The sequence below is a fragment of the Papaver somniferum genome, chromosome 8 (assembly GCF_003573695.1).
Source record: "Papaver somniferum cultivar HN1 chromosome 8, ASM357369v1, whole genome shotgun sequence".
Taxonomy (NCBI): Eukaryota; Viridiplantae; Streptophyta; class Magnoliopsida; order Ranunculales; family Papaveraceae; genus Papaver; species Papaver somniferum.
In genome coordinates, this window is record NC_039365.1 from 8,964,428 (window position 1) to 9,066,902 (window position 102,475).

Consider the following 102,475-nt stretch of genomic DNA (forward strand, 5'->3'; position numbering starts at 1 on the left):
TACTATAATTCATCCCCGTCGGCGAATCAGTCGACATTTTTCACAAATTTTACGAACAGAGGCTCTTATTTTCATATTTGTAATTCTTTATCTTAATTCCGAATCTACTCCTTGGAAGAAAATAAGTCTCTTGGAATTTTTAACCTCGAGTTGTATCCCCACAAAAATAATGTCGAAAAAAAACACCTAATCGTTCGAATCTTTATTGCGGGGTGTATAAATTATATGTCCCCTTGTTGAATCATAATGACTTACTTCTATTTTGACTTTATCTCCTGGTAGTATCCGTATAAAACTACGTCGGATCCTTCCTGAAACATAACCTAGAATCAGATCTTCATTATCTAAGCGAACCCGGAACATGCCATTGGGAAGTGATTCAGTAATTAAACCTTCATGAATCCATTTTTTTTCTTTCATTTCAGGTAACCCCCTTGAAGTATCAAGTAATGGAGGAGGAGTGATATTAGGAAACCAGTCCTTCCTCTTTTTCTTTTTTTCATAATATAGGAAGTTACAAATTCAATTCAGATATCAGAAAGATCACCATATATAACACAAAATTTCTCCTCCGATTCCTTCTAGCCGAGCTTCTCGGTCTGTCATTATACCTCGAGAAGTAGAAAGAATAACAATACCCATTCCTCCTAAAATCCTAGGAATTCGTTGAGAGTTGGAATAGATTCGTAGACCAGGCCGGCTGATACGTTTTAAAATAGTTATATATGGCCCTTTCCTATTCCTTCTATGTCGAAGGGTTAAAATCAAGAAATTTTTGTTGCTTTCTCGATGTTTTCTCACGTTTTCGATAAAGCCTTCTCGTAGAAGTATTTTCACAATGTTTTCGGTAATATTAGTAGATGCTATTCGAACCTTTCCTTTTTTATCCATGTCATCATTTCGTATAGAAGTTATTATGTCAGCAATTGTGTCCCTACTCATGATGAACTATAATTATTGGTGCCTCCGAGTTTTAATATAATCAACATGCTCGTTTTTTTTATTAATTATAAAGTTAAGGGATATACGTGATACATAATCTACTAAATTAATTTAATCCATTCCCAAGACCCTACTCTATCATATCACGGGCTTGTCTATTAGTCTTTATTCTATATAGTATTTATAATACCTCAGGAGCTAATCAGACTATTTTAGTTAAATTCAACTGTCTCAATTCCCGAGCGATCGCACCAAAAACCCGAGTTCCTTTTGGATTTCCTTCTTGATCAATGACAACTGCGACATTGTCATCATATCGTATTATCATACCATTGTCACGTTTAAGTTCTTTACATGTACGTACAATTACAGCTCTGATCACCTCTGATCTTTCTAGAGGCATATTGGGCACTGCTTCTTTGATTACAGCAACAATAACGTCACCAATATGAGCATATCGACGATTACTCGCTCCTATGATTCGAATACACATCAATTTTCGAGCCCCACATTTAAAAGGGTTTGAGGTTGAATCATATCATTATTCTTTATCGTTTCTTTCAATGCAAAGAAAGGGCAAAAGAAGAAAGAAATATTTTTTGTCCAGAAAAAAAGCCCCGCGGTTTTTTGTTTTTTTATCACAAAGACTCCTTTCCTTTGGTTGCACATCCCTATTCTGCAATAAGGAATTGAGTTCGTATAGGCATTTTGGACGCAGCGATTGAAATAGCTTCTCTTGCTACAATTTCTGATACTCCACCCATTTCATAAAGTATTCGACCCGGTTTAACGACAGATACCCAATATTCGGGAGATCCCTTCCCCGAGCCATACGCGTTTCCGTAGGTCTTAATGTAACTGGTTTGTCTGGAAATATACGTACCCATATTTTTCCACCACGACGCGCATATCGTGTCATTGCTCGTCGCCCTACTTCTAATTGTCTAGATTTGATCCATGCGGGTTCAAGTGCCTGAAGAGCATATCTACCGAAACTAATATGATTTCCTCGGTAGGATATTCCCTTCATTCTTCCTCTATGTTGTTTACGGAATTTGGTTCTTTTGGGGTTATAGTTGATGGTTTTTGTTATTCTCAATTCCATCTCTACTACAGAACCGGACATGAGAGTTTCTTCTCATCCAGCTCCTCGCGAATGAAATGATTCCATAATATTACGAATATGTATTGAATTTATAATAGACTGAATCATAGGATTTTTTGAGATCTAATATGTCACGTAAAAATTTATATATCTTGGGTTTTATCTACAACTGGAAATATACCTCTAGAATATAGAATTTTTTTACGAATCTTTATTTTGACCTTTATTGAATCCAAAAAACTTAGCAATTCAATAAGGCCTTCGCGGGCGAATATTGACTCTTTCAATATCTGTTTAATTCGTAGGGTCAGTCCTTGACCTCTCAGAAAAAAATGAATAGGTTCCTGGTTCTTTCCGCCATCCCACCTAATGAATCATTATGATTCGTTTTCAATGGAATCTTCTGCAGTCATAGGTTCCCTCGTTCCCATCACTTCTTGGTTAATGGCCAGGCCTGAACTCTGCAACGAAGCTCCAAATTCAATTTGTTGTTTCTGAGTCAATCTACTCAGTCTTTATTGACTCTAAGCTCTCTTTTATTTGTATTCATTTTTCCTATGAACCGGATTCATTTAATGATTAATTATGATTATGGCCGAATCCATATTGATGCTTTATTACACTGCCTTTGTATGAGATTATTCATAGACCATACATATTGGAATCATATATCGTTGATATTCTCCTTCTCTCTTTCTATCCCCCTTCCATTTATCCACATCCTTTTTTTATTTCATATCACAATCCATGATCAGATTGGTTTTTCTTTTATGTATATGTAATATTAAAAAGATTTCAGTTGCTACAACGATATGATCAATAGATCATATAGTGACTGTTTCTTTGGATCCCGATAATACGAAGCAATGAGCTGGTTATTAGTTACATAGTTCTTAGTTCAGACTAGGGGACCGTCCTTTCCTTTTTTAATCTAATCTAAACTAAAAAAACCAACGAGTCACACACTAAGCATAGCAATTATACCAAAGGGTCAATCTAATTTTTATTTAACCCTATAGAATTAAAAGATTTGAAATTGATCATTTTAAATTAAAGGGAAAAATAATGAAAGGTTTTGTTTTTTTTGGTCCTGTGCTAGATATAAAAGTCAAAGAAGAAATCTTTGATTATTTCTCGTCTGCAAATATCCAAATTTTTATGCCTAATACCCCATAAATAGTACGAATTGTATACGAACAATAATCAATTTTAGCTCGAATGGTTTGTAGTGGAACCCTACCTTCTCTGATCCATTCGACACGTGCTATTTCTTTTCCGTCAATACGTCCTGCAATTTGTACTTGAATTCCTTTTGTATCTGCTTGCTCAGTTAATTCAATAGCTTTTTTCATTGCTTTTTGAAATGAAACTCTATTTTTTAATTTCCCAGCTATAAATTCCGCAAGAATATTAGGGTCTCCATAGGGTTTTGCAATTCGTGTAATAGAAATGTTGAGTTTTCGGTTCACTATATTAAAAACTTTTTGTACATTGATCTGTAATTCTTCAATTCCTCTCGGTTTACCCTCTATTAACCATTTTGGAAATCCCATATAGATTATGAGTTGGACCAGGTCGATTCTTTTTTTAATCTCTATACGCGCAATTCCCTCTACACCCGAAGATATTCTCATATTTTTTTGTACATAATTCTTGATACAATCCCGTATTTTTTTATCTTCCTGTAGACCCTCGGAATAACTTTTTGGTTGTGCAAACCAAAGGGAATGGTGCTTTTGGGTTGTACCAAGTCTAAAACCAAGTGGATTTATTTTTTGTCACATACACCCTCGCTTTCTTCGCTTTCTTCATTAGCCCATTTTAGTCTTTCGTGCTCTACCATACATAGATACCTCTCTCTAACATCCGTATATTTATTTATATATACATATCCAGTTTTTCTTAACCATATGAAATAGTCTTGATATTTAGATATATCTTTCAATACAATAGTTATATGACAGGTGAGTCTTTTGGTCGGATAACTACGTCCTCGAGCTCGAGGCTTTAACTTTTTCACGATAGTACCCTCGTTGACTTCGGCTTGACTAATGATTAAATCTGTTTCCTTGAAACCCATATTGTGACTAGCATTTGTTGCTGCCGAATAAACCAATTTAAAAGTGGGATAACATGCTCTATAAGGCATGAGTTCTAGTATCATAAGTGTTTCCTCGTAGGAACGCCCACGAATCTGATCGATCACTCTTCGTGCTTTGTGAGAAGACATACATATATGTTGACCTAAAGCGGATACTTCCACATCTGGGTCCCTCTTTATCATAAGGTTAACCTCCCACCAATGAACGACGAGCACCCATATTCACTTTATTATTATTAACATTAACGACGATATTTATTATCACTTCTTGCATGTCCCCGGAAATTTAGAGTATGTGCAAATTCTCCCAATTTGTGACCCACCATACGATCTGTTATATAAACAGGCAGATGGTCTTTTCCATTATGAATAGCAATTGTATGGCCGATCATTGTGGGTATAATGGTAGATGCCCGGGACCAAGTTACTATTATTTCTTTTTCTCCTCTTATGTTGAGCTTTTCAATTTTTCCTAATAAATGATTAGCAACAAAAGGATTTTTTTTTAGTGAACGTGTCACAGCTAATTACTCCGATCTTTTTTTCTTTTGTAAAGACGAAGAAACATATTCTCGATTTTCTCTCATATTTAGTACGTCGACGAAGAATCAAACTATCACTATATTTATTCCTTTTTCTACTTCTACTTCTAAGCGTAGGATAACTCCAAGGGGTTGTGGGTTGTTTTCTACCAATTGGGGCCCTTCCTTCACCACCCCCATGGGATGGTCTACAGGGTTCATAACTACCCCTCTTACTACAGGACGCTTACCTAGCCAACGCTTAGATCCGGCTCTACCCAAACTTTTCTGGTTCACCCCAACATTACCCACTTGCCCGACTGTTGCTGAGCAGTTTTTGGATATCAAACGAACCTTCCCAGACGGTAATTTTAATGTGGCCGATTTACCCTCTTTTGCAATCAGTTTCGCTACAACACCTGCTGCTCTAGCTAATTGTCCACCCTTTCCAAGTGTGATTTCTATGTTATGTATGGCCGTTCCTAAGGGCATATCGGTTGAAGTAGATTCTTCTTTTTGATCAATCAAAACCCCTTCCCAAACTGTACAATCTTCTTCCAAAGCATACGGCTTTCTGGATGTATATAATGATATCTAGACAGATGGATCTTATATGAATCGTATGATGAAGTACCACATGAGTGGATATATAGGAATCCAAATCTGCTGAATCACTCATGTTATGATCTTATACATCCTAGGTCTCCCCGTTCCATCATCTGGCTTATGTTCTTCATGTAGCATTCAGACCGAATGACTCTATGAAATTACGTCGATACTTCCACATATTACGGGTAACGTAGGATACATCTCTATTTTTCCCCGGGGGTAGAATTACCACTTCTTAGCTTTCAATTCTCCTCTGACCATCAAATGAAATGTGAATAACCCGTCCTCCTCTCTTTGAAACAAGGGGCGCTTCCGGTTCTGTCGGTGCTTCAAACAATTTTGTCTTCTCCATATTACCATATCTCTAGAGTCAATAATTTTATATGAGGAACTACTGAACTCAATCACTTGCTGCCGTTACTCTTCAGTTTTCTGTTGAGGTCTATCCCGTAGAGGTACTCAAATTGGATCAGTGATTGATTTCTAGGTTTCATCGTAAACCTAATTGGTTACTTCCAATTACGTAAATCAATGGTTCAAACCGCACTCAAAGGTAGGGCATTTCCCATTGAGATAGGAACTTCTATACCAGAAACAATGGTATCTCCAATTATAGCCCCTCTGGGATGTAAAATATATCTCTTCTCACCATCCCCATAGTGTATGAGACAAATGTATGCATTTCGGTTGGGGTCGTATTCTATGGTTACGATTCTACCAGATATGTCTTTTTCATTTCATCGAAAATCTATTTTACGGTATAGACGCTTATGACCTCCCCCTCTATGCCTTTCGGTAATGATGCCTCTGGCATTACGACCTTTACCACAATGACGCTGCTGTCCAGAGATCAAATTATTTCGTGAATTGGATTTCACTTGACTGTCTACGGCCCCATTGCGTGTGCTCAGAGTAGAAGTTTTGTATAAATGTATCGCCGTGTTATTAAGTATTTTTTTTAAGTTCTTTTCTTTCTAAGAGGTGGAATAGAATAACCCGGTTGAAGCATAATGATCATACGTTTGTAATGCATTGTATGTCCCATAGGTCCCATTCTTCTACCCTTTCCCGGGAGTCGATGACTATTCATAGCTATTACCTTGACACCAAAGAAGAGTTCGACCCAATGCTTTATTTCTGTCCTAGTTGATCCTGATTCGACATTAGAAGTATATTGATTGTTCCCCAATAACCGAATACTTTTGTCTGTAAATACTGCATATTTGATTCCATCCATAAATCCATTTTCTTCCCTATGAGTTCCAGTATTGATAAGAATTCTAGTTCTTACTGTTCATATGTTATGGTATGAATATACCATACCAATTCGTTATGTATGGATGATGAGATTCCATTGATACAGAGCCAATTCCAATAGACTTATTGAACGTTCCCATTGGCGTGCATCCAGCAGGAACTGAACCTACGAATTTGCCAATTATGAGTTGGGCGCTTTAACCATTCAGCCATGGATGCTTAACAAGGATCATCGTACATCGTAAATAACCAAATTCAAATTGAAATGAAATCTTTAGGAGGAATCAATGAAACAGGAATCAATGAAACGACATCAATTCAAATCCTGGATCTTCGAATTGAGAGAGATCAAGAATTCTCACTATTTCTTAGATTCATGGACCAAATTCGATTCAGTGGGATCTTTCACTCACATTTTTTTCCACCAAGAACGTTTTATGAAACTCTTTGACCCCTGAATTTGGAGTATCCTCCTTTCACGCAATTCACAGGGTTCAACAAGCAATCGATATTTCACGATCAAAGGTGTAGTACTGCTTGTAGTAGCGGTCCTTATATATCGTATTAACTAGGGGTGTCAACGGGTCCGGGTCCTCCCGGGTATCACTAGACCCGGATCCGGACCCTACTTATAATGGTCGGGTCCGGTTCCTAACGGTTCCGGGTCCGATTCCTAAACTTGTGGACCCAGAACCGGACCCGTTTAAATACCCGGGTACCCGTCGGTTCCGGGTACCCGTCGGTTCCGGGTACCCATTGGGTCTTAATAAAACTACTTAAAAAACCTCAAAAACTTAATATATTTCTTTTTTTGGCTTGGATTTAAGTAATTTTTATAAAAAATTTATTATTATTTCTTATTAATGTACTAAATAAAGGTTAAATGTAAGAGAAAAAAATTTAAATGAGTAAAATATCAAAGCTAAAACTAGCAAAAATACTTGTAATTTTACTAAAAACATGAATAAAAGAATGAATAAACGGGTACCCAATACCCGCGGGTACCCAACGGGTATTACCCGTTTGGACCCGTTTAAATTCGGGTCCAATCGGGTAATTACCCGCCGGGTCCTAAGTAGCTAATGGGTCCAACTTTAGGACCCAGAACCGGACCCAAATATACCGGATCCGGTTCCGGGTCCGGATAATGGGTACCCATTGACAACCCTAGTATTAACAACCGAAATATGGTCGAAAGAAAAAATCTCTATTTGATGGGGCTTCTTCCTATAACTATGAATTCCATTGGACCCAGAAATGATACATCTGAAGAATCGTTTTGGTCTTCCAATATTAATAGGTTGATTGTTTCGCTCCTCTATCTTCCAAAAGGGAAAAAGATCTCTGAGAGTTGTTTCATGGATCCGAAAGAGATCACTTGGGTTCTCCCAATAACGAAAAAGTGTATAATGCCTGACTCTAACTGGGGTTCGCGGTGGTGGAGGAACCGGATCGGAAAAAGGTGGAATTCTAGTTGTAAGATATCTAAGGAAACCGTAGTTGGAATTGAGATCTCATTTAAAGAGAAAGATATCAAATATCTGGAGTTTCTTTTTGTATCCTATACGGATGATTCGATCCGCAAGGACCATGATTGGGAATTGTTTGATCGTCTTTCTCTGAGAAAGAATCGAAACATAATCAACTTGAATTCGGGACAGCTATTCGAAATCTTAGTGAAACACTGGATTTGTTATCTCATGTCTGCTTTTCGTGAAAAAAGACCAATTGAAGTGGAGGGTTTCTTCAAAAAACAAGGATCTGAGTCAACTATTCAATCAAATGATATTGAACATGTTTCCCATCTCTTCTCGAGAAACAAGTGGGGTATTTCTTTGCAAAATTGTGCTCAATTTCATATGTGGCAATTCCGCCAAGATATCTTCATTAGTTGAGGAAAGAATCTGCACGAGTCGTATTTTTTGAGGAACTATCAAGAGAGAGTTGGATTTGGTTAGACAATGTGTGGTTGGTAAGCAAGGATCGGTTTTTTAGCAAGGTACGGAATGTATCGTCAAATATTCAATATGATTCCACAAGATCTATTTTCGTTCAAGTAACGAATTCTAGCCAATTGAAAGGATCTTCTGATCAATCCAGAGACCCTTTCGATTCGATTAGTAATGAGGATTCGGAATATCACACATTGATCAATCAAAGAGAGATTCAACAACAAAAAGAAAGATCGATTCTTTGGGATCCTTCCTTTCTTCAAACGGAACGAACAGAGAGAAAATCAGACAGATTCCAAAAATGCCTTTCTGGATATTCCTCAATGTCCCGGCTATTCATGGAACGTGAGAAGCAGATGAATAATCATCTTCTTCCGGAAGAAATCGAAGCAATTCTTGGGAATTCTACAAAATCAATTCGTTCCTTTTTCTCTGACAGATGGTCAGAACTTCATCTGGGTTCGAATCCTACTGAGAGGTCCACTAGAGATCATAAATTGTTGAAGAAAGAACAAGATGTTTCTTTTGTCCCTTCCAGACGATCAGAAAATAAAGAAATGGTTGATATATTCAAGATAATTACGTATTTACAAAATACCGTCTCAATTCATCCTATTTCATCAGATCCGGGATGTGATATGGTTCCGAAGGATGAACCGGATATGGACAGTTCCAATAAAATTTCATTCTTGAACCAAAATCCATTTTTTTTCTTTATTTCATCTATTCCATGACCGAAACAGGGGGGGTACACGTTACACCGCGATTTTGAATCAGAAGAGAGATTTCAAGAAATGGCAGATCTATTCACTCTATCAATAACCGAGCCAGATCTGGTGTATCATAAGGGATTTTCCTTTTCTATTGATTCCTACAGGTTGGATAAAAAAAAAATTATTGAATGAGGTATTCAACTCCAGGGATGAATCGAAAAAGAAATCTTTCTTGGTTCTACCTCCTATTTTTGATGAGGAGAATGAATCTTTTTATCGAAGGATCAGAAAAAAATCGGTCCGGATCTCCTGCGTGAATGAATTGAAAGATCCAAAACCAAAAAGAGTGGTATTTGCTAGCAACAACATAATGGAGGCAGTCAATCAATATAGATTGATCCGAAATCTGATTAAAATCCAATATATCACCTATGGGTACATAAGAAATGTATCGAATCAATTCTTTTATGGAATTCAAAGGGATCAAATAGGAAATGATACGTTGAATCATAGAACTATAATGAAATATACGATCAACCAACATTTATCGAATTTGAAAAAGAGTCAGAAAAAATGGTTGCAAGAATTTCCAGGAACATTTGGAACATTTCGTTTCTGAGCAGAGGATCCGTTTTCAAGTAGTGTTCGGTCGATTACGTATTAATCAATATTCGATTGATTGGTCCGAGGTTATCGACAAAAAAGATTTGTCCAAGTCACTTCTCTTTTTTTCCAAGTCACTTCTCTTTTTTTCCAAGTCACTTCTCTTTTTGTCTAAGTCACTTCCTTTTTTCTTTGTGAGTATCGGGAATATCCCCATTCATAGGTCCGAGATCCACATCTATGAATTGAAAGGGACGAATGATCAACTCTGCAATCAGTTGTTAGAATCAATAGGTGTTCAAATCGTTCATTTGAATAAATTGAAACCCTTCTTATTGGATAATCGTGATACTTCCCAAAAATCGAAATTCTTGATCAATGGAGGAACAATATCACCGTTTTTATTCAATAAGATACCAAAGTGGATGATTGAGTCATTTCATACTAGAAATAATTGCAGGAAATACTTTGATAACACCTATTCCTATTTCTCAATGATATCCCACGATCGAGACAATTGGCCGAATCCCGTGAAACCATTTCATAGAAGTTCATTGATCTCTTCTTTTTATAAAGAAAATCGACTTCGATTCTTGAATAATCCACATCACTTCTGGTTCGATTGTAACAAAAGATTCCCTTTTTATGTGGAAAAGGCCCGTATCAATAATTATGATCTTACGTATGGACAATTCCTCAATATCTTGTTCATTCGCAACAACATTTTTTCTTTGTGCGTCGGTCCAAAAAAACATGTTTTTTTGGAGAGAGATACTATTTCATCAATCGAGTCACAGGTGTCTAACATATTCATACCTAACGATTTTCCACAAAGTGGTGACGAAAGGTATAACTTGTACAAATCTTTCCATTTTCCAATTCGATTCGATCCATTCGTTCGTAGATCTATTTACTCGATCCCAGTCATTTCTGGAACACCTCTAACAGAGGGACAAATAGTCAATTTTGAAAGAACTTACAACCTCTTTCAGATATGAATCTCTCCGATTCAGAAGGGAAGAACTTTCATCAGTATCTCAATTTCAATTCCAACATGGGTTTGATTCACACTCCATGTTCTGATAAATATTTACCATCTGAAAAGAGAAAAAAACAGAGTCTTTGTCTAAAGAAACGCGTTGAGAAATGGCAGATGTATAGAACCCTTCAACGAGATAGTGCTTTTTCAAATCTCTCAAAATGGAATCTGTTACAAACATATATGCCATGGTTCCTTAGTTCGGAAGGGTGAAAATATCTAAATTTCACCCTTTTAGATACTTTTTCAGACCTATTGACGATACTAAGTAGCAGTCAAAAATTTGTATCCGTTTTTCATGATATTATGCATGGATGAGATACATCATGGCCAATTCCTCATAAAAAATTGTGGGCGATTCTTCTACAATGGAATCCGATAAGTGAGATTTCGAGTAAGTGTTTACATAATCTTCTTCTGTCCGAAGAAATGATTCATCGAAATAATGAGTCACCCGTTCCATTGATATGGATAAATCTGAGATCACCAAATGCTCGGGAGTTCCTCTATTCAATCCTTTTGGTTCTTCTTGTTGCTGGATATCTCGTTCGTACACATCTTCTCTTTGTTTCCCGGGCCTCTAGTGAGTTACAGACATAGTTCGAAAAGATCAAATCTTTGATGATCCATCATACATGATTGAGTTGCGAAAACTTCTGGATAGGTATCCTACATATGAACTGAACTCTTTATGGTTAAAGAATCTCTTTCTAGTTGTTCTGGAACAATTAGGAGATTCTCTAGAAGAAATACGGGGTTCTGCTTATGGTGGCAACATGTTATTGGGTGGTAGTCCCACTTATAAGGTCAAATCAATACGTTCTAAGAAGAAATATTTGAATATCAATTTCATCGATATCTTAAGTATCATACCAAATCCCATCAATCGAATCACTTTTTCGAGAAATACGAGATATCTAAGTCGTACTAGTAAAGAGATCTATTCATTGATAAGAAAAAGAAAAAACGTGAACGTTGAATGGATTGATGATAAAATAGAATCCTGGGTCGCGAACAGTGATTCGATTGATGATGAAGAAATAGAATTCTTGGTTCAGTTCTCCACCTTAACGACAAAAAAAAGGATTGATCAAATTTTATTGAGTCTGACTCATAGTGATCATTTATCAAAGAATGACTCTGGTTATCAAATGGTTGAACAACTGGGATCAATTTACTTACGATACTTAGTTGACATTCATAAAAAAAATCTAATGAATTATGAGTTCAATAGATCCTGTTTAGCAGAAAGACGGATATTCCTTGCTCATTATCAGACAATCACTTATTCACAAACCTCGTGTGGGGCTAATAGTTTTCATTTACCATCTCATGGAAAACCCTTTTCTCTCCGCTTATCCCTATCCCCGTCTAGGGGTATTTTAGTGATAGGTTCTATAGGAACTGGACGATCCTATTTGGTCAAATACCTAGCGACAAACTCTTATGTTCCTTTCATTACGGTATTTCCGAACTAGTTCCTGGATGACAAGCCTAAAGGTTATCTTATTGATGATATTGATGGTAGTGACAATATCGAGATTGATGCTAGTGACGATATCGATGATGACCTTGATACAGAGCTGCTAACTATGACGAATGCGCTAACTATGTATATGACGCCGAAAAAAGACCGATTTGATATCACCCTTCAATTCGAATTAGCAAAAGCAATGTCTCCTTGCATAATATGGATTCCAAACATTCATGATCTGTATGTGAATGAGTCGAATTACTGATCCCTCGGTCTATTAGTGAACTATCTCTCCAGGGATTGTGAAAGATGCTCCACTAGAAATATCTTTGTTATTGCTTCGACTCATATTCCCCAAAAGTGGATCCCGCTCTAATAGCTCCGAATAAATTAAATACATGCATTAAGATACGGAGGCTTGTTATTCCACAACAACGAAAGCACTTTTTCACTCTTTCATATACTAGGGGATTTCACTTGGAAAATAAAATGTTCCATACCAATGGATTCGGGGCCATAATCATGGGCTCCAATGCACGAGATCTTGTAGCACTTACCACTGAGGCCCTATCCATTAGTATTACACAGAAGAAATCCATTCTAGACACTAATCAGTTTACTTATGATTTCTTGTTCCATCTCTGTCATGGCGGGTATGTATAAAAGGTCACTTTACAATGGAGGGATAATCCTTAACAGTATAGCTTTACTATTTCAAAGGAAGTCTTTCGATATTTATTAGTCATGAGTCGTGTTTAGATTCTGGGGAACACCAAACTGATTTCCTAGATTAGTTTGCACCAACCCTGGTTGCTTAGGAATCTTATTTCTAGTTTCTACTTGTACTAGAATTGGTAGGTTCTCTGAAATAATAGGACTTCTATTTTAGGAGAATCTAGTTTATACCTAGGCCTATAAATAGGAGTCATAACTTAATGGTTTTTGTTTGTATGTGTGAATTCTGAGAGCTAGGAGCGGAAAGTAACTAGTTTTGTAGATAACAAAGATGCAAGGATTAATGAGCCAACGTGTGATTGGCCTGCAAATAAAGTGAGAGATACTTTTATACGATTCTTTCAAGGAAAAGGTCACGCGAATTATGAATCCAGTCCTGTTGTTCCTGTAAGTGATACCACTCTTTTGTTTGCTAATGCTGGCATGAACCAATTCAAACCAATTTTCCTAGGAACTGCTGATCCCAATAGTCCCTTGAGTAAGCTAAAGCGTGCTTGTAATTCTCAAAAGTGTATCCGTGCTGGTGGGAAGCATAATGATCTGGAAGATGTTGGCAAAGATACTTATCATCATACATATTTTGAGATGCTTGGTAACTGGCACTACAAGAAAACTTGGTTTAAGCGACCAAAATCTTAGCAAGCTCTCAAAATTTTGGTCATTTTAATAGTTAAGCAACCATGTTTGCAATTACCAAAAACTTTGGCTGCTATTAACGTGCCACCATTAAATCGTAGCTACTAATTAAATTTGTGGGTTGCTCCAGCCTTTTTCCCAGTACTACATAGCGAGTGGAATAGTAGGTTAGTAGCTATTTACTTCAAGCTACCATGTATCAGCAATTCAAAATATGTTTGGCTGCTAAAAACCTGTCTCAGCAACTAAGGTATAGCGACCACCAATTCAGAAAAGGAAAGTGGATGATTCTAATAATGGGAAAGGGAAGCGATCAGCAATCTAGTGTTTGATGTTTGATATTGAGATGTTTAATTTTGATTTGTAGAAATTTTACGAGGTGGGTTTCTAATAGAAGTTCTATAGTAATTTTACGAGGTGGGTTTCCCATTCTTTCTCATTTTGCTAATCATTTTCATTCAATTGATTTATACACATTCGTAGTATTCAATCCAAAATATATATATTCTACATATTTTCTACGATAATAATTCACTTGTTCATTCTGTCCATTTCTATTATAATACTCGAAATTCTATCTAATTGAAAACCGAAGGTAATTACCGAATTTGTTTCCAATCATTACCTAGCTCTTGGATTTCTATTGGCCAGATAAATTTGAAAAATCGTATTCCTTGTTCGTTTTGTAATTAGCACAATTTTGTATGATCTTAAATACTCTTTATATCCTAATTGCGTTATTAAAAAAAATTTGGGACAGAAAAAAGAAAGAATCGAAAAAATCTGATTCCTATGATTCAACATGAAATTGTTTTAGGTGTTTTATCAAAACCTTGAAAATTTAAAAATTATATCATTAATTCCTTTTTTTCAAAAAATCGGTGGAACTTGGTCAATTTTCCCGATTTACTGTCAGTAGTTCCCATCCTCGGTGAACTAATGATGGACATTCAGTTAAAATAATGGATAACTGGATAAACCAATTTATGTAAGAGAAATTGAGTAAGGTCGAGCGAATTGGATAACATTCATAGATAAAGGGTGAAATACACAAAGGTCGATGGATATTCAGTTAAAATAATGGATAACTAGATAAACCAATCTTTTTAACAGAAACTGAGTGAGGTCCAACGATATTAGGTAAGATTGATGGATAACAAGTTAAATTAAGTCAAAGCGAAGGAAATTTAATTTATTTGATCGATAATCATATAAACTCATGGAATCTAAGAAAAATTGAGTGAGATCCAGTAATATTGGACAAGATTGATGAATAATGTCTTTAATTAATTAAGGTCGATGAACATTCAATTAAAATGATAGATAACTAAAGAACCTTATGATTTTTGGGAAAATCTGAGTGAGGCCGATTGACATTGGGTAAGATTGACAAATAACAAGTGAAATTAAGTGAAGCCACGAACATTCGGTTTATTTGATAGATAACTATGTGGCGAAATTGACTAAGGTCGATCAATTGAGATGCACTTGTATAAACCAAACAGTAGGTTTCGGATAACAAGGCCGGTCAAATTTATAATCAGGAATCTATTTTTAATGACAAAGCTGGTTCAAGTAGTGATAGTGTGTTATACCGAATTTGAAGTTCGAATGGACATTGAGCTTCATATTTAATGATATCGATGATGTATCATGCTAAGTTTCAAGTCAGAACTCTTCTGAAGCTTCGTGGTTCATAGTTTGTATGCCATTTTACCACATTTAAAGTACGAATCGACATTGAGATTCATATTTATCTATTTTGATGATGTATCCTTCTAAGTTTGAAGTCAGAACCCTCCTAGAGCTTCTTGGTTCATAGTTTCGTTGTCGTTATACCGAATTTGAAGTTCGAGTTGGCATTGAGCTTCATATTTATATATTTTGATGATGTATCATGCTAAGTTTGAAGTCAGAACCCTCCTGAAGCTTCGTTGTTCATAGTTTCGTTGTCGTTATACCGAATTTGAAGTTCGAATCGACACTGAGCTGAATATTTATCGATAAATATGATGTATCATGCTAAGTTTGAAGCCAGAACCCTCCCGGAGCTGCGTAGTTCATAGTTTCTATGCCGTTATACCAAATTTGAAGTTCAAATCCATACTGATCTTCATATTTATCTATAATGAGTAGTAGAAATTACTTCATGACCTATATGACTAGTAGAAATTACTTCATGACCTATGCGGCTAGTCGAAATTCAAACCGGAAACACACAAAGAAAGCACAAAAACACAAAGAAACACACTAATTATCGATTTCATTTTTCATTTTCCCGATTCATTCTTATGGATTTTTTTATATCATAATGTCGATAACAATGTCCTAAATTTATTAATATTTTTTTTAGATTTTTTTTCGTGTCAAATGTTGATAACAAAACCGGATACATGAGTTCGTATTAGCACAAAGAAAAACGCTTAATTTTCAATCCGCATGAACATCCCAAATATAATATCAACCGTCAAGATCTTTTTCTTGATCCGTATGAGTGGATCAAACGAAATGTGGTCCGTCGATAATTTTAGTTTTCATTTTGGTTGTATCATCAACTACTCGAACTCTAATTCCTTTTGGTTCAACTATAAGTAAGGTGTTATGCACTTTTTACTGTCAGATGCCTACATATGTATTATACAGCCAAACTAATCCTTGAAGTGTTTGTTCACACTATTGTAAAATGCATTCTCAGCAGAAACATGTATATCTGTTTTTCATTCTAAAAATCTGCAAGGACAGAGAATCACTGCCATTTTTTGATGGATCATGCTATGAAGTTCTGGTGGCTTCCGATTATCCCATCCATGTCTAAGCTGAAATATTGAAGTACATTAGATATAGATTTGTCTAAGAGTATAGTCATGAAAATATATTCTTGATGTAAGTATACGTTAGATGCTTTTTGATATCTTCATGTGATTGAAATGCATGACGTTGCTGTGATAACACCATGGGTTCTTGCTGTACATTCCAGGTTGGAATTGTCACTTTTTTTCTAAGCTCAGTCCTTGGCAACCTAACATCCACCATTGTGATGGTCTCGTTATTGAGGAAACTAGTGCCTCCATCGGAATACCGAAAGTATGTCCCAATCATGTCCTTTGTTTCAGATGTTCCTGGCTAATAATGACATTCTTCATTAGATCATTTCTAAAATTTATATTATGAATATCATTATCTTTGATTTGACATGTTCGTGTTTTGTATAATCTGAATTAGTAACATTGTGGCAAAAAGCAGACTACAAGTTGTGGAGATTCAGGATTTGCTGGTTTCTTTACACTTGAATGATGAATGATCAGATAGGAACTTAAACACAAGAATGATGGCAGTATGAATCTCTTATTATGAGCTTGGTGCTACAAAGTCGAAGGAGTGTTCATCTTTAGTTTCAAAATTAAGGAAATTGTAATCAGCATTTTTTAAAGAAATGATTAGTTTGTATTTTTGATCTTTTTGTTCCTCTAAAGATTGTCTTTTTTTTAAGAAATGATGTAAATTGATCTATGTGATATAATAAAACATGATTCAGTTTTTAATTTGGTTCATAATTTGTTTTAGTATCAATTTTAATTGTAATTTCAATTTAGGATTATCTAAATAGAAATAGGCCATATACTTTCGGCACCAGAACAACAGATGTAGCGGGCAAAAAGTGTAGTAGCTCAAAAATGTAAGCAACCAACTTCGGTAGCTCAAAAACGCAAGCAACCAACTTCAGGGCAAAACACTTGGTAGCTCAAAAATGTAAGCAACCAACTTCAGGTATTTCACTTGCTCTATTATGGTTGGTCTATCTATAAAGTCATCAACGTTTTACTTGCTGTATTTTGGTTGGTCTAGCTTTAAAGCGATCACTATTTTGCTTGCTCTAGGGTGGTCGGTTTAGCCATGAAGCAAGTAAGAAAAAAGACGCTACATGATAGTTGCTTGATTACTAAAGCGATTGCCTAGCTGCTCTAGACTTGTAGAAATCCCACCTTTTGCAACTCGAGAGCGAGAGCCAAATTAAGTCGCTTTAAGGGTTAGAGCGACTCAATATGGGCTTTTCCAACCAAAAGAGCCTGGTCGCTTAATCCAACTTTTCTTGTAGTGTGGTCTTTTGGAGATTACTTCAAAACTGAAGCCATATCATGGGCATGGGAGTTGCTCACAGAGGTATATAAACTACCTACTGACCGTTTATATGTAACCTATTTTGGTGGTGACGAGAAGTTGGGACTTGCAGCTGATGATGAAGCAAGGATATATGGCTGAAATTTTTGCCACCTTCTCGCGTTTTGCCATTTGGGTGCAAAGATAATTCTGGGAGATGTGGGATACTGGTCCTTGTGGACCTTGAACAGAAATCCATTTTGATAGAATTGGTAATCGAGATGCTGCTTCGTTGGTTAACAATGACGATCCAACATAAGCATTGAGATATGGAATCTTGTATTTATTCGGTTCAACAGGGAAGTATCTGATGGCCCTCTGACAACTCTTCCTTCGAAGCATGTCGACACTGGTATGGGTTTTGAACGCTTGACTTCAATTCTTCAAAACAAAAGAAGCAACTACGACACAGATCTATTCATGCCCATTTTTAATGCTATCCAATAAGTCACTGGAGTTCGACCCTACTCTGGAAGAGTTGGAGTAGATGATGAGGACGGAATAGATACGGCTTATAGGGTTGTGGCAGATCATATTAGAACTCTTTGTTTTGCTATTGCTGATGGATCTGGTCCAGGCAATGAGGGCCGCAAATATGTCTTACGTCGCATTCTTAGACGAGGAGTGCGTTACGGACGTGAAATACTTAAATGTGAAAAAGGTTTCTTCGCTAAACTCGTGAGAGTTGTGGTAGAACTGATGAAACATCAAAGAAGTGAATATCAGAAACATTATTGAAGCAGAGGAAACAAAGTTTGGAAGTGCATTACTAAAGTGTATTAAGAAGTTTAAGGAGCAGGCTGCTCGAAAACTTAATCAGGGGGAAAAAGTATTAAGTGGAAAGGATGTGTTTCTCTTGTGGGATACGTATGGGTTCCTTATGGATCTTACTCAACTGATGGCAGAAGAAAAAGGCCTGTTAGTTGATATACAGGGTTTTGACTTTTGAGAGTGCGATGCAGGAAGCAAGAAATAGATCCAGGAGCGCCCGGAATAAGAAAGTTGGTGGTCATGGATGCTAATGCCACTTCCGAAATGCACAAAATAAGATTTTGTTATAGCTTTTATTCAGATGGTTTCTTTCTTTCTCAATATATAAGTATATATGTTGTTGATCTTCTTAATTAACAGCAAGACTGATATAACTGGTGTAAGCCTTGTTATTCACTTAATTCATGTAACTTTCAAGTTAAGCAAAGATGCTGGTGAGCTATATATCATATATATGCCATATATGTATTAATATTGTTACATCGGTATTGCGTTATATTTCACTTCCTAAGAACAAGAAGTAGTAGCGACTACTGTGAGGTCTCCCTAAGAAAGATATGAATACATCTTACTGAAGGATGGTTACATACGGCCTAAATGTACATCAATTCTGCTGATGATCCTCTATTATTTGAAAAAATGACACTGTTTTTGAAGTAAAAAGGTCAGATTTTAATTTGAAAAGTGTATATCAATCCTGCTGATGAGTTTTCCAAGCTTATATATTTATTTTCTTTCCTGAAGTACACAATGTCATTTATTTACTATTAACATTATTTTGTAGATGATAACGAAACCATCATCATGTTGGGATCCGATTCATGGAACAATATTGAATCCATACTCTTGTCCTTGTGGTTCTAGAATTAATCTTGGTTTACTATTTAAAGGTGCTCTTCACTGGTTAGGCATCCAAGAAACCTCCGTTGAAGTTATAGTGTCATTCGAAATTAGCACTGAGAGAATTGTAGATCTGTCGTTACCAGAAGATACTCCGGCATATCCTTACGGTGGACAATGGTTTAGAAGTGTGGCAGTGTTGGGTGACAATCTATGTTTGTTTAATATTGACTATGGTTCCCTTGCTGAGTTATGGGTGATGCTAGAATATGGAGATGGAGTATCATGGACTAAACAATTTTCGATTATCAAGGTAAAGAAACTTACGTGTTTTTGTTCTTCCTTGGATTTCAAGGAGAGACAAGAATGTATATATTTATACTATCAATATTACATGTTATATCTACAGGATTACATATTTAGGGAAAACTCTAAATCCTAATTGATTGTGATACAACTTGTTTCCTTATCTAATGAGATTCTCATAACTGTCAATGAGAACATAATATCTTTTGGTGTCGTCACAATTTCTTTGGTGTCGACACAATATCGTTGACACGCCCCCTCAAGCGAAAGTCTGTGGCAACAAGATTGAGCTTGTCTCGTAGAAATGCAAAACGGGTTGTAGAAAGACCCTTGGTTAGAATGTCAGCAATCTGGTCTTGCGACGAAATGATCCGCACAATGAGTTGTCGCTTCGAAACCATGTCTCGTACAAAATGAAAATCTATTTCAACATGACGACTGCGAGTATGGAAAACTGGATTTGCAGTCACATATGTAGCTCCTATGTTGTCACACCATAGAGTAGGAGGAGATGTTAGAGGAATGCTGAGCTAACGAAACAATGATCTGAGCCACACCACCTCAGTTGTTGCATTTGCAATGGCTCGATATTCAGATTCAGTGCTCGATCGAGAGACTGTGGGATGTTTCTTTGAGCTCCAAGAAATAAGATTGTTGCCATAGTAGATAGCATAACCCCCTGTGGATTTGTGATCATCCAAAGAGCCTCCCCAATCAGCATCTGTAAAGATGGATAACAGCGGTGGAGAGTTGTGATAGAACTGCAACCCATAAGTGAGTGTATGTTTCAAATAACGCAGAATTCTCTTAACCAAATCCCAATGTTCTGTACATGGATTATGCATGAACTGACATGCTTTATTTACCACAAAATCAATATCTGGACGTGTTAACGTCAAATACTAAAAAGTGCTCCCACAGTGCCACGATACATGACAGGGTCCTGAAAGGGTTCACCTGATTGTTTTGTGAGACGAGTATTGGCAGCAATCGGTGAAGAAATAGGCTTGGCGTCTTTCATGTTCGTCCTTGTCAAGAGGTCGACAATATACTTTTGTTGAGATAGAACCAAACCCTTCGAATTTGTGGTAGCTTCAAGACCCAGAAAATAGCTGAAAACACCCAAGTCTTTTATCGCAAACTCTCCACTAATTAACGAAATCAAATGTGAGACGATTACTGAATTATTGCCTGTAACCAGTAAATTATCAACATATACCAAAAGATAGACAACCACCTTGCGTTCTTTATAGATGAACAAAGAAGGATCAGTTTTAGACCCCTGGAAGCCAATTGTTAGTAAAAACTGATGGAGCCGAGTGTACCATGCCCTAGGAGATTGTTTTAACCCATAGATGGACTTTCTTAGTCTACACACATGTGTAGGATGAGATGAATCGACAAACCCTGGTGGCTGGAGCATATAAACTTCATCATCCAGATACCCATTGAGAAACGCGTTATTTACGTCAAGTTGTCGAATAACCCATTTATTAGATACAACAAGTGCTATAATGGTTCTCAAAGTTGCGAATTTTACCACTGGGCTAAATGTGGTCGTGTAATCAACTCCATATTGCTGGTTAAACCCCTTCGCAACTAGTCTGGATTTATGACGAAGTATAGTGCCATCAGGATTGCGTTTTAAGGTGAAAATCCACTTGTTGCCAAGAACGTTCATAGACGGAAGGCGAGGAACTAAAATCCAAGTTCCATGTTGAAGTAGGGCATTCAATTCATCAATCATTGCCTTTCTCCATTCGAAGTATTTAAACGCCTGAGAGGCACATGTTGGTACAACCTCACTTTGCTGAATCGTAGCAGAAAGAACCAGTGGATAACGAGTCGCAGCAAGCACTCTCTTCTTGGATATCCCTGATCTTGAACGTGTGTGCATCCCTTGAGTGGTGACAGTAGTGGTAAAGGTTATTGTAGAGAGAGGAACTGTTGGAATAACATCTTCCAGTTGAGGTGCAGTAACATCTGTGGATGGTAATACAGGACCAGCACTTGAAGTTGGAGATTGTTGTGGAACTGGAGGTAGCGGTGTTTCAGCTACAGGTGAGATAACAGTGGGCTGTTGATTGGAAGCATGTACATCCAATGATGGAAGCTGTATAGGAGTTACCGGCAATGGTGCAGGTGGAGAAGATATTGTACCTGCAAATGGGAAGAGAGACTCGTCAAATACAACATGCCGAGCAATAAAAATTCTTCTTTGAGTTGGTTCATAACACTTGTAGCCATGGTGCCGTGAGCTGTAAACCAAGAAGATACACCGAATGGATCGATAGTTAATCTTGTGTTTGTTGTACGGACGTCGGTAAGGGTAACATGCGCAACCAAACACTCTAAGAAACTGATAATCAGGTGTTCTTTTAAATAAGACTTCAAAAGGCGATGAGTTACGCAGTGAAGGGGTGGGTAGTCTGTTGATGAGGTATACAGCAGCCTCGAAGGCATGATCCCAAAAATGAGTAGGAGTATGGGAATGAGCCATGAGCGTGAGACCTGTATCAACCACATGCCTATGTTTTCTTTCCACTGCACCATTCTGTTCGTGTGTATGAGGACACGACACACGGTGTGCAATCCCAAAACGAGTAAAGTATTGTTCTAGTTTTTGAAATTCACCTCCCCAGTCAGATTGAACTGATTTGATAGTGCGAGAGAACATGTTTTCGACCATTGCTTTAAATTTCTCGAAAATTCGGAACACATCTGATTTAAAAATGATCGAGTAAATCCAAGAATATTTCGAAAAATCATACATAAATAAGACATAGTACTTTGAACCATACGTTGATATAGTAGGTGAAGGACCTCAAACATCTGTAAAGATTAAATATAGAGGAGATTGAGAAATGGAGTGAGTCATTCGTAGTGTTTGTCGATGACTCTTACCCAATTGACAAGCTTCACAGAAAGTAGAACACCTACTGTTACTCACAGGTAACTTATTTTTATTTAAAACTATTTGCACGATCTTATATGCTGGATGTCCCAGCCGATGATGCCATACTTCTTGTGTTGTCTTCTCTCCAATTCCAATAAAAGCCTTCCTTGTTTTATTAGTCACTGTTGAAGGAAGGTGGTATAATCCATCTTTACTCTTGCCGGCTAGAAGAACTTTCCCCGACATACGTTCCTTGATATAGAAAACATCAGGATGAAATTCAAAATAAGCATCATTGTCTCGAGTAAATTGTTGGACTGATAATAAATTTTTCTTAACTGTAGGAACATGAAGTATATTACTCAGTTTAAAAGTACGAGAACATGTATTGAAACAAGAAGACCCAATATGAGTGATTGTCAAACTTGATCCATTGCAAACAGTAACAACATCATTGTCGTTGTATTCAGCTCGGTTTTGTATGTTTCTCAAGTCATGAGTAACATGATGGGTTGCTCCTGAATCAGGGTACCAAGATGGATCCGCATAGTTGTAACCAGGAACATGAGTTGTTATATTTGCAACGGCTTGGTCAGCACGATGACCCCCTTCATTATAGCGACTATAGAAATTGATGGCAGAATGACCATATCTGTTGCAGATCTGACATACAGTAGGAGGGGAGCTTGGAGGGAGATAACTAGGGTGGTTGTTGAAGCCACCACGACCACGGCCACGAGTATTAAAACCTCCACCTCGATTTGACATCGGCTGTTGTGATTGCGGTTTTGATTTTGAGCAGCAGAAGATGGTTGCCTCTGAGTATTGTTAATAGCAGGAGCAGCTAGTTCAGCAACATGTTGATCTGCTAAACGGATTTCATGGCTAAGCAAATATCCTTGGAGGTCAGCAAACAAAACAGGTTCAGAACGTATGGTCATAGCAGTAACAAAAGGAGCATATTCAGGACCTAGTCCATTCAAAACATATAAAACAAGTTGTGAATCTGAGATTGGCTGAGAAATAGCAGCTAAACTGTCAGCATAAAACTTCATTTTTGTAAGGTAATCAAGGATATTCAGGGCTCCCTTCTTGGTGTTTACCAACTGCAGCTGGAGCTGCATCATACGAGCTTGAGATTTAGAAGCAAAAATTCTTTCCAGTCGTTCCCACGCCTCTTGAGAGGTCGTTACTCCAAGCATTTGAGTGTGCACGCTTTGTGATAGAGAAGATAGAATACCACTAAGCAACAATTGATCCTTTTGCTGCCAGGTTAAGAAAGCTGGATTGGGGCTTTTGATAGTCTTCTCTGAATCTGGTACCTGTATCATGATAGTTGCAGGTGGACGGGGATGAGTTCCGTCGAGAAAACCCGTGTAGTCATGGCCACGGACAAAAGCCATTATCTGTGATTTTCATAGCAAATGGTTGGCATCATCCAACTTAATGGTTAGCACATGATTGAAGTTGAAGGAAGAAGCCATTTGAAGGTAAAAGAAAAAAATAAAAATAAAAATAAAAAAAATTGAAGTTATTGATAACCACAGGTTATCGTGATACCATATCAAGGTAAAGAAACTTATGTGTTTTTGTTCTTCCTTGGATTTCAAGGAGAGACAAGAATGTATATATTTATACTATCAATATTATATGTAGAATATCTATAGGATTACATATTTAGGGAAAACTCTAAATCCTAATTGATTGTGATACAAACTTGTTTCCTTATCTAATGAGATTCTCATAACTGTCAATGAGAACATAATATCTTTTGGTGTCGTCACAATTTCTTTGGTGTCGACACAATATCGTTGACATCGATCACTCGACAAACAAATCTCTCTTTTGGTTGACATTTGAGGTTAATATGTGCTTTAGAAAACGGTGAGATTTTGATGGTTGGTGCTGAGGAATTTGTTGTATATGACCCAAAGAAGAAAAAACTTGGAGACTTGTTACGTAGAGAGTCTAGTTTCACCTCTAACTCGGGTTCTTGCGTGAAAAAACAAACTGAATGAAGGTGTGCGTCTAATTTGATTCGATATGTAGAAATTAGTTAGAAACTTAGAATAGGTTTATTTTGATTTTCATCATTTTCTGAATTATCTTTGTTTGGTGTGTTTTTGTACAAACCAATTTTTGCGCTTGTTCTCCAAATTTAAAGTCTAGCTCGTATATGTTTCCGATTCCAATCATGTTTGTTAATGTAATTGCGCTTAATTCAATTCTTTTTGTTCATGTAATTTTCACCTGCTCCAAATGCATCATCATGTTGACATATCTTACAGTCAGTCCGTTTAATTCACGTCAAAATTCGCCTTGGTTTATAAAGGGAAAAATCTTGTTACGGGAACTTTAGATTGAATTTTAAAAGTTATAGCAGATTGAACTTGAACATTGGAACCATATATAGGTGACAATGAAGTCTACTTATGTTGGGTATAACTGCAAGTTTGCGATTGATTCTGCTCTTAATTTTTAGATCCCAATGACCAGTAAATTCCATCTTAGTTCTATGCAATATTTGGTGTACTCCTCTTTGTAACCTGAATTTGTCAAAACCATCCCAATCATGATTCCTGACAATTTCTGGGTTACACAGAGAAGAGCAATAATTCAACCCAACAGGAACCGCAGACTCACGGCAAGCTAATAATCCCACAATTTGCTCCATGGGTACTAAAGAGATACTAGTGGAACCCTTAAAAGTTCTCTTTGGTGCTGACGAATTTCGTGTCACTGGAATCATCGTCACACAACCTTACCACTATACTACAAGTCTTGAAATGTTGGTTTTTTGTGATGGCTTTATTGGCTACTGTGCTGGTTTTATGGCTCGAGGAAAAATAACCACTATGATGCTTTGTATATGGGGCAGGAAACTGAGTTCCACCTGTTCAAAATTGGCAGGAAATAAATATCCGCCGATATATTTTATTCTAAAATTTTTCAAAGTGATCCTAGAGAGGAAGGATCCCTTGACAGGCTCAATGTTGTGCACCATAGTGGTATTGCTAGTGGTACATTTCCCATAGATGACAATACTAGTATTTATTGTACCTCCTCTCACTTGATTTTATACTCGAATAGAGGGAATCCATGGAAACAAGCTAAACCAAATGAAATTCCAATTTCAAAAGCCATTCCACCATGCCAGTTCATATGAATGAAAACCAGGAACCAGATCTAGAAACAGCAGAGGAAATGAGAGGGCATATATCCACTGAGGGGACTTGATCCACAACTTGAGTTAACAGCCATACTTCCGCACACTATTTTGGCCCCATACCACCAATAGTGGCCAGGTTGGAATTGCTAGGCACCCTTCCCATCCTGTAGTAAATGATTGATCACCACCACCACCTAATTATTTTCAAAAAAATTTAAAGGTCAATAGAGAATCTATCCTATTAACAATCTCTAGTCTCAATCACATTCTTTAACATGATGCCCTTTATTGTCTTCCCATGTGAAATTATTCCAAACCCTACTGTCCTCCTCATCATTTAAACACCATCCCCACTAATCAAAAGCTAACCTTCACTGCACCTCAGCAGGAAAATACAAGTCTCACCACTATTTCGTCACCGCGACACGCTGTGTCGTCTACGATGGATGGTTCGAGGAGCGTGGATTTTATGCAGCCAGACCAAATTTGATTCGACAGAAGTGTACTGTATCCAAACTGGTTGCAGAAAATGAATCTTAAAAATCCATGTATAAATAAACTCAAAATCTTGTTTAGAATTTATCAACCTCAACCTGAATCTCAGCAATATCTTAAATGGAGATTAAGATTTTCGTCTCTCTGGCAACCTGCAGCTTCATTCTCTTTTCTTGTTTCCTTCCTGCTTGTTCAACATTACCCGTGGCTTCAACATTACCTGTGGCGCGCGTTTCAACCATTGCATCTTCTCTTAAAGCGTCAAGTTCAAGTACCTCGAGAAAGGTAATTGCGCAATATCTGGTTCCCCACAACCGCGCTCGTATCAAGCTCGGCCTCCACCCTCTCCGATGGAGTGAAGAACTTGCAACCTTTGCGAAGAAATGGGCAAAGAAAAGGAAAGGAGATTGTGCGTTCATACATTCGAATTCGGATTACGGTGAAAATATGTTCTGGGGTAGTGGGAAAGATTGGAAACCGGCCGATGCTGTCAATGACTGGACTCAGGAAAAACGGTACTACAGTCACCGGAAGAATTCTTGTCTGATGAACCAGAATTGTTATCATTACACTCAAGTGGTGTGGAAGGAGAGTAGTTTTGTTGGGTGTGCTAGAGTTATTTGTAACAGTGGAGATACTTTGATTACTTGTAATTATAATCCTCATGGTAATGTCGTTGGTCAAAAACCGTTCTAGATATTTCATTTACTTAATTTGTTCATCATGTTCAGAGGTGGAGATGTCATCAAATGTAATTTTTATAAATTGTAATTACAAAAATAAAGTAGTAGATCTGTCTCTGTATGTTGGTTAATGGTTATAGCTGTCTCTTTGGTACAAATTTTAGATCTGTTATTCGATTTGAATTCAATGCTAACTAGAAACTAACCAACACACAGGACTATACGATGTCATACACCTGTTTCTGTGTTTGGTACTGCGCCAAATTCTCGCTTTGGTATTTGAAGTTTGACTGATCCGTAAACCAAAGCCACCATTTAATGACCAAAAATCTGCATCATACGATTAGTTGCAAAATATTTTCATCAGGGCCTAAAACTTTATTATGTGATCTGGAATTTTAGCGATTTGTATTTCAAAAGAGATTCTATATGGGAAAATTAGGGGAGACCCAATATAAATTATATTCTCGTTATCAGGCCCATAATTAATTTTGTTTATCGTGACATCCATAATTATCTCAAATTATTAAAAACGTCTGTATGACGGATTATGCATCCGTACGACGGGTTATGCATTAGGGGTATAATTGGCAACGCAACTTGGATATAACATATCTAAAAATCTGCGCCTTGGAATTTTACAAATTTTATATCGTTGGAAATTTTTTTAAGAGAGCTACGCAACGAGTACAAATAAGAATATCAAATTTTTGTTTTCCATGAAAAAATCGCAGATGATCATCATTTTAGGCAAAATTTTCGAAAACTTGATACATAACCATTATGCAGCCACCAAAAAAGATGCATAACGAATTATGCAACCATTTTCTCCACTGCATAACAAATTATGCATCTATAACAAGTTATGTAACCATTGTTTTGGTTGATTTTAGTGCGTACATAAAAAAATTGGTGTATAATGTAGTATGCATCCATATTTACGGATACATATCAGGTTATGCGTCTATTTCTCATGCATAAAAGATTGTGCAACAACTTTCTCGATGCATAATGCATTATGCAGTCTTATTTTCGGATGCATAACAGATTATGCATCTATTTTCTCGATTGCATAACATGTTATGCAGTTATTATGCTAGGTGCATAACGTTTTATGCAGCCTTTTTTTTGTTGGTTTCTGTACTAACAAAAAAGTATATGCCTAATGCGTTATGCGATCATTATGTGGATTGTACAACAAGTTATGCGAGTAAAAAATAAGGCTAGAGCTTGGATACAGAAGGATTCATATAAACAACAAAAATTAAGAACTTTCACATCCGATTCATACCCCTTCAAGATTTAATGAAACTTTACGATTTCTACTTTCATTTCCAACATCCACGCCCATAACTAGTACCACTTCTGCTGCTTTTCGCACTGCTCAAGTAGGCATTTCAGCAAACACCTTGTCTTCCGGTTATGCTGGTGCTAAAGAATATGACTTGCTTCTAAACTTCTTAAATTCCAACCTTTCCTGCAATCTTAGTCTTTACGCAATCCCATTTTAACCATTCAACCATTCATAAAATCAGTAAAACAGCAAACCCGTGTTTTCCATTTTTATCGTTAGCCACAGCAACTCCTTGACCTGTTTCCATTTTTACCGTCAGAAAACTCATGTTTTCCACTGTGAACCAGAAATCCAATTGGTGTTGGTAAACTTGAATTGTATCTCAACTTTTTGTTTTCGTATTCTTGGTTTTATAAATGGATTTGATTAATCTCACTGATTGTATCACCTCTGTTCGTTGTTACTCAGGTAAAGCTCATTCTCTTTCCATACAAACGTCATCCTTCTTCCTCCATTATTAGTCTATGGCTCTCTACTAACCCAAGCAAAAGATGGGAACTCCTTCTTTACACGCCTTTCTGGATTACTCTAGCTCTCGGAACCGTCCTTCTTTCTCCTTTATAAAACAATATCAACCAAACCATTTTATGTTTCAGGGTATACCTTCCCTGTTCACATTCAAAGAAATGTTTCGTTTTTCTTCACTTATTAATTATTTTGATCGCGACAATGTCTTTAGTTACAACGGATGAGAAATAAACTCGAAGAACCAGACAGATTTCAACATCTTCCTTCATTAAAAGAGTTTAAACTTGCGGGTATGAAAAGAAAAACAGAATATTAAAAAAGCATGGGTTTGGGAGAAATTTTCTCCCAAAAATTGGGGGGCGCGTTTTTCGCGTGTGGGTTTCACGGTAGAAAAATCTCCAAAAATGGGTCTAGTAGTAGTTTTCACATTCTAAATATGCCTGCAGTCAAAGTCAGGAATGGACGTAAGAAGGGACTAGCCTAGACTATTGCCCGTCTTTAAAAGAACTATAATTTTGGGCATACCAAAATCTTTCAAGGCATACAAAATAGTTTTCCCATCCTAGTTGACCTTATAAGGGATGTCTATTGGGTATTTCAATTACCTATATACCCTTGAACTTAAAATCAAAAAATAAACTATCCTAAACATCTCTTCTTCTTCCTCTAGCTAAACCTCCTTCCTTTTCTCTCAGATTTTTTTTTCATCACTGTAATTAATTATCGATTCGTGAAAATTCGATCATCGGTTAAATTGAACTATATAATGGATCGTACAAAGAAAAAAGCAAACGTTAGGTGTTCTAAATCCTCTTCCAATCCATGATTTAAAGAAGAAGAACCAATTGAAGATGAAGGTGTAAAAACTATAATTGAACCGGAAATTGAATCGGAAATTCAACCATTTGAAGCTCCAAATACTAAAATGAGGATAATAAGGTATTCCCTACAAACCCAGTCTTTTATTTGTTGTTTTTCATGGATTGAATGGGTTAAATTGCTAAAAACTTAGGGTTTTTGACGGTTACAGTAGCGGGTTCGGCTGATAATTGAGTTGAGTTTTGAGCCGAACTGTTCTTGAAATTTCTCCCTGAAAGTGTCTATGAACAGTTCGGCTGATAATTGAGTTGAGTTTTTAGCCGAACCCCAAAATGTGTATTGAATACGTCCCAGAACAGTGCCAGGTTCGGCTAATACCTTGCAAACCTTTCCGGCCGAACCTGAGAAGTGAAATTTACCCCAGGTGGTTTTCAGGTTCGGCTGACTCGATTAGATCACTTTCAAGACGAACATCTCTGTAAACACTTCGAAAATATTGATTTGCAGGCTCTAGGTTCGTCTAGCTCGTGTTGTTGAGTTATCAGCCGAACCTTCTCTTTGCACACTCAAGTTTTTCGATCTTGTTTTGTCCATAACTTTTTCGTCCGATGTCGGAATGACCTCATTCTTTTTGCGTTGTGTTTGTCTTTTCATTCTCTTGAAGTTGAAGATAAGATCTAATTGATTTTAATGATTTTAATATGGACCTTGGTATTCTCCATCATTAGACTTCACTTTCTTAACATTTTTAGTAATTTCCACTTTTTTTGTTTGGTTCATCCTATAAAAAGGTTGTACAATAGAAAACATAGTCCTGGTTCGCCGAACCATACCAAATCATTTTGGAAGTGATCCTTGGTATCCTCGTGAATTATGTCTACTGGATCAGGTTGATTTTCCATGGGTCCAAGCACGATCTACAAAGAATATCACAAGGTTAAACACTAGAAAGGGAATATAATAACAAGGTTCGGCGCATTCGATAATCACATTATGTGCCGAACTATAAACACTTACAGGTTTCGGCTTATACGATATCTTCAATATGTGCCGAACCACGAACAATATTTTAACCCAAAAATTAACAAATTCATGTTCGGCTCAGACGATAATCATATTATGTGCCGAACCTTGAACATAAGAGGTTTCGGATGATACGATATTCTCCATATGTGCCGAACCAGTAACAATATTTCAACCCAGAAATTAAAAAATTATGTTCGGCACATACGATTTTGGATATGTAAGCCGAATTAGTAATGATTCTATTCCGGGCTATTCAGGATGTTGTTCGGCTTACTATGAAACTTTCATATTATCCGAACTAGTGTCTAACAAAAGGGTTGGAATTGGAAATTATAGGTTCGGCGCATGCAGTAAACAGATTCAGTAAGCCGAACCGTTCATCAATTGGTAGATTCGGCTCATAGATGTGAGCCGAACCTCAACCTGTTTCGCCGAATCATGATTCAAAAAACCTAACTTTTGATAATTGAGAGCTATAGAAGTGAGATTAAGTATAGGATATAAGTGTATCTGTGTATTAGAAGCATTGGGTTCCTCATCAATGTCTTCATCATCAGGATTTGGCTCATAAAAATCATCATCTTGAGTTTGTGTTTGAGTTTGAGCTTGAGTTTGAGTGGGTGTAAAATCATTCTCATAATCTAAGAAATCAGCCATTTCTGGATCATTGTTGTAGTTGATATGTATTTTCCTAGGTTTTTTAGATGAATGATGACCCTCCTCATCCTCCATTGAATCAAGAATTAGAATTTTCTCACTTTCTCCTTCTCTTTCTCTCCTTCTTAACCAAATCAAAACTTTGATTTTTTTTTTCCTCAAATTTTTCATCTAAACAACTCTTATAATTCTGAAAATTATTTTAATCACTAAACAAAATATTTAATCACTAATCAAGATTATTAACACTAATACATAAAGGGCATATTTGCCATTAAATTTTTTTTGGGTTAACGGGTTATCTGATTTTGCTATTTCACAACCTTTTTTGTCTTCATTCAGTATGCCTTGAAAGATTTTGGTATGCCCAAAATTATAGTTCCTTTAAAATTGGCCCAAAATGTCGAATTTTCTGCCTAACCCAATGAATAAACTAGGTAGCCCATTTAATTTTGTTGAGCAAGCCTGCTACCGTTACCAGCCCATTGGAGAATTGTTTTCGAATGAAAATCATAAGTTTACCGCTAAGCCCACTACCATTACTATGTCATATGACTCGTATGTTATTGAATCATTGATCGATCAGATGACAAATTTAAATACCTTAAACTATTACTCAAATATCTTATTTTTATTTTTGTATAAATATAGTTAACAGCTAATCAAGAAGTATAATCTTGCGTCCGTCCCTAATCAAAACTTGTTTAAGAATCTGAAATAGTCCTTAAGGGCTCAAATTTGTTTTGTAATTAAAAGATTTTACCACAGAAATCGCCTCATAACTAAAAATTTGCCATTTATTTAACAATTGCATGTCAGAAATCTATACAATCAAAAATCACTTAAGTTTCATACATTAACCCCAAAAAGTTATTGTTACATGCGATTTATCCATGGGCTAACATCTAGCCCATAACCTATTTGATAATTGCAACCCAAATTGTTTGCTCGATAACTTAGGATTTTAAATATATATGATAAATGTATTTTTCGAAGTTAGCAAAGATCTAATATTTTCCAACTCATGATCGGTGTCTCTCATAGTGTGACAACTAGATTAGCTAGAACTCATTCATGTACTTGACTAATATAGTCACTAAGTAAATGCAAACCTCTAGGAGCAGAAAGCATATAGGATTTGATGTCATAAATTATATAGAAAATCTATATTGTAGGATATTGCCTTGAGTATCAAGAATATGGTTGAACAATAAGATCATATTAGAGTTTGTTATCACGATTTCAAATATTATGTCGACATTTACGAACATTCCCAATCTAACTTGTGCTCATCTAGATGTTTGGAAAACCCGTGACCATAACAATCATCGAAAATTTAAAAACAAGTTAGATACAGTCAGCATGGATCCTGGGATCGATCCTTGCCACAAGGGATAGGTTTTATTCAGGGTCAGTCCTAGGTAGGATAGGTCACGCATGTAGGGTCCCTTTTCGATTATGAAACAAGTTTCACAATTTTATTAGGGGTATTGTGATCAGCGTCGTGGACGTGTTGGACGTGTCCTAAACGGATTAAATCTTTCCATCACCCTAAGGATTCTGAAATGAGCTTCATAACGGAAGCTTGATCTTTTCCATCTCCGCCATTCCCCGAGAGATCGTGCTATAACTTCATCATTGGTTTCAACCCTCAATCGATATTGATTCACAAGATAAGTTAACTGGACGAATTCTTCAATGTGTTTGTTTATTGAACCAACTCGGCAGAAAAAAATCAACGGAGTGACGGTTATTTGGGTTACCGATGTCGGCGTAGAATTTTTCGTGAATTCTCCCCAAATAACTCATACTCATTATGCCTCCTTGCCTACGTTCTTCTCTTCGTCTCGGATAAAATCGAACATAGCGCCTACATAAAGATAAATCTTCTTCTATCGTGAACTCCGTAGGATTAATGAATGGTTGGGACATTATGTTGAAGATGATGTTGAAGAGAGTTTAAACGTATTTGTGTTCCATAGAGGGTAAAAGGATACCATCCTTATATACATTTTAGAGTACCAACGGCTCCATTTTGTAGATGACCGACTACATAATCGGTAGATTAACAAGTTAACCTAACTTCCGATTATAAAGTTGCCCAAATTTTGTTTTTGCCGGAATATCAATTTTTTCGAATTTGGGAACTAGAGTAATCGGTAGGTTAATTAGTTAAACTTACGTCCGATTATAAAGTTGCCACAAATTTTGTTTTTGCCGAAATCACCAATTTTTCGAATTTGGGAACTACTATAATCGGTAGTTAAATAAGGTACTTTAACCTCCGATTATTAAGATGCCCCAAATTTTGTTTCTGTCAAAATCTCAATTTTTTCGAATTTAGGAACTTTCCATAACCGGTAGTTTATGAAGTTATTTATGAACTTCACCTATCTACCGATTGCTAACAACCAAACATTGAGAATACTAGTTAGTAATCGGTAGATAATATCACTTTCTTAACTACTGATTGTATGAAGGTACTTTGGTAATCTCAGCAAATTTGGACATCTCATAACCTTGTCTATGGATTGGGAACAAAAAAATCGCCCCTAATTCTTTCAGTGTAGCCCCAATGACGCTAGGCTTTTTAATTATACATATGTGCCTATATTCCGGAAACTAGCAACTCTAGAATGGGACTTCCAAGGTCGATTATTAATGATTTTCTGATATTGGTGTTATTTAATTTTGTAGGTGGCATTCCCATTGTCTGTTTTGTTTTCAGTATGAATATGTATCTTAGTAATTTTGTTCTTCTGTTTCTTGCTTTCTCCTTGTAACCTTGTGCACTGTATTAAGGCATGCTAACATTGGCTTCTGCGTCATGTGATCCTTGGAGCATCAATAAAACTATGTAGATGTATGAAACTTTTGTATTTTGATCATACCCGCAGACCAGCACAAAAATTACAAAAATGCAAGAACATTAAAAGAGTCAAAAACTAATTCCTTGACATCATTTGAAATTAGATTCTGTAGCATGCATCCATATCTGTCTGTCCTTTTTTTCTTCATTCACTATTCTTTTTTTGTTTCTCGTTATTGTAATTCATTGATTTGTTGAATTATTTTACAGATAACCACGATATTTTCGAGAATTATCTGAGATCTCACCACTAACGACAATTATTGCCAGCAATGGAAAATATGCACGCAACGCTATGAAAGCACAATATGAACCTCTTCGAGACAGTCTGTGACACTGGTCTAAGAAGCAAGTGTTTGCTTGGGATTATGAACAGGGTTATTAGTTTTTGTTGTTGATTGAGAATGGACATTTTAGTTGGCATCGCTCTGTAAGGAAGTTTTTGGAAGGAAGTTTCCTGGTTTGGTTTTAGGGAAGAATCCCAAACTAGGAAAGTAACTTTTTGGATTCCTAATCAAGTTTTATTTCCAGAATTTGACTCGTCTTGTATATAAATCCTTTGGTTGCTTTCTCAGTTTAAACACTTTTGAAAGAATATAATCAGCAGAAATCCCATCTTCTTGCAATGTCAATTTTAAGTCTTCCAGAAGAGATTCAAGATGCAATCTGTATGAAATTGCCAGCAGATTCCATCTCAGCCTGCAGGTGCGTGTGCGAGTATTGGTATGCTTTACTTTCTGCCCCTAAATGTGTCGGCAAGCAGCAAAACAGGCTTCCACCAAAGGTTATGATGAAGATCTTTGCGAGATTACCAGCTATTGACATAATAACTACTTGTTGCCGTGTATGCAAGTATTGGCATAATCTGATAACAAAAGATTGCATTCTTCCTCCTTATTGGTCTAAATTCCGTCATTACAATTATATTTATTCATAACTTCTTTTGGATGTACTTCATTATTTTGGTAATGTGTCGATTTTCTTTTAAGAGGTTTTCGGCCCATGCCCTCTCCAATTATTGTTCTCCACATTACTTTTTTATCCCAGTGAATTTCATAAGATAAAATATTAGACGGGCTTAATCCCTGAGGGTACATGAGTCAAAAAAGACTATAACTTGAGCCGAATATTTGTTCACTAGCCAAAAGAGTTAAGAGGGTGTTTAATATTAGGAGCAGCATTAATCCCCCTTCCCCCCTCCAAAAAAAAAAAAAAAAAGGAAAAAAAAGTTAATTTTCATTTTCAAATTTTGTTCCTAACGTAATTCAGAATTTTTTACTTATCGAAAGCTATGCCAGAGAACCAACAACAAAATAAACAAAGGAGTGGCCTCCTCGCTGCAAAAGCCAATACCTTTTCATTTCCACTTGTATCAAGTCAACCTCTCTAGCTCTGAAGTGAAATTTGAAAGAAATGTCAATGTGGAGACTTCCGGAAGAGATTGAGGTAGATATTTTTCTCAAATTACCAGTGAATTCAATCTTAGCATGTAGATGTGTGTGCAAGCCATGGTGTGGTCTACTTACTAAACCTAAATTTATCAAGGATCACCTTGATCTTACAATTCAAAGTAACAATAATAACAATCCTAGACTCATGTTTGGTCAATCTCAGTATGATCAAGGTAAGAACCCTATCATTAATTCCGTAGATTACAAATCAATTTCATCATCATCATCATCATCAGCTTCAGATTTCCCAGAAATGAAAGTTGTTTCGATGGAGTACCCATTTGAAAAAATAAATACTAAAGCTATTGTATTTCTGGGTTCTTGCACTGGATTGATATGCTTGGGTGTTTCTAACAATGGAACGAGTATTAATGAGAAAAACTGGATTTGTATCTGGAACCCATCAACTGGTGAATATATAGATATCAAATTGCACATATTGGAATTTCGGGAGAAAGCAAGCTACTGTTACAGATATGGGTTTGGCTATGGCAGCAACATCGATGATTACAAGTTAGTGCAAATTTCTGGTTATGATAACTGTTGGAGCCAAATTGTTAAAGTATGTACGATAGGATCCAAGTGTTGGAAAACTATTCAAAGCAAACACCCTTACGTATTTTCTGGTCAGCTGCACGAAAATCTTCACGGGGTGTTTATTAATGGTGTTCTTCACTGGTCAGGTGCTACGAAAGCCACTTTTGGAATCACTGGTAAACATATAGTTTGTTTTGATATTAACGAAGAGAGATTCATGGATATTCCATTTCCTGAAGAAACTGTGCTACCTCTACAACAACATCAGGAAACGTATAGAGAAGTAGGGGTGTTGGGAGACTGCCTTTGTGTAGTGTTTTCTGTCATAGGTACCCGAACGGATGTATGGGTGATGCAAGATTATGGAGTAAGAGAATCTTGGACTAAAATATTTACCACTACCCAGGAAACAATGACCAGAGATCGGTTTTTGAAGCCGATATGGTCTTTTGAAAATGGTGACATTCTAGTTCATTCTTGCGGACAGTCGAGTTTATGCAATCATAATAATGGAAACACCACTAGAAAGGTTCTATTTGATGGTATTAATATGGGAAGGTATCCAGAAAGTTATGTGGAGAGCCTGGTTTCTCTTAAATCGAGAACATATGTGAAGAAAAGGATTACAAATGGAAATAAGGAGTCTAGCGACGAAGATTGAGTTGATAGAAATGAACTTTTGAGTTGTTTTTTTTATGATGTATATTTCTTTTCTTATAGTGATGAAGGACATGATTTTTCTGCAATACTGCATTAATAGTATTGAAGTTAGATGAAATTGGCCAGGTACACGTTGGCTAATTTGAGTATTTTCTTTTTTGATTCAGGGTTCGCCTAAGGACCTGCTGTATCCGAGGATCCAGCCATTCAAATAGCTGTGGAATGGGCTAGAAAAAAGAAGGAAAGGGAGGTGGTGATTTGAGGAAGTTCTGGACAGAATGAAGGAAAGTAATAAACTTTATGATTCCTAATCAAGCTGTATTTCCGTCTTTTGTTTAGCTTTTCGGCAAAGCTATTTCCGGATATATTTGGCAAGTAACCTTGTTTTAGGTAATTTGAAACCCTTATTATATTTAATCCCTTAGTTTGCTTTCTCAGTTTCAATCGTAAGACTTGTTCTTACACCTACCATTGCAATCAGACAAGTCCACTTTTACCTAAGACTTTGGACGTGCCCTCCACAAGAATGTTGTTTTTCTCATACCAAATTTGGACGTGCGTGTTTGTAAAATAGATCGAGGGAGGGATGTCATGGTAGATTGGTAGTTGATATCATCCTAGGTAGCCAGCTAATCTTTATCAATTCCCAGATAATCAATGTAATATTTGTATGACCATCACAGCTGGGAGGATGTTTTAGCACAATATCTTTGACCGACACACCGCATAAAATATTGAAACTGTTACAGAAACAAAGCCATGACAGTGAACATCATTTTTGTACTAGTAGGATTGGAGTCCGTAGAAAAGTCTTCAGTTTCCATAGGTCACGAACCCACAAAAACGGTTTCCGAATTCAAGTGCAACTTGGAATGAGGAGTTTAAATCGCCAACAAAGTTATTGAACAATTAGAAGTTCTTTGAGTATCCGGTAGGGGTAAAATATCGCACATGCAGTTATCACGCGAAGCGGTGCATTATAAGGGGGGGAAATCACTCGCATATAGCATATTCCGGATGACGAAACTGATGAGGTCATAAAGTCACGAATAAAGTGTGGAAGTGGTGCGAAGTTAAAGAGCGCGTGCAAGAAGACCCAACATAAGTGTGCGAGAACATCGCACGTCAAATCCAAAAATATGGGTTTTATTAGCTGTTTTCCACTACGTAAAATTCCTATATATATGACCAACTACCACTGTGTTGAGAGAGATCTTTGGAGAGTTGAGATATAATTTTAGGAGAGAGAAAGTTATTTGCTCCCCAAGTGAGGATTTTATCTTCTCTCTTTATATTGATTTCTAAAACTTAATTAAATTCTTATAAATGTTCTTCATCATGATTTCATAGTTTAGTCGATAGACTATTCAAGGGGTGTAGTTGTGGGATATCCTGCAACTACATATCCATTGGTTGAGTTCAAATTTTATTATTACTGAAGAATAAGCATGTGAAATTTGACAATTCTAAATCATCAACATCAATGAAATATATTTGGATGTTCCAAAGTAACCGATAACAGTAAAATTGTGGCAAAATAGATTAGAGCTAGGAAGTGGACTAGGGGCGGCTCATGAAGTACTATCCCCACTCCACCCAATTCTAAACACAAGAGATATGTGTGTTTGGTATTCGAGATGGGAGATGGCCGGCCAAACATATTTTTATTTTGAGAGAATTATGCTGGCAAATTCGAAGTAAAGAATATAGATGTTACATGACACCCATTACACTAGCGAAATCAGTCGCACAAAGGTTATAGCCTTATAGGACGTGCCCTCCACACAAAATAGATCAATGGAGGGATCTCAAGAAAATATTGAATCAATATCATATCTTGGCTAATCTGTGTATAGTTGGCAGATAATTTAATTTAAAATTTGTACTATCCTAAATATTATGCATTACGGACCTTATGGTGCCTATAAATAGATGTGTACATATATGATCATCCCTAACATCTAAACAAGTACAAATTAAAAAAGAAGAAGAAGAAGAAGTGGTATCTTTCTGATCAATCATGGCCAAGATCAGTATCTTTCTTTGCTCCTTCATTGTTTTGATTGTCATGTCATCCTTTGCGTCGAGTAAGTACATATATATGTATATATGACTTCATCGTTTGTTTATTTTCTTTGATAATACTAATAGCTTTTTCCCTGAAACAGTGGTAGTAATATTTGGTGTTTTTGTTAGCAATTAATGATTGTACAAGATTAATAGACCTTTCAATTGTAATAAAAATTGTACCTATAATTTCAGATATGGGATCGGCAAAGGTGTGCCCAGTACCCACCTTTCTACAAACAGGTTACCCTAATGGTGAAGTATGCGCAAGTCAATGTCCCGGTTTTTGTAATCCCATTTCTAGAGAAGACCCTTCTGTTCCTTCATTTTTCACTTGCTTTGAGGGCTTTTGCCAGTGTTGCGCTGTTCCACCTATTGATGATTAGATCCCCTATTGGGCCTCTTGGGGTTCTTGGTACTTACTACTTGGGATGCATCGTATTGAGTTATTGTTCACTTGATTTGATTTGGCTTGAGCACTGTGGTCCTTGTTGTATTCAACATTATGTAATTAATCTATCAGCGTGTGTTATTCGTGACATTTTGTAATTTTCATATGACGCAATTCTGGGATGCGTCATTACATGAGATGAAACATCATTTTGAGTTTGTATTGCCTGCTCTACGATGCGTCAGTAATTACAATGATTGTTTCATCTTGAATCTGCGATGGACACTTGACACAAGTGATGCATCTTATCGCGCAATTCACACTTTTGGAAATGCTTTGCCCGTACGTCATTGACAAAATGATCTCGTACTTGTGATGCATACTTTGTAAAGTGATTATGATGCAAAGGCATCGTTATGATGGTCCCTTACCAAGAAATGCGACATTCACGAAGTTTTTTTAACTGTGCAAAATGGGTAAACATGGGTAAATTGGGCTAAAATAAGAAATATTGGGCATGGAAACCAGATGGGCTGGGTGGGCCCCACCCTTCCATGTGGCTCCCCCCATTCCTCGAATCCTTCCTACTAAAAAGTAAAAACCCCGAATTCCCCCAAATCCCTATTCTTGAAAACCCCGAAATCCCAATTCTTTTTTCTTGAAAACCCTAGTTCGCGATTCCTGATTCCGTAAAAGACAATCAGCAGAAATCTCATTTTCTTACAAGAAGCTATGTCGATGTCAAGTGTTCCAGAGGAGATTCAACTTGAGATATTTATGAAATTACCAGCGAATTCCATCTTAGTCTGCAGGTGCGTATGCAAGATTTGGTATAATCTTCTCTGTAATCCTAAATTTGTCAAGAATCATCTGATTCATACAAATCAAACCATGAAACCTAGACTCATCTTAAGTCAAACAGATCGTTGGTCAAGTAAGAACCCTATTGTTTACTCTATTGATTATGATTCAGTATTGTCATCATCGTTATCACTCTCGGTATCAACATTATTATCACTGTCAATGCCAACATCTGATGAATGTGCATGTATTGGAGCTGTTAGGATGAATTATCCATTTCAACACGAGAGTATTTTTTCCTTTAGAGTTTTGGGTTCTTGTAATGGCCTGATTTGCGTAAGTATGGATCGTCGAATTGGTATGTACTTATGTATTTGGAATCCAATAACTGGTGAATATAAGGATATATCACCACCCCAGTTTGATGACCCAATTCCTGGGGAAGCTTTTTATAAAATTAGATATGGATTTGGCCATGATTGCGTTATTGATGATTACAAAGTAGTGAGCATTTGGGGTGATGTAGAGTCTCCTGGTAATTGTAAAATGCAAGTATATACATTGGGATCGGATTCTTGGAATTACATTAACAACGCCATCCCTTACTATTTTCCTCCTTCTACAACATCTTGTGGTATGCTTTTCCGTGGAGCTCTTCATTGGATTGCAGTCCCTGAAGTTATTGTTTCTTTCAATGTTAGCAATGATAGCCTCATGGAGGTGCCTTTTCCAGAGGTAATACCGCCCGAATATGGGGAAGAATTGGATACAGGTGTAGGTGTGTTGGGAGACTGCCTAAGCTTATGCGTCGCTGTTGTTACGGAACACGTCCGATTTGATGTGTGGGTGATGCAAGAATATGGAGTGAGAGAATCTTGGGCTAAACATTTTACCATTACTGATGACCAAGTATCAGTAAGAGGGTCTACCTTCTTTAAGCCAATCTGGTCTATTGAAAATGGTGAGATTCTAATAAATACTGGACAGGGTTTAGTTTTATATGATCAAACTAATGGAAGAGTTAGAAAGGTGTACTTCCCTGCTACTGCTATGAGAAGGAATCTACATGGTTTAGCGGAGAAAGTAGGGAGTTATGTGGAAAGCATAGTCCGGCTCGGATCTGGTACTTATGTGCCAAAAATAACTGGAAATCCAAAAATGCAGAAGTCCAGTTAGATCATAATTGAGGTAAAATAATGTCTTATGCATTTTTTTTTTATCGTTGCGATCGTTTTGCACCTACTCTATCTAAGTAGAATTTGTTCTGGTAGATTTTGTATGATTTTCCATTTTTTTTTCCATCACGCAATATCTATGTTTAATTTGGCTTCGAGTAGCTCGTTGATTAATTATGGAACTGTTTTGATTTAAAATTCAATTCAATAGTTGTATCTTTTACTATAAGAGAGTAGTTGCTCCTTAAGTTAAATTTGGTCGTAAGGATTTGGTCGTAAGCTTTCTGAGGCCGACTGTACTGTATGAAATTGACCATCTTAGACTCAAAATGGTTTTGAGTCGAGCCACCAAATCTTAATGGAACTAGCATGAGCTAGACGAATATATCTTGTCTGTAACATTCCAAATTTTTATAACATGGGGTAGAAGAGCATGTCCAAGTGCACATAAGAATCTCTAAAGCTGTGTATGCTTACATAACTGATATTAGTACGTTAGTCAGGATTACTTTTCCCAAGGAGTGTTATTGATTTCTAATGGAAAAAAAAATCTGCAGCGAAACTTCTTTCATATAGTTATGTTTGATTGTCTTCTCATTAGTTTATTTCGATTCACTTTGAACTTAAGATTGAAGTGTAACCTTACTATCAATGTCAATTCTGAAAGCCAAAGCTTGATGTCCAATGATCTTGGCATCACTTGCTGTTTGCAGGTTGCATACACTCTGGTTTTGCTTTCAATCGGGACTGATTTGCAGTTTAGGAGCATCTTTCTCTCTTGCTCTCGTTTGCATCTCTTTCTTTAAGCTCTTCCATAGAATTACCACTGGATTTGTATAGTACCTGTTTATTGAAAATAGCATGAGTTGGATGAAAGTGTCTGAGTACGCATCGCATCTTTATATTTACATCTGCCCTTATAACATTTTCTTTTTTGAAATAAGATCAGCAGAATCCTCCCAACCTTTAGAGCATCTATAAAAATATGTAGACATGTGAAACTTTCGTATGTTGATCATACACGCACACGAGCACAAAAATGCAAGAACATTAATAGAGTCAGAATTATCATTATTGCAATCACTTGGATTTCACATAGAATCAGTTTTGTGCAGTAAATAAAGTAATGCCTCGAGGTCATTTGAAAATTAGATTCTGTAGCATCCATATGTCTGTCCTTTTTTCTTCATTCACTAATTTTGCTTGTTTCTCGTAATTATAACTCATTGAATTATTTTACAGATAACCACGATAGTTTTCGAGAATCATCCGAGTCCTCATTGCTAAAGACAATTATCGCCAAGAATGAAAAATATTCTCCCATCTTCTTAGCTATGGCAATGTCAAGTCTTCCGGAAGAGATTCAAGATGAAATCTTTATGAAATTACCGTCAAATTCCATCCGAATCGGCAGGCACGTGTGCAAGAAATGGTATGCTGTACTTTCTGACCCTAAAATTGTCGACAATCCTATCCATAAGCTTCCTCCGAAGGTTATGATAGCGATCTTCGGGAGATTATCATGTGATACTGTGGAACGTTGTTATTGTGTATGCAAGAACTGGCATAATCTGATAAGAAACGAATGGTCTAAATTCCATCCTTATGCCAGAGTAAAAGAAGGGTAAAGCCCATCATTAAGGCACAGTAAAATACATCATTCATTCAAGAACGGTCCAACAGCTGATTTTGCTTTTTATGATTATAGTTATGCATAACCTCTTCCGGATGTACTTCGTTATTATCGTAATATGTCCGTTTAAATTGTTTTGAGAGGGTTTCGTCTATGCCCCCCTCCGATTATTGTTCTCCATATTATCTTTTTTATATCGGTGATTCAATTTCATAGAATACTTCGACTTTGAAATGTATTAATGGGCTGAAGCCGAACCTTTGAGGGTACATGATGAATCGGAAAACGAGAAAAAAAGAACCATAATATTAGGCATACCAAAAACTTTCAAGGCATACAAAATAGTTTTCCCATCCTAGGTGACCTTATAAGGGGTGTCTATTGGGTAGTTCAATTACCTATATACCTTTGAACTTAAAATCAAAAAATAAACTATCCTAAACATCTCTTCTTCTTCCTCTAGCTAAACCTCCTTTCTTTTCTCTCAGATTTTTTTTTCATCACTGTAATTAATTATCGATTCGTGAAAATTCGATCATCGGTTAAATTGAACTATATAATGGATCGACAAAGAAAAAAGCAAACGCCAGGTGTTCTAAATCCTCTTCCAATCCATGAATTAAAGAAGAAGAACCAATTGAAGATGAAGGTGTAAAAACTATAATTGAACCGGAAATTGAATCGGAAATTCAACCATTTGAAGCTCCAAATACTAAAATGAGGATAATAAGGTATTCCCTACAAACCCAGTCTTTTATTTGTTGTTTTTCATGGATTGAATGGGTTAAATTGCTAAAAACTTAGGGTTTTTGACGGTTACAGTAGCGAGTTCGGCTGATAATTGAGTTGAGTTTTGAGCCGAACTGTTCTTGAAATTTCTCCCTGAAAGTGTCAATGAACAGTTCGGCTAAACCGTAAATGTCAATTTCTAGCCGAACCCCAAAATGTGTATTGAATACGTCCCAGAACAGTGCCAGGTTCGTCTAATACCTTGCAAACCTTCCCGGCCGAACCTGAGAAGTGACATTTACCCCAGGTGGTTGTCAGGTTCGGCTGACTCGATTAGATCACTTTCAAGCCGAACCTCTCTCTGTAAACACTTCGAAAATATTGATTTGCAGGCTCTAGGTTCGGCTAGCTCGTGTTATTGAGTTATCAGCCGAACCTTCTCTTTGCACACTCAAGTTTTTCGATCTTGTTTTGTCCATAACTTTTTCGTCCGATGTCGGAATGACCTCATTCTTTTTGCGTTGTGTTTGTCTTTTCGTTCTCTTGAAGTTGAAGATAATATCTAATTGATTTTAATGAGTTTAATATGGACCTTGGTATTCTCCATATTTATTAGTCTTGTACGTGCAATCCAATATAATAACTTGTGGGAAGCATAGAGACAATTGGGCGCATTCCGGGTGGGCAAGGAAAAGGTGTGTGACTACGCTCACAAATCATTTCAAACTGATCCCATCGGCTTTGTTTTCCTTTAACTAGTACACAATTTATCTTCATCGCGTGTTCCTCAAGCCAATCCAGAACTTCTGGTTTAGTTTTCCATATCTACGTTCATTCCAAAACAAGTAATTTGTAAGAAAAACTTTGGAATATTCCGAAAACATTAAGGAAAACAAAAGGTTCTTACATATCAAATCATTTTGGAAGTGATCCTTGGTATCCTCGTGAATTATGTCTACTGGATCAGGTTGATTTTCCATGGGTCCAAGCACGATGAATATCACAAGGTTAAACACTAGAAAGGGAATATAATAACAAAGTTCGGCGCATTCGATAATCACATTATGTGCCGAACTATAAACATTTACAGGTTTCGGCTTATACGATATCCTCAATATGTGCCGAACCACGAACAATATTTTAACCCAAAAATTAACAAATTCATGTTCGGCTCAGACGATAATCATATTATGTGCCGAACCTTGAACATAAGAGGTTTCGGCTTATACGATATCCTCAATATGTGCCGAACCACGAACAATATTTTAACCCAAAAATTTACAAATTCATGTTCGGCTCAGACTATAATCATATTATATGCCGAACCTTAAACATGAGAGGTTTCGGCTGATACGATATTCTCTATATGTGCCGAACCAGTAACAATATTTCAACCCAGAAATTAAAAAATTATGTTCGGCACATACGATTTTGGATATGTAAGCCGAATTAGTAATGATTCTATTCCGGGCTATTCAGGATGTTGTTCGGCTTACTATGAAACTTTCATATAAGTCGAACTAGTCTCTAGCAAAAGGGTTGGAATTGGAAATTGTAGGTTCGGCGCATGCAGTAAACAGATTCAGTAAGCCGAACAGTTCATCAATCGGTAGATTCGGCTCATAGATGTGAGCCGAACCTCAACCTGTTTCGCCGAACCATGATTCAAAAAACCTAACTTTTGATAATTGAGAGCTATAAAAGTGAGATTAAGTATAGGATATAAGTGTACCTGTGTATTAGAAGCATTGGGTTCCTCATCAATGTCTTCATCATCAGGATTTGGCTCATAAAAATCATCATCTTGAGTTTGTGTTTGAGTTTGAGCTTGAGTTTGAGTGGGTGTAAAATCATTCTCATAATCTAAGAAATCAGCCATTTGGGAATCATTGGTGTAGTTGATGTGCATTTTCCTAGGTTTTTTAGATGATATATGACCCTCCTCATCCTCCATTGAATCAAGAATTATAATTTTCTCACTTTCTCCTTCTCTTTCTCTCCTTCTTAATCCTCAAATTTTTCATCTAAACAACTCTTATAATTCTGAAAATTATTTTAATCACTAAATAAAATATTCAATCACTAATCAAGATTATTAACACTAATACGTAAAGGGAAGATTTGCCATTAAAAAATTTTGGGTTAAGGGGTTATCTAATTTTGCTATTTCACAACCTTTTTTGTCTTCATTCAGTATGCCTTGGAAGATTTTGGTATGCCCAATATTATGGTTCGAAAAAAAAAACAATTATAACTTGAGCCAATAGACCCAAGGTTGACACGTTACCATCAAAAGACAATTTTGTTCTGTTTTTCAGAAACGTTAAGTGGCACAAACCAAGAAGCTAAAAAAAATAAAAAATAATAATAATTTGAAACCAACGGGCTGCGGAAAGACAAAATCCAAAACCCTCTGACCAAGCTTTTTAACTTGGGTTATATAGACTCTCCTCAAATTATCTTTACTGTTTTTATCGGTATTTCGTTAAATTAATCCGCAATAAATAAATTTTTTTTAAATAACATTGTTTGTCATTCTCGATTTGGGTCAGTATGATAAACTAATAATCCCGCCAAAATTATAAAGTTTTTATCCGTTAATCCGCAATAAATTAATTTTTTTTTAATAATATTTTTTGTCAGTCTCGATTTGGGTCAGTATGATAAACTAATAATCCCGCTAAATTTATAAAGTTTCTATCCGTATTTCGTTAAATTAATCTGCAGTAAATTATTTTTTTTTAAATAATATTTTTTGCCAGTCTCGATTTGGATCAGTATAATAAACTAATAATCCCGCTAAATTTATAAAATAAAATAAAAAAGTTTTAATAGAGCCCAACTAATATATAAATTAATAATCAGTGTGATGTGATAACGTTATATTATGGTTCTTATTAAAGTAAGTATCTGCCGTGATTTGTTTTCTGCTCACATTTATAATACATTGTACTTCATCTTTAATTTTTTGCATTCCCTTAAAAGGTTTGGAATGATTTTATTGTGTTTCCTTTTTCTTATTTTAATTTTAACATTAACACTGCTACACACAATATGCCATAGAATAATTAGAAAATAATTCCAGTTTAAAATAAAATCTCTAGATATTAGATATTACACTGTTTTAGTAAATTTAAATTTAAATGTGATATTTTTCGATAGAATAATAATTTATAATTTTCAATAAATGAATACTTTGCTAAATTGATAGAATTTAGTAGTTCTGAGACTATTAATTTATCGAAGTTTTAATGTAAGTCCTTTACAAGGTTTTTTCTTAGCGGCAAATGAAATATAATCAGTTCACACAAAGTGGCGAAGACAGAGCATAACTTAAAGATGGTTAACGAAGAAGACTGAATGGAGAATTTCGAACAAAAATAACTGGACGCTGCATCAATCAAGGTGGCGAAAAGAAAAACTGAGAAGATCTTTCTATAAACATTCTTTTGGGACTATGAAAGGGATCTTTTTTGTTCAAGTTTGTGTGCTCGAATGGCGTTTTTGTTTGTAACGTTTACTTTATGGGGAAAAAAGCCCGTTGATCAAGTCAAGCCTGTTACGGAAGATTCCAGAAATCTTGTTGCCCAAATTGCTTGCATATCCTGGGTTACACTATATAGGTACATGTACCATAAACCCTGAGAGCAAGGTTTTTAAAATCGTCTGATTCACGATTTGAGTCGGACGATTCGCTCCAAATAAATTCACTCCGTTGCAAATCGGTATTTTAAATCGAATCTTCACTAAAATCTTGTAGATTCCTTCGGGATGCGATTTTGACCTTTGACTGTGAATTTTGACCGGTCAAATTCTACTAAAATTTGAAAAATTAAAGCCTGTGATGTGAGTTTCGAACTCATGCTCTGCAGCATGAATGTCTCGTATAGAACCATTGTGCCACTACTAGTTTGGTGATAATGACTAACTCGTATATAATTTATACAGTTTTCATACTTTCTCATTATACTCCGATATATGATTCGATTCTTAAAAATTAAAAAAAACGATTTACGTTTCGATTTACGATTTCACAACCTTGCTTGAGAGGATATGGAATCCTATATTAGCTAACTCAAAGATTGTATCATAATCATTAACAAGATATTTCCATATAGGATTCATCCGTGGATGTAGGCATAATTCGCTAAACCACGTCAAACTCTTGTCTTCTTATTTATTTTCTAGCGTTTTCTAGCCCTAATATCACATCATCATCACCAACCAATCGTGTTTAGTGCCTAAAAGCAATTTTGGGTGCAAACAATTTTAAGTGGCAACTCCATATTGGAATTTTGCTACAATGAACTGTAGCGCCCCCTAAGCTAGCAACTGACTAATCCAAGAGATTAGCTAAATAAAGAGGCACTACGAATCTAAATCATTTATTTAAACAAACAATTAAGAAATATGCTAGAAAACTTATCCCAAAACTAACCCCGCTCAGAATATATATACATGAACTTCTCTAAAATGATACATATACAATAGTCATTTGGTTTACAGATAAAATAAACAACATAATAAACATAGAAGAAGTTAACTAATTAACGGAGTCAACACTTGTGGCTTTCGCTGCGTAACTCTGATCTGTCTCTGAAAACTGAAAGTGGGAATAATTAACATTTAAGTTCTAAGTAATCATAAACAAGATTAAGAAAAACAATAATGTTTTCTCAGACATTAAATAGTGACCAAGTCACTGAGATACATAAACACGAATATGGACAAGCTCTTTCTTCGAACAATGTATACTATGGTTATGCAATTCCGAACTCGCAAATCCACACCTAATCGTAAATATGGATGTCGACAATTCCGAACTCGCAAACTGTCGACCGATATAAGCATAAAAGTTGAATTCATGTAGATATAAATATGAAAGAGCATATCCTCACAGAAGTAAACAAACATGTATATGGACAAACTCCTTCTTCAAACAATGTATACTATGGTTGTGCAATTCCGAACTCGCAAATACACACCTAATCGTAAATATGGAGTCGACAATTCCAAACTCGCAAACTGTCGACCAATATATCATAAAAGCTCTAGGTATAAATGTGAAGGAGCGTATCCTATATACCAGACGTGGAAATTCTTATTTCCCATAACAATTCATATTGACCACAACACATTACAGGTCCTTTACAAACCATGGAAATATTAACAGAATCAACAGAATTATCGTAAAACAAGTTAAATAATGCATAGAACGCACAAACATAAATACATGAGTTTGTTAAACATAAACTGTTGTAAAGGAAAACAATAATGGTTACCAAAGAGTCAAATGAATTCTCACCTCTTTTGGTGACAATCCACGCTTACCTCGAGATCCACGATCCACTGGTTCATCCTTTGAATCGATCGTTGTTAAATAGACTAACTGTTAATCACACAAGAAGTCTAAGAAGCTAGCCAAAAGGATCAAACAAGAATCATACAAGCCTTTCTAATGATTCTAGTCCCATTTAAGGTTCTACATCTTTTATTTATCTATCTTTAGCATAGCTAAGGTTTACTAATTGAATTGGGTTGGTTCCATAGTCTATTAGATAAGTCTTGTCCATATCCACAACTTTGTAGAAGAAGCCAAAGGTTAATTCGGACCATAAGTGGTCCAAACACTAATTAAGATTGATGCCCCTAAGCCCAATCCCATGGGCCTGATCCAGTACGGCCCACTAGTCCGGCCCACTACACAAGACCTGACCCAACTGGGTCAATCTAACGGTCGCTGATGGTCAAAGGGTCAACTAACAGTCCACGTCAAGTCAAAGTCCAGGGTCAATGGTCAAATAATTCAAAGACTAAATCGGTCAACTGAGTCGAGACTGGTCCACTGAGTCAAATCGGATCAACTCAGTTAGATACCCTGAGTCAGCTAGGTATAAAATCAGTCAGATAATCTGACTGGGATGTCTAACAAGCCTAATACCCAAGAACCTAAGTTTATACAATCATTATACATTTCATTCATTCAAATCAAACTTCAAGATTAATACACAAATACAACTGCAATTTAAGCCTACCTGCAATTGCAGTAGCAAGCCTCTAGTGGAGCTATAAGCTATTCCCTACAATCATCAATGTAGTTACAATCTTTCACTAGAGAGGTTCAACTCAACACCCTCATCTAACCTTCATCCCAGAATCTATGTTCCTGTAATATAGCTCAACCGCAACACAATCTGGCCTAATTCAGTTCAACTCTTCTTCTTTATTTTCAGTTATAACTGCCCAGTTCAACAACATCAACACATAACCAGATCTCAATCTCTATTATCTTCAATCCACACAACCCTAACAATAACATCCAATCAACCATACCAACCCATAACATATTCTCCAGTTCACTACCATCTCGATTCAACAGAACCATTACCCTTCCTCTACAACAAACCTGTCCTTGTATTCAACAACATTCCAGTAACTACTACATCAACAACAATACTCAAATCGATCCCGCAACCAATTCTGTTCACAAAACCTGCAATTTCCATCAAGCACAAGTCCTCTTAAATAGAAACACAATACTCAACTGATATTCAATCCCCAATTCATTCATACCACCACCAGTAATAAACACCACAATCAATCCATCCAAAATAACTTCAATTCAACATACACATAATAGTTACTTAAATGTCGGTTTCATTATACTTTAATTAACAACTCATAACTCATCTCCAACTCAGTTATATTCACAGAACCTCAACAATTATAACCATTCAAATCAAAATACTAAAATTCAGATAATTTAGAGGGTTACCCATAACACAACATCCTTTGATTAATACTTAACCACTTACTTCAATTGATACCCTAGAATTAACGTTCTAGACCTGAAGTTCATTACCTTCACCAGTTTCATCAATTGAAACTCAATTCCCCCTGTAACTCCACTTTAATCCACATAACCGCCAAATACCCAAGTCTAATCATCCTCTAGGATCACCAATTTCATCTTCAAATTCTTCTTTGAATTTTCTTCTATAAACCCTAACTTCTTTGATTCATCGTTACAAAAGCTTCACTTCATCGATTTAACAACAACCCATCTCTTCTTCATCCCTCAACGTCTCAATTCACTTCTCAATCTTCTATCAAAACCCTAATTCAGATCATAATCATCTTTTCTTCCTCTCCAAAACCAAATCAACTCCTAGATCCATCACTTCATCTTTGATTTATCAAGTAATAGACTTTCTATGTCTTAATCACGAAACTTCAACTCAATTCTTTGGAATAACAAGTCGACAGAGAAGAAGAAAGAAGAACGAAGAAGAAGAAGAAGAAGAAGAAGAAGAAGAAGAAGAAAGAGAAAGAAGAAGAAATAATACAGTCTTTATCTTCTCAATTGAGATAAGGATGACCAAAACGCTAAAAGAACCCCAGAATTGGGTAAGGGGAAGCCAGGCGGTTAAAATTAAAATGACAATTCTGCCCTTCATAACAATCTGATGATATTTTCTTTGTCCAGTGTCCGAATGACACGTATAAGTAGTCCATTCTGCGTAAATTTTCGAGATCTATTCAACGGTACTAGATTCGTATCTATATCGTTGTTAGATTGATTTCTAATAATTAACGTTCGAGTTATACTAATCGAGTAATTAGCGGATAAGACGTCTCTTGACTAGTCTAATAGCGTTGACGAGCTCGAGGGTCTTTACATTCTCCCCACCTTATATGATTTTCGTCCTCAAAAATCAAACTATCCTTCTGGTCTTCAAAAACTCCCCACCTCATACAATAATCTTATCTCTTGTCTAAGCGCAAATAACAAGAAACAAAGCACAAACTTATATGGCTTTCTACAACTAAAATTTGTGGCTCTAGGTTCAAAATACTAATTTCCATTTCAATAAGTTACTAGTTCTAATTACAAGAGAAAATGCTCTATAAAATAAGTTTCTAAGTATAATTTGGGATCTATCAGTCCGCTAAAAGAAGCAAGTCTCCCTTCTATGTCTAGTGATACAAGAATGCAGTTGCCCTGTCTAGGTTCGCGACGCCTGACAATGCCTACCTACATAACAAGTATCACAGGAACACACAAGTATTACCAACCTCACTATTCCCCAGTGCTGGATTAACTAAGTATTAGTTTATTATAATTAATTAGTCCCTAAACTTTTATCGCAATTGGTGTAAGTCTTATTAATTTACTTCATAAAATATTTAAATAGTTCACATCATTTTAAGCAATTTAGTCATCAAAAATTTATTCTATTTTCATTTATTATTTATTTATTTTATCAATACAAGTAATCTAAATTCGCTTCATGTCAATTTATAATATTTGATATTTTATCTTTGTTGTACAACCGTATAAATTTTAAACTCATGTACTCTTTAAAAATAACTTTAATGTTATATCCGTTATCCAAATGTTACTATTATTGTTTCCAATATATCTATTTGTTTATTTCATTATGTGACGTGATATAGGTAAACAACCGCTAATAATTTGATTGTTGTTTGGTATTAATATTTTATTATTATGATAATATTTATTTCTTATTTTTTAGGCCGATACAAGTTAATCGTAATTAATCATAATGCCAAGTTTAATTTTATTATCAATACTAGATTTGATTTGATCTAACTTTATTTCTTTAAATTTTATATTATTGCTAAGTAATCCTTAAGTTGTACTATCAATAAAAATTACATTTTGCTATTAATAATTGGTATTACTATTTGCTTAACTTATCCAAAGATTATTGCCTTAATTATATTACCATTTTCATTACTCTTAAGTTGATAGTCTGGTTGGTACGCGAAGCCTTAATCTTGTAAATATGATTCTATTCTCACGTAAAGATTGATATAACATATTTACTTATTCATATTGAATTGTAACTACATCTTGCTAAATATTGACATTGGTAATTTAATATGATTTGAATTTTGAGTCTGCGTAAAATCTTAACATAATAGTCTTAGATTTTGCTATTAATCGTAAAGTATTCTATTAATACGCGAATTATTTATTTTTTTAATTCTAATACTACATTTAAATACTATTCTTACTACTTCATGTATATTTGTTCCATTTCAAAGATTTACTGGATCATTGTTAGATTATACATAATTTGGTACAAGATTACTAACAGCTGGATCTTTTATTTTATATATTCTCTATACTCACTTTCTTAAATCTAACACCTAATAATTATTATATTAATTATCTAGTTTAATCGCAAAATATTTATTCCTAATTTGTCATTATTTCATTTATAAAATTTAACGTACGTAGATAAGCGTTAATAATTTCCCATAACTATTTAATCATAATTATTATTGTTATCGTTATATATCTTAATGAAATTTTAGTTTAATTAAGTTCAATATGATACTAATTGATAAATGATAGCGTTACTTTATTAAAAATTATTATTCCTATTATTATCATCTTTACTTGCTAATATAATATTTTATTATTGGCATTGGTAGTTGAACTATTATTCTAACTACTCTTACAAAAATTATTAAGTCCCAAAATATCATTAACATTTATGTAATTAGAATTTGTTTACTCTTCATATACGTCGACTTTTCAATAAGTTTCTATGTGATTTACAAGATCTATCAATAATACTAATTTCACTATTTTTATAGTATTAGATTATCTACATGTTCATATTTTATATATTAATTATTCTTAAATCCTTATTAGCTAAAGTTACTGGTGTATCCTACAATTTTTACTTCATTACATATACAAACAACCAAACAAACAAATCAATCAATCAAATAATTATTTTAATTATTGATGGTTTTTAGTGAATTAAGATTTATCTCACAAACCCAACCCAGTTCTAAACTAATCTATTTCACTAACTGGCACTGGCTAATTCTATCTTTTCCCATATAAGATCTAATAGTGAGCTCTGATACCAACACTCTAACGCCCCCTAATCTAGCCGCTGACTAATCCAAGAGATTAGCTAAATAAAGAGGCACTACGAATCTAAATCATTTACTTAAACAATCAATTAAGAAATCTGCTAGAAAACTTATCCCAAAACTAATCCCGCTCATAATATATATACATGAACTTCTATCAAACGATACATATACAATAGTCATTTGGTTTACAGATACAATAAACAACATATTAAACATAGCAGAAGTTAACTAATTAACGGAGTCAACACTTATGGCTTTCGCTGCGCAACTCTGATCTGTCTCTGAAAACTGAAAGTGGGAAAAATTAACATTTAAATTCTAATTAATCATAAACAAGATTAAGGAAAAAAATAATGTTTTCTCAGACATTAAATAGTGACCAAGTCACTGAGATACACAAACACGAATATGGACAAGCTCTTTCTTCGAAAAATGTATAATATGGTTGTGCAATTCCGAACTCGCAAATCCACACCTAATCGTAAATATGGATGTCGACAATTCCGAACTCGCAAACTTTCGAACGATATAAGCATAAAAGCTGAATTCATGTAGATATAAATGTGAAAGAGGATATCCTCACAGAAGTAAACAAACATGTATATGGAAAAATCCTTCTTCAAACAATGTATACTATGGTTGTGCAATTCCGAACTCGCAAATCCACACCTAATCATAAATATGGATATCGACAATTCCGAACTCGCAAACTGTCGACCAATATATCATAAAAGCTCTAGGTATAAATGTAAAGGAGCGTATCCTATATACCACACGTGGAAATTCTTATTTCCCATAACAATTCATATTGACCACAACACATTATAGGTCCTTTCCAAACCATGGAAAGATTAACAGAATCAACAGAATTATCGTAAAACAAGTTAAACAATGTATAGAACGCACAAACAGAAATACATGAGTTTGTTAAACATAAACTGTTGTAAAGGAAAACAATAATGGTTACCAAAGATTCAAATGTATTCCCACCTCTTTTGATGACAAGCCACGCCGACCTCGAGATTCACGATCCACTGGTTCATCCTTTGAATCGATCGTTGTTCAATAGACTAACTGTTAATCACACAAGAAGTCTAAGAAGCTAGCCAAAAGGCTCACACAAGAATCATACAAGTCTTTCTAATGATTCTAGTCCCGTTTAAGGTTCTACATATTTTATTTATCTATCTTTAGCATAGCTAAGGTTTACTAATTGAATTGGGTTGGTTCTATAGTCTATTAGATAAGTCTTGTGCATAACCACAACTTTGTAGAAGAATCCAAAGGTTAATTCGGACCAGAAGTGGTCCTAACACTAATTAAGATTGATGCCCCTAAGCCCAATCCCATGGGCCTGATCCGGTACGGCCCATTAGTCCGGCCCACTATACAAGACCTAACCCAACTGGGTCAATCTAACTTTCACTGACGGTCAAAGGGTCAACTAACAGTCCACGTCAAGTCAAAGTCCAGGGTCAATGGTCAAATTAGTCAAAGACTAAATCGGTCAACTGAGTCGAGACTGATCCACTAAGTCAAATCGGATCAACTCAGTTAGATACCCTGAGTCAGCTAGGTATAAAAACAGTCAGATAATCTGACTGGGATGTCTAACAAGCCTAATACCCAAGAACCTAAGTTTATACAATCATTATACATTTCATTCATTCAAAACAAACTTCAAGATTAATACACAAATACAACTGCAATTTAAGCCTACCTGCAATTGCAGTAGCAAGCCTCTAGTGGAGATATAAGCTATTCCCTACAATCATCAATGTAGTTACAATCTTTCACTAGAGAGGTTCAACTCAACACCCTCATCTAACCTTCATCCCAGAATCTATGTTCCTGTAATACAGCTCAACCGCAACACAATCTGGCCTAATTCAGTTCAACTCTTCTTCTTTCTTTTCAGTTATAACTGCCCAGTTCAACAACATCAACACATAACCAGATCTCAATCTCTATTATCTTCAATCCACACAACCCTAACAATAACATCCAATCAACCAGACCAACCCATAACATATTCTCCAGTTCACTACCATCTCGATTCAACAGAACCATTACCCTTCCTCTACAACAAACCTTTCTTTTTATTCAACAACATTCCAGTAGCGACCACATCAACAACAATACTCAAATCGATCCCACAACCAATTCTGTTCACAACACCTGCAATCTCCATCAAGCACAAGTCCTCTTAAACAGAAACACAATACTCAACTGATATTCAATACCCAATTCATGCATACCACCACCAGTAATCAACAGCACAATCAATCTATCCAAAATAACTTCAATTCAACATACACATAATAGTTACCTAAATGTCAGTTTTATTATACTTTAATTAAAAACTCATAACTCATCTCCAACTCAGATATATTAACAAAACCTCAACAATTATAACCATTCAAATCAAAATACTATTATTCAGATAATTTAGAGGCTTACCCATAACACCAGCATCCTCTGATTAATACTTCACCACTTACTTCAATTGGAACCCTAGAATTAACGTTCTAGACCTGAAGTTCATCACCTTCACTAGTTTCATCAATTGAAACTCAATTCCCCCCTGTAACTCCACTTTAATCCACATAACCGCCGAATACCCAAGTCTAATCATCCTCTAGGATCACCAATTTCATTTTCAAATTCTTCTTTAGATTTTCTTCTATAAACCCTAACTTCATTGATTCATCGTTACAAAAGCTTCACTTATTCGATTTAACAACAACCCATCTCTTCTTCATCCCTCAACGTCTCGATTCACTACTCAATCTTCTATCAAAACCCTTATTCAGATCATAATCATCTTTTCTTCCTCTCCAAAACCAAATAAACTCCTAGATCCATCACTTCATCTTTGATTTATCAAGTAACATACTTTCTATGACTTAATCACGAAACTTCAACTCAATTATTTGGAATAACAAGTCGACAGAGAAGAAGAAAGAAAAACGAAGAAGAAGAAATAATACGGTCTTTATCTTCTCAATTGAGATAAGGATGACCAAAACGCTAAAGGAACCTGAGAAATGGGTAAAGGGAAGCTAGGAGGTTAAAATTAAAATGACGATTCTGCCCTTTATAACAATCTGATGATATCTTCTTTGTCCGGTGTCCGAATGACATGTTCAAGTAGTCCATTCTGCGTAAATTTTCGAGATCTATTCAACGGTACTAGCTTCGTATATATATCGTTGTTAGATTGATTTCTAATAATTAATGTTCGAGTTATACTAATCGAGTAATTTGCGGCTAAGACGTCTCTTAACTAGTCTAATAGCGTTGACGAGCTCGAGGGTCTTTACATTCTCCCCACCTTACATCATTTTCGTCCTCGAAAATCAATATATCCTTCTGGTCTTCAAAAACTCCCCACCTTATACAATAATCTTATCTCTTGTCTAAGCGCAAACAACAAGAAACAAAGCACAAACCTATATGGCTTTCTACAACTAAAATTTGTGGCTCTAGGTTCAAAATACTAATTTCCATTTCAATAAGTTACTAGGTCTAATTACAAGAGAAAATACTCTATAAATAAGTTTCTAAGTATAATTTGGGATCTATCAGTCCACTAAAAGAAGCAAGTCTCCCTTCTATGTCCAGTGATACAAGAATGCAGTTTCCCTGTCTAGGTTCGCGGCGCCTGACAATGCCTACCTACGTAACAAGTATCACAGGAACACACAAGAATTACCAACCTCATTATTCCCCAGTGCTGGATTAACTAAGTATTAGTTTATTATAATTAATTAGTCCCTAAACTTTTATCGCAATTGGTGTAAGTCTTATTAATTTACTTCATAAAATATTTAAATAGTTCACATCATTTTAAGCAATTTAGTCATCAAAAATTTATTCTATTTTCATTTATTATTTATTTATTTTATCAATACAAGTAATCTAAATTCGATTCATGTCAATTTATAATATTTGATATTTTAACTTTGTTGTACAACCATATAAATTTTAAATTCATGTTCTCTTTAAAAATAACTTAATGTTATATCCGTTATCCAAATGTTACTATTATTGTTTCCAATATATCTATTTGTTTATTTCATTATGTGATGTGATATAGGTAAACAACCGCTAATAATTTGATTGTTTTTTGGTATTAATATTTTATTATTATGATAATATTTATTTCTTATTTTTTTAGGCCGATACAAGTTAATCGTAATTAATCATAATGCAAAGTTTAATTTTATTATCAATACTGATTTGATTTGGTCTAACTTATTTCTTTAAATTTTATACTATTGCTAAGTAATCCTTAAGTTGTACTATCAATAAAAATTACATTTTGCTATTGTTATCCCAGAATTATTATCCAAATGATTCTAAATCTTATAATAATTCGTATTACTATTTGCTTAACTTATCCAAAGATTACTACTTCATGTATATTTGTTCCATTTCAAATATTTACTGGATCATTTGTTAGATTATACGTAATTTTGGTACAAGATTAGTAACAGGCTGGATCTTTTATTTATATATTCTCTATACTCACTTTCTTAAATCTAACACTAATAATTATTATATTAATTATCTAGTTTAATCGCAAATATGTATTCCTAATTTGTCATTAGTTTCATTTATAAAATTTAATCGTACGTAGATAAGCGTTAATAATTTCCCATAACTATTTAGTCATAATTATTATTGTTATCGTTATATCTTTAATGAATTTTTAGTTTAATTAAGTTCAAGATGATACTAATTGATAAATGCTAGCGTTACTTATTAAAAATTATTATTCCTATTTTATCATCTTTACTTGCTAATATAATATTTTTATATTGACATTGGTAGTTGAACTATTATGCTAACTATTCTTACAAAAATTATGAAGTCCCAAAATATTATTAACATTTATATAATTAGAATTTGTTTACTCTTCATATAAGCCGACGTGTTCAGTAAGTTTCTATGTGATTTACAAGATCTATCAATAATACTAATTTCACTATTTTTATAGTATTAGATTATCTACACGTTCATATTTTATAGATTAATTATTCTTAAATCCTTATTAGCTAAAGTTACTGGTGTATCCTACAATCTTTACTTCATTACATATACAAACAACCAAACAAACAAATCAATCAATCAAATAATTATTTTAATTATTGATGGTTTTTAGTGAATTAAGATTTATCTCACAAACCCAACCCAGTTCTAAACTAATCTATTTCACTAACTGGCACTGGATAATTCTATCTTTTCCCATATAAGATCTAATAGTGAGCTCTGATACCAGCACTCTAGCGCCCCCTAAGCTAGCAACTGACTAATCCAAGAGATTAGCTAAATAAAGAGGCACTACGAATCTAAATCATTTACTTAAAAAATCAATTAAGAAATCTGCTAGAAAACTTATCCCAAAACTAGCCCCGCTCAGAATATATATACATGAACTTCTCTCAAATGATACATATACAATAGTCATTTGGTTTACAGAAACAATAAACAACATAATAAACATAGCAGAAGTTAACTAATTAATGGAGTCAACACTTGTGGCTTTCGCTGCGTAACTCTGATCTGTCTCTGAAAACTGAAAGTGGGAAATAATTAACATTTAACTTCTAAGTAATCATAAACAAGATTAAGAAAAACAATAATGTTTTCTCAGACATTAAATAGTGACCAAGTCACTGAGATACATAAACACGAATATGGACAAGCTCTTTATTCGAACAATGTATACTATGGTTGTGCAATTCTGAACTCGCAAATCCACACCTAATCGTAAATATGGATGTCGACAATTCCGAACTCGCAAACTGTCGACCGATATAAGCATAAAAGCTGAATTCATGTAGATATAAATGTGAAAGAGCATATCCTCACAGAAGTAAACAAACATGTATATGAACAAACTCCTTCTTCAAACAATGTATACTATGGTTGTGCAATTCCGAACTCGCAAATCTACACCTAATCGTAAATATGGATTTCGACAATTCCGAACTCGCAAACTGTAGACCGATATAAGCATAAAAGCTGAATTCATGTAGATATAAATGTGAAAGAGCATATCCTCACAAAAGTAAACAAACATGTATATGAAAAAACTCCTTTTTCAAACAATGTATACTATGGTTGTACAATTCCGAACTCGCAAATCCACACCTAATCGTAAATATGGATGTCGACAATTCCGAACTCGCAAACTGTCGACCTATATATCATAAAAGCTCTAGGTATAAATGTGAAGGAGCATATCCTATATACCACACGTGGAAATTCTTATTTCCCATAACAATTCACATTGACCACAACACATTACAGGTCCTTTCCAAACCATGGAAAGATTAACAGAATCAACAGAATTATCGTAAAACAAGTTAAACAATGCATAGAACGCACAAACACAAATATATGAGTTTGTTAAACATAAATTGTTTTAAAGGAAAACAATAATAGTTACCAAATAGTCAAATGTATTCCCACCTATTTTGATGACAAGCCACGCCTACCTCGAGATCCACGATCCACTGGTTAATCATTTGAATCGATCGTTGTTAAATAGACTAACTGTTAATCACATAAGAATTCTAAGAAGCTAGCCAAAGGCTCACACAAGAATCATACAAGTCTTTCTAATGATTCTAGTTCCATTAAAGGTTCTACATCTTTTATTTATCTATCTTTAGCATAGCTAAGTTTTACTAATTGAATTGGGTTGGTTCTATACTCTATTAGATAAGTCTTGTGCATATCCACAAATTTGTAGAAGAAGCCAAAGATTAATTCGGACCATAAGTGGTGCAAACACTAATTAAGATTGATGCCTCTAAGCCCAATCCCATGGGCCTGATCCGGTACGACTCAATAGTCCGGCCCACTACACAATACCTGGCCCAACTGGGTCAATCTAACGGTCAAAGGGTCAACTAACAGTCCACGTCAAGTCAAAGTCCATGGTCAAATAAGTCAAAGACTAAATCGGTTAACTGAGTCGAGACTGGTCCACTGAGTCAAATCGGATCAACTCAGTTTGATACCCTGAGTCAGCTAGGTATAAAAACAGCCAGATAATCTGACTGGGATGTCTAAGAAGCCTAATACCCATGAATCTAAGTTTATACAATCATTATACATTTCATTCATTCTAAACAAACTTCAAGATTAATACACAAATACAACTGCAATTTAAGCCTACATGCAATTGCAGTAGCAAGCCTCCAGTGGAGCTATAAGCTATTCCCTACCATCATCAATGTAGTTACAATCTTTCACTAAAGAGGTTCAACTCGACACCCTCATCTAACCTTCATCTCAGAATCTACGTTCCTGCAATACAGCTCAACCGCAACACAATCTGGCCCAATTCAGTTCAACTCTTCTTCTTTCTTTTCAGTTATAACTACCCAGTTCAACAACATCAACACATAACCAATCTCAATCTCTATTATCATAAATCCACACAACCCCAACAATAACATCCATTCAAGCAGACCAACCCATAACATATTCTCCAGTTCACTACCATCTCAGATTCAACAGAACCATAACTCTTCCTCTACAACAAACCTTTCCTTGTATTTCCAGTAGCTACCACATCAACAAGAATACTCAAATTGATCCCATATCCAATTCTGTTCACAACACACAGAACCATAACTCTTCCTCTACAACAAACCTTTCCTTGTATTCAACAACATTCCAGTAGCTACCACATCAACAACAATACTCAAATCGATCCCATATCCAATTATGTTCACAACACCTGCAATCTCCATCAAGCACAAGTCCTCTTAAACAGAAACATAATACTCAACTGATATTCAATCCCCAATTCATTCATACCACCACCAGTAATCAACACCACAATCAATCCATCCAAAATAACTTCAATTCAACATACACATAATAGTTACCTAAATGTCAGTTTCATTATACTTTCATTAACAACTCATAACTCATCTCCAACTCAGATATATTCACAAAACCTCAACAATTATAACCATTCAAATCAAAATACTAAAATTCAGATAATTTAGAGGCTTACCCATAACACCAGCATCCTCTGATTAATACTTCACCACTTACTTCAATTGCTACCCTAGGATTAACGTTCTGGACCTGAAGTTCATCACCTTCACCAGTTTCATCAATTGAAACTCAATTCCCCCTGTAACTCCACTTTAATCCACATAACCGCCAAATACCCAAGTCTAATCATCCTCTAGGATCACCAATTTCATCTTCAAATTCTTCTTTGAATTTTCTTCTATAAACCATAACTTCTTTGATTCATCGTTACAAAAGCTTCACTTCATCGATTTAACAACAACCCATCTCTTCTTCATCCCTCAACGTCTCGATTCACTTCTCAATCTTCTATCAAAAACCTAATTCAGATCATAATCGTATTTTCTTCCTCTCTAAAACCAAATCAACCTATAGATCCATCACTTCATCTTTGATTTATCAAGTAACAGACTTTCTATGACTTAATCACGAAACTTCAACTTAATTCTTTGGAATAACAAGTTGATAGAGAAAAAGAAAGAAATAGCAGAGAAAGAAGAACGAAGAAGAAGAAGAAGAAGAATAAGAAAGAGAAAGAATAAGAAATAATACAGTATTTATCTTCTCAATTGAGATAAGGATGAACAGAACGCTAAAGGAACCCGAGAAATGGGCAAGGGGAAGCCAGGCGGTTAAAATTAAAATGACGATTCTGCCCTTCATAATAATCTTATGCTATCTTCTTTGTCCGGTGTCCGAATGACACATTCAAGTAGTCCATTCTGCGTAAATTTCGAGATCTATTCAACGGTACTAGCTTCGTATCTAGATCGTCGTTATATTTATTTCTAATAATTAACGTTCGAGTTATACTAATCGAGTAATTAACGGCTAAGACGTCTCTTGACTAGTGTAATAACGTTGATGAGCTCGAGGGTCTTTACATGAACAACACATTAGATATATCAAAATAATATGTAAAGAATTTAATCAAAAATACTCTACCGAAATAACTTGACGACGACAAAATCAAAGGTTCAACAAGTTGTCCTTAACACATTAGTTCGCGGGTATACTCGAGATGAATACTGCTATACCCCTCACATCGAAGATGTGTCCATGATAAGACTGGCCGATATAAATTGAGTTAGCACAAACAAGTTACCCACTCTTTAAGTTAGAAACAGGGATCGGAAGTGAACACACCGTGCAAAACAATGAAAGAAGATAATAAAAAGAAGATGCGAACGCAGTCGCTTCTGTTGTAAATTGAATAGAGATTTTCGAGTTGTATTTATAAGAGAATTAACTCAAAAATCAAGCTAGGTTTATGTTTTTCTTCTAAAACGAGTTTTGTTTCTTGTAAAACAATTAAAACACGAAAAGAGAATTTTTCCATAAATAAAACTCTTAAATAAATTATTTATCGAATTAATTTCCTAAAGAAAACTTTTGCAAAAATAATTTCGAATAAAAACAAGACTTAGTGCATGGTTTGGGCCATGTATCTTTTGTTCCACCCGCTCTCATTTGTCAATATATTCATAAGAGTATAGTTATATAATAGAGCTCCTCTAGGAATAATTCTCAAAATATGTGTATTTTACCATTAAACATGAGTTACCAAACGTTTAAACAACATTTATTGGGTTTAAAAAAAAATGAAAATGTATGCAATATTAAACTTATTAATTTTTACTGTTATTACAACATTATATTATTGTTAAAATAGAATATTTTGCTACAACACTTTTTCATATATATATATATATATATACAAATATTATGTTTAAACAAAAAATCGAACTAAAATTAAGTAATTATTTATTTGCTCTTATCTTTATTATCGATAAATCAAAACAAAATTTTATTTGAAACAAACTCTTAAGAATAAAATTCTAAGGTTTATTTGATACAAACTCTTAAGAATAAAATTATAGGGTACAGTAATGTCATGACTCCAGGTTCAAAGGAGTTTGTTTTTAAACGGACATGATTTGCAATTCAAAAAGAACTTGGGGCGCAACTTGTTGCTCGCTTACCTGCTTCATCAATGTAATTGGTATCACTTGGTTGTTTAATTAGTTTTATTTTCGGTACAGAAGATTGATTATATTTAAGTTAAAATAAAATAGGAATAAAAAAGATAAATTAAGCATTAAGATTAGGTGGGACCAAAATTCGTACTTTTGTAGCTTTTAAAAGCTACTCCTACCCAGATTTCAAAAAGAAAATTTTGAAAGCAAAAATTTTTCACGGACCGCGCAAACTGACAGTGAAAAAACCACCACTCACATATTTTTTCTCTGCTAGGTCCCATGACATTTAGCAAAGGACCAACTTCTCCCAATTATCATCCTCCTTTATTCGGGTATATTGTTTTAGGGTGGGTTTTTATGTTGTCTGTGTATTACTACTATTTTGGAAGTGCTTTGGATTAAAAACATTTTGAAAATCTTTTTCCAAACACCAATGTCAAAAATTGTTATCATACACATGTTTTGAAGGTACTTCCTATAAAAGGAAACACATTACCTAACCAGCCATATTTAATTAACAACTAAACGATTAATTATAATAAAACTTCGAAATATTAATCCTCGATAAATTAATTACTTTGATTAAATAATAAAAAAATTTGGTCCCAAATATTCTTGTGTAAGCTAAATCTTCACTCGATAGATTAATAACCTCGTTAAAATAATAATATTTTATGGTCCCAAGACTATTAATTTGTAGAAAATGGTTGACCCATTAAGAAAAATGGTTGACCAAGGGTTTGAAATTATTTGAAATTGTTATTTTTTTCTTCTAATGTAGGACTCAAGTTATCCAAGAGCTTCTCCAATGGAATGTGTGCGAAGAAAAAAGTCTTCATCCACATAGGTACACAACCATTTTTATAAAAAATCATCTTCAACCCATTGATGTGAAGGTGATGTGGCGAAAAAAAGCTAGACATTTACTAGAGGATTTCTTCCCATCCTAATCATACTTTTATTAATAAAGTATCATTCAAAACAAAAATTGATTTAATTTTAACCAATTATATACCTACAAACAAGTAAAAAAAGGATACAACACTTTGTGGATTGGAGATAAAATTTATTTTCTCCTAATATTAAGGATTTTATACCTAACGGATGTTTTAAAAGTGATGCCATATAGGAAACATCCACATTCACTATTGGAGAAGCTCTAATGGTAGATCTGAAGTTAGCCAAACAAGCACCATGTTTTTTTGCATCTGAATCGTGGTCTTGATCTGAGTCAACTCCGGACTCGTCGCGAGTAAGTTGTCCGACCGTTTGTTTTTAATTTTGAGTCAAATCTGGCTCAATCACTGACTCAGACCTAATCACTGACTCAGACCCATTTCAATCCAGTAGCAAAATACCCCAGACTGATTGGACCAAGCTAACGACTCAAATATTTTTTAGACAGTTGAGTCAGGTCTGACTCATAAAATAAACATAATGAGACTGATCAGACTCACTAAGGTTATTTCAGATCCAGATGAATCAGACCCAGACAAGTCAGCCATAAACAAACAAGATGAAAGTCAGAAGTACGCAATTTAAAAGATGATTAAAAGATTGCATCCTTAGGTGCTCTCAAGTCTCAACTACTGAGTTTAAACTCTCAAGCAAGAAAAAAGTGATCACACACATTAGCTACTTAGCTTCAAGGCCATAATGCTGGAACCAACTATTCAAGGACAGGAACATACAGGAAGTTACTACCTGGATCCGTAAATTAACGTTTACTCTCATTTTTATTGGGGTTTGGACATTCTAGTCCTGTCATGTCAAGCCTAGTACTAGGAGGTCCAAATTCACATAATTTGAAACGAGTTGATCCTTTTATCGACGATTCAATCCAAATCTGATTTTTTTAAAGACAAAAATACCCATCATGGGTATGTACAAGTTTTACCGGATTAATCCATCTTCAGTTTCTCTTTTCCATTGTCGAGACAACTCTCAAAGGAAGAAAAATAAATCCCAAAACCTAATATGAGAATTCAATACCGAAAATATAGATATGAGAATCAAATAAACACATCAAGCAAGTAGTAGGTTCAGTTGAAATCAAATTGAATAACCTAAATCATCGTCAGCAGTATCAGTTCATGAAGAACAATTCAGAAATGAAAGAAAAGGTTGAGGAGAATCGATGCAGAAAACCAAATTTAAGATTTCATCTACTATTGGAAGGTTAGTTCAAATTAATCTATTGTTATCATTTAATTCGATAGGTTAAATTATTAATTTCAATTTTTTTTACGATTTCAAAAACCTAATTACTTGATCTCATCTATATTATATCTGTTGTTGATCGATTGTTTTAGATCCAATCAAAAATTACTTTAGATGTTTTGAGTTTTGTATCAGAAACAGTGAGATTTCAATTCAAGACCGATATAGTTATCCTCATCGTTGAAGACAATGTCACTAGATTATCTGGTTTCATTTTGTTTTTTTCGATTATTTGGGAGAAAACTATGTTCGAATCCTTTTATTCCTTGCAGGTGTTTCTACTAAATTTAAGATTATGTTCCTAATCTAACCATATTTGTGTATAAATTTGATTGTGAATTCCTGATATATAACAATAACTTTGATTGTTAATTTTTAAGTTTTGTCAACTTTATTAGCCTGTCCTGTGAACTTAATTTAGGTTGAGTTGTGATTTGAATCTATGTTTTAATGAAATGTTGATCTTCCTTAAAGAATTCAGGTTGTCTTCCAGGTTTAAATCTTTCTGGTGTAGTGAAATAAAATGCTACTTAGATTTTAAGTTTAAATCAAAGTACTGGAATGTAATGCATTTGACTTTTGCCGCGCGTAGATTCATATACACAGGATCAGTTGACGTGACATTAGACATGGCGCAAGATCTCATCGGAGCTGCAGATCAGTATCTTTTGGCCGGGCTTAAGCGTCTTTGTGAATATGCAATTGCACAGGTGAGTCAGCAAGTTTAGTTTGAGAAATGGTATACATGAAGTGTGCTTTAAGAACATTAATTTGGATGATTTTTGCCGATATTTGTTTGTCAGGATGTAACTTTGGAAATGTCTCAACCTTGTACGAGCTATCGGAGAACTTCCATGTAATGTCATTGAGGGACATATGCATCCTTTTAATTCTGGAGCACTTCGAAAAAATTGAGTGAGAGGCCAGGGTATGCTCTCTCTCTCTCCCCCTCTCACACACACCCACAAACACACACACATACACTATGTCAATTCAGTGACAAAAATTCTAGGATTAGACTAGCTAGAGCACTTTAGCGGTACAACTACTGCTGTGTAAGAAATACTTACCTAGACGCAAAAGTCGTCAAATTTTATCTGTTTTTCTAAAGGTTTATCACAATAATATTCAATGATGGTGTCTATCTAGAGAAGAATAGTGTTATTAAGCATGCTAACAATATGATACCTCTTATATTTTCTTGGTATTGTTTATTTATTTTAAATAACAAAGAACAGAGTGCCAATTATAACTAGACGTGTTGCACCATTTCCTTCTCCCGCTTTCTCTTCCCTCTTAGCGTCTTCAATAGATTTTGGTTCCTAATACATGTGCTAAATTAAACTCTCGTCTGTTTGTACGTGCAGACATGCTCATCTCATCCAATGTATAATTCTAGAGATCCGCAACTACTTTACTAAAGCATTAGCTTACTCAGATTCTACTGAATTCCTGAAACGTCAATTCTAGTGTAGTATGTTTTAGAGAATGCATGTATGCTATTCCTTTTTTTTTTTTACAATGACATTATATGGTATCTAATTATTTTTATCGTTTGTATACCGGAAAAACTTGATTGCTACAGTTTCACTATTGTGGATGTAAACACCACCTGGAGTGGAGCAAGCCGTGGATCATAAGGGAATACGTCCCCGTAGGGCCTCTATTGGTGTTTGCAAACCCGCCCTTCCTTATCATCGGTACATATACATGTGAGCCAATAGATTTAAATATGTTGGTAGTAATGTAACGTCTGATTCTTGTCTGCTATTGAGCATTTATTTCATTATCAGTATTCGGATTTTGGGTACATCTTGTATGAGATCAAACAATTACAGGAAAGAAAACCGCACTGGAACATAAATTACATCTGAAGTGAAAAGTAAACCTACCAAAATATGAAAATAATGACTATCTAGTGCAGTAAAATGTGCATAAAAAAAGAAAAAAAAAACAATTACCCTACCAAAAGATAACTCATACAATGACATGAATCTTAATCAACTAAACAATAATATGTGCAACAATTGAATTCCGTAGAAGATGGTGGAAGAAACTTGGGACCTTAGTGGAAAGGATTTTTCTCATTTCATGGATTAGCTCAGCAGTAGCATAGTAGGGAAGCATAATGTGTACATAATTGTACACCTGTTAATTCTTAAGGTGTACATAGTTGTACAGAAGTTAATTTTTGATGTGTACATAGTTGTACACTTGTTGATGATTAATGGGCACATAGTTATACACCTCTTAATCGTTAATGTACACATAATTTAATTATACACCCGTTGATTGTTAACAAGTGTACATGTTGAAAGATAGAGGAAGAAGCTCAAGATCTTAGTAGGGAAGCTTTTCTCATTTCATGGATCACCGTGCCAGTAGGGAGGCTTAATGTGTACATAGTTGTATACCTGTATATTCTTAATGTGTATATAATTGTACACCTGTAGATTCTTACTGGTAATATGTATAGGAGACTAGGTTGGGAGCCACGTCAAGGTGAGATCCACTTAGATGATATACTGAGAGGAGAGATTTTGACTGCTCTCTCCATTTTTTGACATGATCTGCCGCTAAGAAAAGCATTTCGACGTTTCCGTACATTTTCAGACGAACACCACTTCTCCCTTCCGACTCAAGAAAGGTTAGTGAATCAGAAGAGTCTCCTCCTGTCAAGCACGTAACTGTTTATTGTTATCGAATATTTTGTAGGCAGTGTAAGTTGCAGTTGTGCAGACCGTTACCGCAACAGATAGATGGGGTTATGATTCACCACTGGAAATTTATAGACTAACTGATCTAAGCCAAGAGAAAAGATGCATTTTAGGAGATTAATCTTTTTTGTCGTAAATTAGGTATAATATCGATGGTCTTAGAATGTTTGATATTGGAAACCCCTTTCTCTCGAGTACATTTAGGTTATTGCGTACGTAATTGTACACCATGTCTTATAAGATTTTATTGTTGTGTATGAACTATAGAAGGAAATTATACCCAAACTTTATATTGCTAATTGTAGAAATTTTTGGTTGTTGAATATATAATACGATTCTAAGTAAACATTATCTCGCATCTATCCTTTTTTTATTTTCCTTTTTTTTTATTCCACTTTCATATATTGGGTTCCATGACTCGTAAGTTGCTTAGGCATCTGGATACATCTCTCTGGATGCACGCTTGGTTCGAAGTGGTGACTTAGTATATGATAAAGTAAAATCAGAGTTGATGTTGGTCTTTGTCAAAGTGAGAAAAATGTGGCACATGATATTCTATGAGACAGTGTTTTTATTGACATAGGAGCTTGTTGCAGTGTGTTCATTGAAAGTGTATTTTATGTAAGGAAATACGTGAGCCAAAGTTGTTAGTGTACACCAGTTGATTCTTAGTGTGTACATAGTTGTACACCTTTTTATCTCCGATGTGTACATAGTTGTACACATGCTGATTATCGATAGTTTTCCTTATTCAAATCCGTTAATAGCGGCGCATTCAGTAGTAACATGTAGCTGAAAGTTTAGAAATATGGATTCAAGATCGCTTTCAACTGTTAGGACATTTTAACTCATTTTTTGTGTATACATGGTTTCTTAGTTGTGTCTGAACACGTTATGAAAGGTGTTAGCGATACTTGCATTTGGAAGGAATTTATATATATGTCATGTGGTATTTTTACTTTCATTGAAACCCTTTGATTTTTTATTCATTTTTCTAATTTTGATGATCAAGGAGGTACTGGATCTGGTGGTCGATCGGTACACCTTAGTTTCTACTTGGGCAAGGTGTAGGCCTTTTCGCTAACATTATTGCCAATATTTTGGCTGCAGGTGGTCGCGTGAAAACGCGATGAATCATTTCAGATAGAAGGTGAAAAGAAAGAATTTTTTGATGGTAAAGAAGAGTGCCGAGAAACACCGAGTATGTCAACGAGCTTCACCGAGCTGGAATGTGCACCAGTGAGTTCCATGGAGGTAATTCACTTAACTTCTATTCCCATAAAACTTCAGTTATAAGGGTAGGTAATAATTCACTCACCTGTTGAAGAGAAGTGGCACTGAAACAAGATGATAGTGTCGGTAATTTTGATGTTTAGGATACATTTTTACTCCAAATTCTTAATCAAAAAGGTATACTTCATATTCGAGTTTTCTGAATTTGAAATCAGTTGGTAAATTGGGTTTTATATCCTAAAATGTTGAGCTTACTTATCTTAGATTATTTTTGTGACTAATTCTATTCATTTCTAGGATAAAGACAATTAGTTTTTAAAAAATGAAAATTATATTCATATGGGTACTCTTTTTGCGGGTCCAATGAAAAGCATTAGTGGTATTTAGGTGGACGATTCAAGATGTATGTGGATTTAGTGCAACTTGACTTGTCTTTGGATTTTCTGAATTTTTGTAGATGTGTACATGTTTGTGCACCAGTGTAAACTAAGATTTCTTAGAAAATAAAAATTATATAGTCATATGGGTACTCTTTTTGTAACTATCGGAAAGAGTTTCCCAAATCTATAAAGTTTGTAAATTTTGGACAAACGGTTCAAAAGATAAATTGTTTTTAATTTTTTTTTATGTTAATTAAAATTGTTGACATCATCATAAGTCACTGTGGACTAAATTGCAAATATTTGAACTAAATTGTAAATGATAAGGATTATTAATGTACTTTTCCATATTTTGGACTAATTTGTACCTAGTTGACTCGGACTGGACTAAACTATATTTTTAGATTGCCTATTGAACTAAACCGTATTTTTCCCGTTTTTATATATCTTAAATCCTTTGACTTCAATTCAGTCAACAAAGTTGGTTGGAAATGTGGATAAAAAAGTAAAATGAAAATTAAATGCAAATCTAGGTTTATTACACCTCTTCAAAGCCCCCTATTTCAAAATGAGAAAGATCTAACAAAACCCTAGAACTACTGATTCCGCCCTCTTCTTCAAAATTGTTCCTGAATTTGGAGCAATGTGGTCGCTGTCAGATCTTCCGGAAGAAATCCAGGTTGATATCTTTCTCAGATTACCACTTAATTCAATTTTAGTATGTAGATGTGTATGCAAACCATGGGGTAGTCTACTTTATAAGCCTAATTTTATCAAGAATCACCTTAATTGATCAATTCAGAGTAACCAAAGACACATTTTAATGTTGGAATTCCATGGATTAAGAGAGGAGCGCGAGAGAGATTCGCATAAAACTCATATAAAGATTACATTTAAGAACCGGATCACCTGCCCCTGTTTTGGTGTCTCTTCGTGTCCCACCACTAGCTATTTGACATGTGTACAATCTATATTCACATTTAATATATAATCCGTGAAATAATTAGGAAATTGAGTAATTAAATGAAAATATCTAGATATACCATTTTTAGTTCAATATAGTCTTTCCTCCTCGGTTATGCCCAAGGAAAAACTGAATTTTATACTGTTACCCCTCATGTGCAGTTCATGATCTAAAATGTTCAACGCAAGTTACTCATTTTCAAACTCGAACTCCCATAAATGTCTAGGCCTATCTTTAATTAATGAGCTAATTCAAGAGCAAGTTACTCATTTTTAAACTTCGGAACTCTCAGAAAATGTCTGTTTCCGTCGGATTTATCATCATCATGATCGCAATTTTAAGTTAAATTCCATTGTGACGTGCTTCAAAAAGAATCATCCCATATTGATGGGTTTTGGTAGTAATTTTTGTCGATTATATATTAAGATAGAACGCTACAAATATTAATTCTCCATGATTGATCAGAACCGAACCCATTTGTATTTTAAAGCTAAAAAATGGATCAATTCTTGTTCTTTACACATGAAATGCAAAAGACATGAACCCATAATGAACAAAATTATGTTCTGGTTTGAAAATATTAACAGAAATGGTAAGTCTAAATATTCTTCATTTTCTTCCTATATTTACTCAACTTTCTAACTGTTTACAATTTTTATATTTCAAGCAAATATATATTGGGACACATGTCAAGTTTTAAGTGGAGGGACACCGAAAGACACCAAAACAGGAGACAGGCGATCCGAAACCCAATCGTAAAAGGTGGTCATTTGAATAACCACAACTCCTGAGTCCGGACTTGTAGGTATTATATACCTATTCCGGTATCATTCTCGAGAAATCTAATTTGAAAATCTCAGTACTCCCAGAAGAGCTCGTTCCTAATCACTAATCAAGATTTTTTCACTAATCATTAAAAGATTTGTTATGATTAAAATCCATCATGTACATAGAAATCTAATCTTTCAATTTTAGGTTATATTTTTCCCTAATCAAACAGATCCAGAATCAGTAAAGAAAAATTAATAAAATCAGCAAACAAAAATTTATAAACAAAATCCAACTGAACCCAAAACTTTTTTCTGAGAGCTCATTTAAATCCAACAAAAAGATTGATCTCTTTGAACGTCTTCTCCTGTTGTTCTTTATTAAGATGAACATAGTTTTTTCTTCGGATTTCTTTACGAAACTGACGACCTACTGTATTTCCATAAACACCCTCGTTATAAAAATTAGAGAACTAATTAGTTAGAAAACTTAATGACAAATTTCAGTTTTCTATTAGTCCCCCATACCCCCATCCAAAATCACCCCCATCAAAAATTTTCTCTAACTCAAATTTTTTGAACAAAATTTTAGACCCACTCTACAAATTTTAAAATAAAATAAGTTTGCACCAAAAATATTTTCATCACAATTTCTCTTCTAAACAAAAACCGTAATCAATCTTTTTTTTTTCCTTCAATGAAAACTCCTGTTTTCCAAAGATCTAATTGGTAGGATTTTTTCTTCATCACATTTTTTTTCATCTCATAGTTAGAAACCCTTTTTTCTCCAACTTTGGCTTTATCACAGCTAAAAACCCATGTTTTCTAACCTAAAAAGAAAACATCTTTTTTTTCAATGGAAACCCTTGTTTTCCAAACACACAAAAATCTAGTTATTTTTTCTACCTCGGAAACAATTTTTCTAACATTATTTTTCTGACCAAATAAATCAATATTGTTTAAAAACAAAATTTTCAAAACAATCTTCTAAACCCTCTGTCAATATTCTTAAAACTTTGAAAATTTTTTTCGAACACTTCTGAAACATCTTTTTCCGTATAACCCTATCTCTCAACTCAACTCGATACCATGTTAAAATTTCATGGATCAAGAGAGGAGTGAGAGAGAGATTCGCACAAAACTCATATAAAGATTACATTTAATAAAACTTCTCATAATATTTCGTCAACATTGTTGTTGCCTTTTATAGGCTTACAAATGACGGAGCTATTCCTCACCACTCTAACAGACGCACCTTCATGGTCCCTATTCATTAGGACACTAAGTACATGCAATCGTAAAACGTGGTCATTTGAATAACCACAACTCCTGAGTCCTGACTTGTAGGTATTATATACATATTCAACGGTTCCTAAATACTAGGATAAATTACACGGTTAACTAAAATATCTTAATTCACCAAAGCCGTGTTTGGATTATATATTCTACACCTTCCCTTAATTCAAACACGTTAAATATCCCATTCCATTGTCTTGATCACTGCATCATGTATGAGCAGAAACATCATCATCTACGTAACGGTTTCCGTCATCATGGTCTTCATCATAATGATCGTCTTCATCGGATCATTATCTTCATCATTGCATCATCATCATCACCGATCTTCATCACGGTCATCATTATCATCGTTGTTAGCCAACCAGCATTCGGCATAACTTAGACTAGAGTAAATTTTTCAGAGAAAAATTCAAGTTCATATGCCAGCGTCCAAGTCGTGGAAAACTATTCAATTAAGTTACGCGTTTCCTGACCATTTTACACGTCTACCTACTAAACGAAAGCTCTCTGGTGTGCTTCTTAATGGAGCTCTTCACTGGTTAGGTGTTACCACCCAAGGAACCCCATCTGAAGTTATAGTCTCCTTCAATATTAACTATACAGACTCGCGGATATTCCCTTTCCTGGTGAAACTATGCCATCTCTTGAAGGTAACAGAGTACTGTATAAAGATGTGGGGATGTTGGGAGACTGCCTTTGTATAGTTTTCGCAGTCCGGGGTATCGGAACTGATGCGTGGGTGATGCAAGATTATGGATTAAGAGAATCTTGGATTAAAAAGGTTTACAACTACTACATCATCAGTGAAGATAGAACGCTTACCATTAATGGACCGTTATTGGGAATGTTCCATTTCCAAGCCAATTTGGTCTCTTGAAAACGGAGAGATTCTAATCGATGAGCACCAGGATTTGATATCATATGATCAAAATTATAAAACGAGCAGGTAGGTATCGAGTTATGTGGAAAGCCTAGTCTCTATTAAATCGCGAATGTGTGTGAAGAAAAGGACTACAAATGGAAATAACAAGAAGCCTAAGCAACAAAGATTGAGGTAAAATCTCGTATCTTATGCACGTGGTCATCTTTTCGATTACTCTGCAACTACTGATAGTTAATAATCAAAAGTTTGATTTCTTATGATGTATCTTCTTTTGGTGTAATCCATCTTTAATCTGATTTGTGTAAATTTGGTATTGTATATTGTCAAATCAATGGATGTTTTGAAATAAACCAAGTGCCGTCAGAAATCAGATACCATTAGGAAAAGGTTAAAATGTTAGTGATTGCATGAAATATGATGAGTTTGAAACTAAGGATCATCCTCCAATTATTTCCGTTTTACTAGAGCATATTAGTTCCCCTGCTCCTCCCCCATCCTCATAGTTTGGTTTCTAATCAGTTGGTAGTAATATCCTTAGAGGGATACTGATGATGCGGGTAACTGTATGCTAACTGTTGTTGGTGTCCAACACTATTGCAGAAGAGGGAAACATTGCTATCGCTTGAGGTCTTAACCCTCTATCCCTATTGTCCATTTTAATCTTTATGATGAGTTGGAACTTAGATGAACATCTTCAGATGAGTATAGAAAAGATATTAGCGGTATGTGGTTTTCAATAGAGCCGTCCTATATGGCCTACAGATACTGGCCACCTGACGGCAAGGTTTATCCAGAACTAGCTAGCATGAGTTAGGAGGTCATGATTTTTTCTGCAGTACTCCTAAATAGCATGAGTTGGATGAAATTTTCCAGGTACACGTGGGCTAATCTAAGTCTTATATCATCTCTTTTAGTTATGTGTGCCTATATAACTGAAACTAGCTACTCCGGAAAGGGATTTCCAAGGAGCATTAACGATTTTCTGATCATTGGCATCATTTAATGTTTGTAGGTTGTGTGCCCATTGTCTGTTTTATTTCGCGGATATGTACCTTAGTGATATTTATCTTTTGTTCTTCTGTTTTTTGCTTCTCGTTGTACCTTTGTCCACTGTCCAAAGGTTGGCTTCTGCGTCATGTGATCCTTAGTGCATCTATAAAACCATGTATGCATATGAAACTGTTGTACATTAATGACACCCGTAAATGAGCCCATAAAGTATAAAATGCAAAAACAAATATAGTCAAAATTGTCGTTATTGCAATCGTTTAATTTTGCATAATCAGTTTTGTGCCATGCATAACGTTTTAAAGCCAGTTCATTGCAATGAAAGTTGGGCTTGCTTGCACTGTCCCTCTGTCTTCATTCACTAACTTTTCTCGTAATTGTATCTCATTGATTTGTTGAATTATTTTGCAGATAAACACGATAGTTTTCAAGAATCATTCGAGATCTCATCACTATCAATAATCATCACCAACAATGGAAAATATGCAAGCAAGCACAATATGAACCTCTTCAAGATAGTGTGTGACAATATCTAAGAAGCAAGCGATTGCTTGGGATTATAGTTTTATTTCTTGTGTTGATATGGTAGTTGGCATTAAATTATGTACGAAGATTGCCAGGTTTGGTTTTATGTAAGAAGTACAAATCAGGAAAGTAACTTTTCGGATTCCTAATCAAGTTGTATTTCCCTAGTAGCAGGCGTCCTCTTTTTATAGTATTTCTGTATTAGCTTTTAAAGAAAGCTTTCATGGTATATATAAATTCTGTACTCTTTGAGTTTGATTTTTGTTAGGATCTTCGTGCACCACCGTCAGACCCTATTTCTGGGCCCGACCAAATAGCACCGATATTGTCTCCACTTAACCACCTGTTGCAGCAGGTGTGGGGTTTTAATCTAAAAGTCCTCGGTGCTATTTAAGTAGATGCCCAAGCTTATTAGGCACCACATGTACTTCCTCTTATTCCATGTGGGACTATCCTAGCTATACATATGTGGTTTACATCGCGCTACATACTCCAACAATCTCCACCTTGGCGAGATTAAACCACCTCACCAATCCAATCATACTCCACCATATGATCACCGTCCGTATATGCTACCCATCGAACATGATTATTGTCACTAAGCGCCCTGAAACTCTACTCCACCTTGAGTTAATGGGAAGGCTAGCACTAACTCCACCTTGAGCACAACCTTGTCCACCGAGAACCCTGCTCCACCTGAGTTAATGGATGCGTCACTAACTCCACCTTGAGCGCCAGCTCTAATTTGGGCCTTGCCTGCTCCACCTTGAGTCTGACTCCACCTGCGCCATAAATCGGGTGACATCTACAACCACTTCTTCGTCCGGATAGTAGCCCCAACCATAGGGTCTGATACCAGTTATTAGGATCTTCACGGACCGCCGGACCCTACTTCTCGGCCTGACCACATAACACCGATACTGTCCCCGCTTAACCACCTGTTGCATCAGGTGTGGGATTTTAATCTAAAAGACCTCGGTGCTATGTAAAGAGATGCCCAAACTTATTAGGCACCACATGTACTTCCTCTTATTCCGTGTGGGACTATCCTAGATATACACATGTGGTTTACATTGCGCTACATACTCCAACAATTTTTGCTTCCTTGACTAACTAACTATTTCGGTAATGGAGCTCCTAAGATATGGTGCTAGCGGAGATGATGATGCAAAGCGTAATTCCATACAAGAAAAAGAAAACAATCAGCAAAAATGAAAAATCCCATCTTCTGGCAATGTCAGTGTTATTCAAGCTGAGATCTTTGCGAGATTACCAGCTGATTCCATCTCAGCCTGTAGGGGCGTGTGTAAGATACTTTACTTTCTCGGCCTAGCAGATTCGCAAAGCCGCGGCTCAGTAGCCTTCCACTAAAGATTATGGGACGGATCATAGCTAGGTTACCATGGGAATACACCATTGGGCTTAAGTGCGTGTGCAAGGCCTGGTATAACCTATTAAATCCTAAGCCCCGAAAGCGTTTCTGTCCCCAAGAAAATTTGTACTCCCTCCGTTCCTAATTAATAGGCTGGTTTTGTTTTTAGAAAAAATTAAGGAAATTAAGAGAACTAATCATTGAAAGTGGTCCTCGAAGTGAAGTGAAATGCTCCCCATTACACTTGTCAGCAAAAGAAGTAAAGTGAAATGGTCCACATGACACTTGTCATCAAAAGAAGTTAAGAGAAAAATGGTCCCAAAAAACTAAAGTAACATTTGACTTTCCCAATTAGGAAACCAGCCTAATTTTTTTGAAACATCTATTTACAAAACCAGCCTATTATTTAAGAACGGAGGGAGTAATAATTTTTCAAAGTTTTTCTTTTTCAAGACGTGTTTGGTAAAACAAAAATTCAGAGTGCTTTTTTAACCTTGTTATGATACTTTAAAAAATAAATTTAATCTTTGAACATTTTGTTTATTTATTATATTGCAATGGAAATAACAGGGAAAGAGAAAGAGGTAGAGAAGGAGAAGAACTTGGTATTGATAAAGAGACATCAGGATATTATATACACATAATGTTCTTTATATACATGTAAAGAAAAAGCCTAGTCATCTAATGGACCGCACATCCATGGACCATAGGCCATATAACACTCCCCTTGTGCGGTTCAACAGTGGAACTCCAAATGTAGTGCTTCGAATGTAGTTCTTCAAATGCCGTTGTCTCCTTGATGACTTGTGCCAAAATCAATTTCCTTACTAAGACTTTGACAAGGAAAAACCCAGTAGGATAAAATCTTGGTACAACTCTTCACATGTTATTTTACATTATTTATTTGGTGGAATCCGAACCCTAAGCTTTCTCCTATTGATCGTCTTAGCAATTTTCCTTAGTATTTTTCTTAATTAATCTTAAACCCAAATCTTCATAAGAGTCCGAGAATGGAATCACATACCTACCACTTGTAAAAACTACATCAAATATCGCTCTTTTTGGAACGATTCTTTGACTTCAATTTCTTATTACCATTCTTTCCTCTATCAAAAAACAAGACCTCGACTTGTGCTTCATCGCTGAAATCTTGCTTCCTTAACGCCTTAGCTTGTAAAGAAGAGACCACATCATCGAAAACCAACTTATCTTCATCGTCGTCTTCATCGGTTTTTCCACTCAGCAAATAGTCAACGAAAGCATCATACGACGAAGACAAAGAACATAATAATATCATGGATTTATCCGTATCAGATATATTAACACTGATATTAGAAAAATCAGAATAGATCTTATTAAACTCATTAATATGATCAATCATAGACTTACCTGGAGACATCCTAAAGGCATGGAGTCTACGCTTCAAGTAAAGTTCATAAGTCAAATCCTTTTGTAAGTAGAGTTCTCTAACTTCTCCCATAACATCTTTGCAGAGGTTTCACTCGAAAAGTTATGAGTGATATCCCTTGACAAACATAAACGAATAGTTGAATACGTCATCAAATCAAGGTCAGGACACTTCTCATCAGTCCAGTCCTTTGGCAACATTGCTGGTTTGTCCTTGATAGCTCTGATTTGTTTCATACTAACAAGAATATCTTTTACATCAGTTTTCCATGATGTGAAATTATTCTTCCCATTAAATTTGATAATATCAAATCCATGCACCTTCGAAAATCTACTTGATGTAGAACCAGACATCTTCACTTCCAACTATGATCCTCTCCACGCTCACTGCAACACTTGCTAGGATTAAGACCTCCAAAGACACTAATAGTTCTTTGGATCAATGTAGAACTAAAGAAAACAGAAACTAGATGTGCTAAACGAAACAAGAGAGACACAAGATTTAACGTGGTTCGGCAATATGCCTACGTCCACAAACGGCTACGATCAACTCTTATTATTAGAACAGATTACAGAAAATTAAAACCACAACTATGAGCAGCAGGATGATTTTCACAAACTCTAAACAATTGTCTATGAACAAAACGTTCTAAACCCTAAAATTCTCTAGTTATGAGAACTCTTCTCTAAATTATGTTGTGTGTACTCCTTAATACTTGTACACCTATTTATATAGGTTACAAACTTGTCTTCCAAGTATATGAGTTATACTAGGAAACCTAAACATAGCTAAGAAAGGAAACCTTGAGTTTAACTAAAATAGGAAACCTCTAACAATACCAAAATAAGAAAACACCTAGATAATTCTAGAAAATTATGGAACCTTCTTAAAACATCTACAACTTCTAATAGGTATCACTTGGTGTGAATACCAATAGTTAGATTCATTGCACCTTGACAAAATCCTCTTTCTTCTTCAAAATTATTCCTGATTTCTTAGCAATATCCTCACAAGTCTCTCGGAAAAGATTCATGTGGATATTTTTCTCAGATGATACCAGTTAATTTAATATTAGCCAACTTAATCTTACAATTCAAAGTAACCGTAGACTCATTTTAAGCATACACGATAACTAAGATAAGTACCCCATAAATTATGCTCCAAGATCAACATCATCATCAAGGGACAAGTAGGTAACAGAGCTATTCATACCCATTTTGGGATAAAAATATTAAGGCCCTCCTAGCTGTGGGTTCTTGTAATGGCTTGATTTGCTTAGGAATTTTTAGTGGTGGAATGGAAATTCCAGTGAACGACTTAGTTATTCGAGTGAATCAACGTCGATGATTACAAGTTAGTCGGAATTTTGGATAATGTAAATTAAAGTTAAATTGTTAGGGTCCAAAATTGTTGAACCAACTAGTAATTGCCTACTTGGGAGTTGTTTGGTTTACTTTTGGGAAGAATCACAAAATTGTTCTGAAAGTAACGCTCGGATTCCTAATCAACTTTTATTTCCAAGTATATCACCTTGGTCATCCAGAACTCATCTTATATATACAGGGCCGTCTTAGGGGCAAGGCGACCTAGGCGGCCGCCTAGGACCCAAAATGGTGGGGCCCAAAATTATTTTTTTAAAGCTAACAGAAAAATTGTAACAGTTATAAGTGTTACAAAAATAATTTGTAACAACAATATAAATGTAACAGTTATAATTGTTACTAAATTTTCTATATCAACTATAAATATCACTAACAACCAATTTTTGGGGCTTATTTTATACCAAATAACAAGTTTACAAACTAAAACTAGCTTAAAAATGCTGGAAAAAAATTTCGCCGCCTTCGGCCGCATAATTGGATTCAAATTATCACTTTAAATACATAATTTCTCCCCCATAAACTGAAAATCTAACTTCACCTTTGATCTAGTAACAATAAAAAAAGCCCCATATATCACGCTCGTCTAGGGCACCCAAAACTGTAAGACGGCCCTGTATATATAAACCCATTGTTTGGTTTCCCAGCTTCAAACACTTGGATATTTTTTTTTTATCATGGAACACTTAAGGTTTGGTGTTGGTGGAGATAATTATGCATAGCCCAAGACCCCACAAAAAGAAGCGACGGGTAAGATGGAATCAGTGGTAAAACCAATAATTGTGAAAAATCGTAGTTCCATACAAGTAGAAGAGAGTTATCAGGAGAAACGTCATCTTTTAGCTATGTCAATGTTGAGTCTTTCCGAAGAGATTCAAGATGAAATCTTTATGAAATTACCGGCAAATTCCATTTCAATATGCAGGTGCGTGTGCAAGATTTGGTATGCTTTACTTTTTGCCCCTAAATTTGTCGACAACCAGCTAATTAGCCTTCCACAAAAGATTTAAATGCAAATCTTTGTAAGGGTATGTCTGCAAGACATCATGAGCTATTTGTCCGTGTGCAAGACTTTCCGTGATCTACTTGACAGCCGTAATAACCAGAGCCTTTTGTGTACACATATATCTCACTATCAGACACGTGTATATAAAAAGATACGTGGAAAACATGCAGGCCAAGACATCAAAACATGATGCGCTGCGAAACACCGAATAAACCCCGAGGAGTTACTTTATCTCATCCCCAAAAGAAGCTAATTGTAACTCGTGTGTATTAATCCTCTCCTGGAAGAAGATATTTCGCCAACTAACCCGATTCACGCGGATATTCCCGTTTTTTGTTTGAAATTCCTTGTGCAGAAAGAACGTATTGTGAGTAAAGAAGGCGACTTTCTGCGAGATTTCATTGTAGACAAAACGACCCGTGATGGAAAAGACGCAGGAAGCAGGAAAATCCAAAGCTTTGTCAAAAGAAACACCCAGGACAACCCCGGTCATCACCCGAAGCAAGCAGAAAGGAGACAAAGCTAAAATGACCAGTCAAAGGCAAGATACTGCGGAAATCACTTCACCTATGAACGCTAATTCAGTTGCAGCAGCGGCTCTCAGAGCAGCGGCGACAAAGTACGGTGCGGCTGCGGTAGTCCCGAAGGCTGCAGAGGCTAGCAAAACTTGCGCCATGAATCAACTTCATCAACCAAGAGAAATGGTGGATGAATCCAGAACATTCCAACCCGTGAACCTTCCAACTTTTGGAATGCCACCAACAAATGATCAAAATCAAACCATACCGGCGGTTCTAGCACCGCAGAGGGGAACTCACCCCTATTTGTAAATGTCAGCAACCGAAGCTGAACCTCTGCCACCTTTAGTGCAGACCGTAGAGGAAGGCGGCACCATGGCCGTAGTGGCACGCGTGGGGACTCCCAATCAGGGGTCCAACCAATCACATTGACTGATGGCTGAGCTTGAGGAACTGAAGAAGAGCCAGCAGGTTTACGCAGATGTTGTAGCCCTGTTGGCCAGAGAAAATCAAGATTTAAAGGAGAGGATTTCTCTAAGCACGAAGACCAGCCAACAAATTGATGAAGCAAATTCCAAAGCACCAGAGCCAAACCGAGACTGTAGAGTCGTCATAGCGGCTAATGGAGACGCGACTAGGGGAAGTAGCGTATCCGACCCGGATTATGATGATGGAGAGTCAGACGGTAACGAGCAGAAGAATTTAGGGCACCACCGCGCGATGGAAGAGCTACGAGATGAGATGATGGCCGAGATCAGGCAATTAAAAAATAGACAAGGCGGGGGGAGGTTAGAAGAGGTCATGAGAGAATCTAACTCTACGCCCTTAACTCATCGCTTGTCCAACACCCCTATTCCACTGAAATGCCCTGTCCCAACGTTCGAATGCTATGATGCATCCAGTGACCCTGCTGCACATATTCGGTACTACAACCGTGTCTTATCTAGATGGGGTCAGAACGACGCCGTACTCTGCAGATACTTCCCGTCAAGCCTGAAGGGATCTACATTATCATGGTTCGATAATCTGCCACCAAACTCCATCCACTCATACGACCAACTCGCAGAGAAATTCTTAAGAACGTACATGTACAACAAGACTGTAAACACCGGAATGGATAAGCTCTTTTCACTAGCGATTGGCTACAAGGAAACCACGAGGGAGTACACTAACAGATGACACAAGATATGCCAAGCCATAAGGAGCGTGGACCCAGTGGTAAGCATCAATTGCTACAAATGGGGATTAGACCGAATGAGTCCCCTATTTGTTGAAATTCATGGGAGCGTGCCTAAGACAGAGGGAGATCTTCGAATAATTATCGAAAAGCACGCTCGACTTGAAGAAATTCAACGGGAAAACCCGAGGGCATATCCGCAGAGATCTCACCGCACCAATTCAGCGGAACAAACCAATGGGGCCAAAAGGAGTTGCTCAGTGGAGAGACCTCACGAAGATAGGAAGGAACGAAGGGATGAACGAAGAATTGGTGACCGAAAATTCGAAGATCAAGTTTACACGAAACTCAACGCTAGCTATGCTCGTATCCTACGAGAGATCAAAGGAAGGGAAAACTTGGAGTGGCCATGGTCTAAGGGAAAGCAGCCCCCGAGATCCGAGAAGTCTAAAGATTACTGTGAATATCATTGTTTCAACGGACACCAGACCGAAAAGTGCAAGAACCTTAAAATAATGATCCAAAAATTAATTGATGCAGGAGAGCTCAAACATTACGTACGAAAGGATGTTACCGAGGATAGATCCAAGCGAACTAAACCAGTCCAACTTCCGGAAGGAAACCGAACAATCAACACCATCTCGTGTTCCGAAGCCACAGGGCCCTCACTTACAACGCAGATAGCAAAGAGGTTACAGAAGCAATTCGAAGACCGCTGCGAATTGTATAAGGTCTATGGGATAGTGGTGGACGAGCAAGAAGAATGGATGGAATCTCCTATCATCTTCGATGCCGAGGATATCGAAGAAGATATGGAAGACCATAACGATCCCTTGGTCCTAACGCTACCAGTAGCTGGATGTAACCTCAAAAAGATCCTCATAGACGGGGGAAGATCCGTAAACGTCCTATTTTACGATGCATTCAAACGGATGAAGCTCCATGATGAACAGTTAATGACCTCTTATCACACCATCTACGGATTCAATGGAGCAGCCACGAAGCCCTTGGGAGACATCGTGTTGCAGGTTAACGCAGGGCCCATGAAACTGGAAACCCGATTCAGTGTGGTGGACACCCCTTCCTCCTACAACGCTATTATTGGACGAAAATGGATACATAAACTCAAAGGAGTTGCGGCAACATACCACCAATATCTCAGATTTCCAACACCTGAGGGAGTAATGGAAATCAAGGGAGATCGGGTCACTACGAGAGAGTGCCAGGCCACTCAGGATCATATCAACAACGAGCAAGAAGAGCAGCGAAAAATCCGAAGAGTAAAAAATAAAGAAACCGCGAAAGAGAAGGCCATAGACCTGTTCATCAAGGAAACTACAGGGAAGGGCTTGACGAAAGATGATAATGTCCTAAGCACAGAGACAAGTACTTCAACAACCAGCGAAGAACAGAAACACGCTAAATAGCAGTTAAAGAACGTCCCAGTCCTCGGAAACCCGAAGCTTGTGTTCACACCAGTGGAGCCCGTAAAAGAAATCAACATAGGAACGGAAGAAAACCCGAAGATGATCAAAATAGGGACCATAATGGACGAAGGAAGGGAACATTCTTTAACCAAATTACTTAAGGAATACGCGGATGTGTTCGCCTGGAAGCTAGGAGATATGCCGGGGATTGACCCAAAAGTAATCCAACACGAGCTACGCATCAAACCGGGCACGCCCCCGTTCAGGCAGAAAATACGGAAAGTAGCTCCAGAGTATCATGAGGCAGTAGAAACAGAACTTCGGAAACTACTAGACGCAGGATTTATCAAGGAAGTCAAGTATCCTACCTGGATCTCCAACATGGTCATTGTTCCTAAGAAAAATGGAGGGGTTAGAATATGCATAGACTTTACTAATCTCAACAAGGCATGTCCACAGGACAGCTATCCCCTGCCGAGCATAGACCAGCTGGTAGAAGCAGTATAAGGATATGAAGAACTGTCATTCATGGATGGACATTCTGTCTACAACCAAGTGACCCTGGCAGAAGAAGATCAGCCACACACAGCGTTCTACACCCCACATGGCCTTTGTTGCTACACTAGAATGCCCTTCGGACTTCGAAACGCAGGGGAAACATACCAAAGGATGGTCGATGCTATCTTCAAGCCATGGATTGGAGGAACCTTAGAAGTCTACGTTGACGACATGCTCATCAAAAGCAAGCTGCGTAAAGATCACCACCAGGACCTGAGGAATATCTTCGAAGCAATGAGAAAACATCACATGAAAGTGAATCCGGAGAAATGTACTTTCGGTGTCACCTCGGGGAAATTCCTCGGGTATCTGGTAACAAAAAGGGGCATCGAGGTAGACCCAGCAAAGATTCAAGCCATAGTAGAGATGCCGTTCCCAAAGAATTTAAAGGAAGTACAGAAACTCAATGGATCCATAGCAGCGTTGGGCAGATTTATTGCCCGGTCCTCGGACAAATGCAAACATTTCTTCAATATTCTCAAAAAAGGGAGCAGGTTCGAATGGACCGTTGAATGCGAGGAAGCATTCCAAAAAATCAAAGAACACCTAGCCTCAATCCCGATCCTGTAGAAGCCAGATCCTGACGAGGTTTTGGCACTGTACATAGCAGCAACAGAAGACGCAGTCAGCGCAGTATTGGTCAAAACCAATACAAAGATAGAACAACCTATCTATTACGTCAGCAAGACCCTCAATTCTGCGGAAAGTAACTATACTAAGATTGAACAGCTCATCCTCGCATCCACACAAAAACTGAGAACCTACTTCCTAACTCACCTCGTCAGGGTCCCATGCAAAGCACCATTGGAAGCAGTCCTCAAAAGCACGGGAAAAGTGGGCCGAATAGCCAAATGGAACACCCATCTGGACCAATTCAACATCATTCATGAAATTCAACATTCTCGGAAGTCCCAAGTTCTGGCGGATTTCTTAGCAGACTTCCCCCTTGACAACGACGAAGAGATTAAGGGAATACCAGAAATAAACAAGGATCCAATGGATATCCCCGAACCTGCGAGTCAAAGACAATGGGAAGTCTTCGTCGACGGATCCAAAAATAAGGAAGGAGCAGGAATAGGCATTGTCATTATCACCCCAACCGGAGAAAGGATTATACAGGCACTTAGGTTGGAATTCAAAGAGCATACCAACAACATTGTTGAATACGAAGCTTTCGTACATGCCCTCCGTATAATAATAGAGATGGGGGTAACCGATGTAAGGCTGACAAGTGATTCGCAGCTTGTCATACAGCAAATAGGGCTCGAGTATAATGTGTACGATGACACCCTCTCAGCTTACATGGCCTTGGTCCAAACATTGGCATCACAAATCCCGAACATTAAGTTCCGGCACTTATGCAGAAGGGACCTCAGGCACGCGGATTCCCTAACATATATATCATCCATGCTGAGGGATAAAAATGTCGAAGCTATTAAAATAGCAAGGGTATACGAGCCTTCGATTGCATCTCAATTCTCCTTCGCTACCAATCAAGATACAGTGGAAGAAAATATCGAAGACCAGGTAGGAGAAGACATCCATAACGACTTTGACGAAGAAGATATCTTGTCAAGAGCAAATCAAGACGAAGACTTCAGCAACGAAGATGACTGGAGAGTGACGATCCATGCCTTTCTCGAAAAGGGAAGCTTACCTGCGGATCAGAAACAAGCTAGGAAGATACTCTCCAAAGTAGGAAGATATGATCTTCGGGATGGGGTCCTGTACAAGAAATCCTTCCTTGGACCATTACTACGTTGCTTGTCCCGGAAAGAGGGGCATCGAATTCTAAAGGATATCCATTATGGTGACGCGGGGAATCATAGCGGCATGATATCACTAGCTGACAAAGCAAAAACGCAAGGATATTACTGGCCGACAATGATACAGGACGCCGCGAGGATGTCCCGACGGTGTGAAGAATGTCAGCGCTTCGCCAAAAAGATCCACGCGCCGGAAACAATGTTAAACTCCGTTGATAGCCCGTGGCCATTTTCAAAATGGGGCGTAGACATCGTCGGACCTTTCATCGAAGGATCAGGGAAAAGACGATTTTTGATAGTAGCCACGGACTACTTCAGTAAATGGGTGGAGGCTAAGGCCTTGGCCAGGATCAGAGACGCGGATGTGTTTACTTTCATATTCCAGAACATCATTTGCAGATTCGGTATACCCGCTGAAATTGTGTCTGATAATGGCAAGCAATTACAGGGGAAAAATATAGACATGCTCTTCGATACTTTCAAAATAAGAAAGAACAAGTCCACCCCCATATACCCTCAAAGAAACGGACAAGCGGAAGCTACCAACAAGACCCTCTCCCTTATACTCAAAAAACAATTAGACGAGCATAAGGGAAGATGGTGCGAACAACTGCACAATGTGTTATGGGCATACAGGACCACACGAAGATCCGCCACCGGGGAATCCCCGTTTCTTCTAACTTATGGAGCTGAAGCAGTCATCCCTACGGAAATCCTCATGCCAACCACGAAGACCGAAGCTTGGGAGAAAAACCTCACAACAGATATGATGTTAGAAAGGTTAGACGACTTGGAAGGAAGAAGGGAAGCAGCATTACAAAAGATGGAAAATTATCAACGAAGACTAGCAAGGGAGTACAACAAAAAGGTAAAGCTTCGGAATTTTGTAGAGGGGCAGTATGTGCTGAGAACAATCCCACGATATCAGCAAGAAAAGAAATGGGGAAAATTAGCACCGACGTGGGGAGGACCTTTTATAATACACGACGTTGCGGGTAACGGTTCCTACTACCTTCGTATTCTAAAAGGCGAGGTCCTCCGGCATCCTTGGAATGCTAAGTGGCTCAAACCATACTTCCCATAGGAGCAACGCAGACTTGAATCTGCTTGGAGTGTACCAGAAGAAGAAGGGAGCCTGACCGCTCCACATGTTTCTATCTCTGGAAGAGGAAGTGCAGGCCTCAACCTATCAATCAAACAAGCTTTCAAATTATAAAGTCAACGGAATCTATCGACAATATTGGGGAAAGTAGTTAATCTACAATCTCTCAGGGCTCCCCCATCAGTGTCCATAAGTGTAAGACCAGGGGGAAGGCACCCAGCAGAAAGAGATACCCAACCAATCTTAAGGCAACGGGTCGACGGAATGGGTGTGTAAATATTTTAACCCCATATCCTAGAACGTTGCCTCGGCCCCCACCGTCTGGGAATCCTCTGGCCCAGGATTCGCCAGCGGGGTGACAGGTCTCAAGACGATCACGAAGGTACCTTCCTTTAGTATCGCACCCAAACACTTAATAAACTTTGTTTTTTTTTTCACAAATGCTTAAAATAAAAACAAACCAACATTGCAGGTATATCAAGAAAAGGATCCATTTCATAAAGGACGATTACAAAAAGTGAAAGGCCAATTCAAGGAAGGATACACATCAAAAAATATTCCTTTTACATGAGATTAGCAAAAAATATTCTTGTTACATGATTACAAAAAGAGAAGGATAATGATGCCGCGGTCTCTACAAAATGCTGCGGTCTCTACCTAGATGATGCCGCCCCATCGGCAGGATTGTTCCGAAGACTTGAAGGGACGCTCCCACCAGAAGAAGGTCCCGAGGAGCCAGGCAGGGCAGAAGGAACTGGACGACGAGAATAGTTCTTCACGAGACCATGCTCGTTCTTTAGGCCAAGTTCTATCCTCTCCAGCATCTTGTTCGTCTCCTCAGCCAATTGACAACGAGCCTTGTGTTTAATAACTGTTGTCCGCTGTTGGGCTTGGGATAATAACGAAGATAGCCGATTCACTTCTCTAGAAGCAGCACCAACGGCCTCCTCGCGGGTTGCCGCTAAATTCTTGAAATGATTGGTCTGTTCTTCCTGCTGCGCTAAGGAAGATTGAGCCTTTTCAAGTTTTTCATTTGTGACGTGAAGGTGTCCCTCGAGCTCTGAAAAAGACAACACCACGGAGTTAGCGCAGAAAAAACACAGTCACACTCGATGAAATAGGGTTATACCTTCGACACAAGCCGAATCCTCTTCATACTCATTAACAACCACATCTCGCGCTTCATCAAGATGTTCATATTCCGCGGATAATTTCTTATAGTCTAGTTGAAGGTTGGTGAGAGTAAATTGACAGGCATCTAATTCTACCTGCTTCATCGAATCCATGTGACGAAGGTGGTCGACCTCTTTATTTATCTCTGATACCCCTTTGCTAAGTCTGTACATACACACTTCAAAATTCCTCTCAGACTCAGCCTGACGAGCTACGTCGGCACGGGACGCGGCAAGAGCATTGCTGAGAGCGCAGACTTCGACACGGGCATCATCTCTTTCTCTGACAAGACAGAGCATACTATCCTTAACTCCTGGAAGAGGAATGGATCGAGCCTTCTGTAATTCTTCTTCCAGCAGCTGAATCCTAGACTCCAGCAAGGAAGTACGCTCACGGGCTTCCCGCACACTATCACGTGTCCACAACAGTGTGCCATTAAATAAAGCACGATCATGGTTGTACAGATATTGCATGTCGACCATCTGAACATGCCTTGCGCGCCATACCTCAGCCCGAGCATCCCATTTCTTGGCTTCATTCTTCATTTTCTCAACAAGATCTTTAATACGATATTTTTGTCGTGCTCTTTCGTTTCGAAGCCATATCAGCTCGGGGACGCCACCCACTGGAGATAGGGTGGGGAGACTCAGACAGAACAACTAAGAAATAGAGGAATGACGACACACTGCGAGGGAAAAAGAACCAAACCTGTGCAAGCTGGAATTTGGCCGCGAGCTTGCTCTAACTCAGCGCGAACAACAACAAGCTCTGAACGAAGACCGGCCTCTGCTTCACCCATATTTTCTTTCTCCTTGAGGCTTTTCTTCAGCTCTTCTATTTCCACCTCAGCCGCAGATAATTCCTTTTCTCTGTGACGAAGCTTACCCTCGAGCTTCAGAGATTTCGCCTTGAAGAACTGATACAGCACGTGGTTACAATGCTCACTCCTCATCATCTACACATCAAGACGACAAACATTATTTCACCGAAGAATTCGATCGTCACGAAGAAGTATGTACGAAAATTTACCTCTAAGACACGCTGCTGCGGAAAGCCATATTGATACCCGTCGGCTATGGCCATCATATCTGCAACGGAAGTAGGAGGCTCCGACACAAGGGTACCTTCGGGAACACTCAAATTTTTCCCCCAGGCTTCAGACACCCGCGCCTTGGAAGACATCTCCATCATGCGACGGGTATACGCAGTAGATTCCTTTTCCCCAGCAACAACAGGGGCGGGATGAGGGACAAATAGAAGATTCTTTTCCTTGAACCAATCCATTATGGCGTCCTCACCTTCAGACGTCGGCGACTGTGGAAGATTACCAGCAGGCGCATCAATGACCGACTTCCCCTTCTCTGACACGGCCCCTTCAGCACAAATGTCGGCACCTACATGCGCAACATGCTCCTCCGCGCCACCATCTTCAACAGTAGCGTCTCCATTACCATCACCACCAGGAACATCCCAATTATCATTGGGGGAAAGTAAAGAGAAGTCCTCAGGAAAATCGAGGACATCGTCAAAGAACTCCCCTGTGGAGTACATCCGATCAAAAGAAAATTCTTGAGAGGTGGGAAGGGTATCCGCAACATCACCAGCAGGGACAGAAATGTCACCGATAACACCGTCATCAGTTACCACGGCCTTGTTTCTCCCTTCATCACCATCATGACCCACGAAGACCTCTTCTTCGATATTGATAGGGGAAGTACCAGTACGTTCCTCCCCATCTGTAATCTCCTCATCCTCAGCAAACTCTTCGTTCACTGGACTAGTAACTTCTTCATGGGCCTCAGCCTCGCCCATCACAATGGTAGAAGACTGCTTCGGCTTAATCTTTTTCTTCTTCAACACCTGAAAACCAACACACCACAAAAAGAAGAATTATTTTTCCCGAACAGTTGAATTTCTAAAAAAGGAGAAGCGCAGCTAGAATCCGCGTACCTGAGCAGTTGAGGTACTCTTCGGTGGAAGTATAGCACCAGAACCTTCCTCCTCGTCTCCCTCTACGACGTCAAGGGCATAAGGGAAATTCATACCCGCAAATTTCAAACGCCAGGTACATAAATCCCCATAACGAGCAGGAGGAGCCTCGCGTGGCTTGCTACTCTCGGTAGGCCGCCAACCGCGGGGACCAGGAATCCAACCGTAAGCCCATGGACCGAATATTTCGATAACGGTAGCGTGCCACTCGTAGTCATGGTCGCGCTTGATCCTATCGCGCGCTGGGAAAAGTTTCCGATGGCTAGACCCCTCCGTGCCAGGAACATACTTCAGCTTGGCATCGCTGACCTCATTTAACAGACGAATCTCGCCCCGAGGAGCAACGAGATTCCGAAGGCTGACACTCCACGGCTTGCGGTTCCTACTATTGACGTAATCACCGAAGGAGTTATTGAAATTCTCAGGAGTATACCATTCCTTCTCCGCGGGATTGGGAACGTAGCAAGTCATTGACGTCTCCCCCTTACTCCGCAGATAGCACTCCTTCAGGGCGCGGAGATAATTCCCCGATAGTTGGGATACGGAATGGCTGTGAGTATTGGTCGAAGATCCTTCACGACTAGCAAGCACGTCATAGTAGAAGGAATCACCTGATTTGTACAACGACAGCATAAGACCAGCTTCGAACGCTCCAACTGTCGTCAACAAATGAAATTCATCGAACTCATACTTTGAGATAAGCTCATAAGTAATATCATCCTCAGGGGCATAGAAACGAACCTCGAAGGCTTGAAGCTCATGTTTTTCCTTGAAAATTTCGAGATCAATATGCTTGAAGGTTACTTTTTTCTTACTAACCGAAACACTGCGTATCAAGGGGGCATCCTCATCCTCCTCGGCAGGGCCGGGTGAACTAATGAACGCTTCAGAAGCTTTTCTCTTCACAGGAGGATTCTTTGAAGATTCAGCCCTCGGAACTACACCCTTCGTATTCTTCCCTTTAAAAATTGGAGGGGACGACAGATGATGCTTGGGCACTACAGAACGTAGAGGAGGAACATCAAAAGCAACAGCACGAGGCGGAGCCTGCGTACTCCTAATATCATCACGAGCACGAGACGCTGCGGGATCGAAGACTCTTCGGGACCCAGAAGGATTTGTCGAAGGAATCTCTTCCCTAGAAGACGAGGCCTTCGCTCCAGAAGAAACTCGACTTCGACGAACATCATCTTGAGACTCTCTACGCGGAGGAGATCTCGATAGGCCAGAACCAGGAGTCTGATAAGGAAGTCGCGGACGGTCAGACATGGCTGCGAAAAGATTAAAATCATGAACAAGTTACACACAAATTCAAAAATATTACCAAAGATCAAAAAACCACATCAATAGCAGTGCACACACGATAACGCAGAAACCCTAAAATTAGTATACATGCTCAAAATTCCATAAAATTCACACCCTGAAAAATTCAAATACAACAGGGGCAAACTTGTTAATACAATCAAAACAGTGGCCTCCTTGATTTAAGATTAAGAACAGGGGCAAACTAGAATGCAAGCATTAAAAGAAGTTCTTCATCATAAACAAGGAACAACAGTAGCAGAGAATTTACAAATCAACACAGCGTAAAACAGTGGAAACAAAGAAAAGAAAAACTTACCAGCAAAAACAGCAGCAGAAGAAACAAACAGTGGAAGCAGGCGTGATTAATGCTAAGGTGGAGAGAATTTAAGGTCACAGGTTCAATAAAGACTGACAGAGAATTTAAGGGCTGAAAAACAAAGAATGAAAACTGAGAGAATTTTTAGGAAGAATGAAATTAATTTTCTTTCTCTCCTTAATATACCCGAAAAGAAAGAGAAGGAAATTAATGGAGGAATGGGAAACGTGCCCGTTACATAAGCAGTTAATGCACGAATAAAAGACGTGCCCGAGTATCTAGGAGAAGTTATTAGGAGTGAGAAGAATATGCAACGATGGTTTTTCTTCAAGGCACCCATTAGACATTCAAGCCCGAAGAAAAGGGGCAAATTGTGTACACATATACCTCACTATCAGACACGTGTATATAAAAAGATACGTGGAAAGCATGCAGGCCAAGACATCAAAACATGATGCGCTGCGAAACACCGAATAAATCCCGAGGAGTTACTTTATCTCATCCCCAAAAGAAGCTAAGATCAACGGTGGAGAGAAAGTTAGCTGACACGGACGTGACAGGGGCAGAAGTCACTTGTCTGACACGAGCAGACCTCTCAACTACCCGCATTAAACACTCTGAACAGTGTACGTGTCGATCAACCTGTGGAACGAGCGAGGATATATCCGCGGGATCAAGGGGAAAACGCAGACCTCTGCGTGATAGACGCAAGAACACAAGAAGATAAGGTTTCAACGGCCTTCAGAGATGGGTCCCACATTCTAACCTTATAAATACCCCTTCTCCACCAAGAGGAAGGGGGATCGGAAAAATCAGAAAGGGAAGGAGAGAGAGAGATTGCAAGTGTAAGTAAATCCTTTAGAAGAGAGAAACATGTAAACCCAAAAGTCATTCGACTACTCGTGTAACCGTGAAGAATATAGTAAAACAACAAACCCCGTGGACGTAGGCCTTAGTGCTGAACCACGTAAACCTCGGTCTTGTTTACATTTCAGCACTTTATATTTGTCTAACCCCATGGATCTTTACTTATACGTTTTGCTTTCTTTGTTTTTACCTATATCCCGTGCGCAAACACCTCGCATGGAGTTGTTAGATGAGGCTATGATAAACCCGAAGGTTTTGAGCCAAGGAATCAACACTAGGATATCATCATCACAAATCTCTCTAGATTACGATGATTGGTTGTGAGCATTCGGATGCCTTCGTGATTTGTGTGTTCACACCTTTAGGCTTACGGAGTCTTATTTCCAGGCAGGAATCATAATCCCTGAGGAGAAAAACTCATATTATCAACCATGAGAATTGATTAATATTTCCGGAGAACTAAACCAAACACACCATAAAGTGCGACTTGCTTTTTTTAGTGTGCAACTTAATTTGCTTATAATTATTTTTATGCATAGCCTACGGGAAACACTTCTTTATTTTCGTAATTTGTAAATTTTCTTTTTGGGGAGTTTTGGTGTATGTCCCCTCCCATTATTGTTCTCCCTAATTTTTATACCAGTGAATTTCATTAGATATGTTTTTGAGTTTTAAAAATGTTAATAGCATGAGGTGCAATGAATCCTGAGGCTAAGTTATCGAGTGATTTTGGTGATGCATAGTGTATACTGGTAAAGTTATCGAGTAATTTTGATGATGACGGCCAGGGCCGTCTTTGAAATTTCGATGACCTTGTGGGAAAGAGATCAGAACACTTTGTTATCCAAAAAAAAAATTCACAACGTAAATAAAATCTACTTTATAACATGGAAATGAAGTGATTTATGAAAATTTCATCCATCCAAAATGGGCTTTTTTATTTTAATTCCAATAAAAAAATATGAATTAGTTGGCCCAATAATGCATAAAAATTCCAAACATAATTCAACCAAATTGTACGCCTTGTGCGGGAGCACACCCTCCACCCTTCATAACCGGCCCGTATGACGGGCCTAGAAGTACAATCCAGGTGGAAGAAAAATGGTTAGGTGGGGCGGTAAGAAGAATTGATTACTAGATCTAGATGTGAAGGGTAGATTCATTGCTTCTTTATGAAGGGGATAATTTTTTTTTTGATGGATAAAGGTTAAAATTTTATTGAAATGGAAAAAAAAGAAGGTACTGAAGAAGAGAACCTCTACGTGCACAAAGTCCTAAGCCAATGCAAGGCATCACAAATAACCCCAAGGCAAAATGCCTCACAACACATCAACAAAAAAAAAAGAAACACATAGAAACAACGACAAGCTACATAGAGTGACGAACACACCTTGCCGTTATTTCTTCTTTTTAGCAGAAGTTCTCTTATCCCTTCCTAGGTTCTCATTTTGCTGCTCTCCTTTCCAACCTTGCTTCGCAAGTTCTCTATCAGCCGCTATTTTGTCCCTCTTATGTTTTTCAACAATTTCACTAAAGATGTTTTTAGCTTCATCCTTTTTACTTCCCTGGACTCCAATTAATGCACTTACCTTCAAAAGATTCTCCACCTGTTGGTTTTTGGTATAGGTTGTCTAATAGATATATCCTTGAGAGTCTTCAATTTTCCAGTTCCTTCTTCATCACTTGAATACCTTTCGTTCTCCTTGTCAGTTCCAAATTCAGATTCTTTATTTGACTCTTCACAAGTCTCCACTGTCACATTATTCTCTATTTCATCCATTGGTTCACTGCCACAGTCTTCTTCCCCGTTTCCAGAAGTTCCCATCATCAAACTAGCAGATTCTCCTTCTTGAGATAAGATATCAAAAGGATTAAGATAGCTGGTTGCTGTTTGCTTTGGTTTAATACCCTGTCTGCCTAAGTTCTTTCTCCTTCTTGCATATGTCCAATGTTTTTTTAACGTTTGAGACTCTGTCTCTAAATTGCCAACTTCAGTCACCTTCCCATATGTTGTACTAGGATTAGCTTGTTGCTTTTCCGTATGAGCTTGCACCACATTAGAGATAGGAATCTCAATCCTATTTTCATCTGTCCCATCTTCTCTAGTTCCATCTCCATTCTCATTCCCCTTCAAAATGTGTCAGTCCAACTCTGCATTTGTTTCATTCATATAGCACTAAAGTGCTCGCCATTCATTTCATTCACCGCATTTGTCTCATCCCCGTAGATATTAGCTACAACATTGCCAATTTCCGTCGTCACTGGCTTTGGATGTTGTTGCTGGTTTTTCTTGAATGCCCAATAAGTCTTCTTCTTCCCCGCTTGAGTAGAGCAAGAGTTAGGTTTATGTCCAAAAGATGAACATTTCATGCATTTAGTAGGTTTCCATTGGTATTCTACGGGTAAATCCATGATATGCACCCCATCAATCCATAGTGGAATATGACTAGGAAAATCACAATAAAAATCAACTTCCACGCATACTCTAGCATATGCAAACATAGTTTTCTTCTTAGTGCATTCATCCATCATCAATGGATTTCCAAGAAAGCTAGAAATCAAACTCAACCCTAACTTATTCCATAGATGAAGTGGAACATTATAAATCAAAACCCAAACAGGAATTGTCTTCATCTCTGCAAGTGATTTCTCAATCAACAAACTCCATGGCCTTACTATGAAGAGTTGATTAGAGATGTAAAAATCCCCTTGTTCAAGAGATACTCTTCGATCATGTGTACACATATATCTCACTGTCAGACACGTTATATAAAAAGATACGCGGAAAGCATGCAGGCCAAAACATCAAAACATGATGCGCTGCGAAACACCAAATAAACCCCGAGGAGTTACTTTATCTCATCCCCAAAAGAGAAGCTAAGATCAACGGTGGAGAGAAAGTTAGCTGACACGGACGTGACAGGGGCAGAAGACACTTGTCTGACACGAGCAGACCTCTCAACTACCCACATTAAACACTCTGAGCAGTGTACGTGTCGATCAACCTGTGGAACGAGCGAGGATGCATCTGCGGGATCAAGTAAGGAACGAAGACCTCCGCGTGATGGACACAAGACACAAGAAGATAAGGTTCCAACGGCCTTCAGAGAGGGGTGCCACATTTTAACCTTATAAATACCCCGTCTCCACCAAGAGGAAAGGGGTCGGAAAAATCAGGAAGGGAAGGAGAGAGAGAGATTGCAAGTGTAAGTTAATCCTTTAGAAGAGAAACATGTAAACCCAAAAGTCATTCGACTATTCTTGTAACCGTGAAGAAGATAGTAAAACAACAAACCCCGTGGACGTAGGCCTTAGTGCTGAACCACGTAAACCTTGGTCTTGTTTACATTTCAGCACTTTATATTTATTTAACCCCATGGCTCTTTACTTATACGTTTGGCTTTCTTTGTTTGTATTTATATCCCGTGCGCAAACGCCTCGCATGGAGTTGTTAGATGAGGCTATGATAAACCCGAAGGTTTTGAGCCAAGGAATCAACACTAGGATATCATCATCACAAATCTCTTTAGATGATGATGATTGATTGTGAGCATTCGGATGCCTTTGTGATTTGTGTGTTCACAATTTGGCGCTAGAAACAGGGACTTCGTCCGGTAAAAGATTTATCTTGTCCTGTGATTTCATTTTAAATTGGTATATGATTGCTCTTATTTATCAGCTCGGACCGTATAGATCATTTGTTAACTGTATTGTATTCAAAAACCCACCTTTTATCTTCGATAAGATTTATTGTTTTAATCCGTGGATTTACGATTTCCTTTAGATCTCGTGCGAACCCGTCTCTCTGGGGTTTTTTTTCGTAGTTTTCATACTAAGGATCTCCTTTAATAAAACTTTAACCCGTGTATTGTAACTTGCGCGTATTAATCCTCTCCTGGAAGAATGTATTTCGCCAACTAACCCGATTCACGCGGATATTCCCGTTTTTTGTTTGAAATTCCTTATGCAGAAAGAACGTATTGTGAGTAAAGAAGGCGAGTTTCTGCGAGATTTCATTGTCAACAAAAGGACACGTGATGGAAAAGACGCAGGAAGGAGGAAAATCCAAAGCTTTGTCAAAAGAAACACCCAGGACAACCCCGGTCATCACCCGAAGAAAGCAGAAAGGAGACAAAGCTAAAATGACCAGTCAAAGGCAAGATACTGCGGAAATCACTTCACCTATGAACGCTAATTCAGTTGCAGCGGCGGCTCTCAGAGCAGCGGCGACAAAGTACGGTGCGGCTGCGGTAGTCCCGAAGGCTGCAGAGGCTAGCAATACTTGCGCCATGAATCAACTTAATCAACCAAGAGAAAGGGTGGATGAATCCAGAACATTCCAACCCGTGCACCTTCTAACTTTTGGAATGCCACCAACAAATGATCAAAATCAAACCATACCGGCGGCTCTAGCACCGCAGAGGGGCACTCACCCCAATTTGGAAATTCCAGCAACCGAAGCTGAACCTCTGCCACCTTTAGTGCAGACCGTAGAGGAAGGCGGCACCATGGCCGTAGTAGCACGCGCTGGGACTCCCAATCAGGGGTCCAACCAATCACATCGACTGATGGCTGAGCTTGAGGAACTGAAGAAGAGCCAGCAGGTTTACGCAGATGATGTAGCCTTGTTGGCCAGAGAAAATCAAGATTTAAAGGAGCGGATTGCTCTAAGCACGAAGACCAGCCAACAACTTGATGAAGCAAACTCCAAAGCACCAGAGCCAAACCGAGACTGTAGAGTCGTCATAGCGGCTAATGAAGACGCGACAAGGGGAAGTAGCGTATCCGACCCGGATTATGACGACGGAGAGTCAGACGGTAACGGGCAGAAGAATTTAAGGCACCAACGCGCGATGGAAGAGCTACGAGATGAGATGATGGCCGAGATCAGGCAATTAAAAAATAAACAAGGCGGGGGGAGGTTAGAAGAGGTCATGAGAGAAGCTAACTCCACGCCCTTAACTCATCGCTTGGACAACACCCCTATTCCACTGAAATGCCCTGTCCCAACGTTCGAATGCTAAGATGGATCCAGTGACCCTGCTGCACATATTCGGTACTACAACCGTGTCTTAGCTAGATGGGGTCAGAACGACGCCGTACTCTGCAGATACTTCCCGTCAAGCCTGAAGGGATCGGCGTTATCATGGTTCGATAATCTGCCACCAAACTCCATCCACTCATACGACCAACTCGCAGAGAAATTCTTAAGAACGTACATGTACAACAAGACTGTAAACACCGGAATGGATAAGCTCTTTTCACTAGCGATTGGCTACAAGGAAACCACGAGGGAGTACACTAACAGATGGCACAAGATCTGCCAAGCCATAGGGAGCGTGGACCCAGTGGTAAGCATCAATTGCTACAAATGGGGCTTAGACCGAATGAGTCCCCTATTTGTTGAAATTCATGGGAGCGTGCCTAAGACAGAGGGATATCTTCTAATAATTATCGAAAAGCACGCTCGACTTGAAGAAATTCAACGGGAAAACCCGAGGGCATAACCGCAGAGGTCTCACCGCACCAATTCAGCGGAACAAACCAATGGAGCTAAAAGGAGTTGCTCAGCGGAGAGACCTCACGAAGATAGGAAGGAACGAAGGGATGAACGAAGAGCAGGTGACCGAAAATTCGAAGATCAAGTTTACACGAAACTCAACGCTATCTATGCTCGTATCCTACGAGAAATCAAAGGGAGGGAAAACTTGGAGTGGCCATGGTCTAAGGGAAAGCATCCCCCGAGATCCGAGAAGTCTAAAGATTACTGTGAATATCATTGTTTCAACGGACACCAGACCGAAAAGTGCAAGAACCTTAAAATAATGATCCAAAAATTAATTGATGCGGGAGAGCTCAAACATTACGTACGAAAGGATGTTACCGAGGACAGATCCAAGCGAACAAAACCAGTCCAACTTCCGGAAGGAAACCGAACAATCAACACCATTTCGTGTTCTGAAGCCACAGGACCCTCACTTACAGCGCAGATAGGAAAGAGGTTACGGAAGCAATTCGAAGACCGCTGCGAATTATATAAGGTCGATGGGATAGTGGTGGACGAACACGAAGAATGGATGGAATCTCCTATCATCTTCGATGCCGAGGATATCGAAGAAGATATGTAAGACCATAACGATCCCTTGGTCCTAACGCTACCAGTAGCTGGATGTAACCTCAAAAAGATCCTCATAGACGGGGGAAGATCCGTAAACGTCCTATTTTACGATGCATTCAAACGGATGAAGCTCCATGATGAAAAGTTAATGACCTCTTATCACACCATCTACGGATTCAATGGAGCAGCCACGAAGCCCTTGGGAGACATCGTGTTGCAGGTTAACGCAGGGCCCATGAAACTGGAAACCCGATTCAGTGTGGTGGACACCCCTTCCCCCTACAACGCTATTATTGGACGAAAATGGATACATAAGCTCAAAGGAGTTGCGGAAACATACCACCAATATCTCAGATTTCCAACACCTGAGGGAGTAATGGAAATCAAGGGAGATCGGATCACAACGCGAGAGTGCCAGGCCACTCAGGATCATATCAACAACGAGCAAGAAGAGAAGCGAAAAATCCGAAGAGTAAAAAATCAAGAAACCGCGAAAGAGAAGGCCATAGACCTGTTCCTCAAGGAAACTGCAGGGAAGGGCTTGGCGAAAGATGATAATGTCCTAAGCACAGAAACAAGTACTTCAACCAGCGAAGAACAGAAACACGCTAAATAGCAATTAAAGAACGTCCCAGTCCTAGGAAACCCGAAGCCTGTGTTCACACCAGTGGAGCCCGTAAAAGAAATCAACATAGGAACGGAAGAAAACCCGAAGATGATTAAAATCGGGACCATAATGGACGAAGGAAGGGAACATTCCTTAACCAAATTACTTAAGGAATACGCGGATGTGTTCGCCTGGAATCTAGGAGATATGCCGGGGATTGACCCAAAAGTAATCCAACACGAGCTACACATCAAACCGGGCACGCCCCCGTTCAGGCAGAAAATACGAAAAGTAGCTCTAGAGTATCATGAGGCAGTAGAAACAGAACTTCGGAAACTACTAAACGCAGGATTTATCAAGGAAGTCAAGTATCCTACCTGGATCTCCAACATGGTCATTGTTCCTAAGAAAAATGGAGGGGTTAGAATATGCATCGACTTTACTAATCTCAACAAGGCATGTCCAAAGGACAGCTATCCCCTGCCGAGCATAGACCAGCTGGTAGAAGCAGTATAAGGATATGAAGAACTGTCATTCATGGATGGACATTCTGTCTACAACCAAGTGGCCCTGGCAGAAGAAGATCAGCCACACACAGCGTTCTACACCCCACATGGCCTTTATTGCTACACTAGAATGCCTTTCGGACTTCGAAACGCAGGGGCAACATACCAAAGGATGGTCGATGCTATCTTCAAGCCATGGATTGGAGGAACCCTAGAAGTCTACGTTGACGACATGCTCGTCAAAAGCAAGCTGCATAAAGATCACCACCAGGACCTGAGGAATATCTTCGAAGCAATGAGACAACATCACATGAAAGTGAATCCGGAGAAATGTACTTTCGGTGTCACCTCGGGAAAATTCCTCGGGTATCTGGTAACAAAAAGGGGCATCGAGGTAGACCCAGCAAAGATTCAAGCCATAGTAGAGATGCCGTCCCCAAAGAATTTAAAAGAAGTACAGAAACTCAATGGATCTATAGCAGCGTTGGGCAGATTTATTGCCCGGTCTTCGGACAAATGCAAACATTTCTTCAATATTCTCAAAAAAGGGAGCAGGTTCGAATGGACCGTTGAATGCGAGGAAGCATTCCAAAAAATCAAGGAACACCTAGCCTCAATCCCGATCCTGCAGAAGCCAGATCCTGACGAGGTTTTGGCAATGTACATAACAGCAACAGAGGACGCAGTCAGCGCGGTATTGGTCAAAACCAATACAAAGATAGAACAACTTATCTATTACGTCAGCAAAACCCTCAATTCTGCGGAAAGAAACTATACTAAGATTGAACAGCTCATCCTCGCATTGGTGTGGGCTACTCAAAAACTGAGAACCTACTTCCTAACTCACCTCGTCAGGGTCCCATGCAAAGCACCATTGGAAGCAGTCCTCAAAAGCACGGGAAAAGTGGGCCGAATAGCCAAATGGAACACCCATCTGGACCAATTCAACATCATTCATGAAATTCAACATTCTCGGAAGTCCCAAGTTCTGGCGGATTTCTTAGCAGACCTCCCCCTTGACAACGACGAAGAGATTAAGGGAATACCAGAAGACGAGGAAGAAAACAAGGATCCAATGGATATCCTCGAACCTGCGAGTCAAAGACAATGGGAAGTCTTCGTCGACGGATCCAAAAATAAGGAAGGAGCAGGAATAGGCATTGTAATTATCACCCCAACCGGAGAAAGGATTATACAGGCACTTAGGTTGGAGTTCAAAGAGCATACCAACAACATTGTTGAATACGAAGCTGTCGTACATGCCCTCCGTATAATAATAGAGATGGGGGTAACCGAGGTAAGGCTGACAAGTGATTCGCAGCTTGTCATACGGCAAATAGGGCTCGAGTATAATGTGTACGATGACACCCTCTCAGCTTACATGGCCTTGGTCCAAACATTGGCATCACAAATCCCGAACATTAAGTTCCGGCACTTATGCAGAAGGGACCTCAGGCACGCGGATGCCCTAGCATATATATCATCCATGCTGAGGGATAAAAATGTCGAAGCTATTAAAATAGCAAGGGTATACGAGCCTTCGATTGCATCTCAATTCTCCTTCGCTACCAATCAAGATACAGTGGAAAAAAATATCGAAGACCAGGTAGGAGAAGACATCCATAATGACTTTGACGAAGAGGATATCCTGTCAAGAGCAAATCAAGACGAAGACTTCAGCAACGAAGATGACTGGAGGGTGACGATCCATGCCTTTCTCGAAAAAGGAAGCTTACCTGCGGATCAGAAACAAGCTAGGAAGATACTCTCCAAAGTGGGAAGATATGATCTTCGGGACGGGGTCCTGTACAAGAAATCCTTCCTTGGACCATTACTACGTTGCTTGTCCCGGAAAGAGGGGCATCGAATTCTAAATGATATCCATTATGGTGATGCGGGGAATCATAGCGGCATGAGATCACTAGCTGACAAAGCAAAAACGCAAGGATATTACTGGCCCACAATGATACAGGATGCCGCGAGGATGTCCCGACGATGTGAAGAATGTCAGCGCTTCGTAAAAAAGATCCACGCGCCGGCAACAATGTTAAACTCCTTCGATAGCCCGTGGCCATTTGAAAAATGGGGCGTAGACATCGTCGGACCTTTCATCGAAGGATCAGGGAAAAGACGATTTTTGATAGTAGCCACAGACTACTTCAGTAAATGGGTGGAGGCTAAGGCCTTGGCCAGGATCAGAGACGCGGATGTGTTTACTTTCATATTCCAGAACATCATTTGCAGATTCGGTATACCCGCTGAAATTGTATCTGATAATG

At 37.3% G+C, this 102,475-nt stretch overlaps 4 protein-coding genes, 2 long non-coding RNA genes and 1 pseudogene across 10 annotated transcripts; 6 read left to right on the forward strand and 1 right to left on the reverse strand.

Annotated features, from left to right (window-relative positions):
* Nucleotides 1–13,354: 13,354 nt before the first annotated feature.
* Nucleotides 13,355–18,867, forward strand: LOC113305034 (annotated as a pseudogene).
* Nucleotides 18,868–26,385: 7,518 nt separating this feature from the next.
* Nucleotides 26,386–27,142, forward strand: LOC113302965 (pathogenesis-related protein PRB1-2-like). The gene has a single exon (XM_026551942.1). The coding sequence runs from the start codon at nucleotides 26,443–26,445 to the stop codon at nucleotides 27,016–27,018; it is 576 nt and encodes a 191-aa protein (XP_026407727.1). The 5' UTR covers nucleotides 26,386–26,442; the 3' UTR covers nucleotides 27,019–27,142.
* An 8,469-nt stretch (nucleotides 27,143–35,611) lies between these two features.
* On the forward strand, nucleotides 35,612–36,847 carry LOC113305035 (F-box protein CPR1-like). Its single transcript, XM_026554150.1, has one exon. It carries the CDS (start codon nucleotides 35,612–35,614, stop codon nucleotides 36,845–36,847), a length of 1,236 nt encoding a protein of 411 aa, XP_026409935.1.
* A 1,968-nt stretch (nucleotides 36,848–38,815) lies between these two features.
* On the forward strand, nucleotides 38,816–39,576 carry LOC113304003. Its single transcript, XR_003337976.1, has 2 exons — nucleotides 38,816–38,933; nucleotides 39,109–39,576. It is a non-coding gene; the product is annotated as an uncharacterized LOC113304003 (long non-coding RNA).
* Nucleotides 39,577–39,938: 362 nt separating this feature from the next.
* On the forward strand, nucleotides 39,939–43,009 carry LOC113302434 (F-box protein CPR1-like). Of its 3 annotated transcripts, XR_003336886.1 has the most exons (3): nucleotides 39,939–41,293; nucleotides 41,994–42,164; nucleotides 42,523–43,009. XR_003336886.1 is itself a non-coding variant. In XM_026551337.1 (2 exons), the coding sequence occupies exon 1, from the start codon at nucleotides 40,037–40,039 to the stop codon at nucleotides 41,279–41,281; it is 1,245 nt and encodes a 414-aa protein (XP_026407122.1). In that variant the 5' UTR covers nucleotides 39,939–40,036; the 3' UTR covers nucleotides 41,282–41,293; nucleotides 41,994–43,009. The 3 variants fall into 3 exon arrangements, 2 of the variants coding, with proteins under 2 accessions (XP_026407122.1, XP_026407123.1); XM_026551337.1 differs by having other exon boundaries at nucleotides 41,994–43,009; XM_026551338.1 differs by lacking the exon at nucleotides 41,994–42,164.
* Nucleotides 43,010–60,674: 17,665 nt separating this feature from the next.
* On the reverse strand, nucleotides 60,675–62,113 carry LOC113304835. Its single transcript, XR_003338438.1, has 2 exons — nucleotides 61,236–62,113; nucleotides 60,675–61,126 (listed from the first exon to the last, which is right to left on the reverse strand). It is a non-coding gene; the product is annotated as an uncharacterized LOC113304835 (long non-coding RNA).
* Nucleotides 62,114–65,499: 3,386 nt separating this feature from the next.
* Nucleotides 65,500–67,672, forward strand: LOC113306971 (ARM REPEAT PROTEIN INTERACTING WITH ABF2-like). 3 transcript variants are annotated; one of them, XR_003338952.1, is made up of 5 exons: nucleotides 65,500–65,784; nucleotides 66,433–66,536; nucleotides 66,630–66,754; nucleotides 67,194–67,213; nucleotides 67,412–67,672. XR_003338952.1 is itself a non-coding variant. In XM_026555892.1 (5 exons), exons 1-5 carry the CDS (start codon nucleotides 65,700–65,702, stop codon nucleotides 67,429–67,431), a joined length of 282 nt encoding a protein of 93 aa, XP_026411677.1. In that variant the 5' UTR covers nucleotides 65,500–65,699; the 3' UTR covers nucleotides 67,432–67,672. The 3 variants fall into 3 exon arrangements, 1 of the variants encoding a protein (XP_026411677.1); XM_026555892.1 differs by having other exon boundaries at nucleotides 66,630–66,682; XR_003338951.1 differs by having other exon boundaries at nucleotides 67,194–67,416.
* The last annotated feature ends 34,803 nt before the right edge of the window (nucleotides 67,673–102,475 follow it).

What these genes read in the sequence shown, in the direction of transcription:
- LOC113306971 (XM_026555892.1), top strand. Translation starts at nt 65,700, where the DNA reads ATGAAGAACAATTCAGAAATGAAAGAAAAGGTTGAGGAGAATCGATGC. An exon ending in ATTTCATCTACTATTGGAAG is followed by an intron (nt 65,785 to 66,432) that starts GTTAGTTCAAAT and finishes TCATATACACAG; the next exon opens with GATCAGTTGACGTGACATTA. An exon ending in GTGAATATGCAATTGCACAG is followed by an intron (nt 66,537 to 66,629) that starts GTGAGTCAGCAA and finishes TTTGTTTGTCAG; the next exon opens with GATGTAACTTTGGAAATGTC.
- LOC113305035 (XM_026554150.1), top strand. Translation starts at nt 35,612, where the DNA reads ATGTCAATGTGGAGACTTCCGGAAGAGATTGAGGTAGATATTTTTCTC.
- LOC113302965 (XM_026551942.1), top strand. Translation starts at nt 26,443, where the DNA reads ATGGAGATTAAGATTTTCGTCTCTCTGGCAACCTGCAGCTTCATTCTC.
- LOC113302434 (XM_026551337.1), top strand. Translation starts at nt 40,037, where the DNA reads ATGTCGATGTCAAGTGTTCCAGAGGAGATTCAACTTGAGATATTTATG.